General features: G+C 43.1%; 4 protein-coding genes across 11 annotated transcripts; all 4 read right to left on the bottom strand.

Moving 5' to 3' along the window:
• Nucleotides 1-3,999: 3,999 nt before the first annotated feature.
• Nucleotides 4,000-24,761, bottom strand: hyal2 (hyaluronidase 2). 5 transcript variants are annotated; one of them, XM_031899836.1, is made up of 4 exons: nucleotides 24,670-24,761; nucleotides 7,072-8,045; nucleotides 5,979-6,068; nucleotides 4,000-5,324 (listed from the first exon to the last, which is right to left on the bottom strand). In XM_031899836.1, the coding sequence occupies exons 2-4, from the start codon at nucleotides 8,011-8,013 to the stop codon at nucleotides 4,920-4,922; spliced, it is 1,437 nt and encodes a 478-aa protein (XP_031755696.1). In that variant the 5' UTR covers nucleotides 8,014-8,045; nucleotides 24,670-24,761; the 3' UTR covers nucleotides 4,000-4,919.
• Nucleotides 24,762-59,305: 34,544 nt separating this feature from the next.
• On the bottom strand, nucleotides 59,306-64,706 carry tusc2 (tumor suppressor 2, mitochondrial calcium regulator). The gene is made up of 3 exons (XM_002935621.5): nucleotides 64,433-64,706; nucleotides 61,494-61,614; nucleotides 59,306-60,496 (listed from the first exon to the last, which is right to left on the bottom strand). Exons 1-3 carry the CDS (start codon nucleotides 64,564-64,566, stop codon nucleotides 60,431-60,433), a joined length of 321 nt encoding a protein of 106 aa, XP_002935667.1. The 5' UTR covers nucleotides 64,567-64,706; the 3' UTR covers nucleotides 59,306-60,430.
• Nucleotides 64,707-68,225: 3,519 nt separating this feature from the next.
• rassf1 (Ras association domain family member 1) lies at nucleotides 68,226-96,956 on the bottom strand. Of its 3 annotated transcripts, XM_018093674.2 has the most exons (6): nucleotides 95,977-96,956; nucleotides 85,672-85,796; nucleotides 70,698-70,802; nucleotides 69,402-69,696; nucleotides 69,026-69,141; nucleotides 68,226-68,931 (listed from the first exon to the last, which is right to left on the bottom strand). In XM_018093674.2, exons 1-6 carry the CDS (start codon nucleotides 96,296-96,298, stop codon nucleotides 68,785-68,787), a joined length of 1,110 nt encoding a protein of 369 aa, XP_017949163.2. In that variant the 5' UTR covers nucleotides 96,299-96,956; the 3' UTR covers nucleotides 68,226-68,784. The 3 variants fall into 3 exon arrangements, with proteins under 3 accessions (XP_017949163.2, XP_031756987.1, XP_031756988.1); XM_031901127.1 differs by lacking the exons at nucleotides 85,672-85,796; nucleotides 95,977-96,956 and adding an exon at nucleotides 74,594-74,971; XM_031901128.1 differs by lacking the exons at nucleotides 85,672-85,796; nucleotides 95,977-96,956 and adding an exon at nucleotides 73,540-74,568.
• Nucleotides 96,957-101,760: 4,804 nt separating this feature from the next.
• On the bottom strand, nucleotides 101,761-115,422 carry zmynd10 (zinc finger MYND-type containing 10). Of its 2 annotated transcripts, XM_004914076.4 has the most exons (13): nucleotides 115,224-115,422; nucleotides 111,728-111,836; nucleotides 110,748-110,864; nucleotides 110,286-110,339; nucleotides 109,682-109,834; nucleotides 108,823-108,911; nucleotides 108,438-108,538; nucleotides 107,072-107,244; nucleotides 106,830-106,955; nucleotides 103,792-103,913; nucleotides 103,581-103,706; nucleotides 102,555-102,661; nucleotides 101,761-102,364 (listed from the first exon to the last, which is right to left on the bottom strand). In XM_004914076.4, exons 1-12 carry the CDS (start codon nucleotides 115,319-115,321, stop codon nucleotides 102,562-102,564), a joined length of 1,368 nt encoding a protein of 455 aa, XP_004914133.1. In that variant the 5' UTR covers nucleotides 115,322-115,422; the 3' UTR covers nucleotides 101,761-102,364; nucleotides 102,555-102,561. The 2 variants fall into 2 exon arrangements, with proteins under 2 accessions (XP_004914133.1, XP_002935679.2); XM_002935633.5 differs by having other exon boundaries at nucleotides 101,761-102,661.
• Nucleotides 115,423-121,288: the final 5,866 nt, after the last annotated feature.

Raw genomic sequence — 121,288 nt, forward strand, 5'->3', positions numbered from 1 at the left:
TCAGCCTTGCTGATTGGGTCACTTACATTAGATGCAGCCATTTGATATTTTGCTAGGAACCAGCTGATCTTCTACAAACTATAAAAGTACTGCACAGAAGTGCTTAACTGCATAGAAGTGCTTGTGTGTATGTGCAGTAAGGATACATTAAAGCAGCCCAACATGACAGCTGACACCACTGAAGTTTACATTTATAACCAATTTTGTTACTGACTAACAATGGCCACACACAGACGCTGATTTAAACCACAGTCCAAGGTAGCTGGGGATCCCCTACCCTGATATACCTCTCCTCATATTGTATAAAAAGCCAGAATTTCCACCGTCACTCAGGAAACAGTTGTGAGTGCCAGCCCTCCCACACCTGAACATTAACCAGAACACCCACGGCCCCAGTGGATCTCCCAGGGTTAGCAGAGGATATGGCAGCAGGGCATACTGTGTGTGTTAACATCACACAAATACACTCTGTATGTTCCTAAGAGCCCAGCCACTAGATTTGATGACTTGCAGGTAAATGACAGTGTGTCTAATGCTGGCTGATACCCCAGAGGAAAGTTAGAATTTCACTTACAGGAAATGCCAGTGATTTTCAGCAAGTGAAATTCTAGCCGAGCCACGGCGGCCAAAACGCTGAGGACAGATAATAAAAACACATACAGTGAGGCTGAGAGTGAATCAGCACAGGCCGAACGCAGTCAGCATGGCCTTCAAATATGTATTTTTCTCATTATCATCATGATCAAATAACCCAGTCTGTCTTAAAAAACCACAAGCACTATACTACCAGGGGGTAGAAACAACTGCATTCTATAAAATCCACATTAAACTCCAGACAAGAAGATATGAGGCTGAACTAATTCCTGCCCCTGTATCTGTGTAATAAAAAGATCAATCTGCAGACTGTACTGGTGTCTATACAACAATGTATCTTCCACACAGGCTTATTTGAAGTACATTGTTCTTGGAGCTATGGATCTAAATTACAAATGGAGTCATTCCAAAGAGACAATGACGCACCGAATGGTGAGGGCTATGGACCATGCAAGTGTATGCACGTGTGCAAGCTGGATCAGCTGGTACATCACTATCTATGCATACGGTGTATGAGACTATCACAGTGCTGGATATGAGTTGGGTTGGGCAGGGGGGAGCTATCAGAGTATCACCTCACATGAGTGAAATGGTGTGAGACGGTTCCTCCTCAAATCAAAGGGCACTGTGTTATGTTCAGTAACACTCGTACGTGTGATGTATGATAGGGATAATAAACCAAATACCATTTGATGACAAGTCAGTGTCAATGTTGCGCATGAAAATAGGATAAATCTTTGTGTTTTTCTTATTAACAGCCTGTTCTTCATTGTAGTTTCTGCAGCTTTCAGCGGGGCTGTATTTCTTATATAGGAACCCAAGGGCTAGTGTGTAAGGCAGCAGCTTCCAGAGGGTGGTCCTAAGGTGCCTATAGAGAACAAAATCCTTACTTTTTATTTATTTGTCCAGCCAACCAATGGACACTTAAGCTGACCATACATTATAAAAGCCGTTTGGTGAGGCACCTGAAATGCCCACCCTAAGGTCCTAGGGCCAAACAATCAGATCACAACAACGAGGATACAAGATGTTGCATAAACTAAGCAATGCAGTCCTTCATCCAAGGGGAAAAAATAAACCTGTCCAATCTACATCTGGCTGATTTTCATCCACATATCAGTTGGGTAGGTTGATGGAGGGCCCCATACACACCAGGTAAGCTGCCAAATCAGTCTGAAGGGAAATCCGTCAGTGGAGCTGAAAGGGAGCTTGGGTTACCCCTCTCCTAACCAACTGTCCTATGTGCACAGGCTATTAGTTTAGGTGGGGAGTAAGCGAAGGGACCGGGCAGTTGTTGGATGGTGAAAAATTCAGGTCTTGGGAAAGTCTAGTCAGGTTAAAATGTAGATTTTAAAAGGAACTATTGCAAAAATAAAATTTAATATAAACTTTATTGCACATAAATAAGAAACTTTCTAAATATATTCAATTAAAATATCTGACTAATTTCTAAAATGGGTCAGAGGTGATGCTGGGTCAAGTACAGCCTTTGGGGGGCGCTTCTTTTTCCCTGTATTAGAACTCACTCTTTGTACTTGAATATGTACTTGAAATGCCAGGGACTATTTTGAAGCCCAGTCTACACCTGTTATATTGTAGGCTGAATTACTTTTAGGTGAGGACAGGTGCAGTGGAACTGCTTATAGCAACTCTTTTCTCTTTCCTCCGCCCTATAACAACATAACTTCCTTGTATGAATGAGTGGCAGATGTACCAGTCAGTTTATCTTAAGCCAATACTCCAGATCCCAAAACACCTTGCAGGCTTCAGCAATGAACTGTAGGAACTGGTGCCTTGGAGGGGGGAGAAGGGGGCAGACTACTGCAACTACTACCACTACTACTACCAGGATTAAACGGGCCGTTATTGTTCCACCACAAGGAGAACATCCACACAGATGTACAGTATATTTTACTCCAGAGTAACAGCACTAACCTGACTGCAGTTGACCAAATAAGAGCTACTTGTTTGCTATATGTTACTGGCCTTGTATAAAATGATTCCAGTTTTGTGCATTGCCCCAAGGAATTGGAAGTCCAGATTTGTCCTCTGTTAATGGGAATTGGGAAAGTGACATTTTCCTCATTTAGGAAGAATGTGTCAGTATGCCTTTAGAAACAGAAAACCAATACTGACACGCACTCATTGGAGGCATAACCTATGACTGTGTCAGGATTAATGAATAAAGCGGTTTGATTTTCACCGCTGCCTGGGCATCCTATGAGTGCACGTCAATATTGGGCATGGGCACCCGAACCTCATCCTAAGTTTGGTGAGCTGTAGACTTTTTGTTTAGAGCTTCTTTGCCTCTGAAATAAGCATTTATGTGACTAGACTGTGTCTAACTTGAGTTGGGAAGCATATTAACAGAGTTAGGCTTAGAGTCTCCAAATTTAGCTATTCAGTAAATATGCCTTTAGAAAACAACCATATAAACTCATATGGCCCCGGCCTTACTACAGCCCCAAGCTCCTCAGCTGAAGTCCCTCCCCAACATAATTCAACATAAAACATTAGCTTGTTAAAAGCAAGTGACACACTTCATCTTCATGGTTGGCAAGAAAGCTCTGGGCTTTTATCATACAATGGCAGACAAGTTCTCTGTACTGGTTAATATCCTTAATATTGTATAACTTGATACAGGAAATAACTAAATGGCAAGTCATGATAACCCATTTATAATCAGCGTGACAAGACTATGGAAATTAGCCCTGAATGTGGGCAAGCGGGTGCCATGGTTCTGACATGGTGAATGGGCTGCTCATCCACGCACTCAGACTGGGGGGTTTGGATTAGTTAAGCTCTCAGCTAAATGGGTAAATCAGACTCGCTGGAGCATCAAATAGGGGATATAATCATACTACTTGTTCCGTTTTGTATAGCATCACAATGGGCATGTTGTGAATTGAATACCAGATCCACAGAAGGCGGAAATACCACATAACTTACATTTTAACCACAAATACCCCCTACTGTATAAGTCTGACCCATATTCTCACAACAGGAAAAAGCACGAGGACACTGTATGCCCAAAGCATTCTCTATTCTATATGTATGAGCAGGAGCTTCCATACTAGTTACCCGACCTGGTGGTTTTGTGAAAAAGACAGCACACCCCTAGCAGCAATAAAAATATTGTTTTCAGGCCTAAATCTGCCCCAGCAGAAAAATATTAAACATAGTTTCTGAATATTTTCATTAATTCATGCTGAAATAGTGTTGTGTAAGTTGCATGGCATAGTCTTCTGCATGTTGTTTATAATACTTAAATAAATGTAATGTTGTAAGAACCAGTGATCATGTGAATGCTCATTACCCTTTATTTGGAGGTAGGTTACACTTGTCCCTATGGATGAACGTTTGCCGGTGCTCCAATATTTAGCAGTAATAAGAATACAGCACACATTTAATCTTTCTATTACTTTATTGTACACCTTCTCCTGTCCTCTTGAGTTACTGCTGCCGTATCTGGCAGTGAGGGGCCAGGGGAGGAGAAAGGCGTTAGTGAGTGTATGGGAAAGAAAGATGTCCACTTTTGCTCCAGACTGGGGTTGGGAGGGGGACAGATAAATCCCATATAATTCATACAGGATTTAACCAAATGGCCCTGCAGCCCAAACTCACACTGAAATGAAGAGGCAGTGAGTTTTTTACCGGAAGTAGCCATAATAAATCTATTCCAAGGCACTATGCTATATAGTCAATACTGCAGCTATTGGGTGATTGTAGAAGGCACATTGGTACTTGGCAGGTATTGTGATCCCTGATTGCCTTACTGCAGGCATCTCCGACAGCTGTTGGACTACAACTCCCAGCACCACCCATAAGTCTTTGTTTGTAGTTCAGCGACAGTGGATGAACTTTAAGTTACTAACCTTAACCCCTTGTTTGCCTTCCTGTCGTTCAGTGGTCTATAGCATAAGAGGAAATGGACAACCAATTGCATGTTCGCAGCAAGGTGTTTATGGCACTGCCTGACCTCTGGGAGAAATTAAAAGATGAAAGGATATTGCATAACCCTAGCTGCTGAAGGCCCGGTTATCAACCCCGTTTCTGTAGCTTGCTAGACCCACCAGCCATTATACCCTTGCTTCCTCTGCTGCTGGGTGCAGCATCAAGTCCTAGAGGTAGGAATGTTCTAAGCCATCTCAAACAAGATGGAAAGTAAGAAATTTTATAAATAGAGGTCATATGGCCCACTTTGTGCAGCAGCCACAATGTTTCCCCGAGACTGCTTGGCTCTCCCATGATGGGCCTCAATTGACCGTGTCCCTTTTAGTGTTTACAAATGTTCAGATATAAAAAAAAAATGCTGTTCGCCGCTTTCAAAGCAGTGCGAGGATGAGTGCCACTAACGATACCACCAACACAATGCCACAAGGGCCTGTCGCTACTGCACCACCGTTCGTACTCCTCTGAATTCCACACGAGTCTCCATACCAGTCCACATAACACTGACAGCGGAACTGTGAACGCAGAGTGGCAATGTCCCCTGCAGATAACTTCCCTTCCGCGCGCAAAGAAGGTCCCTGGGAATCTTTAGGGGCACTCACAATTTGGAAGTTGGCTGGGTTAAGATGAAGGAAGGCATCAGTGTTATTTTCTTGGCGTAGGCAGCGGCCATTTCCATTACAGAGGGACTGACTGCAAAGCTCTGCCGCAGTGGTCACATTCACAATGTAGTGGCCCAAATCCTCATCCAGGTACTTCTTAATCATTTGGCAGGTTTCCTAATGAAACAAAGGCTGTATTATTAGTACAAGTGATTGCTGCTAGACCCAAGTCATTATTATCAGTCTATACATATTTATTTATATATTATATATATATATATATATATATATATATATATATATATATATATATATATGTATATACACATACATACATACATAATTGTATAAAGATCATCCTCCTTCTGCTCTTCCTGTCCCAATTATTTCCATCCACTTCCATTCTCTTCTATCTCGTCTTATGCTCACTGCTATTCCTCTACATCCTGTTATTTATTTACCACCTGTTCTCTTCACCCCCTCCCATCCTCTACATTCCCATCCCTTTTTGACCCCCCCCCCCCAGTATTCCTTTCTTTGCTTATCCCCTCCAAGCTATTCCCCCTGCCTGTACTTGCTTGTTCAGAATGTTTGTGCTGTTCTCTTACACCTTTCGCCCTCAGTGCTGTTCACCTTCCCACTATGTTCTTTGTGACCCTTTTCCTCACTAACTACCCTTATCTTCCTTTTCCAGGTGTGAAAGATAGAAGTGTAGAAGACGCCATGGAGGAAAGACAGGAGAATGTCAGGCAAAATAAAGAAAGGAAAAGGACAAACAAACACACACACAGTGCCACACAAGTGGAGAGTTCTAGCAAGTGAACCACACACCTTACTCTTTGTGTATTCTGCATCCCCCCAGAATATCACTCCTGCTGCACCTTGCGCTGCACTCTCCCCAATTGTGGAAATTAGATCCATCTGCAAAGAAATAATTAGGTATTTGTATAAAATATATCAGTCATGTGCATTGCATGTTACACAGAACACTTTAGGCAGGAAATTCTATAAATACACAACCGGTAAGCTGGGCACAGATTGAAATATCTGCACGTTTGGTGAGGTTGCCAATTGAGTGAATCTTTTCCCCATATGGGCGATATCGGAATGATCACAACAGCAGGGATAGAAGCAATCAGAGTGAGGACCACATCAACAACTTAATGTCATCAGTCAAACTAGATTTTGAAACCTGTCTAATCGATATTTGGCTAATTTTTTGCCAGAATCGGTCAGGTAGGCTGATCGGAGTACCCCATACACAGGCAGATAAGCTGCTGACTTCGACTAAAAGAGCCAATTTAGTAAGTAAACTCTGCCTGTGTATGGCCACCTATACATAGGTCACATCCAGATTTTTTGCTGCATGTATGTTGGAAGCAATATGCTGTGACCACTGGAGGGAAACAATGGCAGCTTAAGGAGAGCCAATCATATAGCTCTGCATAAGAATCAGATAACTTGCTTAAAGCCACATGTTGGGTTACAACATTTCTCTCTAGCCTCTAACTCCAGGGTTCCCCACAGAATATGCTGAAACATTCCATTTAATCCTGAACTAACTACTAAATATTTAGACCAAGAGATCCAAAAACTATAATATCTACTTTTAATTTTTAATTAGAAAAGAACATAGTAATGGAATTACTAACATGGATCCACTGAATGATTTGCCATGAACGGATCTCCTCTCTATTAAGCCACAGAGCTTTCTATCACTGATGAAGAAATAATGTGCCTACAGTATGACTATTGCACCATCAGTAAGAAAGTAAAAACTTTACACATAAGCAAAATGTGATCAAGTTCTATGACATAAAATGTTACAGAAAAAAGTGAGAGCATTTTAAAAAAGGGTTTTTAGATGAATATGGGTATCCTCTGTCCATGTAACTACAGGAAATAAATGGCCACATATCCTTACCTGGCTCAAGAAATCAAGCTTGCGTATGTATGTTGGCCTTGTATACACAAACACAGGGAGGGAGTAGTCTTTGTGGTGCCTATAGGAGATCCTCATAGCCTCTCGGACACGGGAACGCACAAACTTGCGCCCATTCTCGGAAGAAGCCAGTATCTGGTCTAAGTAAATAGAGGGATAAAGTGCTGTGCTCTCCTCCCAGAGCCATGATAACTGATCATTTCGTGATATCTCTACGTCTGGGCATTGCCCCGTGTAGCTGTCACGGTTTTTAACGTAATCGTGGTTATAGCAGTCTGGAAAGAGATAAAAGCCCCACAGTTGACGTGGGCGGTAGTTCTTTGCATGACGCAGTGTTTCAGTCATGAACTCACGAGCAGCATTCTCAAACTCATAAAGTGCCTCTTTGTCGACCTTTTCACGTGGCCAAGTTGGGTGGCGAGAACTCACCAAGTTGCGTGAATTCTGACGGTACACATCCTTGTTTTGCCAGTTTCGCACCCATATAGGACGCCACTCCTCCCAGTCAATTACTGCCAGCCCATCTTTGTCCCGAGAACGTATATATTTTTGGATACCCTCTGGTAGCTTGTCTAAGTGTGCGCGTAGACTAGCATTCTGGGGTAAACCTCCAGCCACTGGTGCCAAATGCTCATCGTAATACGGGTACATGCCTAGGCGTTCCTTGTAGAAGATTGTGAGATTTTGGTCAACAAAGCCTTCATTAGGGGAAGCATTAAGATCAAAGAGTTTTAGGTCCAAATGCACATTAAATCTTGGTGGGCAATCTTGTGTGGGAGCATTCCAGGCAATAATAAAAGGTCGGCGAGTAAAAACAGGCCTGAAGGTAGGTTTGTTCAGCCAGCTATCACTTAACTGGCCATTGGCCGCAGCTCCAAGGAAAAGCCACAGGAAGGCAGGCAGGAAGGAAAGGCAGCAAGGCATCCTGAAATAGGGGACAGTGGGCAAGGAGAGACCTGGGAGAGAGAGATGGTGGATATGACTGAATACATGTTTTTTCATGACATAAATGAAGCTATTTTATAAGTCTGCAGTAAAGGCCAGAGTGTATTTGGACTCAACAAACCTTACTGGGAACAAAGCCCAAGTGATATCAACTGATAAGCACTACAACTAGTATGACCTCTCATAATGCGGGCATTTTATCTGATAACCTTCACTACATAGCAGACTAGTGTGTTATTATACAGTGAGTGTACCCAAAAGTTTGGCAATAGGTACATGTTAACCTGGTATATCCTGCATGTGCAATAACCAAACTAACACGAAAGTAACCTCCTGTCACTGTGACACACTGTGCCCCTTGGACTCGGTACATATAGGAGGCTTATGAATCAATATGCTCCTTTCTGTAACCAATTAGCAGTTTGATTTCATAACTGCATTGGACCAGTAAAAGCAAACTGCTTATTGGTTGCTATAGATTTCTGGAAAATTCTGTTTATATTACTGCATTATCACTTCTGTCCTAGCACAAAACTCCTACAGCTTACAGTAGGCAGTAAATAATGTAAATGCATAATTCAAATTCTTTTGAACAGGATCTATATTCCATGCAATTACATTTTTCCCAAATAAATCTTAATTTTCTGCTCTATACCTGTAACCTGCAGCTCCAGGACCCCTAATAGAAAAATGTAAATGAGGTTAGCATAGCACCATACCCATCACTGAAAATCATTCATCCTCCAGCAAGTGGTGAATTCTTCGTGTAAGTTAATAATAAATGTACAAACTGATGGCACATTAATGCCAAGCATAATCCAAATGGCAACACATGGAGAGGTACAGATTGGAAAGTTAGATTCAAATGAATATCCCCACTGCAGCTTAAAAAGCCTGCCAATGTATCTCCACGCAACATCAATAGTTTCTTTGTTGAACATAAAAATCCAGTGTTCCCAAGGAAAGATGATGATGCCAGACGGAGCCCTTGGCATTTCCAACATAAACACCCAAAAATCTGTCAACCAATCTAGAGATACACAGAGTGGCTGTGAGAGGACAGAGGCGCCAACAACTTGTTTTTTTAAAGGCCAGCCCATTATCATTTCCATGATGGCACGGTATGTCTGTGGGCAAACACTCGCTAACTTCACCGCTGTCACATTAAAGCCTGTGAGCGGAGGAAGAACATTTATCTTTAGGAAGATCCAACAGAATGACACACAGTGCAGTAAGTGACAACATATACCTGGAGCAGGGTCCATCAGGGAGATCAGCGGAAGCAACATGATTACAAAAAGCTACACAGCAAAATAGGGATCAGCCCTGTTAAATACATCACTTATAGTGATTTATTTCCAAATTTTCCATTTACCCTGGATAACATATGCCTTTCCTTTCCATGAGATGACATTTGGTGCCTGCAATCTGCTAATATGGAGTGCCAACAGGATGAGAAAGCGGTCTGACAGCCATGTCCTCTTTAGGCCAGAAGCACAGAATGAGGGCTATACAAGGCAAGGCTTTGGTGGTGTGCTAACCAGTTGGTGCGGCAGCATTGCAGGCATGCCATCTTTCCTAATAAATGCTCTAAGCCTACAGGGTTATATACAGTGTCTCTCAATAGTGATGGGTTTAGACAGAGTAGTTGGGGGTGACTGGGTGCATGACACAGTGTTCCATACACCCATTTGGGGCTCTTTTGACTGGCACCAAGCAGCTCTGTTGAGGCGTTTCCCTAAAATAAATAATTAGGCCATGAGATAAAGAAGTGTCATGGTGGCACTGATCTCACTAAGGAGCTCTGACTCACACCTGACTAATATCCACTTTCCCTACTTCTTGTCAAACCTGCTATATATAATACCCTCAGTTGGCAACATAAGTGCCATTGCTGAAAGACTGGTTGGGCAACTGATCTGGGAAAATATTCAGCCTGTCATTTCTCTTATACTATATAAAGCAGGGCTGCCATCAGAACTCTTGGAAGGTCCCAAAACAACTAAGGGGTTGGGGGCCCCCCTTGAGTCAATCAAAACTGGCCTTTTCCAGGCTTAACTGGGGGATTAGATATAACCTTGCTTGTCTAAGGGTCTGTAAGTCACTGTACTGCAGTCCCAGTTGCCTCCATCACGGCAAAGTCATGCACTTTTCTAATATTCTTTATTTGGTTGCCCTGTGTTTTCATGTCCCTTTTTAGCCCTCTCATTGATCATTTTAGACATTGGCAAATTATCCAGGAACATGACCCAAGATACAGTATATAACTTGCTTGAATATCTTGCTCCAATGTCCGTCAACCCAATTTTAATTTATGATCTCCATACTGCTTTAAAAAGATAAGCACCTTCCTTTAATTGCAAGGCACGCAAGTTCACTCTTTATGTTCCTCCTCAGAATCACAACAACCAGGGAAAGACAAATATTTTGGCACATGCAGCGGTTTATTTGCTACAAATAACATCGCTACTTGCACCTAATTGCTTCCCATTCCCTTCAATGGGCCACTGTCTACATGGATATGATTATTCCTATTAACTTTATAAGCTAGATCTACACTATACACACAATGTAATGAAACAGACAAGTTTAAGTTCCCTTTGGTTAGGACTGAGCAGTTGATTATGTTCCAGGTCTCCAAAGAAATGCAGCATGTTTTATTCTAGAAACATTGTACAATACATGTACTACCCTGAGAATAAGAACCATTTATCAGGGATCCAGTGGCTAAAATAAATGGTACGAAACACAACCATAGTGAGCTCCATCTGGGGCCACTTCTCTATAGAGACATCACTGGGCCGACAGTCAACGACCAACATGTTAACATGTTTATCCCAGGAACTTTGCCATAGCTGTTTATGTTCGTCTCATGAACAACATCAAACTGTCCCATAAATGCAAAGGGAAGTGGACCTGTACCATTAGTGGGCCAAACCATTTAATAGATGATATTCATCCTCATACACAGAATATCTTCACTGCTTATAATAGCAGGACCTACCATATTGATTATAATGTTATACAGGTTACATGTTTTTCTTAAATCAGATACCTATGCCACTAATGTGAATTTATGCAGCTTAGTTACCATCAAGTACAATATATTTATTATTACAGAGAAAATGGATATCATTTAAAAACACATTATTTCCTATGGCAGATAGCCTTCCTGTATTTTGAACCATTCATAAAAACAGACTGAATATTTAATTTTAGAATATGAGAGAGACTATTGGGTTAATGCCAGCCTTCCAACAGGACCTCATACAGAAATGAAGGGGGACAATGATTCACTGGAGAGGCTGAAACTGCTCCGTCCCTCCATAGCCCAGCACAGCAAGGAAATGCAGGGGGGATTGAGCAAATATTATGCAGAGAGGCTTCCAGGCGCCTGATTGCATACCCTGCACAGAAAATTAACCCCTAGGCTTCTGGCACCGCAGCAAACTCTTCAGTATCCGTCATATTAGGTTGAAGCACATATAATATATGTATATATTTTTTTTTTCAGAGACACTTGCTGCTTCATATAGGTAACTAAACCTAATATCAGGCCAACCTAGATATATGCATCTATGGATCATTTTTTGGTCTAGAACAGGTACATGCAATGTTTTATTACTCACGTTTGTAATTGTAAAGGTTCTTCAAATGAGAAGGCAGTAAAAGTTACATTTTGCAAGTCAACCACCAGTAGGGTTGAGAAATAAAGAAATACTGCCATAATGAGGCAACTGCTCTCTTTATATATGCAATTATGGATTACACAACTGACTTATTGGGAAATAAGTGACTGCAAAATATTAATTATGTACAACAGAAGCTTGGGACACCAAAGGAGAACATATTCCCCAAAAAGCCAAGGGACGGCGTCAGGTACTGGCTGAAACCAACTATTCTTGGATCTGTCGCTAAGGAGGATTTCCCGTTTGCAATGTTTGGAATGGCAACAAGTATGGGCTGGGCAGGAAAATCTAATCTTATCTCGTGAGTTTCCCGAAAGGTTCTTCATTATATACAGAGTAACGTGCAACAACTCATACAGGGGTCTCCACTGGTGCTAGAACACAGGAGTAACCCCCTGCCTTCTCTTCTTCCCCCAGTGGAACACATTCACCCTACAGCACACATTTGGCGTTATTTAATAAAAGGCACTAAGTTTACTCAGGAGCAGTAGCCCATAGCAACCAATCAGCAGGCAGAATTTTCAGGTCACCTGTTTAAAAGCAAACATCTTATCTGCTGTGGATAGGTGCTACTTGGCAAACTTTTATTACATATACACCCCGCATTATACATAAATGCAATGAACAGGGCTTGCACTGAACATTCATTCTGAATACAGTTTTAATTATGAAAATCCATATTTTTGCTATTTCTTAGGCTAAATAGGGCAAACAGGGCTACTCTATGTTTGGTTCTTGTGAGGAAAACTATTAGATTATCAGTATACAACCCCTACCTTCTCATTATTATACGGTGGGGGGGGGGGTGCATGCTGTAATCGAATTAAAAGCCATATTCATTGCACTCATGTTGAACTGTGGGTATACAGCCCCTTTAAGCAGGCACTAACATACACACAGAGCTGCTGTTTTAAATGGAAATTATACATTATAAAATCCAGTGTAACTAGTGATTGCTATGAGTAACTGCATTTTAGCACCAATATTACTAAATTAGTCTATTCCTCTACATTCTGGGATGTCTGGCCATTTACCTATATGGCCAAACTGACCAAGATGCACTAAGCTGACCTGTGAGACAATCAGGCTTTAGAGGCCACATTAAAGCCAAACTCACAGATCTATAACTACTATTTGTAACTGGCTAAAATAATTTAATGACGACCTATGGGAGAAACCGATGCTAGTCTATGATTGCCAGAAAGGCAAACAATGAAAGCTGTCAGTAGCCGGCTAAAATAAGCCACAGATCTCCACGTGTATAGCTGGCCTCACTGTACAGCCGCCTAGTAGAGGAACTACCTTCCGCTGGCCGGCATCCAAAAACACTTTTATAGGAGCCGACTGTAATACAGAAAACAAAGGCTCCCAACTGTTGAATCACGCACAGCACGGGATGAAAGGAAAATTACAACCAAAATGCAGGTTTCCACGGCTCTTGCTGGATTCACAGATAAAAAGCTTTCCGTACCTTGCCTGGACTGACAGCACCTGCAACTGCTCACTTTGGGTTCCTACAGGAGAGGAAACCAACCTTCCTTTCCATTCGACACCTATTGAACATTTCCTGAGCCTTGTTTGAACAGCTTTGTTCTCAAAGCAAGAAATAAAAATTCAGCCGCCACCCCACCTGCTGACCAGCAGCACAATCCATTAAGAATATCTGAAGCTCAGACAATTCTAACAAAATCAAGAGAAAATGCATTTTATGGGAGTAATAACCAGGTGGGGAAAAGTAGGGGCTTCTACCACTTTGTCCATAGTGTCCTTCATTGGACAAGGCAGTTGCTTAAGGGAAGAAATGCTGGTGGCAAGTTTGACCGTCCTTGAGAAAAACCTATTGCTATTGTTGGGGTAACTCCTCCGTAAGTGCTCCCTGCACTCTGTCCCTGCAGTCTCACGGACCGGTCCGAATTTTATCTGTATCAGTATGGTCATTTGTGTCCACTGGATATTCAATCAGTGCCGGTGGATTTAGGGTATAAGTACTTGAGAGCTAAGTGCCTCTACGGGAAGAATAAAGAAACCCCGGTACCTTAAATCCCTTTACAGTGCCAGTTGTATGGTCTTTGTCCTGGTGGGAATCTATGAGAAGAGGGGATGCAGAAAATCTGCAAGGAATTCAGACTTCACAATGAAATGACCTTTTTTCCATGCATGTATTTATCCCTATGGTTATTAAAGATACAATGGATATTACCTGCCCTGTATTTCCCCAATTGCCTCTCGGTCTGTTCTTTGCTTCTCTAAAGCTTCTCCCTTGTCATTTCTATTCTTCAAGTCCAGATGGGAGAAGGTGCTGAGTCCTAATGGATGGGTGTGTTTGTGCCCTTGCTCCTTTTATTATAATCTCAGATGCTGCTGCTGCCTCTCAATCTTTCCCCTCCCCCCAATTCACCATTGATTTCCGTCTCTCTTTTCATGTTCCTCCCCAGGGGGATGGTCTCTAATTTTGCTAATGTCCCTCAGCCTCCCTCTTATTTGTTTCTCTTTCCCAGCCTTGCATTCAGTCAGTAAGAGCATTCCGTCCCAACCAACTGACCACTTCTTCATCAAATAAGAAACATTTGTGAATTAAATATGCAAGACAATATTTCATCTTAGGCCCCCATGATTACCAGATGGGATATCATTCCGCTGCCACATACATTTTCCATAATTGATCTCATTTAATTGGTCAATTTGATTTTCTGCCAAAGTGGGAAGCCTAGACCTAGTTTATAGACCCAGTCACATAAATATTAGGCCTTGTCTCTGCTTTGTTGGGTCTGTCTCGTTACCCTTTGAGTAGTACTAAGAAGACACACAGTAGTGCTAGTAATGAAAGCTAAGACAGTACTAACGAGAGCCTCCCTTAAAGCCTCATCTGGCTTAGGGCAACCAAGAGTGAAGAAAGAAGCCTGCCTCTGTATGGATCAATATGGAGAACTTTTGTCTTACTTCACACTAGGTAACTGTTGATAAAGTGAAGCCTGGGAAAGGGGTTTGTATATAATGGAAGGTAAAATATCTTGAATTGGAGACCACTGTCAACTAGAAAATACTAAAAATAATTTGATTGAGATAGAATGGGACCAGTGGCGCACTAGGTATGTTCTCTGCCTCCATAGAAACACAGGTGGAAAAAACATCTAGCGTGCCATTGGCCTGCCCTTCAGACTGAAGACAGCAGATAAGACTCCTAGAATCGAAGCACCAAGGGCTGAAGGAATCTAGACGTAAGAAGTCAGTGTGATGAGACAAACTAATGGTTGGCTAAAATAACAGTGACTATCCTTAAAGGGAATTTAATTTGCTTATAATCCCATAGATTGACTCCTGGCCGGGTATATCTAGCCCACACACTCTATTCCTGCTCCCTATGCTCGACTCCCTTTGTTACTACTCACCAGGATCTGCCCTTTGTCTTTCTGTCTCCTTCTAAATTCACCACTATTCATTCCAACGGCACCTTGCTGTCTCGCCCCATTACTCCGTTTCCACAGAAACCCTTTCATCCCCCCACCAATCCATCCTCTCTATTACTATGTTAATTAAATGCCATGTTTGCCAAAAAGTTGATGAGATTTTAATGTCACTGTCTAGTCCATGGCCAGTTACAGTAACACACTATCCAATGAGCTGCCAACACCACCATAGTCAAGTCCAAGCACCATAAAGGGCGCTATAGCAACGCGTGCACTCGCTGGTCAGGTGACTATCACTTACAAAAGACAGCAGTTTTTTTAACAAAGATTCTCACCTGGGGGCGCAGGCTTTTAACATAGGAATGAATAAGGGGGCAATTCCAAGTGATTTCACTGCCTCCCTCCCAAGAGGCAAAATGCATGGAAGCATGGAGGCATTACAGATGGAGGCAAAGGCAAAAATGACAGCATGTCGCATACAAAGAAAAAAAATACAATGTAACACAACTGTGCTAAAACTGAAAGAGAGAATGTATGCTAAACATGTCAAACCATCGCCCGTGTATAAGGGCCTGTATGTAACATACTGTGAGTCTGCGCAACACCAGCTAAAAGCCACAAAGACACATACAAACAAAAGCCTACAACACATTTACTCCTATTAAACACTAGTGTTTATAAATGCACACACCTGCCACGCTCTAAGGCTCAGTGGCATTTATGGCCTGAATAAACTTGTTAGATTGTAAGCTCCATTGACCAGAGTCCTCTTTGCCGCCATTGTGTAGCAGAGTGCCACAGGATATACTGGTGCTTATACATACATAATAATGATCATTATAGATTATAATACCTGCAGCCTTCCCAAAATCCATGTACAAATGATATTTATATGACTGAGGGAGTCACAGCTTGGAATCCCTGTAGATTGTAAGCTCTTTTGGGCAGGGCCCTCTTCACCTCTTGTATCGGTTATTGATTGCTTTATATGTTACTCTGTATGTCCAATGTATGTAACCCACTTATTGTACAGCGCTGCGGGATATGTTGGTGCTTTATAAATAAATGTTAATAAAAATAATAATAATCCCTGTTTGGCAATGATAGAAATCGTGGTTAACCATTGAGAATGGCAGCCCTTTAGTATCTGCTAACTTTCTAACTTTGGCAAAAGGGGGCTGATGGGAGCTGTAGTTCAGGGAGAAGCAGCTGGGCTGAGCCATGGGTTGCTCAGAATCGTGCTTTGTGCAGCCTCCCGGTTGCAGTGCATATAATGGAGCTTCTAGTGAATGGACAAAGTGAGCCGAGTTAATTGCATACATACCCGCTGCCAGCAGTCTGTCAGTCTCCCTCACCTGGGGCCCCCCTGGCTTTAGGGTCACCGCATTGTGTTCTATGTGCCCCGGCAGCCGCATCCCTTGGGCAGAGCCATAGTGCCGCTCCGCTTGCGCCCAGTCCCGGGCCTTTCATTCACATAAAGAGAACTCTTCTGGCCGCACACTCGCTTCCACTCTCGGTGGGGCGGAGGGGGGGAACACGCTAAGCTTGTCGCCTCCCCTTTCCCAGTTTCGGGAGCCTGAGGGATTAGACACCCCTCATTGTGGTACAATCCACTATTAGAGGGGCGGAGCCGAGGATTAAAGAGACAGCTGAGAGGCTTGTTGCAATCTATTGAGGAACACGCGATTTGAGCGCTGCGAGTAGCAGCAGAGCTTTCTTCCTTTTCCTGTCTGACTCGCAGGGACCCAGAAACACCTACATATTATGACTTATTGGAGTGTAAAGTTTATTTGGGATTTTTTAAGAGCGTCTTTGTGTGATAATGAGAAGTCTGTCTTATGGTGACAGCTTTCTGCATCTCTAGTCACATCTGTTTTATAGCTCCCTCTCTCTCTCTCTCTCTATATGATAAAGAAGTAGCGCTTCACTCTACAGGTCACAAAAAGACAGATTTGTCATCAGGGCCGCTGCTGGCCAAATGGGTGCCCTAAGCAGAAATTTACTTTTGTGCCCCCTCCCCCAAATATTACGGAAGTAAAAATAAAATACTAAAAAAACACCTACTATAGGGGCCCCACACAAAGTGCCCCCAATTGCCCCCATAGACAATGCCCCATAGTAAGTGCCCCCAATTGCCCCCATAGACAATGCTCCCATAGTAAGTGCCCCCAATTGCCCCCATAGGATGCACTATAAAAACCGACGGGACAGTGTTGGGGGGTATGTTATAATATATAAAAATGATTTTTTTGAGCAGCTGGGATGGTGCCCCCCCGGGAGTTGGTGCCCTATGCAGACTGAGTACTCTGCTTATAGGGAGCGGCGGCCCTGTTTGTCATCATCATACAGACTGGGAATACTTCAACTGAGGAGAGCTGTTACACTAATAAAGCTTCTGTACCAGACTGAAACAGCCCCAGCCTCTGGATAATAAACATTTCATTTGGGCCTTAGTGGATGCCCCATAATTTTCTGCTGCCCACGGCTATAGTATGCAGAGCTGGGGCTAAGGCAACAAAGGAGTGTGGGGCTGGGCTGGCAGAGGGCCTGAGACTGTGGGCCGCTCTTCAAACTATTTTTCCTTTATGACTCACCTTCTTAAAGGAACAGTAACACCAAAAAAATGAAAGTGTATAAAAGTAATTAAAATATAATGTACTGTTGCCCTGCACTGGTACAGCTGGGGTGTTTGCTACAGAAACCCTACTACTGTTCGCAGGCGACTAATCTCCCCGAAATTCCATCCCACCGGCGAAAATGTAAATCGCTGGAGGGATGGCATAAGCGGCGGCGCGATTTCCCTGAAATTGCGAAATTTGCCTTGAGAGGAAACTTCTGCAATTTCAGGAAAATCAGGTCAAATCTGCCATGTAGAACGCACCCCAATAAATCTGCTATTTATTTAAAGGAGACATATCCTATAAAAATTAAGACTGTACCAGGGAATTATACTCCTCTAGATATAGAAGGGTTGTGCTTAAAAAGTTGTGTTTCTGACTGATTTATTGAGAAATTCCCCCCAAACCCCACTAGCCCCGCCCATCTGTTCCACTTCCTGCTGGCTGAATTGTCTGTATGTGCAGGGGAGCCCGCGGCCCTCCGTACACTGCGCTGTAGGATAGGAACCAATCAGCAGCTAGGCTGACCTGATAGGGAACTGAAGCCTGTCTGTGCTTGTGTGAGTGCAGGGCTGTGATTGGCTCTCCCCCTCCTACTGTGCTTCTGGCAGGGACCGTTAGGACACGCCCACCCCTCATTTCAAACTCGGACAGAGAAATGATAAGATCTATAGGGAGCTCCAATAAAGGGGCCATTGTTACAGAGAGGATTAATGTTTAGCCCAAGGTTAAACCAGCACCGTATATTATTCCTAATTGCCTACAGGGTTAGGGTTTTCTTATTTATCCTATATGTCTCCTTTAACACCAGATTTATACCATTTTTCAATGCATAAAAAATAGGCCCTAATGTTGAGTATATCAAATACAGGAATTCTTTTTACCAAATTTCAGGGGACCTTTGATTAAGTAATCATAACTGCAAATACAAAGCACATACATAGTATATATTGTGTAAGGGATGTCCTACTGCTGCTGAACTACAGTTCAAAAAAATCTGGGAGGGGGGTGTCTGGATATCCCTAATGCATTTAATTCCCCCCCATTTTAAGCTGGCCATACACGCACCAATAAAATCATACAAAACACAGTTTTGTCCAATTTTCGGACCGTGTGTGGGTTCCGAATCAGCACCCCAATAATTTTCGTACAATGGTTGTATGATCATTGGTGTCTGCCAACTATTTCATGTTTAGAACATTCTCCCATATGTTATTTTTAGGGCTTTATCCTACAATTTCAGTCTGAATGTTAGTTTTAGATGCTACATTTGAGCGTACCATTGATATCCAAACGTTTGTCGGAAGAAGACTAAAATCTGAATGTGTATGCCCAGCTTTAGATGGGGGCTGAGCCTTTCTTAAGGCACAGTTTTAAGATCTAACCTAAGAGTATTGGGCCTTCATACTTTGCCACCCATATTGTCCCACCTCTCCCCCTGACTTCAGTTTATTCCAGGATGTGCTTGTGTACAGGCTTCTAGAAAATTACAAATTAATGTTTTCATTAACTCATTGGTTGGGACCAGGGGGGTGCTGACTTGTGTGCTGGGGGGTGCGGACTTGTATGACCCTAGAATAGTAATTGTGTAAGCACCATGCTGTAACTAAACACGGAGTTATGCTTTACAATGTAAACTGGTATCATGGTGAGCCAGGTCCCAGTTGGTTGTGTGAATGTATTAATTATGCATTTACCAACTGCAGGGAAGGGGCACAGGGAATGCCCGTAAGTAACAGCCACAAGAGTATCCCAAGGATTATTGTATGACTTCTCTGGTGAAATCCCAGTAGCCATGACCAATTACTCTGCATTTCCATAGCCTTCTACCCATTTAATACTCTAAGTTCCCAAAGTTAAATTATGTACAAATTGACTTCACAATTACACTACATCTAAATCATTTGCTGGTGATATGAGCTGTCTGGAAAGGTGCTTCCTGTTGGTTGATCTGTTCCTTGAAGGAGTCCAATGGCTGACATGACTTTGGTTCTGAATAGATTATGTAACATCATTTCCACCACTCAGATTCATGTGGAGCAATGGTTGCGGACAGGGTCGGACTAGGGGGTGAAGGGCCCACCGGGGCTCCCACCCCAGGGGCCCTGCAGGTGCCAGCGCCGCCGCACCTCCCCCTGCAGAGGCCCCCCCTAACCCCCCTCACAGGGCCCCCCTAACCCCCCTAACAGGGCCCTCCCCCTAGAGCATAAATTTAATGCACCAGTGGAGGAACAGTCGGGCAGGGGGAGCGCTGGCAAGGGTTGGCCTGGGCCCAGTCCAACCCTGGTTGCGGATCTTTGTTTTATAGTAAGTGATAGTTCTTATGGCAAGTTATAACCAGCTAGTAGTTCAGCTTAGAATCACCTATGTGCTATGTGCCACATACAGGACAGATTTTAGTTGCAAGTAACTAGAAGGAGGATGCATGGGCTAGTGATAAAGACCTTGGCCTACTTGTAGATGCACCATGTATGTCACACCTTAGTTACAAGTAACTACAATGCACAGTCCCTCTTAATTGTGCTTACAAACTGGACCTTCATACTGCTATAAAGTTCTGTGTACTAGAACTAGTATGCTAACTCAATCCACACCTGACCCTAACCCGCCCCTCCCAGCCTGAACCCTACCCGATCCAACTAGTCCCCTCTATTTATAGACCCGCGCCCAACACACCCACCGATTCTGTCACAAAAGGGACGGGGCAGAGGTGGGCTTATGTCTATAAATCAGGGAGCTGGAACCCGGCAGTGTAAGATCGAGGGGAGAGCAGGCAGAAGAGCTCAACTCGAAACCACCCAAAACCCACAAATGTTGTGCTGAGGTTGGTCCAAACCCGCCCATCCTGCGGGTATCAGCATGGCCCACATATCACTACTGTGTACATAAGTAGCGCTATATAAATAAAAATATACATACATAATAGTCCTGCACAAGTATGGAGGAATGTGGTATGGATTGGTGAAATATCAGTGCTGGGTGGGTACTGCTGCCGATATTCCTAAACTGTTTTCTATGCTTGCGATGCCCCGTGCTTGCGGCACCCAGTGATCTCCGCACACGCAGCCTTCAGCTGCCACAGCACAAACTCCCAATTCAAAGGACAAGTGTGACAGTAACACAAGTAAAGGCATGAGACTAAACAAAGAGATCACTGTGACACAAACAAAAGGGAAACTGTGAAAGATTTACAGCAGGGTGACAGTGACATAGACGCCAAACATGATGGATGTCACTTGCACTTAAGTGTCGCACAAAGCCTGGAGTTTATCCTAATGAGAATGAAATGAAGTCAGCAAGCTGTTAGTTTGCAAGTCCCTAAACCTAGTCCCTATTCCTATCCAGCACTTATAGTAAGAAATCTTAGAGCAGAAGTGCAGTTGTTATCAGAGTGTTTGCATGAATGCATTTAGACCCTTAAAATTAGGTATTGTACCTTTACCCCTCCTGTGGCCTGTACAATTGCATTTCATAGCATTGCATTTAATTGTCCTCTTCATTCAAAAGGGGTAGTTGACCGTTAAATTAACTTTTAGTATGATGTAGAGCTTCTAAAACAATTTGCAGTTGGTCCTTTTTTGTGTGTTTTTTCAATTATTTAGCTCTGCCGTTTGGTATTTTAGCAGTTGCTAGGGTCTTACTTACCCTAGCAAGCAGACATTGGCTTGAATGAGAGACTGGAATATAAATACGCAAGGGACTGAATATGAGGATAAGTAATTAAATGTAAGAATAACAAAAAATTGTGGTCTCCAAAATGGGAGTCACGTTGTTGGGGTCAGTGACCCCCATTTGAAAACTAGACAGAGGAAGAAAAGAGGAAGGTAAATAATTAAAAAAAAAACTGTTGCAAAGATCAGTTGCAAAGATACTAAGAACTGGACATTCTATAACATACTAAAAGTTTACTTCAAAGTGAATCCCGTTTAACACAACTGAATACTGAAAATTGTGTTGAATAAGGGCTACACCATTCAGATTTTTTACTGGTCCCCAGCCCCCTAGCTATGGAAGTTCTCAGACTATCCACACGGAAGCACGGATGGATCAATCAGTGGCAGGGGATTCTGTCTGAATTCCTCACCCACTTATTCCACCACCTGTCCTCCTATGAGGATATCCTGAGACCCCGGTGCTGGAGAAGGGACAACAGGTGTAGGAACCATCAAAGCTTTGTGCACAACAATAACCACCACTCAGATGAAAAGGAAAAGTAAAGAAAGTATTGTTTTATATGAAAAGACAAGGGGTCCATCCACACTGTGCAGCCAGACATGGACCGCACTGCGTCACTGGGGATCATTCATTCATCATATTTCCTGCTGGGGTAAAGTTACTAAGAACTGATAAGTCTTTTGAAACAACCTTCTGAGGGAATCCCCACACAGAGTGATGGGAAAAGAGAGCTGCCACTTCACCATTTTACACAGATATACTGAATGAATAAAATCATTTTTAGAGCTGCAGTTGCCCAAACTGCCCGGCCCAAGTCACTAGAGGCACTTAGGAAGCCAGGATTCCGCATGCTTGCGTAGGGGAATATGGGCAGCAATCCAACTTCCTCAGTGAGTCAGGCAAGGAAGCTTTAGACAGCTGTACTGCCGATAATCACTTGTTTTTGGGGGTCAAAATCTGTCATCCCCAGGAAATCAGATCCTGGGGAAAACATACCAGTAATTTCTGAGCCTGTGTGTCGCAGCTTTGTGTACTTTTTCATTGCTCTCATTAGCACATTAAAGAAGAACTAAAGCTCAACAGAATAAGTCGGGCAGAATTGTACTTTATGTTTTGGGCTTCTGTACCAGCCAAAGGCAACCACTGCCCCTTAGCAGGGAAAAGCTGTATCTTTAAAGGGGTTGTTCACCTTGAAATTAACTTTTAGCACGTTTGAGAGAGTGCTATTGTAAAACAATTTGCAATTGGTCGTCATTTTTTGAATGCTTTGTCGTGGTTTTTGAATTATTTCGCTTTTAATTCAGCAACTCTTCAGTTTGGAATTTTAGCAGTTATCTGGTTACTAGGGTCCAAATTACCCTAGCAATCAGGAAGTGGTTGAATGAGAAACTTGAATAGAAGGTAAGTGATAAAAAGTAACAATAACAATAAAAATAGTTCTCACAGAGGAATAGTTTTTTGGTTGCTGGGGTCAGTGACCCCCTTTCGAAAGTGGGAAAGAGCCAGAAGAGGAAAGCTTGTAATTCAAAAATGATAAAAAAAAATAAACAATTAAGGCCAATTGAAAAAACTCGCCATTTTATAACATACTATAAATTAACTTAAAGTTAACCACCCCTTTATATATGCCCATAGTAATTCCCCATATTTTTCTCTGTTAGTTCACAGCAAATGCTTTGTATGTTGTCAGTTACAGTAAATGACCATAGGGACCCACTCAAAACATACTATATTTACAATATAAAAGTCATGACACAGGGACAATTATTAAATAATTCAGATTATTAGTATGTCAGCTCTGAAACCAGTGCAATTAACATCATAATGTATTAATCAGCCCTGTAATATCACATTTTCCTAATCTGAGCTTCCCAACAGCTACCCAGAGCCCACTGAGCATGTGCAGTGTCACTGGAAGTTCTAACAGAATCCAAGATGGGGAGCGCCTGTGCACAAATTTAAAGGCCTGGATCATTGCTGCTATAGAGATGCTGAACCTTTGTGCTGGTGCAATATATTCACAGTATAAATTATATTGTTATAATTATATAATTATGTCTATTTACCACAGTGTGATGCTCAGGGATGTCCGACTACTGAATCTCTGCTGAATTATAAATCCAACCATCCCCTGACAGCCTAAAACTAGAGAAAAATTCTCCCCTTACTATCCACTCTTCAATGTGTGTCAGATCTCATATATTATTTTCCCTATGCTGTATGTGATTGCAGTTTCTGCTTAAAACTCCCAGATTGCTCTTCTTGTTCCAAATTACTTTGTACTTCCGTCTTTCTGTTCTGCCACATCTGATCCCCATTTTTACTTCTCTTTCTGTTTTGCTTATTTTGTGGAAATGACCTCTAACCAAAGTCGGACTCACATGCAGTCTGTTATAGACTATCTGCATGGTCAAAGCAAGAGATGGAGACAGAAGCTTGATCCTTTGGATCCATTGTTGCCCAATGCAGCTCACTAAGTGAATCACGTCTTTCTCAGTTAATCATATGCCTTATAGTATGGTGCTCCAGTTATTGTCAATTACAATTACAAGTAATCTAAGGAACCCGGAGGCCTGTTAGTTGGACCCTTCTAAAACTAATGACCCTCTGCTGCTGTTGTGGAAATGACACCTAACAGAGGATTCTGCTGCCAACAGCTGGAGGCTAGCTAACTGTCATGTTTGTTCCAGAGCAGCCATCTACCTGGTGCTGAATAACAGTTCTCCCTCCTCCCAGCAGCAAAGGACTGGAGGGCTAGAGGGTAAGAATCCCTTTTCTAGAGCTGTGAAGTGGTTTTCCTAGCATTGCTAAGTTCCTGTATTGAATCCAGCTGGGATGCCAAACCTATGGCTAGTGCATACTGGTGCTGCCAGTTGTACGGCAGCCTGGGAACCATGCATTTGGCAGCCCTGAACCAAGGTAGGAAAGTGCACAAAGGAACAAAACAATAACAGTTAACCTGACTGTCAAATAGAATTGCATAATACAGTATTGCCATCACTCAGGCTTTTGTATGAGAACATATTATATTGGGCGTAGCATCCTAATCCGGTGATGTGCAAATATGAGTTGCCATTGGCCAGAGATTTTACAGGATGGCTGGGAGTTAGAGTTAAACATTAGCAGTCAAACAGATTGCTGTATCGTATCCCTAATCCATAGGAATGTACATGCACCACTGCCCTTCCATACTATTTTGCTTACATTCCTTCCCATACCCCCTCACCAGCCATGTCTGTGTCTTACCTGTGTCCTGTGTGTGTCCCCTCTGGCAAGTGTAACTGTCAGGCAGCTGTCTTTTGTAGCTGTGCTCTTCTCACTGTCAGCCCAGTCTCTCTCTCTGTTGCCCCTGCTGCTGATCCCCCCCCCCTTTTCCTTCCTGCCCTGCCACCCCCACCCAAATCTAAACTTATTTCCTCTGTTGAATGGAATGGGAAGTTTTCCCACCCCTGCCCAGTAGCTTGATAAAGGAGGAGTATGGGACTCTGCTACCTTTCATACAGTTCTGCAAGGGCGGGTGGGGGGGGGTAGGGGTTAATATCTTATCCCACTGGCATATCCTCAAACATTGTCACCTGAGGGTCTTATGACCAAGCAGCAGGGGGTGAGAGAGGAGGTGACGCTCTATTAGGGGATGTAAGGGGAGGGAGGATGAAGAATCTGCTGACAGGTGAAATTCTCTCTCTCTCTCCTCGGCTAATGATGGAAAACAGCAACAGGAACACAGTGTTTGTAAGAATATCTTGCCCAATGTCCTGACGTGTATTCCCCCACCTCCCTTTGCCTGTCCTAAACTGTCACCACATCCCCATGGGGAAAGCACAAGCTTTCCTATCATTGTTATATTTCTTGCCTAATAATAGCAGTGGCATCAGGTATCACTTTTACCAAGCAGGGCAGTAAAGTGCTAGGTGCCAGCCTACTGGCTAGGGCTCTGCACATAGTAAAGCTCCCAGAGCAATAGTTGTAGGTCAGAAGATTGGGAAATACAATAGGTATAACAACATTTACAGGCTGAAAAGTGTCAGTGCCGCCAATGTCGCACATTTCCTATTCAAAGGAATAAAAGATAGAAGAGGTGATGCAGGGCATTTCACCAGACGATAAACGGCACTGGAGAATAGGTGTGTTGTGGGCAAAACTTTAGTTTGGGGTTATTAGCCATTACACATAGTAAAATATAGGGGTTATAAGACACTAAAGGGTTGATTCACTAAAGGTCGATAAGCGTTATCGCATGCTTTTATGCGTTAAAAGTGATGCGAAAAAAAACTGGACGCCATCCGCTCGCTGTCTAGGAATTTCATTTCGTTTCCCAAAAATCGGAACGATTGGAACGCCGTGAAAAGGCAGTTTTATGGGGTAAGTGGCATCCCCAATGTGTTGGGTGCAAGTGATTGCACCCATGTGGCGTTAAACCCCCCCCCAGAGCACATTTTCCGCAACAGGAAAAGCTACCACTCCCTCAATGCGCAAGTGGTGTGCGATGCACATATGAACATCCTGAGCATCGTGTCTGGGTTCCCCGGCTCCTCTCACAATGCTTTCATGCACTTTTTTCCCCTCTTTTGTCACTGGGAGAGTCAAAGCAGCTACTTGTAGTGTCACCTATAAGTCTCACACTGTCACATCTGTTGCAAAAGGGCTGTGTTTTGACACAGGGAGACTGGAAACAGCTTATTTGTTTGCAGCAGCTTATTACATCTTATTTTATTTCAGGAGATGCTGGCTACCCGTGCTCTCGGTGGCTCATCCCACCCATTCACATGCCGCGTACACGGGCCGAGTGTGGTTTTAATGAAGCACATGTCAGAGCGCAGTTGGTGATTGAGCGGACGTTTGGGGTCCTTAAAAGCCGCTTCCGCTGCCTGGATAAATTAGGAGGCAGCCTAATATACAGCCCCTCTAAAATTGCCAAAATTGTGGCTGCATGTGCTGTACTGCACAATCTGGCCTACCGGCACGGCTTACCAGGCGATGTGGCTGAGGACCTGGATAACCCCATCCATCCACAAGATCCTGTTTGAGGTGTGGATGCCAGAGGGAATGAAGTCCGGGGACAAATCGTTACCAATTACTTTACCTGTAAGTACCTACAATCTTTAATCCCATAAACAAGAAATACCAAACAACTTCTCAAAAAAAAAGATTTTATTTACAGGGAAATTAGTTGCCCCCTTAAAAAACAAAAGCTCCTTTCTTTTATTACTCACAGCAGTAGTGAGTGGCAACTAAGGCTGATGTTGATTTGAGTAAGGTGATTCCCCCACCCAAAACACAAATAGCAAAAATAGAAATAACTATTTACAAATAACATATGCAAATTTATTTATTTTTTACGCAGCTGCCTAGTGGGGGCTGAACTCTCACCACTATCTCTAATGGTAGAGCGTGTTGGCTGAACTTCCTTTTGGGTTTTTTCTTGCATTAAGATTTGTTGTTCTAGAAGAGAATTTTGTTTAGCCAACAGTGCCACTTTTTCACATTGGACTTGTAAACGCTCCTCTTGCAGCCTTAACATAGCAGCCTCATACGCAGCCTGTCGTGCCTGACTTGCATTGTAGGCATAAGTGGCCACACACAAGTCCACATGTATAGTGTCCAACTTTTTCATTAGACATTTGTTGTGGCGTATAAGGGCTTTGTGGAACAGATCTTTCTCAGGTTCCTTGGGGGCCACATTAGCTGTGCTGATTCTGGTCAGGAGTGTGACCTGCTGCTGGGGAATGTGTGCCGGCTCCTCATCTGAAAACAAGGCCACGTCACTGCCACATACGACAGACCCTCTCTCACTTGCCTCCCCACTAAAAGTTTCCCCTTCAATTGCAGCATCACATTGTGGGGAGTGGAGCAGAGATGAGGAGCGTTCAGCAGAGCGTCTGTGGCCACCTTTTGGAAAAAAGAAAAAGATTTTATTTAATTTTTTGTTATTATGTTCATGATGCCAGGCAAACTTCATGGACAATAATGATTGTCATTTGTTTTAAAACATGACCAAGTTTATTTTGCAAAATCTATTTGTGGACATTGATTCATTCTAAATAAGCTAAAAAGGTAAAATGTTTTGCCATACAGAGTGCAAGGGCAAAATCAAGTTGAAAAGATTGACTGTCCAAAAGTACAAGATGAACTGACTGCACCTAACCCAGCAAGACACACTTGTCCAATGACACACCTACCTTATTAGCAATACACTGCACTTCTGTAATTGAAACACCTGCAATATACACGGACACAATTCACTATTATGCCACTGCACAAGCCTAACACAAAACACAGGTACAACAAAATTTGGTGACAAAAATACCTGGAATGGGAGCAGATGACGATTGTCTGCGTCTGCTTGTGCCAGGTGGTGGTAAGGATGAATCTGTTGGAGAAAACATTGGATTACATTAATATTAAGCTTGTCTGCAAGAGTAAATACACTTGTATTAATGTCATTACACCTACCTTGGCCAACATTCCTGTCCAAATCGAAGGTGCCGGAGACACCGCTCACGCTCTTTGTGTGCAGAAAAGGGAGGAGCAGCTCCTCATATTTTGTAAAGAATACTTTCTTGGAAGGGCCACCTCCAGTTCCAGACCTAAATAAAATATATGAATGCTTTTATTGTGTTGCATCCAATAAGCAAGCCATAACAACGCAGTCACATTTTGTTACTCATTGTTGCCCCAATCAATTCCCTTTACTTTCAAGTGTAACAATACTAAGGCATGCTCTGACACAAACCCTACTAAAATGCTGCAAGTTGCTGCTAAGTGGCCTCGCTAAAGCTGGCCATACACGCACCGATAATATCAGATATTCGGTGCATGTATGGCAAGTCAGCGAGTCGACCGATATCGCAGGAGGCTGCTGATATCGCTCGACTCGCCGATCGGCCAGGTTAAAAGATTTTGATCGGGCGCCATAGAAGGCGCCTGAGCAAAATCTGCCGTCAGGGCTGAATCAGCAGAAGGAGGTAGAAATCCTACTGTTTCTACCTCCTTATCTGCCTTTTCAGCCCTAAACGGTTAGTGGCCGATTGTACGATCTTTCATGCGACCGATGGTCGCACAAAAGATCGGAAATCGCCACGTGTGTGGCCACCTTTATACTCTGTATTAAAAGCCGCGAAAAGGCAGTTTTATGGGGTAAGTGGCATCCCCAATGTGTTGGGTGCAATTGATTGCACCCATGTGGTGTTAAACCCCCCCAAGACAAGGAGCACATTTTCCGCAACAGGAACAGCTACCACTCCCTCAACGTGCAAGTGGTGTGCAAAGCACATATGTGTTGCGCACATAATAATAGGCATGCCATACATACATTACATACAAGCAAAGTAAGTAGGAAAGAAGCCAAAAAGGAAGGAAAGACAGTAAGCCAAAAGGAAAAGCCGATTGAGGAGAAAAGCAGATGAGAAAGTGTTAAATAGAAAGATGAATGTAAGATATTTACCTGTATCTGGAGTTCTCTGCCAGCTTTTTCTTCAGGACCCTCTTAATGTCCTGGTAGCGCTTCTTGCCGTGTTGGACACTGCGCAGACAGACCCCACTGCTATTTATGTGGTCTGCGATGTCTCTCCAGGCCTTGGTTTTGACAGCCGTCGGCATCCTCCCAGCATATTTGCCGATTAGCTTATGGAAGACGGTCACAATCCTCTCCACCAACGCCTCATTCTCAAATTCTGAGAATTTTATATATCGGAGCTTGCTCTCCTGCTGTTGTCTTTTCCTGCTCCTTTTTGGTGATGAGGGGGGTGGAAGCTCCTCACTCTTCTCTCCACTGGCTTCCTCTGGCCGATAATCCCTGTCAGTGCCCTCCACATCCGACACATCTGGGCTGCCGATGAAGCCAGGCCTCACTCTCTCAGTGTCACTGCTGGAGCTGTGTGACAGGGCAGATGCTGGAATACTTGCAGGTCTGGGTTCCTCAAGTGTCCCTTCCTCTGCTGCTTTGGTGGTGTGGGTTCTGACATAGAACCTGCCTGGTTCCTGTAGGCTTCCTTCAGGGTGCCTGTGCCTCCTCTCAGACTCCTGTGGCCTACCATGCTGTTCCCTCCTTTTTGCCACTCTTTTTCCTTTGCCACTGCTGGCTCCCACACTGCTCTCCATTGCTTGGGTCGCCTTGTGTTGCTCTTCCAATTGCACCCCAGCACCTTCCGCTCTCTCCCTCTACACTCTCACAGCGCAACTGCACAAAATGGCATTGGTCATGTGGTACCACGTGCGTCTATTACCGTGCATGCGTAAATTAGTGCGCGTGTGTTAATTAGCGCGCGTTGCAGAAAATGCCGCACGAAAATGGTCATCGCGAGTTAAATAACACAAACAGCATCGCGTCTTAATTTTGACGCGTGTCCTTTTAGTGAATCGTGCCTTAAGTCGTGAAAAATAAGAAGCGATAACATTTTTAACGCATATAAATAGCTATAAATAGCGCTCGTTTTAATGCACTTTAGTGAATCAACCCTTCTGTTTTGCCCAGGAGCAGTAACCTATAGCAACCAATTAGCAGGAAGCATTTACTAGTCACAAAACATCTTATTGATTGCTAAGGGTTACTGCTTCTGGGCATACTGAAAGTGCCTTTTATTACATATGGGGGTAGAGTTTAATAGTAAATAGTAAAAATAGTAAAATATAATGGTTTTATGCCAATACTCCCATTATAGCAGAAAAATCAATACTCCTTGCAGAGTGGTTGATATTGGTAACTGCTCTGGCAGAACCCCAGAGAAATTCCAAAGTAAATATCAATATGATTATGAAAAAAAGCAAATTGTATGAAATTAGTTTAAATGGCATCTAAAGCCCTGACAAGGGGTTGTACAACAATGTTGCAGGTACAGTGATGGTCAAGGCTTACCCTCTTAGCATTTGCCCAGCGCCTACCCTCCCTCTTAATGTATTTGGAGCCCACTATTTACCCACACACTTGGATTTACAACACTGTGCTAAGCGCTGCAGTAAATCTGTAATAATATCTCCACAGCTTCTAAAGTGGCAGAGATGTCTCTGTCCAAAGCGGAATGTACAGTGTAGTTGTAGTCACTTTGTACGTTCCATGCAAGCAGGCTAAGCAGTTTTGGAGGCATACAGAGGTCAGAAGAGCAGTTTGCAAGCAGGTACTGAGTATCAAGCAGAATGGCAGAGCCAGGCCAACGCATTCCAGCGCCCATAATCATACACCCCTTCCCTCCATTGCCCGGCCAGCCCTACACACTTACAGTTTGCCACTTCTCCTTGGGCCCGAAGGGATTCTTTCTAATACCCTGTGCGGAGCGCGCTGCTCAGAACACACAAATCAGCAGCAAGAAGGAGCGACTCTGTTGCGACCTACTGTATATTCTCAGCGCAGTGGGCACTAGAAAGAATTCCTTCAGTCCCAAGGAGAAGAGCTGAGTAAAGATAACTAAAAATCAGTGGCTAAAGGTGTAGGCAAGAAGAGGCAATGCTCAATGCACCCCCTATGTTAAGCACCCTAGGTAGCTACCTCTTCTGCCTACCTCCAGTTCCCTGTGTGCGCATTCGCTGGTGCGCCCAGGGATGGGGGCCGGTGTTGCCTAGGGCACCTGGCTGGCTTGGCCCGGCCCTGCATGGCACAATGTGGCCCCCAAGCACTGGGCACTAACATACCAAGCATAAATAAATCCAGCGTGAGACAGTGATTATAGGCCCCTCAAGCACACTATACACAATGGATACCCTGGGGTAGCAGTATGAATGCAGTGTCCACTTTGTGTTAAATGTCCCAGAACATATAGCAGCATTAATAGGCAATTGTTACTGGGGCAGGCTAGACAGCTTTATGTGCTTATTCCCCCTGGTGCAGAGCCCCATAGGTGTGGGGCCCTATTGGGTCCAATAGGTCCAATTGGCCTAAGGCCGGCTCTGGCCCCAAGACACATAGCAGTACAGATGAAGTCATCTGTACTGCTATGTGTCTTGGGGGCATTCATGAGGTTGTCACAGCATTTATACTGCTTTGTGTTCTGGGGGCATGACATATTAATTTGGCACCACATTTATACTGCTGTGGTTTAAAGGGGGGTTGATAAGGGGGTTTAATATAGCTTAAAAGTGGTTCTGTGTAGAAGGGAGTTGCATATTATGAGTATTGATTAGGAGAGTGGCTTAAAGTGCCAATGTGTCTGTACCAAAAGGCTCCTGATATATGTCTGGCTCAGGGCAGGTAGCAGCTGTAGATTCAAGTTTTCCTTGAATTTGCTCTCCATTTGTACTTGCTGGGTGCCAATACTTTTCTGGTACTATACGCTCTCTGTATTGGGTACCTATGATTTAGCTCTTAGGCTGTACTGTCTTATGCCAAGTACTTTTTATAATGAGTCTTTGCTTGTTGCTCGCCTCATATCCATGGACATATGACTTACATACTAACATCCTGAGAGGGGATGTGTAACCTGCAGGTCTTACAGATCTAGTTCAACAACATCTGGAGGGCCCAAAACTGCCTGCCTTTAGCTGTTACATTATTCTTTATCTTTCCCCTACTACTGACATCAGGTTTGGCAGGAGGAGAGGAATTTGGTCTGTTCTCGGAACAGCAGGAACAACTGACAGATATCAAACTATTGTGTTTGTCTGTGTGTTGCTATTAGCCAGCTCACACTCATAGCAATGCCTTGTGATTCAAGTATCACCATTGAATTAAACCTTTCTCGTGTGAGCAGACATAGCCCAGGCCTAGGCAAACTGTGTGGTATTTATAAGTGGGATGGGGTGTGCAATGCATTTACCATATGCTCTTCTACTGCCACTAACAGGCCAGAGCCAAGTAAAACATAAATAAAATAATTTTCCTTTTTAGCAATCCTGCTCAGAATTTAACTTTATAAACGCCATAGCCATACTGTCAGAACTAAAATTATTAATGAAAGGAGAATATATGTACTTTAGTTAGGGGACAGCACTCTAATATGCCTGCAGCACAGTGATCTGCTGAAAATTTGTAGATAGGGGCATGTAAAAGTAAAGGTATAGTAGGGAGAGATGGTGCCTATAGTAGCAGTGGGGGGATAATAGCCTCTGGGAAGGGACTGTGGCTGTGGGATAGCAGGTATAGTAGGGAGAGATGGTGCCTATAGTAGCAGTGGGGGGATAATAGCCTCTGGGAAGGGACTGTGGCTGTGGGATAGCAGGTATAGTAGGGAGAGATGGTGCCTATAGTAGCAGTGGGGGGATAATAGCCTCTGGGAAGGGACTGTGGCTGTGGGATAGCAGGTATAGTAGGGAGAGATGGTGCCTATAGTAGCAGTGGGGGGATAATAGCCTCTGGGAAGGGACTGTGGCTGTGGGATAGCAGGTATAGTAGGGAGAGATGGTGCCTATAGTAGCAGTGGGGGGATAATAGCCTCTGGGAAGGGACTGTGGCTGTGGGATAGCAGGTATAGTAGGGAGAGATGGTGCCTATAGTAGCAGTGGGGGGATAATAGCCTCTGGGAAGGGACTGTGGCTGTGGGATAGCAGGTATAGTAGGGAGAGATGGTGCCTATAGTAGCAGTGGGGGGATAATAGCCTCTGGGAAGGGACTGTGGCTGTGGGATAGCAGGTATAGTAGGGAGAGATGGTGCCTATAGTAGCAGTGGGGGGATAATAGCCTCTGGGAAGGGACTGTGGCTGTGGGATAGCAGGTATAGTAGGGAGAGATGGTGCCTATAGTAGCAGTGGGGGGATAATAGCCTCTGGGAAGGGACTGGGGCTGTGGGATAGCAGGTATAGTAGGGAGAGATGGAGCCTATAGTAGCAGTGGGGGGATAATAGCCTCTGGGAAGGGACTGTGGCTGTGGGATAGCAGGTATAGTAGGGAGAGATGGTGCCTATAGTAGCAGTGGGATAATAGCCTCTGGGAAGGGACTGTGGCTGTGGGATAGCAGGTATAGTAGGGAGAGATGGTGCCTATAGTAGCAGTGGGGGGATAATAGTCTCTGGGAAGGGACTGGGGCTGTGGGATAGCAGGTATAGTAGGGAGAGATGGTGCCTATAGTAGCAGTGGGGGGATAATAGCCTCTGGGAAGGGACTGGGGCTGTGGGATAGCAGGTATAGTAGGGAGAGATGGTGCCTATAGTAGCAGTGGGGGGATAATAGCCTCTGGGAAGGGACTGTGGCTGTGGGATAGCAGGTATAGTAGGGAGAGATGGTGCCTATAGTAGCAGTGGGGGGATAATAGCCTCTGGGAAGGGACTGGGGCTGTGGGATAGCAGGTATAGTAGGGAGAGATAGTGCCTATAGTAGCAGTGGGGGGATAATAGCCCCTGGGAAGGGACTGTGGCTGTGGGATAGCAGGTATAGTAGGGAGAGATGGTGCCTATAGTAGCAGTGGGGGGATAATAGTCTCTGGGAAGGGACTGGGGCTGTGGGATAGCAGGTATAGTAGGGAGAGATGGTGCCTATAGTAGCAGTGGGATAATAGCCTCTGGGAAGGGACTGTGGCTGTGGGATAGCAGGTATAGTAGGGAGAGATGATGCCTATAGTAGCAGTGGGGGGATAATAGCCTCTGGGAAGGGACTGTGGCTGTGGGATAGCAGGTATAGTAGGGAGAGATGGTGCCTATAGTAGCAGTGGGGGGATAATAGCCTCTGGGAAGGGACTGTGGCTGTGGGATAGCAGGTATAGTAGGGAGAGATGGTGCCTATAGTAGCAGTGGGGGGATAATAGTCTCTGGGAAGGGACTGGGGCTGTGGGATAGCAGGTATAGTAGGGAGAGATGGTGCCTATAGTAGCAGTGGGGGGATAATAGCCTCTGGGAAGGGACTGTGGCTGTGGGATAGCAGGTATAGTAGGGAGAGATAGTGCCTATAGTAGCAGTGGGGGGATAATAGCCCCTGGGAAGGGACTGTGGCTGTGGGATAGCAGGTATAGTAGGGAGAGATGGTGCCTATAGTAGCAGTGGGGGGATAATAGTCTCTGGGAAGGGACTGGGGCTGTGGGATAGCAGGTATAGTAGGGAGAGATGGTGCCTATAGTAGCAGTGGGGGGATAATAGCCCCTGGGAAGGGACTGTGGCTGTGGGATAGCAGGTATAGTAGGGAGAGATGGTGCCTATAGTAGCAGTGGGGGGATAATAGTCTCTGGGAAGGGACTGGGGCTGTGGGATAGCAGGTATAGTAGGGAGAGATGGTGCCTATAGTAGCAGTGGGGGGATAATAGTCTCTGGGAAGGGACTGGGGCTGTGGGATAGCAGGTATAGTAGGGAGAGATGGTGCCTATAGTAGCAGTGGGATAATAGCCTCTGGGAAGGGACTGTGGCTGTGGGATAGCAGGTATAGTAGGGAGAGATGGTGCCTATAGTAGCAGTGGGGGGATAATAGTCTCTGGGAAGGGACTGGGGCTGTGGGATAGCAGGTATAGTAGGGAGAGATGGTGCCTATAGTAGCAGTGGGGGGATAATAGCCTCTGGGAAGGGACTGTGGCTGTGGGATAGCAGGTATAGTAGGGAGAGATGGTGCCTATAGTAACAGTGGGGTTAATAGTAGGGTATTGGTGCCTGAACAAGTAGGGTAAGAGCACTGTGGAAGTAATTTGTCCAGCTGTCAGAAGTTTTTATAAACAATGGGAAACCCCCACAAAGTTTCTGTGAACCTAACACTAGCAAAGACAGCCCAGTCCGCACCACAAAAACACAGTTTGCAATTATAATTCACTAAACAGTAACTACCAGTAACTGGTAATTTATATAGCAAGGGCAATTCTAGGCATTTATGAACGGTAAAATAGCAACTGAAATCTCTTCCCTCCACTTACTCCTGACTCCTCATATTTCCCTCCTCCAGTCTATTCTAACTTCAGCTGACAGAATTATCCCTTACTCTGAGAAAGAACATACTAAATCGGCCCCATTTGCTGCTCAGATCTTCTTTACAGCACCCAATGAGATAACAAATCATTGGCACCACCTTTAAACATTGGCAGCCATGGATTCCTGAGTTCATGTTACTTTCTGTTTATAAGTCCTTGGACCTACTCTGCACCTCTGCCTTTTCACCAATATTTATATCCTGGGTCACTGGCTGATCTTTTGTATCTGTAATAGGATCCAATCATGAGCAATTGGTTTTGCATTAATAAGTAAGTCAAGTGAATTATGATGATTCGAGATGGTGAAACTGCACAAAAATTGCTTTTCATCTTAGAGGCAGCTGGCGGCCACCTTGTGTTGCTGTGTAGAGAAAAAATAATTGAAATTTTTAAAAATCATTTCTCTGTAATAATAAAACAGTACCTGTACTTGATCCCAGCTATGATTTTATTAATCCTTATTGGAGGCAAAACAATCCTATTGGGTTAAATTAATGTTTAAATGGTTTTTAGTAGACATACAAAAAAAACTCAGGTACTGAACACTCTGGATAATAGGTCCCATACCTATAACATACATTTATTTCCAACACAATTTGCTAGTCTAAAGGTTGCCATACACGGGTCGATTGTAGCTGCCGATATCGGTCCCTTAGAGCGATTCGGCAGCTTATTGGCCTGTGTATGGGCAGCAACGACGGGCATGCCAGATTGGCCAGATATCGATTGGGCAGGTTAAAAGATTTAGTCAGATCGGGGACCGCATCGTCTCGTTGATGCGACCCCTGAACCGACTGTGCCCATTGCCATCGTTATAATTTGATCGTTTGGCCCCAGGGCCCAGGGACCCGTAGGTGGGGATAGCGGGAGAAGATCCGCGAATCTTAACGTGTATGGTCACCTTTAGTTTAGCACAAAGCTCTAGGTAGGGATCCTTTTGTTTTTAAAGACTTTCAGAGGAGATAGAAACTGGTGGTTGCAGTTTGTCCCCTTCTGACTCCTGTACGTATAAGTTCTTCAAGGTGGGGATAACCTGCCTTTGCCTTTTGACATATATATATGATAAACAATGGGGTTGCCGGAGACCCAGGAGTCCCTTTGCAAAATGTGGGCTTTGTTCCTTCACCTACACCTGTCCTCTAGCCGAAAAGCTCCACTCCTGCATATGGCAGCCCCAGGATCCTGACTGACCATCCCTAATGTTGGATAGCGTTACCTTGAGAAGATGACTTTTGTGTTGGTCTTTTCTCCTATACACATTCCACAACAGGACTGATTACCCCCCATCGTGCTTTCCAAACATTTCACCCTAGGGAGGTATTGACAGCAGAGATAACTTTCACAGCATGCCCCGGGGATATGTATTATTTTCCATGCATTGCACTAAAGGCCCTGTTTTTCCATACGCACCTGGCCAGGGTGGGATATGGAAAGGGTTTGTCACTGGATATGTTAATTAAAGGTCACCACCATATTTATGTCATTCTCTAGGTTGACTTTCTGTAATGCTTTAAATGTTTGCAAAAGCAAAGTACAAAAATGTGGCAAAATACATGCTGCTATACTTTCACCTTGCGTTTAAATGGCATTGAATGGCACTTATTTGCTTTATTTTTTTTTAACAAACAAAGGGTAGAATATAATTTCAATACAAGTCCAATATTTTTGTGTTAATACTAACATAGGTGTTTTAGGTGTATACTGTCCCTTTAAAAGAATCACACAAGCTTTGAGAGGAGTCCATGCTAGGCACACACTTTTTTCTATATTTGGGCAACAGTGACATGTTTGTGAGTTTTTTCCCGTATCTTCTAGATCACAATATTCATTTCCTCCTTCTTTTAGAGTGTAAGCATTTCCCATACTATTTACTAATATTCACACATGCACTCCGCCTGTGCCTGAAACTGTTTGCCTGCCTGGAAGTGACCGGGCTGCTTGCCCCACTGTACTGCCCATAGCTGCTCCCTCCCCCCCTGGTACCCACACTAGACATGAGCGGGGGGGGGGGGCGATGTCACCAATGCAGAAAGTATTTTTCTATTTTAAAAAAAGTTAAGTATTCTGATGAAAAATAATTTTAGTTCTTTAAGTTAGTTCTCTAAGTTTAGTGCAGCTGTGTGTAAAGTTGGCTACACATAGGGAAATGGCTTATTTGGAATGGTAGGTCAACATCCAAATGTTTTGTCCAATTATTCAACTACGCAGACAAGTAGGCTGTTGTTAGGCCATCACCTCTTTAAGATAGCGCACTGCCTAATGCAAGGGTCCGGCCGCAGGTCTCTGTGTGTTTAAGGGTCCGGCCGCAGGTCTCTGTGTGTTTAAGGGTCCGGCCGCAGGTCTCTGTGTGTTTAAGGGTCCGGCCGTAGGTCTCTGTGTGTTTAAGGGTCCAGCCGCAGTTCTCTGTGTGTTTAAGGGTCCGGCCGCAGGTCTCTGTGTGTTTAAGGGTCCGGCTGCAGGTCTCTGTGTGTTTAAGGGTCCGGCCGCAGTTCTCTGTGTGTTTAAGGGTCCGGCCGCAGTTCTCTGTGTGTTTAAGGGTCCGGCCGCAGGTCTCTGTGTGTTTAAGGGTCCGGCCGCAGTTCTCTGTGTGTTTAAGGGTCCGGCCGCAGTTCTCTGTGTGTTTAAGGGTCCAGCCGCAGTTCTCTGTGTGTTTAAGGGTCCAGCCGCAGTTCTCTGTGTGTTTAAGGGTCCAGCCGCAGGTCTCTGTGTGTTTAAGGGTCCAGCCGCAGGTCTCTGTGTGTTTAAGGGTCCAGCCGCAGGTCTCTGTGTGTTTAAGGGTCCAGCCGCAGGTCTCTGTGTGTTTAAGGGTCCGGCCGCAGGTCTCTGTGTGTTTAAGGGTCCGGCCGCAGTTCTCTGTGTGTTTAAGGGTCCGGCCGCAGTTCTCTGTGTGTTTAAGGGTCCAGCCGCAGTTCTCTGTGTGTTTAAGGGTCCAGCCGCAGTTCTCTGTGTGTTTAAGGGTCCAGCCGCAGGTCTCTGTGTGTTTAAGGGTCCAGCCGCAGGTCTCTGTGTGTTTAAGGGTCCAGCCGCAGGTCTCTGTGTGTTTAAGGGTCCAGCCGCAGGTCTCTGTGTGTTTAAGGGTCCAGCCGCAGGTCTCTGTGTGTTTAAGGGTCCAGCCGCAGGTCTCTGTGTGTTTAAGGGTCCAGCCGTAGGTCTCTGTGTGTTTAAGGGTCAGGCCGCAGGTCTCTGTGTGTTTAAGGGTCCGGCCGCAGGTCTCTGTGTGTTTAAGGGTCCGGCCGTAGGTCTCTGTGTGTTTAAGGGTCCGGCCGTAGGTCTCTGTGTGTTTAAGGGTCCGGCCGCAGGTCTCTGTGTGTTTAAGGGTCCAGCCGCAGGTCTCTGTGTGTTTAAGGGTCCAGCCGTAGGTCTCTGTGTGTTTAAGGGTCAGGCCGCAGGTCTCTGTGTGTTTAAGGGTCCAGCCGCAGGTCTCTATGAATCTGGCATTCTGTGTATCTTAAGGGGTGTCATTGGTTATTTGGTTATTAGCTGGAAGATAGCAGAAGTAAAGTACAGGTCTCCCCTGCACCTCATTGTATTATGTGCCACAGTGGCCCTAGGTAGAAGAAATGTAGTATATTGAAATGTAGTATAATCCCATAGTTTGTGCCTGTTGATGTGGCATAGGATGGAGCTTGATTCCTTTCACCCCCAGGCCCTAGCACACTTGCACCAAACCCACCCTGGCTTTCATTTCACACTAACACCCTGATCACAACATGCTCCCAAACCTAGGGGGTGGTGTGGGAGCAAGTTGTGATTAATGCTAGTAATAGGAAAGAAAGGGTCATGCGGATCCCTTCTTTTTATTACTAATTATGCAGCCTTCATAGAAATTGCCACCCTAGGCCTTTGTGGCCTTCCCACAAATCCAGGCCTGGCTGTGCCCAGTAATAATTATAATAAATGTGCCTCACCATGTAACACATTAAACTTTGTGACTAAGATAATGCAGAATGGTACAGGCCAGTACGGAGCAATGCCTTGCCTTCTATTATTATAATTATTATTAAACACATATTGAGCAATGCTGTACAATAAATGAGTGTATTCGTGGAACATACAGATTACATATCAAAAAACAGCCGATAATCAATACAAGAGAGAAAAATAACTGAGTCAGTGACACTTTTAGACTTTTTATAGTATTATTTTTATTGGGTTTATGATACAGATAGTTGCTTTATAATAGAGGTATAATACAGATTCATCACATGGCAGTCATGTGTGACAGTTCAGTCCCCTTTACAGTAATCTTTAGCCCATCCTGTTAGTGCAGAGGTCAGTGAAGCAATTTCTATTGTCCTGTCACAGGAGGTGAAGCTCTGCTTGCAAATAATGGATCTCCCACCTTCACATTCTAACTGGTTAGGCACTCTATGACCGCCCTATGGCAGTGGTAATGTTTTGTCCTACTGTACTGGCCATAGCTGCTCGTGTTTCCTTTGTACTACTGATGCTTAAGCCTCAGGTTTACCTGTGGGCTGTGTGGATTCGGGCCAGCATCCACACATCTTTTGCAGGTTGCCAACCTAACACCCTCCACACATGTCTATTTAGCAGAACTACTAAACTGACTCACATAGGTAGGTTTCGGTACTAGAAGCTTCTAAAACATAGTCGTCCTTGGTCTTTAGTCTCATGTTAGAAGCTCAACACCTTGCTCAACTATCAAGCTGTTCACCTTCCAACATAGGGAAAAAAATCATGCAGGCACTCCGGCTCTCCAAAAAAATGTAACAAAGCAGCTTATTTAAAGTAAAAACATGTTTAGTTTATTATATACATACACAGGATGCCAATAGAAGCCTTACGTGTTTCGTACCAAAAGGGGTACTTAATCATAGGCTCAAAATAAGCCTATGATTAAGTACCCCTTTTGGTATGAAACGCGTAAGGCTTCTATTGGCATCTTGTGTTCTATTGGCATCTTGACATTTTTTTGGAGATCCGGAGTGCCTGCCTGATTTTTTTCTTATGTCTAATCCCCATATTGGGTCCCTAAGCTGAAGGTCTGGGGCAAGAGCACCCAGACCCATTGTAATTAAGGATAAGACTTCTACTTTATCACTTAAGCTGTAATTTTCCTGTGTTTATGAATACCTTCCAGCATAGACTTTGGTAGCAACAGTGGCGTAACTACCTATACAGCAAGCCCTGTAGTCGTCAGGGGGCCTAGGCGACAGTGGGGCCCAGACTGCAGGGTCTGCTGTACTGTAGTCCCCCCTCCCCGGATCCTGTCCTACCTTTAAAATAGCAGCGCAGTATGAGCTGGAGGGTTGGGCGGGGGAGATGGAGCTGGTTGTGCCCCCCTCAGAATTTTTTTTGTGGGAGGGGCCCAACACAACCAAGTTGTACTACTGGCTAGGCAGGCCTTCCATTTCATTGTTTTTCTCTTCTGTATATTCCGATATCTGCACTGACATTAAAATCTGTTTTGGGAAAAAAAGATTTTTCTGCCAGTAAATGCTTCTCCGTGGGGCTCATAATGACAGTCCTTATGTGGTGGTGTTGGCTTGTTGGTCAGTGATCACTATTTCTGTCGTCCTTAAGGAAGTAGTGTTTCTATTACTGTTCTACAAGCTGTCTTTTCCTTTTTCACTTCCCTGTTGTTTCCTTCTTTTCTTCTTATATTTGTGCTTCGCTTGCTCTTACTTTTTCTGTCTTCTCTAATGGATTTTACTTGACCATATGCAACATTTCTGAATTCCATGTATTCCTTAGTACTGGGTCCAGTTTCCTTAGGATTTGCTGCACAAAAGCACATGTCAGTTGGTTGTTATCTTGCTGGTTTTTGCTTACAAGGTTACCCAGTAGGCTCAGAGCAGGGTGTCGTCAAGCAGTTTGCCAGTGACAGACACATTAAAGTTGTCTACTTGTTTTTTTCCCACTATAGATATTTCCATTAAGATGTTTAACCTTTGTTAATTGTCTACACAACAAAGGGTAAGGTTGGAGCAGTGATTTATAGATCTACTAACAGTAAATTACTATATATTATCATATATGTCCAGCACTGCTAGGGGGAGGGGACTATGCACCAACCATAACCATGTCATGCAACCTCCAAACTGTTTATTTCCCTTTAGACATTAATAAGTATCAAAGCTTTTGCCCCATCTCTCACCTTTTCATATAGTGCAAATGCCCCAATGTTACACTTAGGGTAATCTCTCTGATAACAACCTTTATGGTGCCCCCTTGCACTCCATTGTAGAGTTTGGCGGCCAATGATGGCGGTAGGCTTAATCAGGCTTGAGATGATCTCCCTCAAGTTGTCTTTATAGAGATCAAAACTGTTTCCTGTTCTTTATTTTATTCTGGTTGCACATAATTGTGTAAATTGTAAGGATACTCATGGTTTGCTGCCTGTGATGTCACCAGTGTGCCACCACATGCGCAGGGTCCATACGATGTATGTGTCATGATGCAAACATCTCATTGCACAGCACACGTCACAACACTTGGGCCACAGCGCATTGCACACACCACAACGTATGCATGTCACATGCTCCACCTGCGGCCTGATGCCCTTCCCGGGCTATTTAAAGCATTTGTGAACTGCAAATCATTGACTGGTTATCTTGGTGTCTCCTTGAAGCCTAGCATGTTCCTGATTGATCTGTTTATCTGGTTTTGACCTCTGCCTGCTTGATCTGCTTCCTGTATCCACTCCCAGGGTTGGACTGGGCCAGCGGGGCACCAGGAAAAAACCTAGTGGGCCCTGCTGACCCACATACACTCTCCATTGCCTATCAGGAAGATGGTGTAATCCATGCCCCCCAAATTGCGTCCGCAAGTACGATGTAAAAGTTCCCTTATGCGCAATAAGAGGGTTTGAGGCTGGCTGCAGATTTGAGGAAGAATTCACAAGCCATAACTGGGGTGGGGGCAAGTGGCAGCCCTGATGGGCCCCAACACCACAGTTCAACACTGTCCACTCTTGACCTTGGCCTGTGCCTCCGTTTGAGAACCTTTGCTGCCCACCTCGACCCAGATCTGCATGACCTTGCTTTAGCCTCTCCTTGTGTAATTCACTTTTTTTGGCCTCGCTGGCTACTTCTGGTACCCTGTGACTGAGCTCCAAGTATCACTTATATAGTACAAGAGATCATAACCACTTACACAATAAAATGTGTCCTTTGAGCATTTATCAGTACTCTGTTAGGGACTCAGGGCAAATGTTCTCTCTGTCCTACAGAAAAATCTCTCTTCTTGCAGAGAAATGTGTATCTGCCTCTTTAGAAATGTGTCTTTTTGCTGATATTAAGTCATGTGGCCTCTGTCTTTTGCCCTCTCTGACATTGCTTAGTCTGCAATCCACTTTCTGTATACAAAAAGGTTTTTTACTTCAGGTTGGGTCTTTCCTTCTGGTCTTTTACATTATGCCTACACACCTTAAGTGTCATCTTTATGGTCAAACAATTGGCCAGGCTCTATCATAACAGGGCTACATATAATCAAAACCTGGTTCTAACAGATATTTCCCTCTACTCCCAGGGATATCATGGCCAAGACATCAAATAAACATTTTGTCTGAGTGGTCTTTAGACTGCTCCTTCAATTGAATGCTTTGCCAACCCCTTACCAGGGGAACCACAGCCTTAGGCTGTGGAATGCCTTGGAATGTGGAGTTGATTATTTCTATACATTTTAATACTTTCATATCTTGTGACCATTTGCAATTATTTTCCCTGCAGCTTTGGAATTTCTTGTGGTGGGCTTTGTATTTGGGGTCCATCAGTTGGGGCCTTGGAAGGTAAAAAAAAAACCAGTGAAAAGAAAAGGATTAAGTTGATATCAAATTAGTGTGGTGTTTAGTAGATGACAAGATAGCTTGCTGCATTCGAAGATACACATGTCATAAACTCAAATGCATACCCAATTTGATTTAAACAATATGTCAAGAACATGAGGTTTTTATGCACAGGAGTGTATCAAATAATTTTAGAAAGATGATTATTAATATTTGTACTTATTGCCAACGTTTACATAATTTTCACCTTCCTGTTGGCATTTAATCCATGTAAAACTGAGCTCTTTCTAATCCCAATAAACTGAAATAGGAAGGGCTTGCTTTCTTATGTATTGTATATATATATATATATATATATATATATATTAACTGGGATAGACCTTGCTCCCACCTAGGGGGCCAATCTGCCTGTACTCTGCACATGCTGCCAGTTCTGAGCTCCACCACAACATACTAAAGTTGGAATATGTATATAGGGATGTAGCGAACCTCAAAAAAAATGTTCGCGAACCCGTTCGCGAACTTTCGCCGAAAAGTGCGAATGTTCGCGAACTTTGCAAACCCCATAGACTTCAATGGGAAGGCGAACTTTAAAACCTAGAAAAGCCATTTCTGGCCAGAAAACTGATTTTAAAGTTGTTTAAAGGGTGCCACGACCTGGACAGGGGCATGCAGGAGGGGGATCAAGGGCAAAAATTCCTAAACTTATGTAATAAACTGCTTTAAAAAGTCCGGCCTCTACATGCCAATCAAGTCGTGTAAAGGTTACGGCCGGTTCACACGCAAAGACAAAACGCCGCGTTTACTGCAACGAAAAAAAACGCAAAAAGCTTTAATGATACTGTCAAGTGAGCGAATAATAGTTTTTACTAGTTGCTTGTCACCTCCAGGACGTTCGTCCTGTCGGTGGGAATATTTCTGTAGTGGTGTGTTTAGCAGTCACCATGCTTGTGCGCACGTGCATGGTCAGGCAGAGGTAATTCAATGTACAGTGACGTGAACCAAAAAACACTGATTCTGCAGTGTGGGCCCAGTTTTGTCCTACCTTTTTGATCACCTCTGATGACCATAAAAGATACGATTTTGCCGCTGTTGCAGAACCCTGAAAAATCAGGAATGTGTACATTCCTGAAAAATTATGGTTTTTTTGTTGCAGCCACTGAAGCACAGAGGACAGAAAAAATATGTTAAATAAATGTTGAAAAAGTTTGTTTTTTTGTTGTCGCAGCCACTGAAGCACAGAGGACAGAAAAAATATGTTAGATAGATGGTATCATAACCAATCCTGAGGCAGAACCTTTAAAAAATCGAAGATAGCGTACCAAGCACAGAAGACAGAAAAAATATCTTAGATAGATGGTATCATAACCATGCCCCAGGCAAACCCTTTCAAAGAAATAAGATAGGGTGACAAGCACAGAAGACAGAAAAAACATCAAAGCTAGATGGTATCATAACCATGCCCCAGGCAAACCCTTTCAAAGAACTAAGATAGGGTGACAAGCACAGAAGACAGAAAAAACATCAAAGCTAGATGGTATCATAACCATGCCCCAGGCAAACCCTTTCAAAGAACTAAGATAGGGTGACAAGCACAGAAGACAGAAAAAACATCAAAGCTAGATGGTATCATAACCATGCCCCAGGCAAACCCTTTCAAAGAACTAAGATAGGGTGCCAAGCACAGAAGACAGAAAAAACATCTTAGATAGATGGTATCATAACCATGCCCTAGGCAAACCCTTTAAAAAAAATGAAGATAGAGTGCCAAGCACAGAAGACAGAAAAATTCAGGATTTACCTGTCCAAAAAGTTTGGCTTAAAATTCAGCCAGTAGGATTTGCACCCTAGTTTGTACGGTGGTGGAGGAGGACGCTAAAGGACAGCTGTGTGTGGTGTCAAGCAGGGGCGCTTCTGCCATGAGGCGAGTTGAGAAACTCGCCTCAGGCGGCAGAAGCGCCCCAGTTACAAGGGGCGGCAAAAAGCCGCTCCTGGTAACTTAAAGAGCCGAATTTCCGGTTTTTAAACCGGAAATTCGGCTCTTCTAGTGCAGAGAGCGCAATTGCGCTCTCTGCACTAGCAATCAGACCGCCCCCGGACCCGCTCCTGCGCTGGAGAGGTAAGTGCTGGGGAGCGGGGGGGGGGCGGCATCCAGGAGCCGCCTCAGGCGGCAAGAGGGGCCCAAACGCCCCTGGTGTCAAGCGGCGTGCAGAGAAGGACAGCTGCATGGGCAGTCAGAACAAGTCTTCCGGCGTGCACTAACCCTCCGAGATCCATGCCTCATTCATTTTAATAAAGGTCAGGTAATCAACACTTTTGTGACCTAGGCGAGTTCTCTTCTCAGTTACAATCCCTCCTGCTGCACTGAAGGTCCTTTCTGAGAGGACACTTGAGGCAGGGCAAGACAAGAGATTTATGGCAAATTGTGACAGCTCTGGCCACAGATCAAGCCTGCGCACCCAGTAGTCCAGGGGTTCATCGCTCCTCAGAGTGTCAATATCTGCAGTTAATGCCAGGTAGTCCGCTACCTGCCGGTCGAGGCGTTCTCTGAGGGTGGATCCAGAAGGGTCCTGGCGCTGCCTTGGACTAAAAAAACTTTGCATGTCTGACGTTACAGAGTGGCCAAAGTGCATTGTCCTTGCAGGTGTGCTCGTGGGAGGATTACTGGCACCTCTGCCCCTGGAATGTGGAGTGACATCACCCTTAAAAGCATTGTACAACATGTTTTGCAGGCTGGTTTGGAAATGCAGCATCCTTTCGGACTTGTGGTACGTTGGTAACATTTCTGCCACTTTATGCTTGTAACGAGGGTCTAGTAGCGTTGCCACCCAGTACAGGTCCTTCTCCTTACGCCTCTTGATACGGGGGTCCTTCAACAGGCATGACAGCATGAAAGACCCCATTCTCACAAGGTTGGATGCAGAGGTGTCCATCTCCCCTTCCTCGTTATCAAGGACTACGTCCTCATCCACCACTGTCTCCTCCCCCCAGCCACGTACAAGACCAGGGCTCCACAAAAGGTGACCACAAGCCCCCCCGGGAAGCCTGCTTCTGTTGGTCTTCTGCCTCCACAAAGCCACCTTCCTCCTCTGACTCCACTTCTGACACCTCTCCCTGCGTTGCAGCAGGTGCCTGGGAACGTTCTGGTGATTCCGCCCAGAAATCATGCTCTTGGTCACGCTGGTCTACAGCGTCATCTGTCACTCGTCGCACGGCACGCTCAAGAAAAAAAGCAAAGGGTATTAGGTCGCTGATGGTGCCTTCAGTGCGACTAACCATATTTGTGACCTCTTCAAAAGGGCGCATCAGCCTGCAGGTGTCGCGCATAAGCACCCAGTAACGGGGGAAAAAAATCCCCAGCTCTGCAGATCCAGTCCTACCACCCAGTTCAAATAGGTATTCATTGACGACTCTTTGTTGTTGCAGCAGACGTTCAAACATCATTAGCGTGGAATTCCAGCGAGTCTGGCTGTCGCAAATTAAACGCCTGACTGGCAAGTTGTGCCGCCGCTGAATGTCAGCAAGGCGTGCCATGGCTGTGTAGGAACGTCTGAAATGGCCAGACACCTTCCTGGACTGCCTGAGAATGTCATGCAATCCTGGGTACTTCGAGACAAACCGTTGGACTATCAAATTTAAAACATGTGCCATGCAGGGCACATGTGTTAAATTGCCCAGTCTCAGTGCTGCCAACAGATTGCTTCCGTTGTCACACACCACTTTTCCGATTTTCAGTTGGTGTGGGTCAGCCACCGATCGGCCTGTGAGTGCAGAGATGACAGGAATGCAGATCCGGTATGGTTTCTACTTTCCAGGCACGTCATGCCCAAGACAGCATGACAACGGCGTACCTGGCACGTCGAATAGCCTATGTGGAGCTGGGGGTGCACAGGTGTGGAGGAGGACACAGCAGCAGAGGAGGAAGAAGCCGAGGAAGAAGCCAAGTTAGAAGACGAGTTAGAAGACGACTTAGAAGACGAGTTAGAGTGCAAAGGAGGAGTAGAGGTGGTGGCAGACCCGCATGCAACCCGTGGCGGTGACACCAACTCCACTGTTGTTGAACCACGCATTCCCTGCTTCCCAGCCATCACCAGGTTCACCCAGTGGGCAGTGTAGGTGACATACCTGCCCTGACCATGCTTGGAGGACCATGTGTCAGTAGTCATATGGACCTTTGCCCCAACACTAAATGACAGAGATGCGGTGACTTGGCTCTGCACATGCTGGTACAGGTGTGGTATTCCCTTCTGTGAAAAAAAATTGCGGCTAGGTACCTTCCACTGCGGTGTCCCAATTGCTACAAATTGGTGGAAAGCCTCAGAGTCCACCAGCTGGTATGGTAAAAGCTGGCGGGCTAAGAGTGCAGACAATCCAGCTGTCAGACGCCGGGCAAGGGGATGACTCGGAGGCATTGGTTTCTTACGCTCAAACATGGCCCTCACAGAAACTTGGCTGGGGGCAGATGAGCAGGAACTGGTGGTCAAGGTGGAAGGCGGAGTGGAGGGTGGTTGAGACGGGTCAAGGACAGCAGAGGTAGAGCAGTAAGATGCTGGAGCAGAAGGAGGGTGGCTTAGCGTTTGGCTGCTGCCTTTGAGGTGTTGCTCCCATAGTGCTTTGTGTTTGGCGTTCATGTGCCTTCGCATAGCAGTTGTACCTAAGTGGGTGTTGGGCTTCCCAAGACTCAGTTTCTGACTGCACTCATTGCAAATTACAGCGCTTTTGTCAGAGGCACACACATTAAAAAAATGCCACACTGCTGAGCCTTTTGATGTGGGCTTTCTAGCAGTAACAGTAGAAGTTGGCGGGTGCGTTGGCTGGCTGACCACAGGTGCCGATTCATGTTGTTGCCCTACTGTTCCCTGGGAGCTGTCCCTGCTTCTTCTAAGTCTTATTCTCCTCCTGCCTCTCTGACTCTCCGTCTCTCCATCTGAACTATCCTCCTCTTGCTCTCTTCTTGTGGGCACCCACAAAACATCAAGCTCCTCATCATCATTCTCCTCAGATGCATCAATTTCTTCTGAAAGCTCACAGAAGACAGCAGCAGCGGGGACCTCATCACACCTTATGTCCATCTCTGTTGTGTTGCCTGCCTGAATTATGATATCTGGTGTAACGTCCTCATCTCCTTCATCTTCTTCTGGCAATAATGGTTGCGCATCACTCAGTTCAACAAACTCATGAGTAAATAACTCCTCTGACTCCAGTGAAGAAGGGGCGGCGGTGGTGGAGGAAGTGGTACGTGGGGGGCCCATAGCAGAGGAGGATGAGGATGTTGTGGCAAAGTTAGAAACAGTAGAGGATGGGGTGTGCTGTGTAAGCCAGTCAACTACCTCTTCAGCATTTTGGGAGTTCAGGGTAAGTGCCTTTGGAAAACTGGGCAATTTCCTAGGGCCACAGGATATCATAGCAGCACGGCCCCTAGTGCCTCTGCGTGGCGGCCTGCCTTTGCCTGGCATTTTTTTTATTTTTACAAAACAACAACAACTTGGGTGATGTTTCTGGACACGGAATTATTATTGTTATTTAGACAAATTGTGAAAAAGCTCACACAGCTAGGTGGCACTTGGTTGCAGACACCGGGCAACAAGGCCTGCAAGGGCAACGTATACAGTAGTGGATACGGAATATATTATTGCTGGTGGAAAACCGTCACTCAGGTTGTGTTTCTGGACACGGAATTATTACTGTTATTTAGACAAATTGTTATTTAGACAAAAAATACAGAGCAGTAGAAAGTAGATTACTAGCCAGAAAACCTACTTAAACTCTCCCTCAAATCAATACACAGCTCTCTCCCCACACAAATACAGAGCAGTAGAAAGTAGATTACTATCCAGAAATCCTACTTAAACTCTGCCTCAAATCAATGCACAGCTCCTATCCCCACACAAATACAGAGCAGTAGTAGATTACTAGCCAGAAAACCTACTTAAACTCTCCCTGAAATCAATACACAGCTCTCTCCCTACACTATCTCTTCAAGCACACACAGGCAGAATGTAAAATGGCTGCTGGGCTTCGGTTTATATATGGAAGGGAGTGGTCCAAGGGGGGGGGGTGGCCCAGGAGGGAGAGCTGCCTGATTGGCTGACATGTATCTGCTGGTCTGGGGTGAGAGGTCAAAATTTGGCGCCAGCTAAGGCGAACCCAAATGGCGAACATCGCCAAAAGTTCGCGAATTTGCGGACTTGCGAACACCCGATGTTCGCGCGAATTAGTTTGCCGGCGAACAGTTCGCTACATCCCTATATGTATATGGGATCCTCCATGCAGGTGTGGACTAAGTTAAAAAAATAGGCTCTGACATATCAGGTACACAGGCCCAAAGAGCCCCACGCAGGCCTAATTAATAATAACTGTCTATGGCATCTTTCAGTAGCAATCTATAGACTGCCAGTCCAGGCCTGCCTCCATGAGCCTGATCTGCTCTATAATAAGTTTATACTGGGCTCTAGCCAACAGGCTAGTGATTTATATTGCAACTTTACATAACAAAATGGCCAGGCATGATACCTTGCTTCTAGAATAGTTTATGGACTAATCATTTAAAGGGTTTAGTTTTTTTAATATGCCATTCTGTTTCTATGGATCAAACATTGGAATTCTGCAATTTTACAACTGAGTTTTAATGGTTATTCAGATAAAAACTGTTTGCACAGAAGCAGCTTGTCTTGTGAGCTTAACCCCCAGGGCATCTTTATTCTAAATGCCTTGTATACGGGCTGTATTACACCAATGGGCTTGCACATCTGTTGGGATTCCTGCATAGAGCTAGTTTTACTGGAATCATATTCTCAGTCAGCCATGAAGATGGGGGATTTATATAGATTGGAATAAGCCATATTTATTAGAGAGAGTTCTAAGGAAGCTTCCATAGCATAAACCTACACAGAATTACCTTCTATCTATAAATCCCACATTGCTAGGGTCCTAGGTTTGATTCCAGCACTATCTGCCAGGAGTTTTTATATTCTCCCAATACTTTTCTTGGTTTCCCCCAGGTACTCCAGCCTCCTCTGACGATCCAAAAACTACACAAAAATACTGGTAAGTTAATTAAATCAATAAAGTCATAAATACAATCAAGTAATCACAGATTACTTTCCTTAGATTTCCTTTCCTTCAGCCTGGAAGAATCTATTCCTGGTGCTTTTGGCCACACCCACAGAATTTTAGGCCACACCCCTGAGTGATTTGTTAATACTCATGCTAGCTTATTTTAGGGTGAGTAGGGATACACATCATGAAAATCATTTAAATCATGTTTAAATCATGATTTAAACAGTGCAGATGTTCATCAGTCATTATGTCTGGGCAGCAGTGTAGTTATTGTTACAAACATTGTGTCCCTTTCTCTTTACAGTATAGCAAAAAAGCACTGGCACTCAGAGCTACAAATAGCACTAGCCCTTTAAAAGTCTTTATTGCAGAAGTGCAACGTTTCGGGGCAAAGTGACCCCTTTATCAAGCAATGCAATAAAGACTTTTAAAGGGCTAGTCCCGTTTGTAGCTCTGAGTGCCAGTGCTTTTTTGCTATATCGATTTTTTGGAGGGTGCCGATCCCCCCAGCGGTGTGCACCGAGCGTGAAAAATTTGGTGGAGTTAAGGGTGCGCGAGTAAGGTCTTCCTTGTTCCTTTCTCTTTACAAATCAGCTTCACCGGCTGCTTAGATGCCACATAACTGCCCTTGTTTACTGGGAACTGCACTATGTTACAGGCATCATTTTCATTTTTAGACTTGTGTGCAAGTTTATAATTAGTAGCACCATATACAGACTCTTTTATGTTTCCTTTGGGTACTTTTAAAACGACTTTTTTGTAACTAAAATCCATTTCCCTCTTTCCTTGAATGCTTCCCTATGGCCGACCATGATGATAATTTGTATCATCTCTGGCAATTACCTTGTCTGGAACGAGTACTTAAAGGAAAACGTACACCCTCAAAATGAATATGGCTAAAAATGCCCTGTTTTATATAGTGTTATTATTATATCCCCATCTTAAAAAGTATCTGCAACACTTGCTCAGTGTGCCCTGAGAAGCTGTTGAGAAGCTGAGCTTAGGGGTCATCACAAATAATCAAGCAGAAAATAAGATTTGTCTATCATATAAACTGATGCTACAGGGCTGATTATTAAATTCTGATGCTAACTGTACTGGCTTCTGACTTGCCATGTAGTAATTATTTGTATTAATTACTAATCAGCCTTATATTGTGGCATTTATATCCTATATATACAGTATATAGTGAGTGGGTCCCTAAGCTCAGGTAAGTGCCAGCAGCACAGAGTATATGCAGGGAATCAGTAGAAAAGAATATGGGGGGCTACTGGGGCATCTTTGGGGGCACAGATCTTCCCTGCTAAGGGGCTGTGGGTGCCTTGGGCTGGTACAGAAGCCTAAAACATAATGTACTGCATTTCTGCCCTACACTTTTAGTTAAGCTTTAGTAGCTAAGCTTTAGGAAGGCAACTCCTAGGGGCACATTCATGAAAAGTTCGAGTTCAAATCCCGAATGGGATAAATTCGGATTGGATATGATAATTTCTTAAGATCGCAAATATCACTGATATGCTTACAAAAAAATCGTATTAGTCATGATAATATTGTATCCAAAAGTCACGAAATTTTCGTATCCGAACGATCGTAAAATGCAGGAAAACCTTTTTGAATTTGATCCTTCTGTGCATGATTTTGGAATCAATGGCACTCTGCAGCTCCAACCCGGCCCAAGGAAAGTCTCCCATAGGGCTCAATGGCACTCTGCAGCTCCAACCTGGCCCAAGGAAAGTCTCCCATAGGGCTCAATGGCACTCTGCAGCTCCAACCTGGCCCAAGGAAAGTCTCCCATAGGGCTCAATGGCACTCTGCAGCTCCAACCCGGCCCAAGGAAAGTCTCCCTTAGGGCTCAATGGCACTCTGCAGCTCCAACCCGGCCCAAGGAAAGTCTCCCTTAGGGCTCAATGGCACTCTGCAGCTCCAACCTGGCCCAAGGAAAGTCTCCCATAGGGCTCAATGGCACTCTGCAGCTCCAACCTGGCCCAAGGAAAGCCTCCCATAGGGCTCAATGGCACTCTGCAGCTCCAACCCGGCCCAAGGAAAGTCTCCCATAGGGCTCAATGGCACTCTGCAGCTCCAACCCGGCCCAAGGAAAGTCTCCCATAGGGCTCAATGGCACTCTGCAGCTCCAACCCGGCCCAAGTAAAGCCTGCCATAGGACTCAATGGCACTCTGCAGCTCCAACCCGGCCCAAGGAAAGTCTCCCATAGGGCTCAATGGCACTCTGTAGCTCCAACCTGGCCCAAGGAAAGTCTCCCATAGGGCTCAATGGCGCTCTGTAGCTCCAACCCGGCCCAAGGAAAGTCTCCCATAGGGCTCAATGGCGCTCTGCAGCTCCAACCCGGCCCAAGGAAAGTCTCCCATAGGGCTCAATGGCACTCTGCAGCTCCAACCCGGCCCAAGGAAAGTCTCCCATAGGGCTCAATGGCACTCTGCAGCTCCAACCTGGCCCAAGGAAAGTCTCCCATAGGGCTCAATGGCACTCTGTAGCTCCAACCTGGCCCAAGGAAAGTCACAATAATGAAGCTTTAATGAATCCGAAACGTTCGTACTCGGCACGACAATACGATTTTGTCTTGCTTGTATGCACTGAATGTGACTCTTTGCTAAATCTCCTTCCATGTTGCCTTCTGTTTAGGGTCACATTGTATCATCTTTATAAACAAGTCCCTTTCTATTCTTAAATTTAAAAAAATAATTGTTTTGTGTTTAGCACTCAGACCTCTCTGCCCTTACTGCTGGTATTATATTATATCTAATAACTATTGCATAATGTGACTATGACATAGGCACTTTAACCAAGAACATTTATTTTATAATGGTTCCCTCTGAGGTTGTGGCCTATGACACATCGCTGCCTCCTTGTCTGACCCTAAAGTAAGGATGTGTCTCAGCGGATTTTCCTGTTTGCTCTGTGTGTGTTCAGTGCAGATTATCTAGTCTATTCTTGATCCTTGTATTACTGCCATGAGGTACCTGCTTTATTTTAGGGTATCCATTACTTTCTCTAAACCCTCCACAGCTTGGCCCCTAACTCCTTTCTGCCTCCACAACCAGATTCCCTGTCTTCAGTTCTTGCATCTTACAGTTGAATACTACTTGTCCATTATTCTTTTCATTGCACTCCATTGCCATTGCCTCCCAGTTGCTCCTCAGTGTCAGCAGTCACATCTCTCCTTGCTGGCATCTCTTTCTTTAGCCAGGATTCTCATTTATTGGATCTTGCTTTATTTATTATTACAATAAATGCATATCCATTAAACTGGATGTAAAATCTGCACAGTTTGCCAAGCCAAGTTGGGCCCCTACTTCTATAAAGGCACCCATAATCCTGTCCCTAGGGTGGTCCTGGGGCACGTAAAAAGGGCCTTAAAAAAATCCCCCCAGCTCACCATCAGATATAGGATGCCATATCCAGTTTTTGGGGATGACTGGGAAGAGAGTTACATCCTTTGTTGTGCCCATGTGGTGATCAGGGAAGCAAGGGTACGGGTGCAGATCTAGTGCCTAGGGCAGTCCCGGACCAAAAGAAAGCCCTGAATGGGGCAGATTAATCACTAGCCCATAACCTGCCACAGGATCACTGATTCTAATCACTGCATAGAGCTAGCAGTCATTTTGTGGCTCTGGTGGATCTCCCTGAAGGGAGTCGGGAAACGGTCACTGTGATAAACAATCCGCCTAATTCTACTGGATGTTTAATAACTCCATTTAAATGACTATTGTGCTTATTTATCGTAGGGTGATATTGTGAATTTTGTATAAAATGGATCTTTTTAATATGTACACTAAACTGGTTTTCCGATTAGTCTTTTATTTACATCTTTTTAGTGGCTTCGTACCTTCCATTTTTCCTACTGTATTCATCATATCTGAGGAGCTAATACACTTATGGGTGTACATAACAAGAAAGAAAAGGATCCTGATGTGAGTGAAAGATTCATTTGTTGTGACAGAGGAAATGAAATCTCATGCTGCCCTCTGTTTCCTCCGGGATATCCTCTCCCGTCAGCTTCACCGTCACACGCGGATTTGGCCGGGACACACGTGTATTCTGTCACACAGGGGAGGGAAGGAAATGTACAGAGCAAGGAGTTCTGGTATATACTGTAGACATCAGCCTGAGATAACCTCATTGCTGCCTTATGTTCATCACCTTGTATTGCCCACAATCACATCAGCAGTTTTGGCCTAGGGAAGTGTATCAGCTGACTGGCGGCATAGTGTAATAATATTCATTTCCTGTTATTTATATGGCGTCAACATGTTTACAGTAGAACCCCAATTTGACCATGTCAAAATGCAGCCTGCCTGTATGGAACCACAAACAAATGGCATTAATTCAGGTGTAAAATCCAAGGGCATAAAATCAGGGTTCTATTGTATTCCCTGAACATTCTCACTATGAAATTTTACATTGCTACAACTAGAAAATGTACTGACAATTAGCAATTGGACTCCATTTATTTTGCACAGAGTAGTTGAAACATTTCATTTTTCTGCTACCCAGTTTGTAATTTAGACTGGCATTTAAACTGGAATGGAGCTTTCCTCATAGTGAATTGAGACCCCCTCCTGTATGGGGAATGGAGAAGCCTACTGCATAGGCAAGAGAAAAGCCTCCTGCATGGGGAATGGAGAAGCTCACCGAATAGGGCATGGACAAGCCTCCTGCATAGGGAATGGAGAGGCCTCCTGCATAGGGAATAAAGAAGCTTCCTCATCTCCATTCCTTATGCAGGAGGCCTCTCAATTTCCTATGCAGGAGGCGTCTTCATTACCTTTAGAGGAAGCTTCTCCATTTCCTATACAGTAAGCTTATCCATTGCCTATGCAGGAGGCTTGTCCATGCCCTATGCAGGAGGCTTGTCCATGCCCTATTCGGTGATGAAGACGCCTCCTGCATAGGGAATGGAGAGGCCTCCTGCATAGGGAATGGAGATACCTCCTGCATAGGGAATGGAGATGCCTCCTGCATAGGGAACAGAGAAGCCTCCTAAATAGGGAATGGAGACGCTTGCTCTAAAGATAATGGAGAGGCCTCCTGCATAGGGAATGGAGAAGCCTCCTGCTTAGGGAACAGAGAAGCCTCCTAAATAGGGAATGGATACGCTTGCTCTAAAGGTAATGGAGAGGCCTCCTGCATAGGGAATGGAGAAGCCTCCTGCATAGGGAACGGAGAAACCTCCTAAATAGGGAATGGAGAAGCTTGCTCTAAAGGTAATGGAGATGCCTCCTACATAGGGAATGGAGAAGCTTGCTCTAAAGGAAATGAAGAAGCCTCCTGCATAGGGAACAGAGAAGCCTCCTAAATAGGGAATGGAGAAGCTTCCTCTAAAGTTAATGGAGAAGCCTTCTGCATAGAGAATGGATATGCTTCATCTAAAGGGAATGGACAAGCCTCCTCCTGCGTAGGAAATGGAGAAGCTCTCTGCATAGAGAATGGAGAAGCTTCCTAAATAGGGAATTGAGAAGCTACCTGAATAAAGAATGAAGAAGCCTCCTGCTTAGGGAATCAAGAGGCTTCCTAAATAAAAAATGGAGACGCCTCCTGCTTAGGGAATCAAGTCCCAAGCTGCCGGACACATAGTAAATGTTAACCAAAAAAAATTATTCAGCATATGAGAAATGTGTAATGCCCATTAACTTACACCCTGTGCTACTTTATTATACTGGTCCTTAGTGGGGCTAATTTACAGCTAAGTTATCATATTTACCAGTTCTTGGTGGGCTAAAGAGTTGACTGGATGTTTGGTGTATTCTCTACACCATAATAAATGAGCCCCTTGGTGTAAATTTCTATAGTAAATTAGAATACACACCTTTATATATTCAACCTGTTGATGCATTGCACCACTTGATACAAAATTGCTCCTCAGCTACACTGACTTGAATGGGTTACACAGGCTCTGGACATTTCTGGAGTACATAAATACATGCCTTTACAACCCTTTGTAATGGATTCTGCCTTCTGATTTCACAAATGGTAATGGAGAATTAAATCAAGAGCAACAAGAAAAACACAACTTGATAAATAGTACTTTTATTTCACACTTTTTGTGTAACGCATTGTGCACAGGTTGATAAATACACATTTAGAATTCCAGAAAATAAGTACAAACCAGATTCTTCATCAAACATGCAGTATCCAAGTGCAGAGGTATAAGCCAATAACCGAAGGAGGAAGGGCTGATTTATAAACTGATAAATCTCTGGGTACAAGGGAAAGTGTAGGCTCTCATGAGCGGGGCCCTCCGGACATTTGTTCTAGTTTGCAGCATTCTAGTGATTTGCCTTATTATGGTCTGTATTATAAGGAACTAAGTAAAATATTGGCACTTTATGAATATATGATCAGTAACAAACTGCACTTCCAGTTGCTGCACGCCACTGTTATCTCTGCAACTGTCTGTATTACAGTGTCACCTAGTGACAGTCACGTGTTACTGCTATTTATGGAGGTCTACTCAGTGTGACTGATTTGTTATTACAAATGTCCATAATTTCAGTATTTGTTATTCTTATAAACATACAAAAGAACAGAGTGATCCATGCACATTGGTCCTGTTAGTAATTTAGTATGTGTGCAAGTGGAACGGGCACTGATCGACTCCGTTTGTATGTTTGTAGTAAAATTGGGCAGATCAGTTGTACCACTGTATTGTACCTATACGCGATTAGCCTTGGACTGCTCTCTCAACCTCCTTTGTGTATTTTTGTTATATTTAAGGAGTATCCTGAGATCTCCAGACATCTGACAGACTGATCTAAGCTTCTAACGTGTAACTTTATCAATAATTTAAATGTCATTAGCATTTGCCATTTTTTCCCCATAACATTTTTGTGTTTTAATGGTTTCATTAGCAACTCCAGGTATTGAAAAAAAGGGTTTTGTGAGGCTTTAGGGAATTGTTGCTTAAATGATCGTGACATGGGATGTACGTGTTCAGTTTGTTTGGAAGAAAAGGGCCATGGTATGGCTATGGGCTAGGTATAACAAAGCCTGAATCCAGTGAATACGAATCTTCTAGTGGACAATCTGGCCCTGCTGGTTTCTAGGGTGGTTACACTAGTGAGCTGGCTGGTACCAGGGTTCCATTGTGTCTCATTGCTGGCAGAAGATTCCTCCCAGCTGGGGTTTTATGTGTTGGCAACCATATTGTATGTGCACCTCTAATCTGTTATGGGATCAGCCGCTTAGGGGCAGCTTTATCAAAGTCCGATTGGCAGGCCCGGATTTGTGGAGAGGCCACAAAGGCCCGGGCCTAGGGTGGCAGAAATTGCCCCGCCGCAACAACATTTTTAAATTTTGCCCCCATACGGAGCAATGGGGACCTCTCCCCACTGCTCCGTATGTTAGTTCAACTGGTTGCGGATGCGCACTTGCTGCCGCGGGGGGGGATTCACGCGCTCGGGGAGGAGGGGAGGGACGGCCTAGGGGCGCACGGAATACAAATCCGGCGCTGTCGATTGCCAAAAATTTGTATTAATAACAATAATTTCTGGTGTTCGCAAATGTTACGAAAATTCTTTTAGTGCTAGTACGAAAAATCATGGTAGCGATCCGAAAGTTACGAATTTATCCGGACGATCGCAAACGGTGCAAAAACCTTTCTGACTTTGAATCTTCAATGCACGATTTTGGAAGCTTTTCATAGACTCAATGGCACTCTGCAGCTCCAACCTGCCCAAAAGATAATCACGATACCCAAGCTTGAATGAATTCTGAAACTTGCATTATTGTTGAGCAAAGTACAAAAAGTACGACTTTTTTGTGGAATAACGAACGTATCACGAAAAAGTAGTACTTTTTAAATTATAATATTGTTAACAGTACAAACAGTTCTAAAGTTTAGAAAAAATACAAATTTTTCATGATCGTGGTCCTCGTGCTTTGATAAATCTGCCCCTTACTGTATCTTAGGGCATGTCATCCATGTACTTATGGCTTGTGCCATGTTCTTCTCTCATTTTCAGGGATGACACTTTATATTAACTTCCCTGTTCTATGATGATGGCCTTGCCAGCATCTGTTGGTTTTATTGTATGTTATTTTTCCCCACCCCTTATTGTTTTGGGGGCATGGCTTTGGTACTTCCCATCTGTACTGACATGGAGAGAATTTCACTTACCTTTCTTCCAGTCCCTGCATGTCAGTACAGGGTTTCCCATCCCAAGGTAGTTTAAAATCAGTTCCTTTAAAGCTATGGTAAATGTATGCCAGTGGTGAGGAGGAAGTCAGGTGGTATTATAGGTCATGATTAGTTTCAATTGGCTGTGTTATAGGTCCTACCTCCTTGTCTAGCAGGGGTAATACAACCCATCTATACAGACATGTCGGGATTAGAATGGAGCCTTCCTACCTCCAACAGGAATCATATCATTGTAATAATAATCTTCTCATTATCACTATGAGCTCATTCTAAGGCTTCTAAGCAATCAGTTGGCAAGAGTTGACAGAGTGAACCTTGGCCTAAATCTCTGCTATCATGCATATATCAAACAGTGCCAAACAGTGTCCTGGGAAACTCTTCCTACGTGAAGCAGCACTACTACAACACCTATGCACTGACTCGCTCTGCATGTCTCTCACCCTCACAGATTGTAGTGTCTGGGTGCCGATCTCTTTCAGCTACATCAGATATTCACAGCATTTATTCAACCCTTGTGTATGTTTCCATCCTGCTCAGCTTGCTGGTAATCTTTGTGTATCCTTGTGGCACAAGTTGGGCAGTAGAAAATTAGAATTAACATAACTGCTGCTCTTTAAATTTAACTCAGGGACAGTGGCCAATTAGGGGCCAAACCCTACCCTATGTGCCTTTACCATAAGAGCTCTTACACACAGGTATTTATTACTGTACGGTGGATTTTTCTGCTTTCAACTGCCCAAGAAATGCATCACTGTACCCAAGGAGTGCACAGAAACAGATAAAACTGGGCAAGCACTGTGTTCTGTGTCTCAGTGGGCACACTGCCCATAGAAAATACTGGAGTCCACCATGCAATAGGTTTTCTATGCGAATGCTAAATGAACATACACCAGTGCATATTCAGTTTTATTTTAGGGACAGAAAGGGGCCAGCGAGAGACTTTAATTCTTTTAATATTTAAATACAACACATTTTAGATACAATCCCAATTTACTGGGCTGTTTTTAAACATAGGTGTTGTATTAAGACTTTAATCACTAGTGTATGTGTATGATTACTTGGAATCCCAAGAGAATGACCTGAACACCTGCCTTGTATTCCCAACAAAGAGAAAATCCTTAGTATTACAAAGATGGATTTTATTGGGGATATGTATTCTGTGCACCTGGTATTTTCCTGCGGAGTCTCTTACACAAGCTGTGTGAGGCGCAACAGTGAGACCAAGGCAAAGACAATACATGAGGCATACAGGACACAAACAAAAACACAAAAGGTAATAAATTAACATATATAGAGCAAGTTTCACATACACACTTATTTGCTTGATAATCCTAGCGCAATCTCCCATGGCCAAGCCAACTGCCAGAGATCCATTGCATTGCTTGTACAGAAAACAATGAATGCTCCTACCCAGTGCAGTGAGCTGCTAGGTGTGCGTCAACAGAATCCTACTATACATCACATTTTGTCACTTGGTGCTTGATACACTCAAGTACGAGCAGACTGATGCAGAAGACAGCATCTGTGGAACTAGGCAGCTATGATATAGTTAATTTAATGCAAGAAAAATAAAAATCTACCATGTGAGACAGGGATGTAAAACCAGCAGATCACCAGCTGTTGTTAAACTGCAGCTCTCAGCAGCCTTCTGTGGCTGCACAACAGTTGGGGACCCACAGTTTGGACATCCCTGATTTGTTGCTGTAACCATACTCCTCGCGAGACATGTGTGCTGGGTTTCAGAAACCCACTGAGTACTACAGGGAGTAAGGTTTTGGTGAACCTGTGAGAAGGCTGCTGCAGTGCAGAAAGTATTAATGTGCTGGCGCCTGATCTACTTAGGACAGAAAGGTTATGAACCTGAACCACTCTCCCTGGCAGCAATAAGGAAGGCTGGTGGTACAGGCACCTCTTTTCTGGTTAGCAAAAAACCATAAGGGGTGGCAAACACCAACTACACCCACTGGATACAGGAAATTCCTTAGTAGCAGCTCTACAGCACACCCTAGGAGTGATCCTGTAAGAAAGGCCATGTGCCCCACAGCAGTGAAGTGTGAAAGTCCTGTCTCTATCACACATCTTCAGTCACTTCTTTGCACAGACAGTACTAAAGTCTCTGTATGGGACTGTCCTTGTGTTTTTCCCATTACTCTCCTCCTGCTCCCTATCTCAGGAGCACAGCAATGGGCACAGAGGTTGGTAGAAGAGGGAACAACATGGCAGGCAGCGGTTGTCAGCCATCGTCAGACCTCGCATATTACAACCGGAAAGTCCACATGGAGGCATGGATGATCTAACCTGATGATGCCCTAATAGAAAGTAAAGAGGAAGGTATTAATGTATGTTGACAACAAATGATTACAACCTACTGGAACAAATATGTGTATATTCCAAAACATGCCACTAACATAGTAGTAGGTACTTTGGGGAAGAAATTAACACTTAAAAGGAACTGGGGCTGTAATATAAACCTTCACCCTGTGGCACAACTGCAAAAAAGGCTTTCCGGCAGAGCAATTGTCAGTGATTGTAATGCCCAGATGCCGGAAAGCAAGGTACAAGCCGTTGCAGCAAGAATGAAAAATAATTGTTAGGTTGAGAGAGTACAGCAGCCTGCCAGTCACAGGCCAGTCTAGAATTTTGGACACACCAGCTACAATGAAAGGACTGTATATTGGTCTATAAAACTGCCCTGCCCAGGCAGTATGTTCAAACCCAGACATGCTGCCTGACAAAAGCTTGCAATGTATAGCCATTTTAATAAATTTTAATAAAAAAGACAAGGAAAACCTCAGATAGACCCAAGTACTTTTGTGTAAGGTAACCTTTTTTTTTGGCAGCCGGTGTTCACCCCTTGCCCCTCATGCAATAGCATGTAACTTGTACCTGACTGCAACACCATGCTAGCTAGTTCAGGTAATGCCGAGACTTGCTATTGACATTAGTACCTTGCTGCCCATTAGAGTAAGGGCAAGGGGGAGGTCTAGAAAGATTAGGTGATTGCTGTTACATGGGGTACCATAATTAAAAATACCCAGGGACATCCAGAGCAGGAAGAGTTGTGAGTTGCCCCACATTTTGGTTACAATAACAGGGCAAGAAAGCCTGAAATACTGAAAAGATGATTTCAGCTTGCAAAGGGGCTATATCAAACATACAATCATATCACTCATACAAATAAAGGCAGATCATAAATAGCACCATGTTAAAGACAATACACAGCCTGGCTTTCTTTCTTTTCATTTCTTTCTATCTATGCACAGTTCCTCCTTTATGTACGAAGCCTCTGAAGGCATTTCTGGTTACCTGAGGTCTCAAGTTCTTTTGAATTCGCTTCAGCTTTGCCCGTTTTCGTCCATTTTTCATCACAATCGTCTCTTCATAAAATTCATGTGCCAGATCTCCATCCTCATCAAAATACATAGAGCTGTGAAAAGGGAGATCAACCAAGGTGTAAAACTCATGCACATCAGACAGCATGCTGAATAAAAGCTTGGGGTGAGAGGTAAAAGGGACTGGGTTCATAACATCATATACCTGCACCAAATAAGCAAAGAACATTACAGCTGAATATTACAGCAAAATAATACAGCATTACTGTCTGAGAACCACTTCCACGCCTGGACTGATAATCTGTGGATTCTGGCAAATGCCAGAGGGGCTGCTGTAAGATGCCACAGACAGTCACTATTTATTGGGCTAGTGGGTGGGGTGGGGGGAGTGCTGTTTGTGTACTTGAAATGCCAGGGCCTATTTGGAATCCCAGTCAGGACCTGACGCATTTCCATGCCAGAGGGTGCTCTGCCTAGTATATTTAGCAATGAGGAGACATGAGAGACAATTAAGTCAGCAGCAGAGTAAAGGCCATTTAACAGAAGCTGGTTAATGTATAACCTAAAGTAATTATGTTCTACAGGATTTTGCAACAGGAACAATAATTTAAACTACCAAATGGCTGTTGGTAAGTCAGATGGAGGTAGAGAGAAAAATACAGGGCTTCACTAGCAACATCTTGCATCTCAAACCAAGAAAGAAAGTAAAGGGTGAAATAAGATTCATTGCCTGAGAATGGGGGAATAGGGCTGGCCGACAACAGAGAATAAACGAGTGCACAAAGAAAATTTGGGGGGAAGCCAAAGCAGGGTGACTGCCAACAAAGATTTTATAATTCTGTAACCAGTGTCAGACTGGGTTTCTTTGGTCCCACTCTATGAGATACCTATTATATTTAGCACAGTGTACAAGTGGGCCTTCAATGTCAGCCTTTCTAGGGGGCACTAGCCAGAAAATAAGAATAGTTGTTATGAATTGTTCTTGGCTGGGGATCCTCATAAACAGACACTCTGGCAGGCCAGCCCAACATGTTACCTTGCTTTTCCTGGACAAATGTTGGACCCATGTGGGGGCTTAAACCTAAAAAAGGAGACCTCAGGGCTTAAGGGTGGGATTCTTCAAACCAGTTGTACATGCAAGTTACTTGTTTAGTACATAAGAGCTCAGCTTGTGCAGAATACCTGGCCCATGTTTGAGGCCACAGCAGCTACCAACATCTGACATAATGTTAACCATTACATGTTTTCAGGCAGCCTTCAACACTTATTTCCTTGATAGCATCTTAATTACAAAGCTTATCAGTAATTAGGGGAGCTTGTCTGGAAACATACTTCCTAACCTGGGTCTACCTACTTTGGGCAAGGGCAACCTGGGTCTACATACTTTGGGCAAGGACACACAGGGCAGATTGTCACCCTTAAAGATGAATGGAGCAGTAGCAGGGGTATCCAGCCATGAAGGCCAATAAGGCTGAGATTTGGGAAGACTGCCTGCTTGCTCTCCTAGATACAACTAAAAGCCCAGACTATGGCCCAGTGAGGGTGAAGCATTTGTATCCTGGCCCATATATTATTAAAGCTAAGGCAGATATAACAACATGTAAATATCCGTAACCTCAGTATGAGCTAAGAAAGTACCGGACCAAATGCTGGACCCCTTAAGCAAGACTGATAGTGAAGGCTAACGCCTTAGAGCATATTTACTGGAATACTTGTGTATTTATCTCTCTATGGTAATACAGTGCATTGTCCTCCTAGCTGCACTACATTTCCCAGGCTCCACTAAAGGGCTAGCTGGAAAGCACCAAGCTACAAGCTATTGGTGCATATTTGCAGGTACTGGCTGTGGGCTTCCATACAGAATAGTGACTCTATGTACAGAATAGTCTCTCTATATACAGAATAGTCTCTCTGTATACAGAATAGTCTCTCTATATACAGAATAGTCACTCTATATACAGAATAGTCACTCTATATACAGAATAGTCACTCTATATACAGAATAGTCACTCTATATACAGAATAGTCACTCTATATACAGAATAGTCACTCTATATACAGAATAGTCTCTCTATATACAGAATAGTCTCTCTATATACAGAATAGTCTCTCTATATACAGAATAGTCACTCTATATACAGAATAGTCACTCTATATACAGAATAGTCTCTCTATATACAGAATAGTCTCTCTATATACAGAATAGTCTCTCTATATACAGAATAGTCTCTCTATATACAGAATAGTCTCTCTATATACAGAATAGTCTCTCTATATACAGAATAGTCTCTCTATATACAGAATAGTCACTCTATATACAGAATAGTCTCTCTATATACAGAATAGTCACTCTATATACAGAATAGTCTCTCTATATACAGAATAGTCTCTCTATATACAGAACAGTCTCTCTATATACAGAATAGTCTCTCTTTATACAGAATAGTCACTCTATATACAGAATAGTCTCTCTATATACAGAATAGTCACTCTATATACAGAATAGTCTCTCTATATACAGAATAGTCTCTCTTTATACAGAATAGTCACTCTATATACAGAATAGTCTCTCTATATACAGAATAGTCACTCTATATACAGAATAGTCTCTCTATATACAGAATAGTCTCTCTATATACAGAATAGTCTCTCTATATACAGAATAGTCTCTCTATATACAGAATAGTCTCTCTATATACAGAATAGTCACTGTACATACAGACTAATTCAGCCCTACCCCAGACACTTGCATGAGCCTCACAGGGTTGCACTAATACAGCTTCAGGCTGCCTCTCATCATTTATTTATATACAGTTTCAGGCCAGGCCCCTGCTTCCCCTGCACTACTTGCCCTCCACCCCAGCAGCTGCTCCCGCAGCACCTCCCCCTCCCGGCCTCATTATCAGTTCTCACCCGCGCCGGGTGAAGATAAATGGGGTGGCCTTCCGCATACGGGACAGACTCTGCTCCGCGTTGCCTGGCGGCGCCTCACTTGCCGCTGAGGAGAAAGGCCACAGCCCTCGGGCCTTGGAGGCGCTGCCGCCCATGACAGGGCAGGTATTTTGCCTCAGCCCCACAATCCTTCCTCAGGTCAGACCCAAGCTCCACTGGTACGTCTGTCACACTAACGCCGTCCCACGGCTACGTCACTTCCTAGCGTGAACTCGTCACATGACCGGCGAACAAACGCGCTCCGGTCAGCGGCAGCCAATCAGCACTTGTATATCGGCCGGGGGCGGGGACTTGGAAGCACATGGGCCAGAGTGTACTATGTGGGCAAAGTGCCGTGTATAGAGCTAGGGAACGGGCAAGTAATGGTCAGACTCTCTGTGACAGTGCCCTGACTAGCTGGCCGGCCCATGTTGGGAAGGGGCAATCATCACCAGATTGTTTTGACAGGCCAGAGTGAAGTTCGAGTAGAGTAAGAATGGGAGAAAGAACTGCGTATTATTTATTGACGCTGTCGTTGAAGGAATGCCCTTGTCTATCAGTAACCTTGTTAGAAAGTGAGACGGTGCCCTAAACAAATGTTGCATAAGGCCTATAGAAATAGCAGCTGCCCTAAAGGACAAGGAAAGGCGAATGGGGTGCCAGTGTGTTAGGCCCGGCCCCAGTGCTTAAAATTCAATAATTCAGAAGTCACCCTGATATAAGCCCCACTCACCTAATCTGTAGAACCTTTGCACCTAAAAGTATTGTACCCAATCCATTGAAAAGCACAGAACTGACCCACAAATCCTCTATCTATCCAGTGCAGGGTGTGGGGGTAGATAAATATATTTTCAGCACTTATACTGCATTTAGAAACCAGTAGTTCCATTTAGGGTTATAGCAGGGCAATGTTGGGCATCCTGTAGCTTCATGGGGCATCATGTTTCCTAGCAGGGCCCTCTAGATATTAGTGCTCTGCCCTGGGAAATGGGCCATGACAATAAAGCAGAATGGGGCCCTGATTAAAGTAAAAAAAGTTTCATGCCCCCAGTCATACTCCATTCCATCAAAACCCCATGCCATTGCAGCACACAGATCAGTCCTTGTGTTTAGTGATCACCATCCCACCCTGGAGGGTAAAGGCACATCACCCATACCTGCCAATTATAAAGCGACCGTACAGTAAAGCACAGTATACCATTTTTAACCTGAGTTCAATGAATAGGGCATGTACTGTACATACTTTAAAATTGTTGTTTTAATTAGGAAATATGTGTGGTTTTGTTATTTATTGCACTTAACAGGGCAAAACGTGAAATTGAAACTAATGTCACATTCTGCTTCCTGACTCTTACAAGCACAATTCTGTGTTATCAACTGCTCTTTATCTTACAACCAAACAAACTGCAGCAGGAGTGGGGGTTGTTTATACAGAGGGCTTCGCAGTGGACTGCTCCTGTGTTTTATCTGTGCTTTTACAATTGTGCCAAATGTACCCACATACTTTCCAAAAATAGCTGTCATGTTGATATAGTAATGTAACAGAGAAGAATTATGGAGGCATAAGATTTACTGAGACATTATATCTCATGAAGGACCATATCAAGCACCTAGGCCTCCAGTTGGACATGTCAAGTTAATAGCTGCAGCCTATGCAAACTCCTCAGGCACACTTTATGGGGCAGATTTATCAACGTGTCAAATCAGAGCTCACCATAGTAAAATTCCCTCACTCTAATTATTCCCATGAGGCCAACATTGCTGGATACAAACTGTTTTGTCTCAGCTGGGGGCTCCAAGCTTCCCTTCTTCTGTGGTGATATGAGTAAATAATGATTTGGCCAGCAATGTGAAAAGGTACAAATTATGATGCAGGAGTGTCAAGTTGCTGGCTTTTCTACAGTAAAATCATAAGGGCTGTGACAAATTTCATGTGTGTCTGTTTGCTGGTAATCCTACAGACCCCCCATGCAGGGCTAAAGACTGGCAGCTGTTCATACCAACTGTGTCTAAAAACTCCCAGGGTTTGTGTAGATATTCTTGCTGTTTATATTAGCTGTACCCTTGATTGTGTTTCAAAACTATTTTGCAAAGGGCAACCTACACACAATCGTTACAGAGCTCATCCATGCGGCACCAGTGTCAGCTGCCCAAGAATTTGTAAATGGGCCCCCTGCGCGGAAGCAGTTGGTGGCACATCTTGTGAAGGAAAAGGCTATCAGGAATGGCTGCTGTGTGTAATTGTCTGTGTGTGCTTCCTTATTTATCTCACTTTACACTAAAATAGCCATCAGTATTTCCCATCCACTTACTGATTCAGCAGTCTATTTAAAGGGGTAATTTACCTTTGAGGTAACTTTTTGTATGTTATAAAATCAACTTTTCAACTTGTCTTAATTTTTTTTATTTCTCTTTTCATCTGACTCCAGCTTTTGAAAGGGGGTCACTGACCTCAGCACCCAAAAACCTATTGCTCTGTGAGACTACGATTTTATTATTGTTACTTTTTATTACTTATTTTTCTATTCAGCCCATCTCCTATCATGTTCCAACTTCTCATTCAAAACACTGCCTGGTTGCTAGGGTAATTTGAACTCTAGCAACCAGCTACCCTCTGAAAAAAAGAACGAAGACCAGTTGCAAACTGTCTCAGAATATCAAGCCCTACATCATATTAAAAGTTAATTTTAAGGTGAAAAACCCCTTTTAAGTCCTTGCTGTTTCTGAAAATGTATTAGATAGCCTGTGGTCTAGAAGGTGCAGTGTACTCATGTAAATAGCTTCAGTGATTATTTATTAATGTGCCTAAATACTTTAAATGCATGTTGGTTCAATATGAAAGCTGCATCTGATAAGTCATATTAGCCTGACTGAAATTGAAGTTCTCTTACTGACTTCCTTGTCTATCACTTTTGCTTTCAGGGCAATCCTTCTGTCTCTATGATGACCTCAAAGAGGTGCCTATTGAGCATGCCTGATTGATTTTAATTGGAGCAGAGCCTGTGAGCATGCCCAGTGGGTACCTCTTTGAGGTCTTTATAGTCGAAGAGAAGGAGTGCTCAGAAGACACAAGGGGGTGGAGATTCACGCTAGACAAATGTAAGAGAACAGCAGTTCAGCTGCTTGTAATAGTGAAAAAGAATAAATCTGCATGCAGGGAAAGAGATATGTATATTCTGGGGGCTGTATAGAGTAATTTTGGTGGATTTTAAAATCGAAGGCTTACTTATCCTTTAGGGCTCTGGCACACGGGGGAGATTAGTCGCCCGCGATAAAACTCCCTGTTCGCGGGTGACTAATCTCCCCAAATTGCCTACCCCTGCCATCCCACCGGCGAACATGTAAGTCGCCGGCGGGATGGCAGACGCGGCGGGGCAATTTCGGGCAAATCGCCGAAAAAGACTCGCGAGTCTTTTTCGGCGATTTGCGCGAAATCGCGCCGCCGCGTCTGCCATCCCGCCGGCGACTTACATGTTCGCCGGTGGGATGGCAGGGGTAGGCAACTCGGGGAGATTAGTCGCCCGCGAACAGGGAGTTTTATCGCGGGCGACTAATCTCCCCCGTGTGCCAGAGCCCTTAAAGTGGAGTAAAAAAAGCCTGTAGATATGATGTTAAAAGGGGGATGCCCAGCTGCAGCTGTATGGGGTAGGGCCCACCACCATAATGCCTCACACAAATAATTTTGTGACAAAAATATCTCCTAACATATAAATAAAACATTTCTCGTGCATTACACCCATTTCAGTCAGTAAATAATTGACACAACAAACACGTATTAAAGCAGAACTCTTTATGTGTTGCATGTGCAAAAGCACAGCTAGATCACACAATGCAGGCACCACAGGCAGGGAAACACCGTGTCACTTCGCTCCTGTAAAGGCGGAACCGGTATAACTATGTAGTGACATCAGCTCTGCCATATAGGGGCCCTGATTTAAACATACAAGAATCTGCCAAGATGTCAATATCCAGCATTCGCTTTTCTGAAGGGGCTGATTTATCAGAGACTCCAAAGCGTGCAGCAGAGTGCATACACTAGTGCTTCTGAATACTCTGTGCAGCTTGGCAAGTGATAAATGGCATCCTTAGTGTCACCAATCAGCCTCCTTCATATTGTGCATCTCTCACAGGAACACATGCAGTATCTCGTGTTCCACACAGACACACTCTCTTATGCGCTCACTCACATCTCTCCCAGGGAGGCTCACCCCCTCTCCCATGCACTTCAGGAAGTGCTTCACCCAGCACTCAGTCTCAGTCACACCGTGCTTGCGTTTTTAGCCTCAGCCTCACTGTCTTCATGCTCTCCTCTTTGGTGGAGTCAGATGGATGTATCAGCCAGGGGTGCGGGATGCCAGTGCTTCCTGCATCTTCTCCCGGCAACGGGTGTAACGCTGCACAATCTGACGCATGTGCTCTTCTTCCTCACGCTGCAAAATGCGTAAGAAATTCTGCAGCTCCGGCATGCTGAATGCGTCCCACTATAACAAAGCAGGAAGATGTGTGAAAGATGTAGAAAAACAAACAATATAAAAACCGTACAATGAGAAATGCTGAGGGAATAGAATAACTCACATTGACTTCTCCTGTCTCGTTCTCCTTAAGCACAAAACTCAGAGTTTTATCACATGGCCCTGAGAGAAGACGCAGCTTCAGTGGCTCCTCTTCATCCGTTAACTTTCTCAAGGACACTGTAGGGAGGCATAAGGGTTAGACATTTATTATCCCCTGCAAGACAAGTTAATATTAATTTGTAATTGGCACCCATTGCCTCCTTGTGCCAATGCCAGACTCACTGTTGCTACATTGACGTGAAAAAAGAGTTTCTATGGGGAAGGTAAACCAGAAGGGACATTGGCATGAGGCATGTACAGGCTGTAGGTGCCAATTACATATTCATATTTAATGGTTTTAGTCAACATTGTTACTGATCCCTATGCTCTTTCCTCACCTTGCCCTTCCTGTTCTGTCCGCTCAAACAGAGCAAATTTCCTGGGGTTATCGAGCACAGTGAACTTCCGCAGCAGTGCCTGAATGACCTCACTAGCCGGCGTCCTTGAGCTCAGATGCAGGTGCTTTGAAGTATCTTTGGGAAGGTAGAAGGAGGTCCTGCGTTTGATTGGCTGAGAGCGGCCGCTACCTTTCCGATCCTGTAAACACGAAGGCTTCTTGGAAGCTGGGACAGAAACGGGCCGGACAAGCTTTAGCTGAACTTTAATGAATCCAGTGAATGAGCCATCCTTGTTCTGTGAGAAAAAAAGGTGGGTTAGTGGTCTGCTCTTCATGCCAAGTCAGGCATACTGTCACACACAGTTTTCCTCAGTCACTCATACCCCCATTTGTTATGAAAGGTGCTAATTTGCCCAGGACCAGTAACCCACGACAACCAATAAGATGATTGCTTTTAAACAGATGACCAGTAAATGCTACCTGCTGATTAATTGATATGGGTTACTGCACCTGGGTAAACGTATTGCCTTTTATTACATAACCCCCATAAAGTCCAGCAGAGATTTTTTATTTGTCATTTGTACTGAAAGGATTTCTTTCGGCAGTCACAGAGACTCGTGGGCTTCTGGCAGTCATATTTTCATACAGGCAGTAATCAACAGTAAGGGCTTCTCTCCACCATTGTCACACAGAACATTTAGGTTCTTTCTGTCAGAAAAATGTACACCAATACATTGTTAGACAAAAAGTCTTCCTAATAAACCAGCGATAGGATTCTTTTGGTCCCTCATATAGACTGGAAAGGGATTCGGTCAGTCATACTGTCACACAGGCTCCTGCAGGCAAGCTCAATTAGTCTATAGCCACACAGCCATGTCATGGCTTATCTTTGTCAGTTATATGTTAACAAAGACTAATGCGACCTGCTCAGTTATATTATTTGCCAATCCATTCTTCTCCCAGTCACCAGTCTGTCAAGGTATAATCTTCTCTTAGTAGCCATACAATATGTGTCACAAGTGATTCTGTAATGGAAAGGGTTTCCCTTCGTCACACATACGGTCACACAGAGAGAGGGGCTCAAGGTACATAAATTATAATGGGGTCATAGTGAACAAAGGGAGGCAACATCTTGGAGGGGCTTACGGAGCACTCAAACTACAAAACGTGACTGGTGAAAGCCAATAAATGTGAGGGCCAAGTAATACAATATTCCTGCCCTGAGTGCTTACTGAATTCACACATACCAGCATCACAGACAGGAGAGGATTCTGTCTGTGCATTACTCATAACGTACCAGACTCATGAAGAGATTGCTCTTTATCTGAGAATTATAAGCCTTTATTTTCTGTTCTAGCTCTGCCTTGCTCAGGGCCTGCGGCTGCTTTTCTGGCTTTTCGTCCTGTAAGAAAAAGAAACCACATATTACATAAACCATTTAATGTTGAAAACCTTAAGCTTAAGGATTAGGGAGGGTCAAAAGTCAGAAAAACTGATTTCAATAGAGCAGCACCTTCCCCACAACACAAATCTACCTGCAAATGGAGAGGCAGCACAGCCTTGCACTACAGGCAGGCAAATAGCTGTGCTGCAGTGAGCGAAGGAGCCCAACGGAATTTCCATTAAAAAGGTAGTTAACTTGTAGTATGTTACAGAATGGTCCTTTCTTGGAAACTTTTCAGTTAGTCTTCATTTTTTATTTGTTAAAGTTTTTGAATGATTTGACTTTCTCTTTTTCCAGCTTTCCAATGGGGGCCACTGATGCCAACAGCAATTGCTCTGTGAGGCTACAATTTTATTGTTATTGTTACTTTCTATGACTTGTCTTTCTATTTAGGCTCTTCCCTATTCATATTTCTGTCTCTCCTCTAAACCACTGCCTGGCTACCAGGTTAAATTGGACCCCAGCAACCAGATAGCTCCTGAATTTCCAAACTGGAGAGCTGCTGAACAAAAAGCTAAATAAATCAAAAACTGAAAATAATAAAAAATGAAAACCAATTCCAAATTGTCTCAAAATAGCACTCTCTGCATGATACTAAAAGTTAATTTAAAGGTGAACAACCTCTTTAAGCCAGCAGTGATATCCTGGGGGCTCATCTGCTACCCTTTACTAGAACAAAAACAGAAGCAACAAACATCTAATAGGGTCAGAAGAAATGCCTTTAGGTCACAAAGAACAAACTGAAAAGGATAATTTACAAAGACAGTTCCAATTGTACCAGAACAGTAACCCATAGCAACCAGACAATGTATTATTCTAACTGCACTAGACTGACTGGTTGCTGTGGATCAGTGCTCTAGAACAATTCCGAACTGATACCAGTAAATAAAAACTACAAATTGATGAAAAAAAAAGTGATAGAAGACATTGTGTAATACTGTTTAAAACAGAGCAGAATTGGAAAAATCTTGAAAAATAATCACTTTTGGCACCAAAACGCAGATGTTCATTTCCTGTTTCTCATGTGACTCAGCTTCCTTTCTAGTTAGTAATACGTCTTTTCTTAAGGTGCCATACACAGGCAGATTTGAACTGCAGATTCGAGTCCTTTAGACCGATTTGGCAGCATATCTGGGGACCCCCGACAGCCCTTCCCGATCAATATCTGGTTAAAAATTGGCCAGGTGTTGATCGGCAAAGTTTGATTTTTTAGACAGACTGGGGACTGCGTTGGCTCATTGATGTGTTCCTCGCTCCGACTGCTCCTATCTCTGGCCTATAGCCAAACAATCTAATTAGCCCAATATCACCCACCTTAGGTGGGCATATTGGGGAAAGATCCCCTTGTTTGGCAAGATCTTGTAATCTATGGCCACGTTGAAAGCTCAGAGCAATCAGGGCGCTAGACATCAGGCAGGTTTTGTTACTCTTTACCCAAAAGCCCCTGTGGGGCTGCTGTGAGTTGCCACAGATTGGTGCTTAGTATTGGGCTTGTGTGGGGCTGTTTGGACCTTTCTGCCCATGAAATGCCATGGCCCATTTTGTACCTCAGCCCAGAAGTGGCAGTGGCCTATAGGATGAATGTTAAAATACACTCAAAAAGGAGTAAGATCCATCTGCCTCAGTCAGACAAAGGGCCTGCATGTATATTGCAACAATCTTGCTCTCTCTAATATATAAACTAGCCCTAGGCATGCCTAATGAAAACATCTGGCTCCAAGCAGACCCTGTAGAAGCTGTGGGTGCATTACTGGCTCATTAATTCTGCCTTGTAAAACCACATCCAGAGGCAAATAACTATCCTACAAAGGCACTAAAGACAAAATGGAGCTGTGACTTCCTCTTTGCACTTATTCCTGTAATCGGTTTGTCTATGATGTCCTCCTCCTGTCTCCCTCCCCTCCCTCCCTAAATCTCCCAGTTTAGTCAGCGTTGCATCAGGCTGGTACTGGAAAGGTGGGGAGCGAAGGGGAGGAAAGAGGCTGGAGAAGGGCTCATCCGGTACTTTATGAGAAGCCTGCTCCTACCCAGACCTGCAGGGTTTGGGATAAGGTGGGGAGTGTTCTTGTTCCAAGTCCTGGGAACAGCAAGTCCCGGAAGGCCGAGAGGAAGGAAATGCGGCACACACCCTGTGCATGAAGGATCTCTGTGTGCAACTTGCACACTGCTTTTGTGTTTCACTGCCCCCTGCTACATACAGGTTATTTCCAATGCACCCTCAGAAGGCGCGCTACTTTCCAAATGACAATATTATTACGTAATAAAGGGAAAGCAAAGATAGGGATTTCCAGAGTAGATTTTCCTCCAGCTGCTGAACTATTGTGACAATGAACAGAAATGGCAGGATTATCACTACTCTGTGCAGCAGAGTTCTATTGAGGGTTTATAAAATACATACAAATGCCAGTGTGCATGTTCTACTGCTATACACCTTCACTTTGTTTTCTCTTTATTATTGCATTAAGAGAAATGGCTCACAGGTTGCCTTGTATACATGTGAATATGTAGAATCACCAGGGCCCGGTCTGTGCTTGACATTAGAAGACAGTAAATAGGGTTACTTTACAGAACACAGGGTATTATGGTCATCTAAAAAAGAAGGTGGCCATGAGTAATTGTTTCTCAGTGGATAAATATTTCCTGTGATTAGTCATGTATTGTTACTAATTGAACTTCTGCTCATAGCGAAACCTACCGATGTGCACATTCCGCCCGCAGCTTCCTCTAGAGATGGCCATTAGCCTACAGCTTGTTCTGCATTCCCCCACAGCTGCACTGCCACATGGTCCTTTGTCATTCCAGTACTGATTAATGGCCTCACCCCCTGCCCCTTGTTAGTAATATAGTCCTTATTTTATAATGACATCTCTGCTATTATCCCACTTATATTGTTATAGTACTTGTAAGTAGTCCAAACACCCATTTCAGTACTTTTGTCTCACCCTTGTCCATATAGTTCCACCACTCACCCATCTTAAAAGTTCTATCACCCATTGCTTTTAAGTTCCTCCTCTGTCTACCATCCCTAAAGTTCCAGCAATAACTCCTATCCCTAAAGTTGCTTCATTCACTCCCATCCCTAAAATCACAGCAGTAAAACCCAGCTTTTTAGTTCCTTCACTGACTCCCATCCCTAAGGTTCCTCCATTGACTCTTTATTCTCACCCCTAAAGTTCCAGCACTAACACCTAACTCTTCAGTCCTAGCACTAACACCCAACTCTTCAGTTCCAGCACTAACACCCAACTCTTCAGTTCCAGCACTAACACCCAACTCTTCAGTTCCAGCACTAACACCCAACTCTTCAGTCCTAGCACTAACACCCAACTCTTCAGTCCTAGCACTAACACTAACACCCAACTCTTCAGTTCCAGCACCAACACCCAACTCTTCAGTCCTAGCACTAACACTAACACCCAACTCTTCAGTTCCAGCACCAACACCCAACTCTTCAGTCCTAGCACTAACACTAACACCCAACTCTTCAGTTCCAGCACTAACACCCAACTCTTCAGTCCTAGCACTAACACTAACACCCAACTCTTCAGTTCCAGCACCAACACCCAACTCTTCAGTTCCAGCACTAACACCCAACTCTTCAGGCCCAGCGCTGACTCCCATCCCTTTAGTCCCAGCGCTGACTCCCATGCCTGCAGTTCTGTCAGTGTCACCCAGTTACCCAGTGCCTGATCGCACCCAGACATTGCCATATAAGGCCCCCCCCATTAGTGTGAGTGGAAGCGCCTCACCAGCGGGGGCCGAGCAGGAGTTCTCCGTGGGAAGAGCGATGTTCGCGCAGTGTAGAAGAGCTCCAGCTCCGGGTCGGACTCCTCCTGGCTGCAGTAGCCGCTGCTGGAGGTGCTGTCCCATGTCATTTCGAAAGCTGGGGTGCCCTTATCTCCCTTGCCCATAGTAGCGGCTTTAGCAGATCCCGTACAGCAGCTGAGTAACCGCGCCTGTCTCTCTCTCTCCCAGCCTATAACTTGCCCTTTCTCCAGGCGCTCCTGTCACTGTGAGTCTCCCTTTACGATGCTCCAGTTGAATGTACACAAATCGGAATGGCTCCCTGTGATTGGAGCAGAGAATGCCCTGAGCGATAATGCGGGGGGATGGGGCAGGCTATGACTTCATTTTGCCCGCTCACACCCACTTCCTGCCACAGAGGTTTCATCACTGGCCCGGGGTGTGGGAGGAGCTGAGGCAGGGTGGGAGTGTGGGAGGAGCCGAGGCAGGGTGGGGGCTGTGCGCTCCTGAAATAGAACAGGCGCTGTCTCTCTACTGCCGCTGCTGCCAACCATGTGCGGCCGGGAGTGGTGCCCTGCTGGCAGTGCTGCATCATAGGGGCATGGAAAGTTATCCGAACTGTGACTAATGCTGCGCTATATGGGTCTAAGCAATGCCTTGTATGTCCCTGGGGAGAAGCTGTCCCTTGTGGCACCCCGTCTGCCTAACCCTGCCTGTATGGCAATGGCCTGGCACTTACACACACAGAGAGACTTGGGCGGGTGTAGCACGTCCCTCCGGCCATGGGAGAGAAACGCCCTTCAGTACCCGCCAGTGACATGAAGGGCAACTGTGACCGCCCATGAAGGTGGCTTTCTGCCCCAAAATCTGATATCTGCCCGTATGTGCTGTGATAATTGCAGCAAGACATGTGGAGATGGGAGTTTCTCCGCCAGTTTAAATATGGCTTCAGAAACTGAGTCAGGTTCTATGAGCTTATTTGTGGGTTCAGGCAAATGCCAGAGGGGCTGCTGTAAGGTGCCATAGACAGTCTCTATTTATTGTGCTGGGGGGGATGTTTGGGCCTCTGTGTACTTGAGCTGCCTGGGCCTATTGACTCCCAGTCTGGGCCTTCATACATGCCAGCATTTTATTGGGCGACTCCCATGGTGCTGGACATTGTACTGCTTTTCCAGTGCTAGGTAGGGGTGTAGATATGGAGGAGACTGACCCTTCTACTGCTGGGGAGGGGCACAGAAGGTACCCACAACATGGCTTAGTTGGGCCCAGAAGGGATACATGGACACTCCAGTTCCAGTGTTTCAATGTGTGCTTATAAAAAATGTATTTTCCTGAAGTTTAGGGGGGGGGGGAGTAACTTCTCTTTATATTCATGGCTGGGGGCCACAAAATAAAAAATGATGTCATTCAGAAATCAGTAAGGAAACTGGGGGCCATTTACATGTCTGGAGGGCTTTGAAAAGTCTCTGGATACAATTTTAGCTAGCTGTAATGCTTATTACAGTGACAAAATGTTGGAATTCAGAGTAGAATCCAACTGGCCATTTGGAATCAGGAAAGCAATTTTCCTACTTGAGATGAAACTGCTTCGCCAAGGCTTTTTCTTCTGGAAGGACAAGAATGGGGAGTATGAGTCAGTGAGGGGCTGTGGGTGCTACAGTCAGGAGTGTATGTTACTGCACTGGGCCGCTTCTCTGCACACTGAATTAACCGCGCTCCTTCCCAAAGGGTTGTAAGGAGCGTACTGTCTGAGGGACTCTACTTATGTTGTACTTTCATAACAAAAAACTGGCCAGGGGTCAGGGCAGGCAAATAAGCATGTTTGTAAGGCTGGTGTCACTTTGATTTTCTTTAGCCTTAAAAATAAATGATAATTAAAAAAAGGAAAATAATCTGACGCAGCATAGCCCACCTGTCCCTGAATCTGGCCCCTCAGCTCTAAGTGCTGCAGCCAGGAAATATCTGGAGTATTACTGTCCGTTATTGTAAAACATGAACAGGGCAGGGACTATGGGTAATCAGCAGAATCATGTGCAGTGGTGCAACAACTTTGCACTGGGCCCCCCTGCAAAAAAAATCTTTGGAGGGGTCCAGCACAAAGTAGACTCACCCGGCCCCCTGGTGACTTGTAGCCCCCTCCCTGCTTGAACATAAATCCCAGCTCATGCCCGCTCTCCTAGTGTAGTGGAGATTTATATGCAACAATGGAGGAAGCAGACCCATGGTCCCAGCTCCCTATCCTAAGGCCCCCATGTGACTGCGGGGTCTGCTTCCTCGATTGTTACTCCACTGATCATGTGCTTAGGTTGCAACTATGACGGGGGCACTATTTCAATGGCAGTTCTATAGCGAGGCAAGGGACAAACAGACGAATGAGGAGCAGTGGGGGGTTTGGCGATACAGCCGGCCAGGGCACTGGGCCAAGTAGCCTTGAGGCACCAGTACTATTTGCCTGGCCTGTGAGAAGTAGAACCTTCAGTTGCTTGGGACAGCAGCCCTTCGTCCTTCCTTTTAGCAGAAATACCCCCGATGGCTGTATAAATTATAATGAAATTGCATATCAAGTTACAAAAGGTTTATGTGGTAGGAGGCATTTCAGCTGCCATGTTAATTTACTTAATATATACAAAATGGTGAATAAACCAGTTTTAACATTTACAATAGATGTGAGGGTTGAGCAGCACTTAGCCTATAAATGTACTTATCTGATTGGTTGCTATGGGCTACTGCCCTTGGGCATAATTCAATAATGTTACATGGCAAGGTTTTCAGGGGTCTTTAAAATCCTGTACAACTGGCAGACAAAGTAATAAAAGCGCACACTGACATCTAACAAGATGATGAGAATTTTTTCCTTTGGAATTTGTTTGCTGCGCATGTCAGAGACTGGGCTGTAGGATTCCATGGGGCCAGTTTAATCTCTGTGATCAGAAGGATTTTCTCATGTGGCACTGAGGGGTGGCTATGTGGGAAATGACCTAAAGAGTTTGTAGGGCTCTGGTGCAAAACTATGGGTGGGGCCAGCTCTCTCCACTGTATACTGGAAAGCACAAGAAAATTCTTCTGCCCGAATCCCCTAAGGGGGGGAGGTGGGGGGTAAGTGCAGCTGCACTGCCTGCACTCAGAATCATTCTTCCCTGGGAAAGATACTTGGCATTATAGTGTGCAGCCCGATGCTATTCACTCTAACCTTGCATGTTTTTCATGTCACCATGCAGATAAAGGGGGAGTTCACCCTAAAATAAACTTATGATGGCAGCAATGTCCATATCATAGCCATAATGTATATACTAGAATAAGTGCACCAGCCTGAAGGTTTAGCATATCTATTGCAGCAATGATCCAGGCTTCCAAGTTGTCCACAGTAGCTCCACATCTTGGATTTGGTTCCTTTAGACCAATTTAGCATGTTATCTGCCCGTGTATGGGCACCCCAGATAGACCTACCTGACTGAGATCTGGCATCAAATCGGTCGGATCTCAATCGGGCAGGTTTGGTTTTCCATTGGATCAGGGACCACAATGGCTCATTGATGCGGTCCCAAACCAATGGCGCCTATGCCTGTTATTGTAATTCAATCGTTTAACCCTAGGGCCAAACTATTGAATGAGCCCAATATTGCCCACTTTAGGTGGACATATCGGGAGAAAATCTGCTCGCTGGGCGACCTTGCCAAACGAGCAAATCTTCTAGCGTATGGCCACCTTAAGTGACACTGCACATGTCAGTGTGTTCTGGGAAGCTGTTGAGAAGTTTAGGAGTAATTGCAGTAGCGCACCTTGGAAATGCCGGGCACCCCTGCAAAACAATATTTGGAGGGGCCAGTGCCAACAGCCCTCCTGGGTAAGGGGCTGGGGGGCACTAGGATACAGCACACCCCTTGGTCCGGGCCCCCCTCTTGCCTGGGTCCCCCGTAACAGCAGGGTCTGCTGTATACAGTATTTATTAACCACAAGGTCTTTGCAGATTATCAAGCAAAAAATGAAGTTCATCTGTCATATAAGCTAATGCTACAGGGCTGCAATTGTACTGCCATGTAAAGAGAATCTGAATTAATTACTAATCATTCATTGTGACATTTATATCCTATATATACAGTATAGTGTGAGTGGGACCCTAAGCTCAGGTAAGTGACAGCAGCACAGAGTATGTGCAGGGAATCAGCAGAAAAGAATGGGGAGCTACTGGGGCATCTTTGGGGGCACAGATCTTCCCTGCTAAAGGGCTGTGGTTGCCTTGGGCTGGTGCAGAACCCCCCAAAAATGTGCAACATTTCTACTCCACCTCTTTGTTAAAGTTTAGTTTTCCTTTAAACATTTTCAGTGGGTTTTAAACTATCTTCTCCTCCAGGTATGTTAATCAGCTGGCTTGCAACATTTTTTTGTGAGTCAGAACCAATAGAGGAAATCTTAACAATCAGACAGATATTGCTTTTACATTTACAAATAACTTTAAAACGATTTAAAAGTTGAATTAGAATATCTACTGTATTTATACACTATACTTTATTGAACAGAAACATCAGCTGGGCAAGGATGCTTAGTTCCCCTAGGTATTTATAAACTATTCCTTATTGGCCAGAATCTTCAGCTGCTATGGATGCTGGGAGCTGTGTTAGCTGGACAACCAAGCCATGCATTTAGAATCTCCTATCAATATTTACACCATGCACAACCTTATATTTGAGTAAAGCAGGATATATGTGTGTAACACTATGCCACACTAACCAGGGGCTCATCACCTACCAGATGTGGGAACATCCTGCTTTTAATAGTTCCTGGCTGACAGTATCCTCTAGAGCACCTCTGCCCTAAGGTCAGTCCCTAGGGAAGGAAATCTGCTATAAGTCCTGGTACCAGACATCCTGCCTGAGGCTAGCAGATAATGGCAGATATATACATACATTTATATCTAGTAAATCCAATTATCCAAATGGATTTTTAGCTGTGACTATAGGAAGTTACAAAGCAAAAGATGAGTCTAGAAAACACAGGTTGCCTATCCCTGATATAGTCTGTATCATCAGTATCTGTGAGAGTGAAGACACACAGAGCTACTTAGTAGCAGACTTGTCCGAAAATACCCTGCCATAGCCAATACAGAGAACCACCTCTGCTAAAACACATGTAGAGACAATTAGCAATAAATGATTAGCATTGTCTATTTTTGTAGCTGCTAAGTAGCTCTGTGTGTCTTTACCCTGAAACCCTCCGGACATACATGCACCAATATTATCTTAGGAAACCTCGTTTCGTACGATATTCAGTGTGTGTATGGCGGCTTGACATGGGGACCGATATCGCAAAAGGCTGCGGATATCTGTCGACTCATCAATAGTCCGGGTTAAAAGATTTTGATCGGGTGCCATTGAAAACTGATTTGACAATTCAGCCCTGAACGTCAGTGGAGGTTGGGAATGATCTTTCGTGTGACCATTGGTTCGGAATTGATACGTGTATGGCCAGCTTTAGGCATAGAAATAGATGGCCTGGTAGCTCAAGTGGTGACCAGCAGTAGAGGCCAGAATCTAGCTGGCATTGGCCAGTGTGGGATTTTGCTCAGTGGGCATGACTCTGTGAAGTTATGCCAATGGTAACAGTGCTACAGAAGATGTAGTAACAATTAAAACAACCTATTGATCTTACAAAGGCTACCTGGAAACTACACAGCACTAAGCATGCATTTAACTTCAAATCAGAAAACTATTTGAAGAATGTAAATGATATCCTGACCATATCCTTCTAATAAAGCAATTCTATTATTCCCAGACACACCCAACTATACAGGATTTGGGATTGACCTCAGTACAAAAGAGGTGTCACTGGTGCTTTGGGGAAGCCGTGACAAGAATTCATCCATTCATTGATCCTCCCCAGTAATGTGATTGATGTGGAGGTTAAATACCTTAGGGCTAGAGGAGGTCAGCATACACTGTACTCACAGCAAACAGATAACTGGCTCTACAGTTACACCAGGAAGATCTGAATAGACAATAAAAAGGGGGGCTACACCAGCTTGTAAATGTATGTCAGCAGATCCGTGCCCCCGGCCATATTACCTTCCACTGAAGACTGAATGGGACTCTGTGTGTCCAAACAACTGTCCTTTTACCACCCCATCCCCAGGACTGGTAGCCACTGCTATTAGATTTCTAAGGCCGCAGACCCAGTAATGTGAACCCTGCTTATTGACAGACAGGCCTACAAACTGTTTCAGGGCATTACATTAATAATGTACATTGTAGGGTCAGTCTAGGGGGTTCCTTGTGCTAATGTGACTGCAGCACGTGCTTCATTATCTGAAGTAAAGGAATATAAAGACAATAACGTGATCACTGCACAATGATTCCTATTTCTCCCCTGTGCCATTTGGTAATGCAAGCATCTGTAATAGTATGATCTTTTCTGAGGTTCAGATAAAATATATTATTTTATTAGTATAGTATTTTAAAGTCCTTGTTCACCTTTAAATTAAATGAGAAGGAAAGGGGAGGCAAAATGTTAGGCACCCCCCCAGTGTTTGTAATCTTTTACCCCCCAGGGATTTTACCTTTCCTTCTCCAATAACTTTTTGTATGATATAGAGATTCCAATTCCGAGACAATTTGCAATTGGTTTCCATTTTTATTATTTGCTATTTTTGAATTATTTCGTTTTTTGTTTATTAGTTCTCCGATTTGGAATTTAGGCAGCTCTCTGGTTGCTAGGGTCAAATTTAACCAAGCAACCAGGCCATGGTTTGACAGTAAAACATGAATAGGAATAGAAGAGGACCTAAATAGAAAAATAAGTAATATGTAAGAATATTAATAATATTGTTGCCTCACAGAGGAATAGTTTTTTGCTGGAGTCAGTGACCTCCATTTAAAAGCTGGAAAGAAGCAAAAGGCAAATAATTTGAAAACTATAAAAAATGAAGACCAAATTTAAAAGTTGCTAAGAATAGGACATTTTATAACATACTAAAAGTTAACCTGATGGTGAACCATCCCTTTCAGAGTTCCATCGGTTTAGCTGCCCCAAGGTTTTTCATATCAGCAAGTCCCTAGTCATCTAATGAGTAAAGCTGGTTGGGCAGCTAAATCATCTGGGTGTAATCAGGGGCTTGGGGGGCATGACTGCAAGCCCGGAGCCAAGTCAGAACATCACAGCTATATCCGTGCCAGGGTCTCCAGTAACAACTGCTGTTTCTAATTATCAAGTCTCCTATTTACACGTTTTTCACAGAAATACTGGGTCCAAATGCTGCAGTGGAAATACCAGTGTAATGGTTTAGTCAGTGAATAAACCCTAGAAGATAGTAGTCTAAACCCCCCATGAAACAAGGGAACCCCTATTAACTCTGGTCTTCACAAAAGCCTTTTTTGGGTTCTGGAACTTTGAGTGGCAGTATTGACAAACAGTTTGATTTACCGGTAACTGAAGACAAGACAGGTGGATAAACAGACAAGAGTGAGGAAAAAGTCATAGTTGAGGTGCAGGTAAGAGAGTCGAAGCAGGCAACAAACAATTATATTTAAAAAGCAGGAAAGGATCAAAAATCAGAAAATAACACATATTAAGCTTAAAGGATAAGTAAAACTTTAAAATAAGTGAAGGTAAAATTTACAAGAATACTATACTATGCACTTTTTTTTTATTCTGGGATATTAAGGGATAAAGTACTGGCAACAAGAATGAATTTTGTTACAACAGCGCCACCTGCTGGTCAGTTTCAGATCATGATTTTGTGAAGGAAGTTGTCAGATGACAAGTGATGAGAGAATCTGACCTGGTTTGTTTTGCCGAAAAACTGGCAAAAAAAAAATTTTGCTGATGGAAATGCGTAATTTTGTTCTCAGGAAAAACATTAGAAACAGGCCCAGACTGGCAATGTTCAGGGGTTCAACACAGATAGACTGATGTAAGATTTGTGGGGGGGCTGTCTGGGCCTCTGTGTACTTAAAATGCCAGGGCCTATTTTGAAAGCCAGTCCTGACCTGATAAAAAGCCTCAGATAATTTTTCTCACGCCTTTCCTAACCAGAAGAACATCGGCCCAGCCCTTTTTTGCTTCTGACAATTTCCATGGCTACATAGTCATTAGCAAGTGTTGTCATCAAGTGTTGTCATCAAGTGTTGTCATCAGCGCCATAGTGCAAGCCCATGCAGACATGTACAGACATAGGGCATAGCAGCGCACCCACAGACCAGAACATCTGAAGGAACAGCCTGTGTAACAGCCAGGAATTATATGCCAGTGTGGATTTAGGAATAATGTGGATTATACACCGGTGTAATGTAATGTGCATTGTACACACAGGTTTCCCCACCTGGGGAGCAGGCCCTAATGCACCCCTGGTTACTCCACTGTTCAGGATTAGTCAGTGTTCATGCATTAGTGTCTTCATTGGTTCCACACAGATAGATAGACAAATACAGACAGATATGTTATCACTAAGTTAAATACAACATTACTATTCTTAATATTGACCTAAGCATTTTCATATCTAAAGAGATGATGGCATTTCAGCACCAGAATGAGGGATATTCACAATCACAGACTGAACTTTGCCATCATGAGCAGCAAATCGGGAGTTTGTTTTTATCTGTCTAGAGATCATGAGCAGCCAACCAGGAGTTTGCTTTTATCTGTCTAGAGATTAGATTTGTAACACTAATTGTTGAGTAATTGATGTGGTGTACTGGGTAAATTGTAATGTGATCCACCATTATTGTATGTTTAACTGAGATCTCCTTGAAATAAACTGTGCCATTATTGTGCCTAATAAAAGAATTACTGATTGTATGTAATTAGAATTTCATTTTAAAAAATTAAAGTAAAAAAATTATGTTTTCTCCGCAACAGGTTTTGGGTAGAGATTCCCTTTGAGTTTCCCTTTGTTCAGGTGTTAAGGTGGCCATACACATTAAGATTCTTTCCTAACGACCAATTTCATTGCAATCCATCAAATTACTGTAAAGCTGGCCATACACGCACCGATACTATCGTATGAAACCTCGTTTCGTACGATATTCGGTGCGTGTATGGCATGTCGGCGAGTCGACCGATATCGCAGGAAGCTGTTGATATCGGACGACTCGCCGATCGGCCAGGTTAGAAAATTTTGATCGGGCGCCATAGAAGGCGCCTGACCAAAATCTGCCGTCAGGGCTGAATCGGCAGAAGGAGGTAGAAATCCTATTGTTTCTACCTCCTTATCTGCTGTTTCAGCCCTGACTGTGTGTGGCGGATCTGACGATGTTTCGTGCGACCGATGGTAGCACGAAACATCGTCAGATCGCCACGTGTATGGCCAGCTTAAGGTTAGTGGGCAGAATGATCGCACATCTGATGATTTTTCATTCAGCAGAAAAATCCAGTCAGAAAATCGATCGGGCAGGTTTGAACATTTTTTTCATCGTTAGCAATGAAATTTTCCCATTGTCCAACTGTTTGCAGGACTAGCCAGGTAAGTTCCCAGCTTTAACTAGAAATTGCTTGAAATTGTAGTTTTTATTGATGGACAAATCGTACTTTTAAACGATTGCTTCAGGATAAGCTTGGTCCTACCATAATGAAAAGATCTTTTAAATATCTTAATGTGTATCGGCAGCTTAAGTCACTGTAATTGCAGCGCCGCATATGCCGATTTACATTCTTGCCGGTGGGATGGCATTTCGGGGAGATTAGTCGCCCGCGACACGGGAGATTTGTCGCGGACGACTTATTTCCCCGTGTGCCACAGCCCTTACGTGTGTACTGGCAGGCATGGGATCTACCGGTCAGCGCACACACATAGAGGGGGGAGAAAGCCAGCAGATTGTAAAAAATAACCCCTGTGTCCCATGTGCCTTGCTTGCTGATTAGTGATGAGTGAAATATTTTTGCTTGGCACATAATACCTGGCTGTTACACATGCTGTTCATTCAGATGTTCTGGTCTGTGGGTGCACTGCTATGCCCTATGTCTGTACATGTCTGCCTGGGCTTGCACTATGGCATGATACAATTTGTTGCAAAAAACACACTAGAAAAGTGCAATTTTGGGGCAAAACTTCTTAAGTATGCAATTTTGTGTTCAAATCCACCCTGTGTGCCTGCACCCGGGCTGAAGCAATGGTTCCAGGTGCAGGCACATCAATAGCATTTTGGCGCGTAAAGGTGGATTCTCAGTCTGCCTTTATATGCAAGCCAAGAATCCACCCCATGCAACAGTGACCCAACACAATGTAATATCAGTCAGTTGTAAGCTCCACTGGGGCAGGGGCTGATATGAATGATGTGTCATCTCTGTAAAATAGTGTGGAATATGTCAACACCATATAAATAAAGAAATGCATAGTTGTACATTTCTGATGCAGTGGCTCCAGTAGTGATGCGCAGCTTATCCCAGAACCCGCATGTCACACAGGTTTGGCCTGACCTTTGCACAGTACTTGTGGGGAGCAACCGGTTTCACCTGATCCCTTCCACCCTCCCCAGCTTCCTCCTCAAGCAGCTTATATTTATAGGCACACACCTGCACGCCCTACCCTCTTCGTGGCTTCTGAGATGGGGCGGATTTGGTGCAGGTCTAAATACAGGTACCTGGTTGGGAGTGGGCAACTTTATGTCAACAAGCACATTACTAGGCCCAGTGCAGGCAAAAGTTGATTGGAGCGTAGGGGCTGATTCTTGGCCTGAGTTTACCTGCAGGCCAAGAATCAACCCTGTGTGGTTTAAGCCTTATGGCAGGGATCCCCAACCTTTTTTACTCATGAGCCACACTCGGATATAAAAAGTGTTGGTGAGCCACACAAGCATGAAAAAGTTATTTGGGGGTGCCAAGTAAGGGCTGTGATTGGCTATTTGGTAGCCCCATGTGTGCTTCTGGTCTGTAGGAGGCTCTGGTTAGAGTAAAACGGTGTCTCGATGCTTCCAAAAGTTGCCTCCAAGCCAGAAATGTAAAAATGGGCACCAGCGTTGAGGCCACTGGGAGCAACATGAAGTGGGTGGTGAGCAACATGTTACTCCAGGGGCACTGGTTGGGGATCACTGCCGTATAGTATTATCACAAGGCAGTAATTTGGCTAGACTGTGCAAAATGTGTTTAAAAGACTCACCACATTTGATTCTTTCTCCCATGAGGTCTCTTCAGATGGGTCACTCTCACTCTCTAAATCGGTCCCTCTGCTGCAGTCTAATCGTATGAGAGCGCGGCATCGATAGTGACAGGTGAAACTGCAGTCTAGGAGAAGATGCAAAAGAGACTATATAATGCCAGAGACAGAGGCATCCTAAAAGGCACAGGAGGCGCGTATGTAGCAGGAGAGAGTATGTAGCAGGGAGTTAGTAATAAGGAAAGGTAAGGATTCTAGTCTAATGAGCATGTCTTTGAGTTTTAATTCACTTTGGTTCCTAAATTATCTAAAAAAAACATACAAATAAACTCCTCAAATGTATTTTCCTTCAGGTAACTGGAGTTATAACTGGAGTGATTCTTTGGACATTTTCATTGTATGCATTGAGCATACTGTCCACTGGGTGGTGCTAGATACTCCCAGTAGCCCCCCATGATCTTTTCTGCTGATTCCCTGCACATGCTCTGTGCTGCTGGCACTTACCTGAGCTTAGGGGCCCACTCACAATATACTGTATATATAGAATATAAATGTCACAATATAAGGATGAATAATCATTAATACAGATAATTACTACATGGCAGCTCTGAAAACAGTGCAATTAGCATCAGAATTCAATACTCAGCTCTGTAGCATCAGTTTATATGACAGGCCAACTTTATTTTCTGATTGATGATTTGCAACACCCCCTAAGCTTAGCTTCCCAACAGCTGCTCAGAGCACAATGAGCATGTAAATGTCACAGACTCTTTCCAAGATGGGGAGCTCCTCTGTAAAGACCTGAATCATTGCAGCTAAGCTGAACCTTTAGGCCGATGCAATAAGTTCAGTATATAAGATATGGCATTTTTAGCCATATTCATTTTTAAGGTTTAGTTCTCCTTTAATGAGAAAACACCTCCCATAATATGGTATCAACCCATTTATCCTTTGTTAATATCTCATCTCTTAACATGTCATTTAGAATCATGTGCCGTGCTTATGCTATAGATATCGAAGTTCTTGTAAGAAGCAGGATTAGAACTTGGTACAAATAAATACCTGTCCAAAATAAACCCCCTAATAGATGGGGGGGGGGGAGCACTAATGGCAAAATAAATGGCATAACAACAAAGAACCAGAAAGAAAGGAGCACACCCTTGGATTTAATGCTCAGCTATAAGCAGGATGTAGTATTAAGAACACATAATTATTACATTATCAATTAAAAACACTTCAATCAATACAATATACAGCCCTTGGGAAATATCTTGCTGGCTCTAAAAATCCATTTATCGAATTTGCAGCACTCCCGTTTCATATTCATAAAACTGCCTTTATTTTACATATGGCACAGACACAGCAACGTTTCGGACCTCGTGGTCTGAAAACATCCGAAACGTTGTGTGTCTGTGCCATATGTAAAATAAAGGCAGTTTTATGAATATGATGATGCTGCGTGCAACCCTCTGATAAACTTCCCCCCACCCACAAGTGTGCTGGAAACCCATTGTATTTTGGCTCTGAAAATCCCCCTGCTGGTTGGTGGGTTTGGTGGGTGGGTCAGTGGGTGGGTCGGTGAGCAGCAGCAGCACCAGCACCACAAGAGTTGCAACAGAAAAAGGAAGCAGGTAGTATGGTGCTTTGGGTGCTCTGGATGAAAGTCAGTTCTATAATAAACTCAATACAGCATCGCCATTTATTAAATTTGGCAAGATGGGCCCAAATGCTTTATGTGCAAGTTCTATATAGTGACTGCATTAACCCTACTTCAGCCTTCCATCCACTTTAAAGGACAAGGAAAGGCAAAGTCACTTGGGGGTGCCAAAATATTAGGCACCCCCAAGTGACTTTAATCACTTACCTCGTACCCCGGGCTGGTGCCCCTGTTAGGAGAAAACAGCAGCAGCCCGGGGCACCTGCAGCGAGCGCTTCCTCCTTCTGGCTTCGCTTTCCAATGCCAGCGGTTGGCGCATGCGCAGTAGAGTGAATAGCGGAACTTTAACAGAGAAGTCGGTTTTTCACTCTACTGTGCATGCGCCAACCGCTGGCATTGGAAAGCGAAGCCAGAAGGAGGAAGCGCTCGCTGCAGGTACCCCGGGCTGGTGCTGTTTTCTCCTAACAGGGGCACCAGCCCGGGGTACGAGGTAAGTGATTAAAGTCACTTGGGGGTGCCTAACATTTTGGCACCCCTAAGTGACTTTGCCTTTCCTTCTCCTTTAAATGTAGGCCCCTTTCTGAAGGTGTATTATATAGGAAGTTAATAACCTGGGCAAACCAGACTTACTGAATTTCCTCTGTAATCAGCCAGACAAACACATCCATGTAACACATGCCTTTTAAAAACTAAACACACAAACTTCCATCCTTATCTCTCCCAATATTAAGTCCATGGTGACATTTATGTAGTTTAAATCAAATTCCTTTCTTTATTTTTTTCCTGTTTTGCTCCTTTTTCAGCCTGCAAAAGAAACAATCTGTGTGGTTATTTGGGGGTCACTGACCCCGGCAACCAAAAAAATCTGACTGTGAGGCCTCAGTGTTATTGTAATTCTTATTTTTATTGCTTATCTTTCAATGCAAACTCTTTCATTTTTATTTTCCATTGTGATATCCATGTTGCAAATTGTTACAGAAGTTAAATCTAAGACCTAAATCCTAAAAAGTTACAATGCTACCATCTACACCATGTTAAATGTGATTTTAATGTGACCTACCCCTTTAAGAGGACCACCAAATTCATATGGAAACAAATTTCTTTTTTCCTATCTGATTTAAAGAACCAACTGATTGATCCAAGTTGCATGAATGAGGCCTTTGTCTGATTGGAAAGTAGCGGAAAAGCCTAAAAATAAAAGCACTGGGGCACAAAGGCAAAGCTTCTGATTTGTATAACTCAGATAAGTTACCCTTTAATGACATGGGGTAAGGGCTGCAAAGGACTTTTGTTTGTCTGTCACTACATTCAGGCAGAGAAAGGTGATATCCCAGCACTACTGTGGGCTATGGTTAAAAGTGGGGGCATAAAGATTGCTGGAATGTAACAAAGGATACACATTATTACTTGCCCTTGGCACCAACAAGTGGGCAGTGGCAGCAGTACCTAGTATTCTTTTTTACAAACCTTGGGTCCCCAGATGCTGTTGGACTACAACCACCAGCATACTTTAACCCTTGATTGTATGAAAATGAATTCTGGGAGCTGTAGTCCAGCAGCATCTGGCAAGGCCACCATAAGAAAGTTTGGGAACCCGCACAAGTTACTTTATATGGGGCCCCCATGAACACAAGCGCATAGTACCAACATTTTGGCCATGTCCCTTGTGTGTGATATAAACAGCTGATTTTACTCTATAATAACCTGTTCATGTAAAGAGGTCTATTAATTAATGTGCCAATTAAAAAAAAACCTGCACTCCTTTCTCTGTTATTGCTTGACATGGAAGTAATGTAAGCTTTTGAATGCGTTATGTAAACTACGTAAGGTTAGGGGCTGATTTGCTTTGGGGCCCAATAACTTGTATAAGTAGTTCATAAAATAGTAATAAATGTCAGTGGAGTGGGAGTGGAGTGCATACGTAACTTACATAAGTTTCTTAAGTAATGTAAGTTTTTGCATAAGTTATGTAAACTGCGTAAGCGCAGGGGCCCCATAACTAGTCATTCCCCTGCTGGAAAGTTCATGTGCCTGATACTCATATAATTTAGTAAACAGATTCCAATATAACAGCTGACGTTACTCTAAAATAAGCAGTTCATATAAATAGTTAAAATGAATAATTAATGGGCTAACAAGTCAGTTCATTGGGGGCAGTGGCCTTTACCTTCATTTTTGTAATTTATTGGTGGCAATTTATTGGCCTTGTCTTGTGCTTGATTCACAAGTTACGTATGTTTCTAGGCAAGTTAAGTACGTTTTTAGCCAGTTTTTGCAGAAGTTACATACATTACATTATGGCGTAAATTTACTGTAACTTTATACAAAACTTACGCAATTTGTGTAACATTTGTGACATGGCCGGGCCCCCTTACCAGAGAAGATGCCATGAGGCCCGGCACAACTGTACCCCTTTCTGCCCCCCCCCCCTCCCTGATGGTGGCCCTGACATCTGGGGGGACCCAAGGTTAAGTAACAGTCTCCAAAGGGACACTGCAAGGTACCACTCAGATGCTAAAATGGCTAATAACATGCTCATGGGTGTGTACATACCATGTAAATGCATACCCTGTGTTGTGTGCAGGCAGGGGTATGAGCATGAATATACTTACTAATAAATGACATTTTTACATTGTGGTTTTTAAAGACAGGAAAGTCTGCCAGGTGGTTTTGCAGATTAATAGCGGGCGGGGAACATATTTGTGTGTATAATTTATTGGCCAATATATATTTCAATATTAACAAGATTTCAAAGAAGAAATCATTAAAATTGTCTCACTAAAATGATCTATTACCCCAGAAAGATCCAAATTATATTTCCCACTACCTGCAATAAACCTAGACTAGCACTTTTATTTGATATATCAGTTATTCAATATATATATATATATAGGGAGAGAGGGAAGCACTCATGGTGTTATATACTGTAACACTGTGAAAACTTCCGTTGTTGTTTTTTGTATCGTTTTGGGTAACACCCAGTGGTTTGACTCATAGGAGGTGAGTGCCGGTATTCGCTACACTATATAGAGAGATATAGAGGGAGAGAACACCAGTGCATAATGGTGGATGGATAGTGCAGGGATCATATTATACTAGTGAATGGGGTGGGCTATGCTAGCATGTATTCAGTAAAGGGATACATTTAATAGTTTATAGGATAAGTAAACTAAAAGTGAATGTAAAGGGATGAGAGTGCTATACTAAGCACTTGCAATTTCCATTCATTATTTTTTTTCCCCAGGTTCAAAGATATTTTAGATCTTTATATTAAAGATCTTTTTAAGATCTATTAAAATGAATTAATTTTGTTACAACAACGCCACCTGCATGTCAGTTTCCAACCGTGATGTAGTCGAGGAAGTTGACAGGTGAAAAAAAGGGCTGATCTGATGTTCTTCTGGTTAGGAAAGAGGTGAGAAAAGTTATTTAAGGTTTCTAATGTCTTTCCTAACCAGAAGAACATTAGATCAGACCTCCTGATCTCTCTCCTGACAATATTCTCGACTACATCATGGTTGGAAACAGACCAGCAGGTGGTGCTGTTGTCACAAAATGTATTCATAATAACAGTACATATTCCTCTTAATATTTCAGAATTTTGAAAAAAATATAACAAATGTAAATTGCAAAAGTACTTAGAACAGCACTTACAGCATTTTTATATTCACTTATTTTAAACGTTTACTTGTCCTTTTCTTTACTTATTCTGAGCACTGACCCAGTTCATGGTGTAGGACAAAGGTTTATGGAGTTTTCGGCCAAAGGCCTTTTTTGTTGGCCAGTATGTGGGCAGGACACTCACCTTCTACGGTTCCAACAATTTCTGGCAACACATAAGCTCTCAACCCCATATTCCATTCCAATGTCCCTTAGGATGGGTCTGCCAGCAACTGTGTTGTACCCCCTATTGGTGCCAAGCCCACAGTTTGGGAAAGACTTCACTAGTGTAATCACACAATGCTGAATTTCCACAGCATGAACAGGGCTAGTTATTGCTTGACAGTAGCTATAGAGACTGATTATTACTCCCTGATTTTTTTAAAAGGAAGAATGGCATCGTGAAATGTACCAACCTTGGTTTTGAGTGTGTAGCAGGGTACAAAGTGTAATATTTTTTCATTTTGCCCCCTGTCCCCACACATAGCTCCCGAGGTGCAGCTCTTAGATATTCAGAACCCTTCTCTCATGAATACAGAGCTGCCTGTTTTTGGTATTATAAGGGGCTAGCTGGTGGCAGTACCTGCAACTGGGCCCCTGTCCTCTGGCAGCCACAATTTGCCCTTAGAGGCCCCTAGCTTGCATCTCATTCAGATAGCAACCTCAGGGGGGCCAATGGGTGCAATATGCAGCTGGGCAAGGTCGGGCCTGCTTTGTGCCCACAGTCAGGGTTGGACTGGGGTGTTAGAGCTGGCACCCCAGGGGCCCCCCACACACCCCCAGGGACCCCAGCCTCCCACACAACCCCACCCCTCTGAGCGCATATATCTCATACTTAACTAAGTGCAATAGAGGGAAAGAGGTCAGCAGGGGAGCACTGGGTCTGGGTTGGCAGTACCCACGAGGGCTGGGGCCCACTGGGTTTTTTCCCTGCGTGCTGCCGGACCAGTCTGACCCTGCCCACATTGCTGTGCTTGGCACTTTACACTGGATCCAGAGCAAGGTGCAAGGTTCAAGCCAGACTGAAATCCCCTGCTGCAAGCGCTCTATAACTTATTTGTAAGGGAAGTAAAATCGCTCTAGAATTGGCATCAGGGGATTTGATAAATAACCCTGTCTTGTGTAACTGCCCAACAAATTCACTGCACTTTTGTCCTCTGTGTGTATATTCCTGTCATGTCAGAAGTGACAGAGGATTCCCTAACAAATGCACAGCAATACCTGCTGCCAGAAACGTGGCTCCCAGGCAGTGGGACCTCCAAGTACTGCACCTGGCACTTTTGGGGGCACACGTAAATATACTGGTATACACCACAGGGCACAGAAAGGATCAGCTTTGACTATTAATGTACAAAGAGTAATAAATATTGGACACTTTCTATTTTTGGTGTTATTGGCCCTTTAAGGAAAATGTTACACTGGGGAAACCAAAACATATCAATTCAGCCCGTAGCAACCGTCACCCACGCATACCCCTGTATTGCCTAAACACGACATGTAATTGATTCCAGGCATCGATTTACACTGGAACCACAGCTGCTCTGCAATTTCATGAAGATTTGTCCCATTTTGGTGGATGTTAAAAAAGAAACATTATTGTTTTATTCAAATTGATTTTGTTTCCACCCCTATCAGTCATTTTCAAGAGTGCAGTTCAGCCGGGTGTGATGGGGCCACTGTCACTTCAAAGGGTAACTACAGTTCTCACCTTATTTGTTTCTCATGTTATCAGTAATGCAGAGGGCGGCTATATGGATTTCCACATGTATCAACCTTTGGTCACAGGGTTCTTTCCCACTAAAGCCTCAGGCTTAAAAAACAAAAGGGCACTATATTGACTTATGCTCGCTTTAGAGCAAAGACACATGGAGCTGCTAGTAGCGGCTAATTGTTGTGGCTACTAAAAAGGACAATGTTAATAATTTACTGGTAACAGTAAATTCTCAGTATTGTCTATGGCAGGGTATTTTCTGGCGTTTAGTAGCCATGGAAAAGTAGCTGCTACTAGTAGCTCTGTGTGTCTTCACCCATAGAGCTACTGTTTATGGTACCAATATATACACCCCTGGCCAGTGGTCAACAGCAACCATCACCCATAGCCCCACCAGAGAGAATTTGGCTTGCAGGCCACAGTGGTGACAGAATTGGGGTGGGTAGGCCACATGTCCTTACTGGGCCGCCCCTGGCTTTGGCTGTGGAGCCGGCTCCTCTTCTTCTTCATAGATCTGTTGTAACAGAACAGGGCATTGCAGCAATGTATTGGCTAGAGAACAGTGTTCTACTTCTAATGGTGCATGCAGACAGAACCAGCAGTAGCAATTACACTTACAAATAACTTGAAAAATATATATCTATACATATTTGAAAGGATTTGTCTGGAATTCCCCTTTAGCAGAGATGCTCCATTCATAAATGTCACATTTTGCTTGATTCTCAAATGGCACAGAGCTTTACAGAGATCATGATTCAGTACTTGCCCCACTGGAACTTACACTCTAAGCCCCCATTACACAAACACAACACAATGGAGACAATATTATAAGCTGCCCATATGTTTTGGACCTTTGACTTTTGAAAGAATGTAGCAGAAGCCAACTGATTATCAGACCTGCAAAGAAGCATTCCAGGCTGATTTCTGCTACATTACTTCAAGAACCAGCAGTGCGGAAGGAGGACAGACTGAATATTAGTGAATTGTGAATACTTGTAATAAATGTATATTGTTGCTTCAAATTACATTTGTTTCTATTAGGCAAAATGTTACATGTCCTTTAAGAGGATTTGGTGGGAAAGCCAGAAGGTGCCTCTCTATAACACTAAGTTGCTTATGTTGAATATTTCTTCTCACAGCTGTGTGAGTCTGCACACTTGTAGCACATTGAGAACAGATACATGTGTCTGTGCTATTTCCCATCTGGCAGGATGGAACCATTTTTCCTACACACGGTTCAGGCTGGGTTGCCTTAGACAGTTTTATAGAGTGTAATTGTTACAGTGCGCTATGAAATAAGTGCCAGTTGTACTGATTAACAGTGTCAGACAGCGTGTGTGCTTATTTCTTACTGTATATTAGATTGTAATTTATACAAGGGAACCCCAGTCAAATACTCACATTGTATATATAATTCCAAGCAAATTTCCTATACACATGGATTAAAAATATCAGTGATTTTAAAGTTATTGGTAAATGGAATTGCTTCCGAAAGCAGTGTCTGTCCCTTTGTATTCTCTTTCCTGCTAGCCCTGACTATAGGTGCCACTGAAACTAAGAAGCCATAGTCATCTTGTCTCCTCTGTCTTGGGCACCTGTCTACTACCAATGAAAACGACTTTCTATTGGTGCAATTTTTAGTCCATACACAATGAAACCTTCCGTGTTCTCACACTATACTTCTGTGTTGTACCTTATGATCCAAACAAAAACCTCTGCCTGACTCTCATACAATGGCAATTGGCACAGATGGTTAGATGTCCTTATTAAAACCTGAGTTCAGATGATAAATGTCTGCATTCTCATTGGTTGTTTGGCAATTCTCTGTTGTAGAAACCTCTATTTATAGACTCCCTTTTAACACCCAGCCAATGAGATTCATACAGCTTTAACATATGTTGAATTATTTCACTTTGCTCTAATAATTAAAGCACATTATGGACCAGGTACGGGCAACTGGTATCCGGATGTAGCTGAGGCACACCTTTAGCTCAACCACATCTGAAGTGTCTAAATCTGCATTTCAACCTTATAGACTGCTAAATAATAGATTCTTTCTGAATAAAGCCAGGATATTCCCATGGCTGAGGCTTAACTCTTTCATTTTTTAAAGGTAAAATCAATCAAGTATCCTGCTCTGATGAAAATGGGGCCACAGGGGCCACTCAGTGTTGGGATTTGACATCTTAGACCTGTTGTTCTTTTAGCAGCTTGAGATATTGGGGAATATTATAAAATGGTGAAACAGAGCAAATCTGCTGCTCACACTCTAACCCTTTTTTTCCCCCCCCCAAAGGTCAGAACGTATAGATATTAACTATTCCCTGCCTAATTTCCATGGACAGTCTCTCTTCTGACAGGAATTTTTTTAAGATGCACTAAATTCATAATCTTTATATTGGATTGGTTGGATACTGAATTCTTCCAGTTAATGAATATTGGTTTTTAAAACATATTCATTAAGGCTGAATGGCTGGTGTATGGTGCTGTGGTTGCCATGCAGGGCATTCCACTGCCTACTGTAACTGGTCCAATTCACCCAAAGCAGTACCTGCTCTCTTCGTTTAGCAATTGCCTCCTTCCTATCCTTCCTCAGCTTCCTATTCCGAGCTGTATGGATCACTTCCACTACTCACTGAATGTGGTACCACACAGCAGAACACACTGTAAAGCTGGCTATACACGCAGCAGTATAATCGTGCACAACTTATATATTATATGATTTTCGGACTGTGTGGGCTCCAAATTATCATCCCGATAATTGTTGTACCATGGTGATTGGTAGATCAGACAGGTTAGAAAATTTCATTCCGATAACGCTAAAATCTGTGCATGTATTGTGTATCTGACAATATCCTTGGGGGACCCACAATGTATTTCTGGGACATAACTTTTGTACGGTTGGTGTCTGCCAACTATTTCATGTACAGAACATCCTCAGATTTGTTATATTTAGGGCTTTATACTACAATTTCAGTCTGAATGTTAGTTTCAGATCGTTGTATTTAAACATATAATTGACAAGCAAACATTAGTTGAAGAAGACTGGAATCTAAACTTGTATGGTCACCTTAAGTGTAACACACAGGGAAGGTACCGGCACAGGAAGACACATGTGGAGCAGCAGCCTGACACCAATGTGTCCTCAGAAATCATTTCCATCTAGGCAAATGATAACATGTCCAAATCATCACTGGTTCCTGTAACTTGGGGCTATGACAGAATAGAGATAGGATATGGTAACTAAGGGTTAATATTTGTTTTACCCACTGGTACTCACACACACAGCGAAGGCTTTTCCTGTAGATGCCCCATATGAAGTCCCCGCAGAGGTCACACCAAGTGTGCTGAGTGTTAGATGTGGGCTGGAAATAATGTCCCTCTCCTGCTTTCCCAGGTGGCAGTATGTCACCTTGCCCACCAAGTATTCTCCTTCTCAGGCTCCTCTGCAGAATAGGGGGTGTCCTGCTTGGAGGGATCCTGACAGCATTGGTACGCTCCAGGCGGTGCCCCCCACGGGAGCTTTGCGTCAGATCGATGCCATCCCTCGGCTTCAGATCCTTCAGCTCGATTATCTCATAGCTGGCCCCATTTTCCCACATCTCACAGGATTCTAGTCAGCAGGGGAGTCAAATAACTTCTCCTTTCCTTTCTCTGGCATTAGACAACTGTGCTTTTATGTTAAAGTCTCAGGCTTCCGCCCTCCCCGTGTCTTCTGCTCTTTGTATTTCTGTAGCACTCTGTTCTGTTCATGACTTAAGACTGCAGGAGAAAAAAAAAGCAGCAACAGGAAATTTACAAAGAGTGTAACTTCATCACTTGTATGGGGTGTCCTCATTGCATCTCAGTGCATCCCAGTGCTTGTGCCATGGTGCTAAGGATGGTGCTAGATCTTTCTGGAGGAGGGTCCCACTGCTGACACAAGGGAAAGTGACAGCAGGAATTCAGAGAGGAGCCACTGACCCATATCCACTGCCCCTTGGTGACTGTGCTTGCAGCTCCCAGGATGCCAGTGTACTGCAAAGAATGCACAAAGCAATGCAGGGCAGCCTCCTCCTGGCATGAAGCTAATTCACAACAGTAATTTCATGAAATTCAAATATTTCCGGAAGCATTAAATAGCGTTAAACCTCTGGAAATGTCCCCCAAGTTTCCTGCAGAACCAAGACAAAGAAATCCAGATCTCTGGAAGAGAAGCTGCCAAGATTTACACGTCAGAAGTAAAAAAAAAAAAGACTAAAAAAATGTAAAAAAAAATTATTAGAAGAGAGAGGAGAGGAAGTGCAGCCAAGGGACGCAGTGGTAATCGTCAGAAATCAGAGGGGCATCTCAGCAGGGAGAATCCAGCCACAAGCAAGGGAGAGAGGAGAATGAGGGCTGGGCAGTGTCCGACTCCTGCACACAGAGTACAGAGGGTGGGAGTCAGCCCAGAGGCAACTGTGCTGGGAAAGCTACTCTGCAGATGCTATATACTGTACATTCCAATGGTGGGGCATACATAATACTAAGAGCTTTACTCACTATGCATATACACAAGACAATGCAGGCTTGTATATCACAGCCAGGCATGACCTGCCATTAACAGCCGGCCAACTAGAAGGTGACCAATGAGCCAATCTTTGCCTTACCATTCTTTCTTAGCTTGATACCCTGTTGAGAAATAATACTATAGTCTAGAACAGTGATCCTCAACAAGTGGCTCACAAGCAAACAACCCCTTTGATGTTGCTCCCAGTGGCCTTAAAGTTAGTGCCCATTTTTGGATTTCTGACTTGGAGGCAAGTTTTGGAGGCATAAAGACCATGTGTACTGCTAAACAGTCTCTAGTAGTCTGCCAGCCCACATTGGGCTACTAATTACCTAATCTGAATACTTACTGGTCACCTACTAGGAAAGTTTTTGTGCTTGTGTTGCTCCCCAGTTTTTTTTTCATTGAAATGTTGCTCATGAGTAAAAAAATCTTGGGGATCCCTTGTCTAGAAGCTGTTAAGTAAAACAGGAGGAACAACTTTCCACCACTATAAAGTCCCCTGTCACCCAAAATGTGATCAGTTGTTTTCAGTTGTTCTGACTTCTATGGAACTGTGGAGGCCTTGGACTAGTACAGAAGCCCAAAACATAATGTGTAGCATATCTAGCCTTATTCTTTGGTGAGCTCTAGGCCAGGGTCACACTGTGTGTTATCTCCGCTGCTGTAGATACACTAGGGCTGCAAACCACCATTGTTCCATTCAGATGTTGTTAGTGGTAGACTGGGGTTGTGCTACACAAGTGGCCTCCACACCACCTCAGGAGTCCCCACAGCCCACTCACCCACCACCAGCCCTCCCCCATGCACATACATTATACTTTGTTCCGCATCGGAGGGCTGTGGCAATGGGGGGTATTGAGGCTTGGAGGCACCCACTGGATTTTTTCCTGGTGTCCTCCCAGCCTAGTCCGACCTGGATAGTGTGATGGTAGTGAGGGGAATATTTCACCCAGAAAAGCTTCAATTAACATCCTCAGTGCCACGTTCCAGTATAGAATCCCAGTCACATTATGACTGGTACTTACTGCACTCCCTGGCATGTCATTGAAACCAGCATTTAGTAAACATGCCATTCTTTACCCCAAAAAATGTGCAGAAGGCCTTTCATTTAGTTATAAATTATACTTTTAGATCCTTCAGTGGATGATTGCATCCAGACATATCCAAGTGTGTTCATTGTATTACCTAAGGGTATTCGCAGACTGGGAGATTTCTAGCATTTTGTCGCCACAGCATTTTCTCCATATGTGGGAGGAGGATAAAATGCTAGAATCTAAAGTCAATGGAAATTCCCAGCAAGTGCTGTGTCCAGTCTAGTGACAGATAAACAAAAATGTGTGTGCTGCATTCTCCAGCAATATGTGGGTCACTAGACAGAACTTGGTACTTGGCAGCAATTCCCATTGCTTTGAAAAGGGGGCAAATTCTAGCATTTGTCCTAGTGCTAGGAATCACCGAGTCTGCCATTATCCTAACAAACAAATGTGTAAATAATACAAAACACAAATGTGTAAATAATGTGTAAATAATACAGAATATCATATTTTTCATGAATAAATGGTGAAAATGAAGATGCTTTCTTGGGACCAGATGGCTATTATATTTAGAGGAAGCACTAAATGAAGCAGGGTAATAAACCAGTGGCAGGAACATTCACTTTTTAATTTGAGAGCACTGTATCTGTTTATGCATGTGTTGCCCATTACTAGAAGGAGCTGTAACAATCGCACATTAATGGCAGCAGTAAAAGTAAAAGATGCTGAAACCTCTATTTTACCAACAATACTTATCTTTGTATTCCTAGGCTCACAGCTGATTGGGCCCCACATATGTTAGCTATGTTCTTGTATAACAAGCATCTCTGATTGCACAAGGGGTTAAAAGGAATTGTTTTTGAGTTAGAATGTAGAGCCTGGGAGAAACATGTGACACCCCTAATCTGTGTGTGCATGGACCCCTCCCCTGAATGATGTGTTTGTTTCCATCCAAAGAAAGTTCTGCGTCTGTAGATTTTCTTCTAGATGTGTGGCTGGTAAAACTTGCTGTTTGTTCCTTATGGTTTTCATCCTACAGTGTGTGCTCCTCTCACTCTCTTACTGCCGGCCCCATGAGATTTCCCCTGTACAGTCATTTCCCTTACTTTCAACTGCACTTCCTGACATTTTAACCTGTTAACTGCTGTTAACCAACTCAGTGCCTCTCTTTTGTGGATGTTTCAGCCATCCATGCCGCCTTCAAACATAAGAGCCTGTTAGAACCTAGCTTTTTTTCATCTACAATCACTGAAATAAAATATTTAATTAGGCTATCATTACAGGTTAAAGCCGGCTATACACGCACCAAAATTATCATACGAAACCCCGTTTTATACGATATTCGGTGCATGTATGGCGGCTCGACGTGACGACCAATGACGCAAAGGCTGCGAATATCAGCTACGTTTATGGCTGAATCCACAGGTGGAGGTAGAATTTCTATTGTTCTTTTTACCTCCATATCTAATGATTCAGCCATGAACGTCAGTGGAGGGTGGGAATGGCCTTTCCTGTGACCAATGGTTGCACAAAAGATCGTTATTGCTACATGTATGGTCCCCTTAAGACCCTGACACCTCTGACCTTTGAGGACTATGGGTTGTCCAGTGCAGGGCACGGAACATGGTCCATGACATAAATAGCCTTACATACCTCTGTATTATTAGAACCAAGTACAGTATTTACTGTAAAAGGCAGATGCTCTTTGGGATGAGAAAGTATGATAAAGTGAGAAAACCTTTGGCTCATAGTAACTGTTGTTCCACCTCCAGCCTGAGCATTCCTTATACCAGTAACAAACTGGGAATATTGGGGAATCCTATAAAGCAGATTGGCATAGACACAGTACTGAGATATTATGGCAGGACCTCTCTCTGGTATAAATAGGGTTGGTTTAAGGGTAAACCTTGGAGGGTAAAACCCCTAAACCGCTGGCACCCCACAAGTGTGTATAAAAATGTGAAAAAAAGTTATACAGTATATTTGCCTAACAATTTTGACCATGAAATAGATTTTAGTCCACTTTTTCTTACATTACACCAGAAATATTTTTTTTATAAGACTGATGTCTATTGTTTTCCTTTTTTTTTTTTTAAACAATATACTTTTAAAAAGAAATGATTCCCACCACCCTGTCTCTCAGCAGTATAGCAGTGTGATGTCCCACAGGGAGATTAGTGGGCCACAGTGATATCTTGGCTACCGCAGGCGACTAATCTCCCTGAAATGCCTTCCCACTGGCAATAAAGTGATTCGCTGGTGGGAACGCATACGCGTTGCTTTGTCTTCCAAAATCATGCAAAGTTTCCTCCTGCACTGACTTGTTAGACAATAACAATCTGACAGGGTAGCTGCTGGCATTTCTTAGGCTACTGGCACAAGGGGAGATTCTAAACATTTTGTTCTCTAGCCCAAAGGGTTGTCTTGGCACAATAAAAAAGGTAAAACTTTGCATTTATATTGCAAATAATAATGCAATAAAAAAATTAATGCTGAATTAATGCCTTTGTTTGTATAACCATGACATTGGTTTTTCCAAGTAGAGCTCTAGGGTTCAAGCACTTTGTTCAGGGCTTGGTGGGAGGAAAGGTGAAAGACCTTTGGGCAAGAAGCAGCATTTTGCATTTCATTATGCTTTGACGATGGTGTAAAGTTGTTAAAGCGATTTATTTCATGGCTTCATGTTTTAAAATGTGGCTCAGTCCACTTCCATATCAATCTGCTTAAATGTGAAATATAAATGAATTAGTGATGCAAACTCATCCTCTCAATGTAAGATGTATGCCAATGACCAATTTATTCAGAGAGGCAGCTAAATAGTGCAAGATAAGCAGCGCCAGATTCCAAATTGGGGTGCCCTAGGCTGCCCCCCCCGTGCGCACATGCGCAATCACAAGCCCTCCCTACCCCCCCACCCAGCGCGAGCGTGCATGCGCATTCACGACTTTTAAACTCCCATACGGAGCAGTGGCGAGAAGTCATCATTGCTCTGTATTGGAGCAAAATGTAAACATTTTGCTGCGGCGGGGCGGCATGCCGCTTTGCCACAAATCTGGGCCTGGAGATAAGAAAACTCGATATCAAACAAGGGAAAGTTGTGCTCACCACTGAATTTTCAACCCTTAGCTGGGGGTGCAATGAGGCTGTGACCACAAAATTGATACAGACAACAACAAGAGATCCTCTGCACTCACCCATTATCAATTCATATAGGACATTAAGACATTCTGTGCATTAAGCTACCAAGCAATGCCACCTTGTATTGCAATATACTTTAAGTTGGCCTACAACGTCACAGTCACCCCCAGTCTGGCCAGTCCTTCACTCACTTTTATCTTATTTATTAAGAATCTACTGCTTCAATATACATTTAACAAAGGGACTTAACCTTGAAAGCAGGTAACAACCTTCCCTTGTTTGCAATAAAACTCAATATACAACAATGCAGAGTTTCAGAATAATACGTGTCAGAACATACTTTACAAAATGCTGTGTACTCTGGGTTTAATCATTTTTAATGCACCAGTGATAGCAGCCACCACATCCTACCAAGCCAAGACTAAAGCTCATCATGCAGGAAGCCACAGGGCTATATTATGGGTGGGTTCACAGGCCTGTGACGCCACATGAAATATAGGCCTTCATTTAAAAATCTCTATTTTTAAAACTGACACACTGTACTAAAACATGCTGCCAGTACTACTAACCACATGTTGGCAAACAGTTCTTCAGTTTAGAGCATTTATTCTCAGTGATAATTAAAGTGAAACCAGTCCTGGGACATATTTGATATTTACAAAAATGTATACATGAAAATGTCCATAGCAATGCCCTCAATTGTGAGGATGAGATGCTCTCTCCAGAATGAGTAAATAAAACCTAGAGACTTATTACATTAGTTTCAGTCAGGAACTGATCTGAGGAAGTGGGATCCCTGGAGCACATAACTGTGGCTGGAGGTTGGGGTTCCCTTTCAACGTTTAAATGGGGAGCAGCAAAAGGACAAGTCCCAGGGGTGTATGGAGGTTTTTATGTTGTACAAAGCAAAAGTGTCCAGTCTGCTTCCCTTCAGCTGTTACTGATCCAGACAATTCCCCACCAGCCTGTAGCACAAAATAAATAAGTGTGATTGTTCAGCTGACAAGGGGTGTTGGGTAGTACACGGCAGCATCCCCTGTATATTTAGTACATAATACTTAAGCAATGACTATAAAGTGTCCTGTAGGTTATTATTGGAGGGTGTGAAGATCAGTGGGTCAAAACACTTCAACAAAATATTTTTAAGACAGACACCTCTTCTTTATGTCTGTTTGTGGATCTCTTCCTGCATTTTCTTCATTGCCTCGCTCACCATATCACAGGCCTTTTTGTGCTTCTGCCAGTGTTTAACCTGGCACTCTCTATAGAAAGGAAGCAAAGAACAAGTCAGAACAACAAGAACATGGGACCTGCATATCTGGAATAGTGGCCTAACAGATATGTCACTGGGATGATAAATAATAAAATCTAACAATAACATTTTAGCCTCACCTATTATCAATATATATAGGACATGAAGACATTCTGCGCATTTAGCTACTAGGAAATCACCTCCCCTTTAAGCAAAACAGGGATTGTTTGTCCATATATTGCAATATATTCAGGCTGGCCAACTACGTCACAGTCATCCCCGGTCTGGCCAGTCATACGCACACTTTTATCTGATTCATTAAGGATTCTACTGCTTCAATATACATTTAACAAAGGGACTGAGTTTTACCTGCATCTGCAAGCCGAATACTGTGACAGCAATTCTACAGTTGTACCATGCAATCACCTTACAGTTCCCTGGTGCCTACTCAAAGGTGTAAAAACAATAAGGGGTATTTCTGTGGTTTATACTATATAGAAAAAAGCTCTAATATTCCTACAGCCTCACATTAAGAGCAACCTGGGAAAGGAATCTGGATGTTTTGATTTAGCTGGCTGAGGGATGACACTGGATTCATCACAAAAACCTGGCAAAAGTACTAACTCTGCCTTTAATATCAAGAGAAATATTATCTAGCAAAGCATCTTTCTCACATTAGCAGCAACACCCAACTATAGTATAACCACATGCTCTGATAAAAATAGCAGAAATGCACCCCTCACACTGCGTGAAACACCCACCTATAATGTAATCCCATGCTCTGGTATAAGTAGCAACAACAACAGAACTCCTGTAATTTATCTATTTTGCATTAGATGCAACAACACAATCCCACATCCACTGCAATTGCTGCAACCTTTTCTATAACCCAAATCCAGCATTCACCAGTTATTAAAGCAAGTACTCACCTCTTGCAATACCACTCACTCTGACACCTTGAACAACGTTTGGTGGCTTCTGACCCACATGAACCACACTTTGGTTTTTCTGGCACAAGTGCCTCCATTACATCAATATTATAGGTCTGTGCCCATCTGGTGGAAAAAAGCACAAAACAAAGATGTTGAAGTTTGTGTTAATGGAAAAATTAGTGATTAGTTCCAGAGCGCATGCACTTACCTTTTAGCTTGAGAACGCAAGTCTTCTTCACTTGGAGAAAATGCATGTTTCACCTGTTGTTTGGCTATTGCTTTCCATTTCCCTGAATTCTCCTTGATGATTGAATCCCAAACCTCAGGTACCTTATTGGAGCAATTAAAGAGAATGATAAAGGTTAAGAATGTTAAAATCAGGAACATTCTATATATAACGTTATGTACATTGACGTAGTTAGAGGAACCAATCCTGCTGGAGAGCTTGTGTGTCCTAGACCATGGGGGTCTTCTTCCTCCATAGTTTTAAGAAATTCCCCCACTTCAGGTGCTGTGCTTACCATTTTTCTGCGGGGGGCGGGGCGTTTAGCCTGCTGTTACACAACTACTTACACACACATATTCTTCTAATACAATAACAAAAAATGACTTTATACACATGTAGCCTAAAGATGTACACACAAAATAACCTAACACACATGTAACCTACCAATCTACTTATTTAACATAACCTTACACACGTGTAGTGGCCTGATACTTATGCAATGTACCAAGTCTGGAACTTAAAATAGGCCCAGGCATTTCAAGTACACAGAGGCCCAAACAGCCCCCCACCAGCCCAATAAATAGTGAGTGTCTATAGCATCTTACAGCAGCCCCTCTGGCATTTGCCTGAACCCACAGATTGCCAGTCCGGGCCTGCAATGTAATAATCTAAATAACCTTAAGTGCATGTTCTAATCTAAATATGCAAAGTCACCTCAAGTGTAACCTACCCATATATATATATATATATATATATATATATATATATATATATATATATATACAAAATAACCCAGCACACATGTAATTTACCAATCTAAATGGAATAGGGCGGCCTTGGGGCACCACCAGTTGAAATCCGGCGCTGCCTCTACATTTTATACTGCACAGATTAGTAGAGGATCTAATAGTGCTATTTGTTATAGACTGAACCTATGCTGGAAAAATTGTAGTGCCATTAAGTAAGATGCATAGGGCTGCTGAACATAGGAAGTGATACAACTTGCGCTGAAACACACTAACTGAGCAAAGCTTGACTTTATTTCTACCTTGGTATTTAAGAGGGGTAAATTACTTTTAAACTCATGTTTCATATGATGTAGACAATTACATTCTGAGACAATTTGCAACTGGTCTTCATTATTGATGTTTGTGATTTTTAAATTATTTAGCATCTTCCCTGTTGCTAGGGTGCAACCTACCCTGTCCCAACCAGCACACCATAAAGCTGGCCATACACGTAGAGATCAGCACATTTTACAAGGTCACCAAACAAGTAGATCTGTCCCCGATATGCCCACATTGATATGGCAGTACTGGTCTTCGAGCCAAATGATCAGATCACAATGATTAGAATGCAGGCCATCTAGGCAGGGACTGCAACCAGAATGAGAGAGTTGGCAGCTTTTATCAGCCCATGTATCAACCCCAATGAACAGCACTCCCCTTGGGCAGGGTGCTTCTGTTTGTACTTTGCCCCCTGGCCTATGTGTAATAAATATACCCTCCAATTTGGGTTGTTGGATGGTCCAACTTCAAAAAGAGTTTTTTAACCATTGCCAAATAAAGCCTATTTTGCATTATGTGCAGTTACACTGTGATTGCCGTTCTGAAAAATAACCAAACAAGTATAACCTACTACCCCTTAGGAATTAAAATGAACTGCTAAGGCATTTTAATTTTCTGCAGTACAACAAATAACTGCATAGCGCCATGGTGGTGCCAGCTGTTTCTTAAAAAGCCAGACACTGTCCCAAAATGGGGCCCTTGAGACAGTTGTTACTGATAGGCTGCCAGCTGGGCAACCCTGTCCTAGACAGTAAACCTTTGTATTCTGGCAAGCATGAAGATACGGTGAGTTGCAAACAGCTGCAGTCTATTTCTTAGTAACAATGGACAGAAACAGTGTATGCAAGGGTTAATATAGAAGCATGGTCAAAAAAGATGAAAAAAACCTTACTGCAAATAAATAAAGCAGACTGTGCATATTTTGTGGTTAACTGCCTGCTGCATTTAACATGATAAAACAAGAGCATATGTACTTTTTAAACACTTATGAAAGTGGCGGCGATTTCTCCATGCAGATTGGGTAATGTACCAGCACACCCAAACATTCTGGGAACTTAGATGACCAAAGAAATTACATAGTGTCTCTGTGCACCTATGCTAATACACTTTATTAAAAAAAATACCAAGTTTATATGAATTTCAAGCCCAGCAAAATTCTAGTTTTAGTCATTATTGGATTTATTAAATGTCACGATAATGTTGGTAGGGTCGAACGAAAATATTGAGTTGTCCGAAAGTCACAATTTTTTTGAGCCAAAAAATTTGAGAAATGTAAATGCCCATTCATTTTCATGAATCCTCTTTATTTTTCCCAAACAGGAAGTGCTCCAGCGGACATTTTAGGAGCACTGGTGCTCAATTTTGCCAAACAATAAAGTGTTTAAGTTTCACTTGAAACTGGGTGAAACAGGAAACAATGACGGCACTAACTTCCCCTTGAAAGTGTGTGAAATAGAAAACAATGATGGGGTTAACTTCCCCTTCAAAATGTGTGAAATCGAAGACAATGATGGGATTAACTTCCCCTTCAAAAGAGGTAAAGGACAGGCTGTCACTGACTATTCCAGTCCTTTACTATTCTAAGCTGCCATAGGACTCAATGGTTCTAGACAGCTTAAACCTGGCGTGCTTTTTGTCAGTCCTAAAAAATTCATATAAAGTTTTATAAATCTTGTTTGTTTCTCAACATTTTTGGGGAAAATACACAGAATCATCTCTAATTTTTTGAGAAAAAAATGAAAATCGTATACTGCCAAAATGCACATACATAAATCTCTTAAAAAACTAAACATAAAAAAAATTTGAACTTTTTTTCAGAAAACTTTAGTAAATGCGCCTCTTGTAGTGTCTTTCATATACTGTAGATCATTGGTCTATTGTGGTTAATCTGACTCATCTACCTCCACCAACCCTAAGCATATTGCAAGTGAAAACCATCATAGCATAGCGTACCTGCTCTATGATCAGTTCCTTTTTGGGTGGGGCTGGCTCACTCACAGACAAGTGGCTTAAGAAGCGCTGCAGTTCTACAAGATTTGGCAACTGGTCCAGAAGCACTTCAGTGAGAAAGGAACGAAGCTACAAATAAAGAAAGACAAAATACCTTGAGAAGTTAACATCTGTTTTTAGTCTGAGGGGTCAGAGGCCTGTTGGGAAGAATTTTACTTTCTACATATTATTTCTGATTGGAGTACCTTTAAGAGTTGCCCCTTGGTGAAGCTATTGATGTTATATTTCTGTTGGCACTCTGGCCTCAACAGGAGGTTGTATAAAGTTATCCAGGCTTGACCATCCAGCTTGGTCATCTTTAACTGGTCCTCAGCAGGTACAGGGTACCAGCGACCACCTTCATACTTCTGGAGCTGGCCTGAGCAACACAGAAAAAAGGTGTAACGTGTGAGGTAAATACACGTGCGATAAGGAACATTATAGCATAGTTGTGATAGCAAAGATATACTGAAATGTAGGGAAAAGTCCTGCTGCAGCTTCCAGTGTATATTGGAAAATACTCATCAACAGGTAGCAGTCCCCGTGTTGGCTGTATCTCTTACAAATATATTTACAAAAACCTGGAGAGTACACTTATTTGCAGTGAAGCAGTGTAGTTTTAATGAGACATCTTTAAGCACTACATGTTTCGCACCTGAGGAAGGCTGTTCAGCCGAAACATGTAGTGCTTAAAGATGTCTCATTAAAACTACACTGCTTCACTGCAAATAAGTGTACTCTCCAGGTTTTTGTAAATATATATGTGATAGCAAAGGGAAAAAGTACAAAGTTTAAAATAATGCACTGCTGCAAGATGAGGACACAGTAGGGCTTAGTTACAATTTGTACAATTGCAAGTGCTGGTGAACTAAGGGGGGCAAAACTGTGCCCAAAGGGCATAAACAGAGCACATATGCCTGTACCCAAGGAATGTACAAGCTGCACTCTTTAGCTTGAGATAGTTTAAATATCCAGCATGTAAGTACAGCTTACATAGGCGCACAACAGTCCTGTACTAAATGCCTACCTTTGCGCCTTGTGTCCAACTTATTACAGAAGGTTTACAGGCTGTGTAGGGGAACACCAAGCGCAACCCTATGCTGCGTATAGTAAATGCTTGCATACAAAGGCACAACTCTTTGGGCTCTGCTTTACTAACATAAGATTTGCACCTCTAGGTACAAATCTGGGGGGGGTGTGGCAGGGAAAGGCACCCCCTCAAACTTTTTTTGCAGTTTACTTCCCTGGTTGTAAATGAGCCATAGTGTAGTAATACATGACCTGTCTAACAAGGCCATTTATTGATGTTTAACTTTTTTTCTTTGTATTACAGGAGAATTAATTAGAAAATTAAGTAATTAAGTGATTTATGGCTCAAAGCACAGAGGAGCCTTGCGATACCACTGTCTTCAAAATATTCCAATAATAATCATCAATAATCAAAATGATTAATATTAATAATTAAGTATCATTAAGCTGCTTATTCTTATTAAATGAACCGCTATGTCTCTTGCAGGCCAATTTACATCTACACACTAGTTTGCAGCAGTGTAATGCACACCATATCCGCACCTTTTTGGCGCTGGGTCCAGGGACACTGATGCAGGAGTTCCACCAACAGACAAGGCAAGTTGTGAGTATTAAGGAGACGATTGGTCACACATAGTGGGAGGCTGAGGGGATAAAAGTTGCATTAATTCTTACAAATAAATCATTCATTGTAGGTCAAAGGCACATAGGACTATTCCCACTGTTTTGCCAATCATACCCATGGCAAAAAGCCGAAAATGCACCTCTATAGGCTTTTGTGGTAATGGTCACTGCCATGTTTTCAAGTGATTGCACATAAAGAGTCAGGTTGATTACCATGAACAGATCCATCCCCTTTGTACACTGCCCTAAAATAACATGATCTTGTATGCCAGCCTTTAGGTGTTCTGAGATTTTGCATGCTCACCTGTCAGTATGATCACTGATATATCGCATAACTGACAGGCATTTTAATGCAATGTCAAACTCCAGAGATTCAGCCTGCTGCTTTAGCTCCTAGGACAAATGTAGAGAAAATGTTAATTCCTTAAAAAACAATAGTAAATGTAAGTCTGCTGCAAAAGAGGGAATTTAGAGCACTATAAAAAAAATGTAAATAACACCCTGCTGCATTATAAATAAAATTAGTAGGGCTCATTTATAATGGATACAGATGCAAGTACTGGTGCTCTAAGTGGTGCAAAACTGCATGGAAAGGGCCCATAAACAGAACACTAATGCTTGTATCTATTGATGTTACAAGCTGTATTACTTTTACCTAGTTTCAACATCCTGAACACAGAGCACAGCACAGGCGCAAGATGGCCTTGTTGCCTTTGCACCTTGTGTGCACTGGCGCTCCTGCCTTGTATACAACTAAACAAGTTAGGGACACATTGAGGGCAACCATGTGCTGCTTATACAATATGCTGCACTGCATGCACAAGAGGCACAACTCGTGGGACTCCACTTTACCAACACTAAGCTTTGCATCTCTAGGCAACAGGTACAAATCTGGTGGGGATGGAAGGGAGTGGCGGTGCATTCCACATGTTTTTTTGTACTTTAGTCCCCTGGTTGTAAATGAGCCCCACTGCAGCAATACATTAAGTTTAATGTATAGAGAGTGTGCTTGGGACTGGAAGAGTCTTATATGTGGGGAGGGGGCTAACTATATTTTTAACTTTCAGCTGGTCAGTTCAGGCTAGTTTTTAGTATTTAAGTCACTGCATCTCTGTTGAGCAGTACTGAATTGCACATTCCATTTTTATTGCATTAACGCTCACCTCTAACGATGATGCTTCACTGGCAGTGTGGGAGAGAAGTCTGTCCTGGCTGAGTGTTTTCATATTAGAGCTTTGTGATGCTAACAGAGTCAGTTTCCTATGGCAGTAATCAATCAGATCCAGAGTAAGGTCCTCCGCAGACTCACATACTTCCTGCAAAACAGGAATAACTTATAACTAATTATATTCCTGCCCAGTGTGCATTTCATATACAAGCTGTTCTAAATGGAAAGATTTTTACTACCACATTTCTCAAGAAATTCAGAACTTTCACTAAATATCATCCCCTGTGTTCCAGCTGCATGCATGACACTCCTGGGAATCAATACATGACTGAAGAGTAAATATATGCCACAAATGAAAATACAAGGAAAATATCCAGAGATGCCAGACCTAACCTCACAATATATAATTACACTGCATATTTTCTATGCAAAGTTAGAAAACTTTAGCACAGAATAAAGTAATTTATTTAAACTGCAATTAGGAAAAGTGCCTATAAAAGCTTCAACATGATTTCAGCAGCAGTGTAAAAATTCTCTCTAAAAAGTGCTTTCTAAATAGGTAGATATACTCTAAATATGGACCAGAGTAAGGGTTTTACCTTATGGTAAAAGATTGTCTCCAGTAGGTTAATGATAGTTGCTTCATGATGTATCTGTAGGGACATAAATAAATGATTAATTAAATGCTCTTGACCTTCCACTGGTAAACTGGAGAACCCCAGAAATAACATTACAGTTATCTACGAATTCTAGAATGGTCATTCTTCCCATGCATCATGCTGTTTTCTATAGTTTGTTTACAATACAATAAGCAAGTCATTTTAGACTATGTAACATGGATATACACTGAAAGGCTTAACTTGTTGAAGATTGTCTTCTTTCAACCCAACTTAACTATGTACCTATTATGCATGAGCTGTTTGTTTAGCAGTTGACTAAGACTGGAATACTGGGAACAACTCTGTGTATTGTGGCTGGGAACTCCCAATTAATTGTCCCTGCATGCCTGCAATAATAACTGTTCAGGAAAAAAGGTGTGTCTTGGTTGCTTGCACTCTTACCACCATATAGAGAGGGAAGGTGCTCTTGGGCTGGAAGTCTTGCAGTTGACACAGTACAGGAAACACCTTAATCTTCCAGATCTCCACACTGATCAGTTCATGAATTAAAACTGAAATCTGATAAGAAGAAGCGAAAGGATTTTAGAATAATATTGTAACGCATGTCCTTTTTTATTACAAATGATACCTTCTTCCTAATATCCTATGGCTCTCTGTGCTTTGCCTTGTGTACCAAAGTGCTAAAGACAGTTGTAACACATTTAACTCTGTTTATAAAGCCAAAGGGATATCTTTTCTATTCCTGTTAAGTATCACATATACTTTTTCATTCTTGGGCAAATGCCACATGGGCTGATTCTCAGTCTGTGTTCATCAACAGGCAAAGAATTAGCCCTGTGTGACATTAGCCTTAGAATGAAAACATATACATGATACTTTGGGCATCAGCCCCTCCGTTTGCATCAGCCCTCTCTGTGTCTGCACCTGGAGCCATTGAGTAGGCCCGGGTATAAGCACACGGATTGGAATTTGGTGCCAAAACATGTGAAACTAGCAAGAGGAACATGGCTGACACAATGTTAATCTTTTCTGCAATCAAAAATGCAATTAATATTTGTCCAGTGCTGGCAGAACTTACAATTACTTTCATGTACAATATGAGCTTAAATAGCTCAGCTGATGCAGATTCCTTTTGTATTGTAAATGTTATAATCTCTCTATTGCTAATATATTGCTATGCCTTAGTATAACTCGTGCAGTAGAAGTCTGAAAGCAGCTTCCTGTTCAACAGAACAGGAAGTGAAGCATACACAGGAAACACATTTATCTGAAAGCATTGCTTTTTATAAAAAACAGCACAGGGACATCAATGGTAATATAATAAATTGTTCATATATTTTGTTTAGTATAAAAACTAAGTGTTCATTGCATTTTACCTATCATTTCTTTTAAGCAATGTTAACTATCACAATTGGTTTTACCTTTGAATGTGTCACAAGCAGGTCCTTAATAATCTCCTCCTGCCCTGCTGAAGCATTGAGGATCGCTTGCATATTTAGCTTTTCAATGTATTCATGCTGTTTAAACCACCTGGAGAGATTAGATGTTATAGCATTAAAAGGTGCAAATGTGGTGTAACTAAATTTTACTGGACCCCACAAAATCTTTAAGGCCCCCAAACCTTGGAAAGATAATCACATACATTGAAACTACACATTCTTTAGAATCCCAGTGGGCCCTATATACTCCTCTCTCTCCTTGTTACATATTTAAAAGAATAGTAACGTGTTTTTCAATCTGTTTGGCTGGTTTTTTTTTAGTATCACTAAAAACAATATATCACTAGTGTTACTACAATACAGTAGACCCTAGGGGGCCCGGGGTAGAGCAGGGTATAGACATTCCCAGGGTCTGCTGTATAGTTCCACCTAGGGTTGTACAGGTATGGGATCCATTATCTGGAAACCCATTATCCAGAAAGTTCCGAATTACGGAAAGGTCATCTCCCATAGACTCCATTATAAGAAATAATTCTAATTTTTAAAAATGATTTCCTTTTTCTCTGTAATAATAAACCAGTACCTTGTACTTGATCCCAACTAAGCTATAATTAATCCTTATTGGAGGCTAAACAATCGTATTGGGTTTATTCAATATATAAATGATTTTTAGCAGACTTAAGAGATCTGGAGATCATGGAGATCTAAATTACAGAAAGATCCCTTATCCAGAAAACCCCAGGTCCCGAGCATTCTGGATAACAGGTCCCATACCTGTACCAGCCAACTGGTAAAATACCAGACAAGGCCAGGGCCGGTATTACGAGTTTATTGCCAATGACTTAATTACCAGAATAGAAGAGAAACTGCTAAACTATGTGCTAATATACATACTACCACCTAATATGTCTGTATAAGATTGAATATTATTCACGCACCGCCTTCTAGCTCCACAGTAAATACATGTTCAACAGCGGAAAATAAATTCAGACAAGATTGTATCTAGGACTAAATGACTATCCGAGTGCTGCCACTAGGTGTCAATCTAGGACCTCCTTATGCCTGGGGTGTAATTGTAAACTTTTTGATATGTACAATAAAATATTATTGTATAGTGGGTTGTTTGAGTTGCAATGAACAGGAAAGTAAATAGTGCTGCACACAGGAGCTCCAGAAATAAGTAAATTTATGAATCCTGATGTGTACATTACCATTTGTTTGCAGCAGGGATTGATCCATTTTAAGGGAGTCTTCCTTGACGATATGAGTTTATAAATTGAATATATTTATGCATACACATATCTATAAAATTGCTTGTGTATATAACAGACAGGTTAACTCTGTCCCCTCCAATACCTTAGCAATAAGCCTATTACCTTTGGGCCAAGTATTGTAAATATATATATATATACAGGTATGGGACCTGTTATTCAGAATGCTCAGGACCTGGGGTTTTCCAGATAAGGGATCTTTCCGTAATTTGGAACCTCATAACTTAAGTCTGCTAAAAATCATTTAAATATTGAATAAACTAATATTCTAAACTAATAGTATTGTTTTTCCTCAAATAAGGATTTATTATATCTTAGTTGGGATTAAGTACAGGTACTGTTTTATTATTACAGAGAAAAGGGGAATCACCTTATAAAATTAAAATTATTTGCTTATAATGGAGTCTATACGAGATAGCCTTTCCATAATTCAGAACTTTCTGGATAACGGGTTTCTGGATAAGGGATTCCACACCTGTATATACAGCCATACATATATTCATACATTTGCTTCTTTGTATATAACTGGAAAATTAACTCTCTGGAAATAAGTCTATTACCCTGTGCCAGGTTTCACTGAGGATCTTCTATGGAAAGATTTTGAACTACCGTTTCCTTCAGAAATTTCCCAATAGTTCCTCTTGACCGATGCATGCGCAGTAGAGTGAATTCTGACATATTACTATTCTGTGTGGGGTGGGGGGGAACAATGAACTATTGGGAAATTACTGAAGGATGGCAGCATGGAAGCTCTGATCGGACATATCCAGTTTTTCAGCAAAACGGAGCACCATCCCTAAGTCTGAGGTCAGTGATTATATTCAATGGGGCATTCCTAACAAGTAGAACAGACATACTGTAACTATGGTACACACTATGTATTGCAGATCCAGCTGGGAAATCCTGGAAGCAGGACACTTGAAAAACTGATAGAATGGAAATGGTATAGGGGTTAAGCTGTGGACCTGGCACATATAGGATAAATGGGAAAACCCATTTTTTTTCCTAATTTTGTAGGCAATTATGAATAATATACGGTGCTGGTTTCCCTTTGTGCTAAAAATTAATCCTATCTGTAAAAACGGCCCCTTTATTTTGGAGCTCCCTATAGATCCTATCTCTTCTCTGTCAGAGTTTGAAATGGAGAGTGGGCGTGTCCTAACAGTCCCTGCCAGAAGCACAGTAGGAGGGGGAGAGCCAATCACAGCCCTGCACTCACACAAGCACAGACAGGCTTCAGTTCCCTATCAGGTCAGTCTAGCTGCTGATTGGTTCCTATCCTACAGTGCAGTGTACGGAGGGCCGCCGGCTCCCCAGCTCATCCAGAGAATTCAGCCAGCAGGAAGTGGAACCGATGGGCGGGGCTAGTGGGGTTTTGGTGGAATTTCTCAAAAAATCAGTCTGAAATACAACTTTTTTAAGCACATTCCTTCTATATCTAGAGGAGTATAATTCTCTGGTACATTTTTATAGGATATGTCTCCTTTAATCCTCCTGAAGGATGGGGCTTAACCCTATACACTCCGTGTCCCCCTGAGCCGACAGAGATAGTTTGATATTACTTTAGCAGAGGAAGCAGCACAGCAGCTCCTACATATTTCAATAAACACATAAACAAATACCCTATACGCCCATGTGTTCTGTGGAACATTGCTAGAGTTATGCTAAACCTCAAATCAGGAATGTTTTGTTTTTTTTTAACAAAGCCTTGAGTAATGGGGCTCAGTCATTTTTACAATCACAGGTTTGTAATGATGATGTTCTTCTAAAGCAATTTTTATTTGCTGTGTTATTTTCTGTTGCTGTGCATCTGTTTTGCCTAGCAACTAAGCAGTGATCTGAATGACAGGCTGCAAAATGAATAGGAGGCAGTCCAATTAGAATAGAATCATTAAAATATATTCAGAAAGAATAGATAGCCACACCAAGCCAGTTATACCTGAATTTCAACAAAGTAGCAGAACCAGGCGATTGACAAGAACTGATGGAGGACTCACCTTTGCTATAGTGTTTCAAGAGTCATAACCAGACAATCAAATGCTGCTTTCGCTTGCAACTTGCAAAAACCTTTACAAATAACTACGTTTTGGAAAACTGGCTTAGAGTTACATTTTCTGTCACCGTAACTAACAGGCAAGCGTTCCTCATGAGGCAAGAGAAATGCCGCTTGCAGTTCCGACCTATCTCAAGTGCAGTGTCAGTCTTACCCGCCAGAAGCAGTATCGCGTACTGAGAAGATCTGCAGGCTCTGCACCATCCCTTCCGCCTCCCCATAGAGAAGAATCGGTGCCGGTGCCTCTTCCATGTTGTTTGGTGCTCTCGGTGGTCTTGCTTATGGCATCACTATGGAAACACGACGCTGTTTCACAGCGCATGCGCGGCATCTCTCATTTCCTTGGTAACGGCGCACCTCCCCCAGACATGCGCAAACAAGCGTTCTTTGTTTGTCAGGATGCGCATGCGTGGAGGCGGTTTCCTATTCAAAGGTAGTGATTTGCTGCTTTACCGGAAGTAATGTAAGCTCTGGTTTGAAGTGCCCGTCAGAGGTTGTGTAACAGGCGGAAGTGCTGCTTCTGCCATGTTGGCACACCTTTGTGTTTTCTGAGTTGTTTAATGTCCTTGCGTGAGGGCTCTCTGTAAGATACTTGAGTGGGTGGATAAATAAATAATAAACGTATTATTAAAGGCTGCATAAGATTGTCACTGTACTGTTATCAGACTAACCAAAATATATAGCTTATTGTATCTTTATATATGTAAACTGCATGTATTGGGATCGTATCGGACTGGCCGCCAGCATACATAGGGGCTGATTTACTAACCCACGAATCCGACCCGAATTGGAAAAGTTCCGACTTGAAAACGAATATTTTGCGACTTTTTCGTATGTTTTGCGATTTTTTCGGATTCTGTACGAATTTTTCGGATCCAATACGATTTTTGCGTAAAAACGCGAGTTTTTCGTATCCATTACGAAAGTTGCGTAAAAAGTTGCGCATTTTGCGTAGCGTTAAAACTTACGCGAAAAGTTGCGCATTTTTCGCGTAAGTTTTAACGCTACGCAAAATGCGCAACTTTTTACGCAACTTTCGTAATGGATAGGAAAACTCGCGTTTTTACGCAAAAATCGTATTGGATCCGAAAAATTCGTAAAGAATACGAAAAAACATACGAAAAAATCGCAAAGTACCGATCATTACGAAAAAAACGCAATCGGACTCCATTCGACCCGTTCGTGGGTAAGTAAATCAGCCCCATAGTTTGAAGAGTAGCCTTATAAGCTAAGGTTTTCAGGTGGAAGTGTGACTGATAGAACAGCAAGAATTATAAATGACTCGCTTGTGCGCACAGTTGCCTGATGTTTGCATTAGGTACTGTCAACATACCACATAAAGTCCCAGTTTTCATTTTTGGTTGGTATGTGACAAGACAATTGTTGCCCAAAATATTTAATAACATGCTAGGGTTGCCACATGACTGGTTTTGAAATGGACAATCCAATTTTTACAAGGGCTATCTGGTTTAAAACTTCCTGAAACTGGCCTTAAAAAACAGAAAAAACTCGTTAGACAAAGGCCAAAATGTGCCAGTACCCAAAAGATATGTCATAGTCCTGCTCCTGAAAAGTATTGGGAAGCAACACAAGCATGGAAAAAGTTTCTGGGGGTGCAAATAAGAGCTATAATTGTGTATTTGGTAGCCCATATGTGGACTAATAGCCTATAGAAGGCTCTGTTTGGCTTTTCACCGGTTTTATGCAACCAAAACATTCCTCCTAACCAGAAATTCAAAAATGAACACCTACTTTGAGGCCACTGGGAGCAACATCCAAAGGGTTGGTGAGCAACATGTTGCTCACAAACCACTGGTTGGGAATCACTACTCTACCTTTTCCCCCTGTTATCTATCTTTCCCCTGATTTTCTAGCTGTCCTGCAAAAAAATTCCAGTGTACAGTTCTATAATTTGTTTAAATGACGATAAAGAGCAATCCTTTGTGCTACACAGGACTAATTTTTCAGTCTGGATTTATACAAAATGCATGATTCTGTGCCAAAAGCTGCTCTGTGTGTTTGCACCCTGGCCGATGCAGTTCCTGTGAGTGCCAACACAAGAGTGGGAAGAGATGAGCGACATGACTGATTCTTGGCCTGCACCCTGTGTAGAACTAGTCTAAGTTCCAGTTAGAGTAAGGCTGTGATATACGGAGCAGATTATTACACAGAGGGCACTTTTGTGGACTGGTAGTTTGTTTCACAATTTGTCTTGTTCTCACAATGACTCAGCAGAATGAAAAGATGAGGCAGAAACTTGGAAAGTGAAACTGGTTTATATTTTCTACGAGTGGAAGAAATAACAACCCATATTTAAAAAAAAAACAGTAGCAAGTGCATTTTGCATTATTAAAAGTGTGCCCTAAAGTGTCAATGGGCACAAACTCAATATCTAAGCCAATTTAACAGCTGATGCCCCATGTTCCTTTCCTGTCTGTGTTTAAGCTGCAGTTACCTTCTGCCTATAGCAAAAGGCAAACTGCCTGTGTATAATATGCATAAGCGTATTATCTAGATACTCTGGGTTTAATCAAATGTATGGGTTTTTGGACAGTCTTTTGGTGTCATGGCATCTACAGGCACATTTTTGAAATTGTCAAATTTGGACGTACTGGTTTTAGGAAGCACTTTTCTTTCTGAAGTGGCACAAATACTGGAATACCATTAATAAATCATGGGACTGTTAATTTCAAACAAACTACATCATATTACTACAGTATATAGCAGTAAGTAATATGAGTATAAGTATAAGGAAACATTGCTATAAGGCAAAACAGTTCAAATCAGGAATCAAAACTTGGAGCAAAACTTCTATAACGTTCAATGCACCTAAGGTGCCAATGACATTAACTTTCCAGAAAAAAACTGACTCCATCACAAAGCCTGCACGAGATGGTGATAGTAAAGAGTAATTTCGTATTAATCAACTTTTAATTGATTAGATCTTGAAAGATTCTAATCTGCAAGAGATGAAGATTATATTAAATGTTCTTTTCTTCAGTGTCAGATCTAAATCTGCTGGAAAAGCTGTAAACACAGTATCAGCTTATGAACAAATTATAGTGATGAAATGTACTGTACACCAACAGAAAGCAACTTGGGTTGTCATGCTCCCAGTAATAGAATCATTTTTTTTAGCCCACACAATTTTGCCACTGTCATAAAAAAAGACCCATATATACAGCACCATTTCAGGGTTCAGTACACAATAGCACACTCTGCACTAGAAGAGCGATATTTCACTTTAAACATTGAAATTTGGGCTCTTTAATTTACCAGGAGTGGCTTTTGATTCTCGCCTCATGGCAGCAGCGCCCGTGCATACATAGTCTGTTGATCTGCAGGTTTTGTGGCATATTCCATGTTGCTTCTGTGTTGTTTAGGGAAATCTGCAACAAGTTGCCAGAAGTCCCAAATCGCTTCCCTGCCAATCATTGAGCTGATAGCACACCCAGGCTTTTACCAAAACATTTTGGTTGCTTATGTACAGCATTCATTCCTTATAATAGTATGTGATTGATTTGAGACAGATCCTGGTGCCTTGTTGCTGAATTTCTTAAAGGAGAACTAAACCCTAAAAATGAATATGGCTAAAAATGCTATATTGTACTTACTGCACCAGTCTAAAGCTTCAGCATCTCAATAGCAGCCATTATTTAGGTCTTTACAGATTTCACCAGAGCTCCCCCCAAAAAACTACAAATAAAAAAGACCAATTGCAAACTGTCTTAAAATACTACTCTCTAGATCATACTAGAAGTTAACTCAAAGGTGAACAACCCTTTTAATTTAGTACAAACATATTCTGCAATGCATTACAGAGATTATGTATCATTCACATCAGTCTCTGTCCCAGTGGAGCTTACAGCTCCCTAATACGTACAAACACAGTGCAGTCAGCAGATGTCATTAGCACCATCTTTTAGAATGGCCATGTCACCAATTGCTCTATATTTCCTCTGATAAAAATATTTAGCCAGGGTTGATATAGGTAATAAAATAAAACATACATCATCATACAGAAATAGGTCAGTGGTGTTATATTTAGTATTGCACATGGTCAGTTATTGGCTTCTAAAGCAACCAAATGATAGGCAATAAATAGTGGAAATAAACAGATGAGGAATGTAAAATATTGTAAGGGGGCATTAACAAAATTGCAGTCTGAGCATGAGAACATGTTTAGCCTCAGTGCGCACACTGTGCAGTCTCTTGGGCAAAAACATATTCTGCTACAGCCACATAATCACCCTACTAATAAAATTCAAAATAAGTAATCATTAATATTTTCTGCTACCATTGATGCATGTTTTATTCATTTATATTAGAGCAATGATTATAGTTATTCACTTTAAGCTTATTCTATTTGTTCATTCTATTTGTTTAATCTATAGTTCAGCTGTTTTATTTGTGAATTCCATGTGAAAAAAGCCAAAAACCTCAGAGCCCTGCTGAGCTTCAATCAAAATTAGAGCCATGGCCATGGTTCTGACTTTACAGCCCCTTTGTGCCCCCATCAGGCATCCTTTCTGTAACAGAGAATGTCACTAACTGTATGACTGAGTCCAACTCCCTCCACATATTGAAATGCTTTCCCCAATTTTATGAAGAGGGGGTGGAGTGGCTGTGCATGGAAATACTTATGGCCCATCTGTTACATAGTGGGTCACTAAATGCTGCTGCACTAAAACAAAATACTAGGTCCTTAAGTGGTTGTTTTGGGGCTCCATGCACCTTTTTTTTCATGTAGCAGCTACAGTATTATGTAAAGCAGCTAAATATGGTTTTCCTGGGATTTAAAAAGAGATTGTTGCCTGCAACTAGGTTTTTGCCTTGAACCAAATGTAGGCGCTGTGCTTCTCACATGCTGTAGGGCTATGCACACCACTGACAGTAAACATGTGGAAAAATGTCATTTATTACTTTATTGCAGAAATCAGCCTATCACAATAGTGCAAAACAGGCCCTTGCCTGCAGCCATACCAGCATGTGTCACCAGAGACACTTGGTGGAAAAAGCTACAAGCACTGTTTCCCAGTGAATATTCTCTTGTACTTGGGGAAATATTAATTTTCACTGTTATTAATATTGCCAGCTGTGACCACCTCTGCGCACAGAGCTAGATAAGTATTGAGAGCAACAATTGCATTTATAGAATCTTATAGGCAAAATGTTTGGGGTTTCTGTTTAAGTGCCAAGCTTTAGTGCTGCTAAAAAACATTTCAGCATAATAAAGCCCTGTAGGACAATTTTGTGATTAGTATGGACATATGCTGTCTGCTACCCATGCAAACAAACAGCATGTTAGCTTCAGCTTAGGAAGCACTAAAATAAAAATAGAAAATATTAGAAAATAAAATATTTCATAAAGATTGGTTGCAAAGTTACTTAGAATTGGTCCATAAATAACACAATGTTAATGTAAAGGTGATCTTCTTGAAACACTTTAAACTTTCAACATATTTAGAATTCAGTATTTGTTGCTAATGTTATTAATAGGAAAGACATACCAGAGGTATAAAGTCCGCTATGTTTTCCATTAACAGTAGCATGCCTAATAGGAATATGCAGTTCTATTTCTGAAAGCCAAACAGAGGTGGTTAAGCCAACAAGTAGTATGCTCAGAGTCAATAAAGGTGTTCTGTACCATTTACCACAGTCAGGTAAATAGAGGCAAAGCCTGCATAAGTGCTTCCATTAAGTTACAGTGCTGAGACAGGATAATGTAGCAGGGACCTTTATTTTACTAATTCTCCAATGCTATGAAGCCAGGCAGGAATCACTATAGGTGGTCAATTACAAAATAAATTGTGTGTGAGGGCCAAATTATTCTAAACAGATTACTGTTGTTCAAATCAATTTTACAAATCACTTGGTGCTGGCAGGGGGCCATAAAAATTAACTGCAGAGTGCCAAAGGCCTCTATTTAAAAAGGGTATTTGTTTAAAGAAAACACATAAATCTGTACATATTTTGCAAACATATTTTTCACATCAGCTGTCATGAACATTAGGGATGCGAAAATTATGACCCCCCCAGTTGTACAGGAATTGCAGCTCCTTCGCTCTGATGGGTGTACAGGCAGGGGATGCAAATATATGTAGTCCATAAACTGCTTACGGGGTCCTATTGACGAGCGTTTTTATCTTTGCTCCCTGCGGTAGTATTCTCCTGAGTTCCATCACATTCCATTCTTCTTAATGCAGCTGTACTCCCACA

This window comes from Xenopus tropicalis, chromosome 4 (assembly GCF_000004195.4).
Source record: "Xenopus tropicalis strain Nigerian chromosome 4, UCB_Xtro_10.0, whole genome shotgun sequence".
NCBI lineage: Eukaryota > Metazoa > Chordata > Amphibia > Anura > Pipidae > Xenopus > Xenopus tropicalis.

Coding starts and splice junctions, on each gene's coding strand:
- hyal2 (XM_031899834.1), bottom strand. CDS start 16,545: ATGCGGCTGCCGGGGCACATAGAACACAATGCGGTGACCCTAAAGCCA. Junction 6,069..7,071: donor AGCTTGATTTCTTGAGCCAG/GTAAGGATATGT, acceptor ATTTCTTTGCAG/ATGGATCTAATTTCCACAAT. Junction 5,325..5,978: donor CAGAATACACAAAGAGTAAG/GTGTGTGGTTCA, acceptor TTGTTTCATTAG/GAAACCTGCCAAATGATTAA.
- tusc2 (XM_002935621.5), bottom strand. CDS start 64,566: ATGGGCGGCAGCGCCTCCAAGGCCCGAGGGCTGTGGCCTTTCTCCTCA. Junction 61,615..64,432: donor TTTATCTTCACCCGGCGCGG/GTGAGAACTGAT, acceptor CCCTTTTCACAG/CTCTATGTATTTTGATGAGG. Junction 60,497..61,493: donor AAAAGAACTTGAGACCTCAG/GTAACCAGAAAT, acceptor ACTTTCTATTAG/GGCATCATCAGGTTAGATCA.
- rassf1 (XM_018093674.2), bottom strand. CDS start 96,298: ATGTGGGAAAATGGGGCCAGCTATGAGATAATCGAGCTGAAGGATCTG. Junction 69,697..70,697: donor GCAATCTCTTCATGAGTCTG/GTACGTTATGAG, acceptor TTTTTCTCACAG/AACAAGGATGGCTCATTCAC. Junction 68,932..69,025: donor ACGAGACAGGAGAAGTCAAT/GTGAGTTATTCT, acceptor GCTTTGTTATAG/TGGGACGCATTCAGCATGCC.
- zmynd10 (XM_004914076.4), bottom strand. CDS start 115,321: ATGGAAGAGGCACCGGCACCGATTCTTCTCTATGGGGAGGCGGAAGGG. Junction 110,340..110,747: donor CCTTCCCTCTCTATATGGTG/GTAAGAGTGCAA, acceptor ATGTCCCTACAG/ATACATCATGAAGCAACTAT. Junction 108,912..109,681: donor GTGAAGCATCATCGTTAGAG/GTGAGCGTTAAT, acceptor CATTTGTCCTAG/GAGCTAAAGCAGCAGGCTGA.